General features: G+C 42.1%; 13 protein-coding genes across 25 annotated transcripts in view; 5 read left to right on the top strand and 8 right to left on the bottom strand.

Moving 5' to 3' along the window:
• Positions 1 to 2,390, top strand: part of nfkbiab (nuclear factor of kappa light polypeptide gene enhancer in B-cells inhibitor, alpha b) — a 5,135-nt gene extending 2,745 nt beyond the window's left edge. Inside the window, exons 4-6 of one of the 2 annotated variants that reach the window (XM_070920006.1) lie at positions 241 to 329; positions 600 to 866; positions 982 to 2,390. In XM_070920006.1, coding sequence (XP_070776107.1) covers positions 241 to 329; positions 600 to 866; positions 982 to 1,017 — 392 coding nt within the window. In that variant the 3' untranslated portion in view covers positions 1,018 to 2,390. The remainder of the gene's footprint in view (positions 1 to 240; positions 330 to 599; positions 867 to 981) is intronic. The other variant, XM_070920004.1, reaches the window with a different exon arrangement.
• Positions 2,391 to 3,054: 664 nt separating this feature from the next.
• On the bottom strand, positions 3,055 to 6,926 carry psma6a (proteasome 20S subunit alpha 6a). Its single transcript, XM_070919872.1, has 7 exons — positions 6,791 to 6,926; positions 6,033 to 6,127; positions 5,809 to 5,890; positions 5,512 to 5,667; positions 5,204 to 5,382; positions 4,471 to 4,565; positions 3,055 to 3,990 (listed from the first exon to the last, which is right to left on the bottom strand). Exons 1-7 carry the CDS (start codon positions 6,864 to 6,866, stop codon positions 3,933 to 3,935), a joined length of 741 nt encoding a protein of 246 aa, XP_070775973.1. The 5' UTR covers positions 6,867 to 6,926; the 3' UTR covers positions 3,055 to 3,932.
• Positions 6,927 to 7,156: 230 nt separating this feature from the next.
• prorp (protein only RNase P catalytic subunit) lies at positions 7,157 to 17,776 on the bottom strand. Of its 2 annotated transcripts, none has more exons than XM_070920613.1 (10): positions 17,356 to 17,776; positions 16,936 to 17,074; positions 16,190 to 16,424; positions 15,789 to 16,078; positions 15,583 to 15,630; positions 15,311 to 15,443; positions 9,399 to 9,509; positions 8,078 to 8,226; positions 7,461 to 7,659; positions 7,157 to 7,345 (listed from the first exon to the last, which is right to left on the bottom strand). In XM_070920613.1, exons 1-10 carry the CDS (start codon positions 17,774 to 17,776, stop codon positions 7,217 to 7,219), a joined length of 1,854 nt encoding a protein of 617 aa, XP_070776714.1. In that variant the 3' UTR covers positions 7,157 to 7,216. The 2 variants fall into 2 exon arrangements, with proteins under 2 accessions (XP_070776714.1, XP_070776715.1); XM_070920614.1 differs by having other exon boundaries at positions 16,936 to 17,153; positions 17,356 to 17,436.
• An 842-nt stretch (positions 17,777 to 18,618) lies between these two features.
• ppp2r3c (protein phosphatase 2, regulatory subunit B'', gamma) lies at positions 18,619 to 23,470 on the top strand. Its single transcript, XM_070920422.1, has 13 exons — positions 18,619 to 18,751; positions 18,942 to 19,066; positions 19,463 to 19,567; positions 19,679 to 19,791; positions 20,331 to 20,428; positions 20,537 to 20,607; positions 20,737 to 20,869; positions 21,134 to 21,189; positions 21,570 to 21,645; positions 22,109 to 22,245; positions 22,466 to 22,603; positions 22,807 to 22,866; positions 22,963 to 23,470. The coding sequence occupies exons 1-13, from the start codon at positions 18,685 to 18,687 to the stop codon at positions 23,155 to 23,157; spliced, it is 1,374 nt and encodes a 457-aa protein (XP_070776523.1). The 5' UTR covers positions 18,619 to 18,684; the 3' UTR covers positions 23,158 to 23,470.
• Positions 23,471 to 25,627: 2,157 nt separating this feature from the next.
• On the bottom strand, positions 25,628 to 28,095 carry fam177a1 (family with sequence similarity 177 member A1). Its single transcript, XM_070920760.1, has 5 exons — positions 27,972 to 28,095; positions 27,306 to 27,491; positions 26,675 to 26,741; positions 26,285 to 26,382; positions 25,628 to 26,143 (listed from the first exon to the last, which is right to left on the bottom strand). The coding sequence occupies exons 1-5, from the start codon at positions 28,038 to 28,040 to the stop codon at positions 25,928 to 25,930; spliced, it is 636 nt and encodes a 211-aa protein (XP_070776861.1). The 5' UTR covers positions 28,041 to 28,095; the 3' UTR covers positions 25,628 to 25,927.
• Positions 28,096 to 29,636: 1,541 nt separating this feature from the next.
• ttc7b (tetratricopeptide repeat domain 7B) lies at positions 29,637 to 50,316 on the top strand. 2 transcript variants are annotated; one of them, XM_070919993.1, is made up of 23 exons: positions 29,637 to 29,757; positions 32,451 to 32,605; positions 32,864 to 32,939; positions 33,052 to 33,144; positions 33,666 to 33,829; positions 34,821 to 34,942; positions 35,735 to 35,813; positions 36,595 to 36,770; positions 36,968 to 37,031; positions 37,119 to 37,256; positions 37,483 to 37,671; positions 37,865 to 37,982; positions 38,365 to 38,422; positions 39,076 to 39,148; positions 39,331 to 39,491; positions 39,580 to 39,696; positions 40,691 to 40,788; positions 41,193 to 41,468; positions 43,452 to 43,502; positions 46,455 to 46,595; positions 48,147 to 48,349; positions 49,150 to 49,223; positions 49,707 to 50,316. In XM_070919993.1, exons 1-23 carry the CDS (start codon positions 29,637 to 29,639, stop codon positions 49,852 to 49,854), a joined length of 2,895 nt encoding a protein of 964 aa, XP_070776094.1. In that variant the 3' UTR covers positions 49,855 to 50,316. The 2 variants fall into 2 exon arrangements, with proteins under 2 accessions (XP_070776094.1, XP_070776095.1); XM_070919994.1 differs by lacking the exons at positions 41,193 to 41,468; positions 43,452 to 43,502.
• A 4,127-nt stretch (positions 50,317 to 54,443) lies between these two features.
• On the bottom strand, positions 54,444 to 62,370 carry calm1a (calmodulin 1a). Its single transcript, XM_070919763.1, has 6 exons — positions 62,275 to 62,370; positions 56,866 to 56,896; positions 56,575 to 56,718; positions 56,350 to 56,456; positions 55,918 to 56,053; positions 54,444 to 55,622 (listed from the first exon to the last, which is right to left on the bottom strand). The coding sequence occupies exons 1-6, from the start codon at positions 62,275 to 62,277 to the stop codon at positions 55,594 to 55,596; spliced, it is 450 nt and encodes a 149-aa protein (XP_070775864.1). The 5' UTR covers positions 62,278 to 62,370; the 3' UTR covers positions 54,444 to 55,593.
• Positions 62,371 to 65,292: 2,922 nt separating this feature from the next.
• Positions 65,293 to 74,493, bottom strand: nrde2 (NRDE-2, necessary for RNA interference, domain containing). Its single transcript, XM_070920551.1, has 19 exons — positions 74,418 to 74,493; positions 73,290 to 73,386; positions 72,637 to 72,849; positions 72,391 to 72,531; positions 71,863 to 72,128; positions 71,170 to 71,396; positions 70,839 to 71,063; positions 70,360 to 70,549; positions 70,070 to 70,203; positions 69,674 to 69,794; positions 69,307 to 69,479; positions 69,015 to 69,186; positions 68,676 to 68,896; positions 68,103 to 68,577; positions 67,402 to 67,817; positions 67,113 to 67,252; positions 66,741 to 66,882; positions 65,825 to 65,896; positions 65,293 to 65,690 (listed from the first exon to the last, which is right to left on the bottom strand). The coding sequence occupies exons 1-19, from the start codon at positions 74,491 to 74,493 to the stop codon at positions 65,565 to 65,567; spliced, it is 3,627 nt and encodes a 1,208-aa protein (XP_070776652.1). The 3' UTR covers positions 65,293 to 65,564.
• A 3,443-nt stretch (positions 74,494 to 77,936) lies between these two features.
• Positions 77,937 to 81,676, top strand: LOC139298181 (tubulin beta-4B chain). 10 transcript variants are annotated; one of them, XM_070921089.1, is made up of 7 exons: positions 77,937 to 78,060; positions 78,294 to 78,402; positions 79,055 to 79,165; positions 79,361 to 79,472; positions 79,939 to 80,052; positions 80,155 to 80,499; positions 80,642 to 81,676. In XM_070921089.1, the coding sequence occupies exons 1-7, from the start codon at positions 78,004 to 78,006 to the stop codon at positions 80,787 to 80,789; spliced, it is 996 nt and encodes a 331-aa protein (XP_070777190.1). In that variant the 5' UTR covers positions 77,937 to 78,003; the 3' UTR covers positions 80,790 to 81,676. The 10 variants fall into 10 exon arrangements, with proteins under 10 accessions (XP_070777190.1, XP_070777187.1, XP_070777193.1 ...); XM_070921086.1 differs by having other exon boundaries at positions 79,361 to 79,505; positions 79,729 to 80,052; XM_070921092.1 differs by lacking the exon at positions 79,939 to 80,052 and adding an exon at positions 79,730 to 79,801 and having other exon boundaries at positions 79,361 to 79,605; positions 80,405 to 80,499.
• Positions 81,677 to 86,499: 4,823 nt separating this feature from the next.
• Positions 86,500 to 106,140, bottom strand: LOC139297491 (zinc finger MYM-type protein 4). Its single transcript, XM_070920191.1, has 29 exons — positions 106,031 to 106,140; positions 103,576 to 104,191; positions 102,353 to 102,402; positions 102,125 to 102,274; positions 101,746 to 101,809; positions 100,870 to 101,066; positions 100,444 to 100,568; positions 99,247 to 99,481; positions 98,906 to 99,121; positions 98,527 to 98,677; positions 98,189 to 98,304; positions 97,709 to 98,071; positions 97,435 to 97,585; positions 96,987 to 97,162; positions 96,703 to 96,880; positions 95,517 to 95,630; positions 95,213 to 95,256; positions 94,833 to 94,971; positions 90,227 to 90,354; positions 90,013 to 90,115; positions 89,669 to 89,923; positions 89,367 to 89,443; positions 88,950 to 89,083; positions 88,675 to 88,822; positions 88,446 to 88,560; positions 87,567 to 87,809; positions 87,135 to 87,246; positions 86,936 to 87,004; positions 86,500 to 86,647 (listed from the first exon to the last, which is right to left on the bottom strand). Exons 1-29 carry the CDS (start codon positions 106,067 to 106,069, stop codon positions 86,500 to 86,502), a joined length of 4,656 nt encoding a protein of 1,551 aa, XP_070776292.1. The 5' UTR covers positions 106,070 to 106,140.
• Positions 106,141 to 109,434: 3,294 nt separating this feature from the next.
• adprs (ADP-ribosylserine hydrolase) lies at positions 109,435 to 112,968 on the top strand. The gene is made up of 6 exons (XM_070920520.1): positions 109,435 to 109,660; positions 110,233 to 110,329; positions 110,470 to 110,677; positions 111,087 to 111,274; positions 111,436 to 111,536; positions 112,068 to 112,968. The coding sequence occupies exons 1-6, from the start codon at positions 109,474 to 109,476 to the stop codon at positions 112,457 to 112,459; spliced, it is 1,173 nt and encodes a 390-aa protein (XP_070776621.1). The 5' UTR covers positions 109,435 to 109,473; the 3' UTR covers positions 112,460 to 112,968.
• A 1,179-nt stretch (positions 112,969 to 114,147) lies between these two features.
• On the bottom strand, positions 114,148 to 129,535 carry LOC139297874 (b(0,+)-type amino acid transporter 1). Its single transcript, XM_070920682.1, has 6 exons — positions 128,837 to 129,535; positions 115,732 to 115,865; positions 114,900 to 115,029; positions 114,695 to 114,819; positions 114,489 to 114,576; positions 114,148 to 114,378 (listed from the first exon to the last, which is right to left on the bottom strand). The coding sequence occupies exons 1-6, from the start codon at positions 129,533 to 129,535 to the stop codon at positions 114,148 to 114,150; spliced, it is 1,407 nt and encodes a 468-aa protein (XP_070776783.1).
• A 561-nt stretch (positions 129,536 to 130,096) lies between these two features.
• On the bottom strand, positions 130,097 to 136,954 carry utp25 (UTP25 small subunit processor component). The gene is made up of 12 exons (XM_070920687.1): positions 136,839 to 136,954; positions 135,890 to 135,929; positions 135,440 to 135,638; positions 135,135 to 135,362; positions 134,851 to 134,939; positions 134,334 to 134,744; positions 133,589 to 133,805; positions 133,294 to 133,496; positions 132,774 to 132,956; positions 132,543 to 132,652; positions 131,630 to 131,875; positions 130,097 to 130,913 (listed from the first exon to the last, which is right to left on the bottom strand). The coding sequence occupies exons 1-12, from the start codon at positions 136,937 to 136,939 to the stop codon at positions 130,658 to 130,660; spliced, it is 2,283 nt and encodes a 760-aa protein (XP_070776788.1). The 5' UTR covers positions 136,940 to 136,954; the 3' UTR covers positions 130,097 to 130,657.
• Between the last annotated feature and the right edge of the window lie 1,728 nt (positions 136,955 to 138,682).

Genomic DNA, 138,682 nt, shown 5'->3' with positions numbered 1-138,682 from the left:
ACTAAATGAAAACGGCTGCATATAAAAGTTTGTTTTCCTTTGCATTATCATGGCAGATTAATATAAATCCACATTAAAGCCAATAATTTGTCTATACTGCTCTTCCTGAATATTTATTTTAACTTGAGACCCACCTTTTGGGTGCTGGACTTTTCCTAGAAAGCTGCAAGTATGAAATGATATGCTGGTCTGGTGTCAGTTGCTAAGCTCTTTCTCTGATGGGTTTTTTTTTCTTTGCAGGTCAGAACTGCCTCCACCTGGCCTCAGTTCATGCTTTCCTCTCACTCGTGGAGAACATGGTGGATCTAGGAGCTGACATTAATGCAAAGGTAAACACACACACACACACACACACACACACCAGATCTATATGTAAGAATGCACACTTTATATACTTCCAGAGTATATAATTACTAACAGTGTCTGCACCCATACACAAAATATATGTGCATTTCAAAATTAAGTATTATATTATATTATGGTGACACACAGTCATTTTATGACATTTTGAGGACCAGCAGACACCCAGCCCTCTTGTTCTGTCTTTTACAGTCTCTCCTGGTGCTAATAAAGTCTTGTGTCCTCTCCCTGTCCTTTAGGAACAGCGTAATGGTCGCAGTGCACTGCACCTTGCAGTGGACCAGCAGAATCTCTCCCTGGTCAAACTGCTGCTGAAGAAAGGAGCGGACCCCAACCTCCTGACCTCCGGAGGCCACACTCCCTACCATCTCACCTACGGCCGCGAGGACGACGACATCAGAAAAGAACTGTACTCGCTGACCAAACCTGACCTGAGGGAGCTGCCCGAAAGCGAATCGGACGACAGCGAGGAAGAGGAGGACGAGGAGTCTGATGAGGAGGTGTGTGTGTGTGTGTGTGTGTGTTGAAAATGCAGAGCAGCCACTGAAACATTAAAACACTCTAAAAATGTGCTTCCTGAAAAGTGTGTAACCATTTCTCTGTCCTCCATGTGCTTTGTAGGTGGGTTATGACGACATCCAGTGGAATGGACATTAGCAGGAAACGTGAGCGAGAGAGGAAGTTACAGAGGCAGGAGGCTGCGATGGTGACTGTAAAGGACAAGAGAAATGGCTCGGCATGTCTACCGCTTCCTGCAATAACGTCACATGAAGCCCAGACGGCGTGGGTGACACGGCGCGGGCGTGACCGCTTACAAAACAAGATGGGAGAGGCAGCTGCAAAGGAGAATCAAACTGAGACTGATGGCCGAACACACCGAGGAGTCCGCTCCAGGCTGCAGGGGGAGCAAAGCACACGCTGGGCTGTCACACATTATGATGGGAGTGCTGCATGATGAAGAGGATCGCTTGTATTTTGTGGACACTGCAAATTTGTCACAAAAAACATCCATCCACACAGACGTACCTGCAACAGCTCTGTTGTATGATATTGTAAATGCTGTGTATACAAAGATGTATTTTTTATGGAAGCTGTGAATGTGTACAGTTGAGCAGGTTGTATATGTCAGACAGCAAACAGTCCAGCACACTCCAGTTAAATTAAAAACACTCATATTTAACAGTAAAAAAACCCGTGTGAATGTATTTATGGAGACTGGGATGGCTGACTTGAAGGGGAAATGTGATCGGAAAATTACTGTTGGTCCAGGATGGCAACAACAAATGCTTTCACACTTTACTTTAATTAGACATCATAATCTAATAATAATGATAGTAATCACTGTAAAGATCACACAGAACCCAGCATATAATTGACAGTGCCTGACAATATTACAAGGCTGTAATTATACGGGGAAATTACTTTAACCACGTGCCTTCCTGCTGCCGTCAGTGTGTCTGCTTGCATAAATGCCTCCATCAAAGCATGACAGCTGAGTTTCAGGTCTGACCGACTGCCTTTTATTTTCATATAATGCACATCAGGCAGGAAAGTGCCGATAACTCGACAACTAGTTTCCACTGAATGAGGAACTGGCGGTCAATTTAATTCCCCCTGCTGAGCGTGTGTGTGAGAAAGAGATAAGAGGCATAGGGACATTGTGTGTGTGTGTGTGCGCTCAGTCATCTATATAGGGACGTTTTTTTTGGCGGGTGGGGCCAAGAAGGAAGGGACAGGAAATTCCCAGGAGCAGAACACTAAGCTGCTTGTGACATTCCTGCTTCTCCAAAGAAGGGAATCTCCGCTGAATAACAGGATGCTTCAGTCAAGTTCGGAGGTGACTGGGAGGAAGGGAGTTTTACTCAAACTCAAGTAAAATAAATATCAAACATCAGTGTTAAAATATGTTTGTGCAATTCTATGATTGTATTGCATTCATAAAATCATCATTTCAGTGTCAAGCAGCTTGGAGACGTGACACTATAATAGCTGTAAATAAAATGGATTGTACAACAAAATGCTAACATAGTTTAAATAATTGCCTTTTTAATTTATGCCTCAATTCTTGTGTAGACACCATAAATTATTTTTCCCCAATTAAACAAATATCCACGAGTAAAAGCACATTAAAAGAGCTGTACATATGTGGCACAGCAAGTCAGTTTTACATCTAAATGATACCAGCAGTTCAGCTACTACAGTGATATTTCTCCCCTTGATTCATACTCCAGCGCTGAAGACTTTACACAGCTTGAGTTAATGTAAATAAAAATGTATATTGACTACATACCATATAAAAAACAGTAATCTGAATTTAGTAGACATTTTATGCCAAATTGAAAACTTGTGGAGGGGAGGTACATTTCAATTGAAAACACTGATGGTGACATTAATGTTCACCCCCACAGCACAGGAACTATTGAACTGACAGATATTCTAAGAAGGACCCTTTCAGACAGGCACCTCATTATGCTGGTCTCATGTCTGAATAAGCACCCGGTTCACTTTTACATGAAAGCGATGGCGGCAGATACCAGGTCAGACCTAGTGACATTTCTGTAACCCTTCCAGTGCAGCAGACACATGAACTGAATGACGTGAGGTTAGCGTGAAGGCTAGAGCACCACAAGGTTAAATAAGCAGTAACATCATAATAATAATAATAATAATAATAAGGAAACAGAGAAACTTAAATGTTCAATAAAAACATTACGTTTAATAGAAGTGCACTAATGTGCAGCAATGGCAGCACCAAAACACAAGGGAGAATGAAATAATTAGAGACTTCCCATTGACGTTGGCCTGAGCGGACTAAAACAGGGGTGTGGCGATGATGATGATGACTGTCGCAATGGGAGAATTCCCACAGCTGTTCCCTGGGTTATCATAAAGTACATCAGAGCATAAACATCATCCTGGAACTACAGATAGTGGAGAGGGGATACTTTGAAGCAGATGAATAAAATGAGAGATAACACGATGTGGCAGCCCTGAGTAAAGATTGGAAGCACTGTTGACATACAGTGACTCAAGAAGATACAGGACCAGTCCATGCGAAGTAAGAGGTATTGAGAGGTATTGTGCTGTAGTTGCAGTGTCACCACACACCCCATCTTCCAATCTGCTCATGCCACGCTCCTCAGCTGAAGTCTGATGTGTCACATTGTGGACTGATTTTGAATGTCTAGCATCTTTCTAGGCTCTGTGACATTTGGCAGCTGCCTGCAGTGAGGAAGTCTCAGTGTGGCTAGAAGTAAAATGCAGGAGGGGGTCAATATGGGGAAAATATTGTGTCCAGTTGGGTCCTGGCTATCAGAGAGGATGGAGGAGGGGTTAAGTGCCAGCGCAGATGGGTAACATATTCTACCCACCTGGTAAAAATAGGGCCATATTGTTCATCTTTTTGTTAGTCACGGTGCAGTGAGTACCACTTCTTTAGAGAGAAACAAACTCCTCCTTTATCTTCCTTCCAGACGAGACCTTTGTGTGGAGGAGGTGGGGTTTTCTGGTGTTGCCGTTCATCATCTTTTTCAGAGTAATGATGATGGCAGCAAAATGGCTGCCAACTTTCCTCACTCTCTCTCAGACAAAGCAACCAGGTGAACATCGATCTCAGACTCTGACAGAATCCTGGAACACAAAATGCACAAGTGAGTGGTCATGGTTTTTGTTCTTCCTTGTACACACATGGGACGGGTTGAGAACACATTCAACCATGTAAGCCCTTACTTTGATCTCATCCCAGGTTTTTCCATTACAACACTCTGTTGTTATCAGATTTTAAAAATAACTGATGCGTTACTGCCAACACATGACCATGTTTTAGTGATTGAACTTTCTTCAGTTTCAGCACAAAGAGACCGGAGCAACGGTATCTGTTCAGAGCTGCAAAGATTATTTTTTTCTTTTTTGATTATTTTGTAAAATGTGTCCAGGAAGTTTGGCTAAACCCATCTGCCTTTTTCAGCAATGCCCTGCCTCACTTGTATTCTGCAAAACCCATTTATAGCAGCAGCTGGGAAGTGAACAAAAAGTCCTTTCCCTGTGGTCAGAAGTCCTTAATCATGGCTATCAAGATATCTTCTCTCTTCGTGTCAGGAAAATACTCACTTGAATCTAGATTCCTGTGTCGTGACAACTCCCACCTCCAGCTCCGAGGGCTTGAAGTCGATGGAGAGAACGGCTGACAGACACGAGATAGCCGTCTGTTTTGAGAAGAGAGGCAGAGTTGTTGGGAAGCAAGAAAGGAAAATGAATGAAACATCGCACATGGCTGTAAACATTTGACAGCAAGTACAATGTTTCAAGGGTGTGTTTCAACATCTATTAACATTTTAACAACCGTAGCCACGGCACATACGTTTGTCCAACTGCCCTCCTCATCCACCAACAAACATTAAAATGTGAATAAGGAAGGGCCATTGCAAAATGTAGATTTAACATTAAACTTAGATCTGGGTGACATATTCTACTTTTGTTTGCTTTGACTTCTTATTCTTTTATCAAACGGATTATATTTGTATGTCTAATATCTGGAAAATATTAACTGATATTTTGAAAATGAATATTTAAGAAATAAAAGATCTGTTTTTCTAATATTAACATCAGGATTCTTATTGTCCCCGATTCGTAGAACTAAATCCATAATTTACATATTGATTCCTTAAATGGCTGCAACAGTTTGGTTTCCACTCCAGTTGTCCGGAAAACCACTATGTAATGCACAATGTTACATTCTGGTATAGTGACACATTTCTGAAACTCCCTTGTCAGATTTCCTGACATCTAAAAAAAAAAAAAAAATATATATATATATATATGTGTGTGTGTGTGTGTCCCCTACCTCTATGGTCTGCTCATAGGTCCAATCCAGTTTCTTCTTGACTTTCTTCTCTAGGAAGCTGGTGGCCTCAGTCTGTTTGACTCCAGATGCTGTGGCCTTGAAGCCACAGTAGTAGCCGGCTGGATCACACTTATACAGCTGCGGACCCAACTCTTCATCCAGTCCCACCACTATCATACCTGGAGGAACGTTGCAAGAAACAGGGGAATGAAGACAGGACAGTGGTTGACAACGAGTGATTTCAAACATTTGTAACTTAACTAAGGACTTGTTTCTGGTATCCACTAACACACATGTACTCTACTCACAGCAGCCTAGAGGTCTCATCTCAGCATTCTGTGTGTAGACTTGGGAGATGTCTGCCATGCGTTTGCACAACATGTCAACAGGGATCTCATAGCCGTACTTATACATCCAGTTAGCTGCTTCATACCGAGCCCTCTGCACCTGAGATCTGCTATCACCTGGAGGAAGAAGGAGGCAGAAAAAAAGCATTTCACACAATGTATTTAAGAAGCTGACTGAAACGTTTAACACTCTTAACTATTAAATGGCTCAAAATATTTGGTATTCACCAACCATCAGTTGGACAAGACATTGCTTACCAGTCATGCCGGTCATAACACAGCCAATGTTGTCTGTAATTCTGAACAGATGTGTGACTGTCAAGGCGTCCAGCAGCTTGTCCTGACAAAAACACAAAGACAAAAGAGAAATGTACACCACGTACTCCTCCAGTAATGACAGCTGTGGAATCTGACCACATGCTTTGTGAAGACACAGAAACAAAAACATCTGTGTGTTTATAAAGGTGTCCGTGTATACTGACTGGGACTTTCTTTTGTGTGACGACCACAACACAATCCTTCCCTCTGACCGCTACGGAGGTCAGTCCTCCCTGGTTGATGGCTTTGAAGGCATACTCTGAAGACAGAAGAGAGGAAAATAAACTCATGTGCACTTCAAACTTTTAACCATTGTGGGCAAACTAGTTGTTTTTTTATCATCAGGAACTAAACTAGCTAGTTGTTTGCATGTAATTGTACATACACATGACTCTTTATATATTGCACAATGTATGCAATGTAACCTTAGTAACATATGGATAGTGACAGGTTTTCTTTTGTCCCAGGTCTGAGGCTAACATTTACTACAGCTCAGTTATAACGAGTCGTTCAAGAGAACGACTAATAAAAATAACGACAAAATGGGTAAATAATGTGCTACCTAACTGGTTGTTAGTATATCTGATTAAGAAATGTAATTAAATTCTAATAAAATCTATCTTTATAAATATTTACCTATGGTAGCAGTCCACAGGTCAAATAAGCTAGCTAAGGTAGCTAGCACAGCTGCAACAAAACGAACCTAGGTAGTTCATCATTTCGAAACTATATACAATTAAAGTTGTATATATATTAATTTCCCATTTTGACCTTACCACGATGTACTGAAATAAATGTCTTTCTAAATAACAGTGAACTGTGACTGGGCTAGATAGGAGCTGCTAGCTAATGTTAGCCTGTTAGCTAGTGATGACAGAGCAGGTTGAGTTTTGTTCATTTCTTTCACTAGTTAGCTACTCACCGACTTGGTAGAGTCGTCCCTCCGGGGAGAAGATGGTGATATGGCGGTCAAAGCCTGCACTTGACCCCCTGGACATGACGGCTGTAAATAACTGAGGTAAACTGGTGGGGACTGAAATTGAAACTAAACTGAGAGGCAAAACATGGCAAACATCAACTACTCCGGATGTGGTCTGTCCGACTGAGGGCTTCCATATCCGGGTCAGTTTTGTAGTTCACAGACGTCACAACTGACTACAATTCTGTTGCTTGCATTGCTGCCATTAGAAGTTTATGATTATTAGTATTACTAAAAACCTAATTTAATCTTCCTTTTCCTATTTCCTAAGTGAAATTAAAGAGTGCAGGCCACTTATTTGTGGTAAATGTTTTATTTACAACTCAGACATAAATCATATGAGTTATGAGTGTGTGATTGTGTGTGTGTTCAGTGCTTTCTGGTGAAGCAGAGCCATCGTTGTGGTACTTCATAGGTGCTCCTGTCCTCTGTGTCATCATAGGGAATGTGCCACGAGTCCGCTGACGTCTGGACAATGGTGTCATAGCTGGGAATACTCTAAACACACACAGTTAATAGACAGTTAATTTGGTATGCTTCTTTCTTCGTGCCTAATTATCAACCCTCTGCTCCCATACCCTTCCCTCCTCCTGCTGCTCCTCCTCTTCCTCACCTGAAATCGGACTCTCCTGCCTGCGGCGACGTGTCCATCCACGACTAGCTGGTGGCCTCTCTGCCATTTGAAGAAGAGTCGTCTGGTGGCTCCGTCTGGCAGGCAGGCCTTGTGGTCCCTCATCAGGTCCCTACTCACAAACTGACAGTGGTTCCCAGAATGCAAAGTGGCGTACAGCAAGAAGGGGTCATCCTCCGAACTGACAGACACATAGACCAAAAGGTGTGAGGTGAACTCATTACAAATAAATTCTCTTAAAGACAAAACGGTTGTAAGTAAACAGAGGTATAACTGAATAACAATGTGCTGAATGCTACATGTGAATTAATTTTCCCTGGTTTGTTCGATTAGTCAGCCTCCCACGTGTTGCAGCCGTTTTCTGGGATTACTTCAACAAAAACCTTTTGAATTTAGAGAAGCCTACAATAAATTCATGGTGAATGACTGAATGAGTGAAATGTTATAATATGAGATTCCTTGTTTTTCCTCAAAGAAGAAAGCTGCTCCTTAAACATTCTCAGCAAATAGTCCTGTGTGGCCTCTGCTGGGTAAATGTGTTTTATGTGTTTTCTATGGAACATATTCTATACTATTCTTTTATATCAGCAGCTGCTCACATGTTTTCAGTGAAGAAGCAATGAGCTTTCTGCCGGATCAGGTCCATGTTGTGTCTCTCCCAGGATCTGGAGGGCCGCAGCATGTGTTTCCTCCCCAACACCAGAACAGTCAGGCCCTGATGCTCCAGCTCTGACACCACCGCCAACAACTGAAATACACACACACACCACAAGACTTTTATTTATGTTAACATTAAGAAATAAAACACAAATATTTAGTGACACAAATGTCTGTCTGGATGCCAGCTCCGCTCAGATACATAACCACACCTAAGGGTGCATGCAGCTGCTCCTACATGACTAATACAAGTTTTTACATTGTTTGCATCTACCAATGTGGCTCTAGCGCCACCATAGGGTTGAAATTTATGGTTTTAAGGAAAATGTCTCAACAACTATGGGATGGATTGCCATGAAAGTTGGTACAGACATTCATGTCCCCCCTCAGGATGAATTGTAATAACTTTGGTGTTCCTCTGACTTTTCATCTAGCGCCATAATCAGGTCAACATTTCAATTTGTGCAATACTGACCAAATACCTGCAAAACTAAAGACCTTTCCATCAGCCTCAGCTGTACTTTGTGTTTATTGCTAATTTGCAAATGCTAAAACGCTAAACTAAGATAGCGAATATGGTAAATATTGGTACAATTTACTGTGTATTGATAATTACATCCTAAACATCAGCGTGTTAGCATTGTCACTGTGAGCACGTTAGTATACTGACATTAGCATTTAGCTCAGTACAGCCCCTGATGTAAATCTCTTTGACTTTTGCATTGATTTAAATAATTCATGTAACTTCCCCATGAACTAGATGACTCGATAGGGAAATAGGTTTGTCTGTTTGTACTTTCCTTTGTCTTGCAGCCACATAACAACTGAGAAAGACATTGTGACATATTTCAAAGAGTGACAGGAAGACAGATAGTTGACACTCACATACATCCTGATAGACAGACATGTAGGCAGACAAGTGGGCTAGGTGTTATTAAAGTCAGGTATTGACCAGTTATAAAGGCACCTCCTTCGCACATCTACTCACACACAGAAGCACACACTGCAGGGTTAGTCATAATGCAACCGGCAGAAAAGCCCCCGGGTTGGACAGACATATATGTAGAAAGAAACCACTGAAAACTAGACTGTAAAACTTTGTCTGTGTGTGTGTGTGTGTGTGTGTGTGTGTGTGTGTGTGTGTGTGTGTGTGTGTGTGCGCGCATGTGTAGAGATGAATAAGCACCTTTCAACTGGTAGACCCTGTGAAATATTACCTCTTCTCTTTTTTAAATATCACATTGTCCGTGTGTGTTTTCTCACCGTCTCTGACAGCTTGCCTTTGTCCTTGTTATTATTTGCTACATTCAGTCCGTCTATGACCACATCAAAAGCTGGCCTCCTCTTCACGAATGCCTTGAACCTCTCCAACTCCTGAACAGACACATAAATAGACAGAGAGATAGATATAAAGAAATGGATAAAGACAGGCAAGTTAGGCCTGGATATTATGCCATATATTGTACAAAAACACTTCAGTTCACACTCATGACATCACTGCTTTTTGCTATTTAACCACAGAGGCTCAGAGTATTTTATACTAGAGTGTGTAGATGTTAATAGAGGCTTCTTAGAGATACCTGAAAATGCAGCCAGGCTGAGAACATACCAATACAGTGATGAATAAGAGACTGTGCACGAGTTGCAGTGTACTGGAAGCTTTCTGTACTAACAAGACAGCAAGAATCTACAGCCATGCTAATGGTGCTTTGAGCTAAATGCTAACATGTTGACATTTAGTAGGCGATATTTACCACGTTTACAATTTGCTAATTAGCACTAAATAGTACAAAGGACAGCTGAGGCTGGTAGGAATGTCATTAGTTTTGCATGTATTTGAACATAATCCAATTCATCCTCTAGGGCCCACGAATGTCTGTCCAAATATTCTGGTCCAATCCGTCCAGTAGATGTGGAGATATTTCACTGAATAAGTAATACATCTACTTGGTGGCCCAAGGGGAAAAGTCAGGGGATCACCGAAGCCAGCAGGAGTCATCCTCTGGGGAACATGAATGTGCTTACAAAACATTATGACAATCCATCCAATAGTTGTTGAGATATTTCCGTCTGGACCAAAGCAGTGGACTGACGGACTGACAGACCAACATTACCATCAATAGAGCCATGCTGCTAGCATGGCTAAAAGTGATAATATAAACTACAGGACACGCAAGAAATGTTGCATGTTGATGTGGGCAAAGCAAGTGAAAGAATGGGCTCTACTTGTTGCCTTTATGTTAGATCTCTTTTCTCTGTCTCAGTCTTATAGCATGCTACTAGCCAGGAGAAAAGTCCATTAAGTTCACAAATAAGTGGGACAAGCACTCACAAAATTTCCTCTTCCAATTTTTCTTTTTATTGAATAAATAGCAGCAGTCCCCTCACACACACAGAGACATTTCCATATCTGCCTTCCTCAGCGTGTGTGTTCTGTCATTGTCTATCTGACAGTCAGAGCAGAAATAACTGACGTCAAAATACATTTGGGCATAGTGGCAGACTTGCTCATTTTCAGTAAAAGTGACAATTTGATTGGCTCATGATCTGGATGTCTGACAAAATATGTGCAGTACTGACAATGTACATAAAAGGTCTGCAGAACTCTCTAACGACGACATCAGGGGCGTGTTCCTTATTGTTGTCGCAGAGCGTATCTTAACTCCACCTGTGAGTTGACTGGCCTGAGGGTTGGCTGGTTTTATAGCTGACTGATCACAGGCCTGCCAGTAATAAATGTATCTGGCCTTTCCTTCTCATCACTGAGATGGCATGCCATCTGGCAGCTTGACTGACAATAGAGTACTCTGTGTTATGATAAAGTTTAATAGCTGATGTCATTTACGCACTGAGGATGTGGGTAATAGCGATTTTTCCCCCGTTGGACAAAAACTTTTTTAGATGAGACTGATATGACAAAAGTAAAGTGGGCCAACACCCAAATGTGCTTGCTCTAAAAGGGGCTAATATACAGTATCTAAGTAAAAAGTCTAACGTGGAAAGACATGTAGATATTTGATGTCTGTCTCAAACTTAATTTCAGTATTGCAACAGCACCTAAAAATGCCAGGCACTAGTTGAGTTACAATTGGTTGAATATTTTTGTGCCATCTGTTGAATATGAACACCACAAGTTTTCTTTTGCACTGCAGGGAATGAGGAAGGCTTCATTATGAGTCCCATAACAGAAAGGTAGTGCTGAGGCTCAGAATAGACCTCCAGCACGTGAACAAAGTTTGTACTTTCGCTTTTAGATAGCAGCAGTATGGAAATTGGTTGCTGTGAATTCCCCTGGACTTGAAACTCACAAACGCACAATCACATGTAAAAAAGGCTATAATAATACTCCTCTGATGGAACCGTGCTTAAACGTCTGCCGAGCCCTGCTGATGCTCCATTATCTATTTTGATTGCTTTAATAACATACACGCACACATACAGTATGGGACAATAATAACATGCACTTTCACACTGGAGGCTGGTTTTGGTTGAAAGAGGGGAGATGTGTGTTTTGGGTGGGCGGCAAAAGAAACTAGAAAAATAGACTGGTGGATGATGGACAGACGGAGAGATGAGGAGAGTGATTGGTTATGATGGATCATCAGGTCAACCTTTTTTTTTTCTTTTTTTTTTTTTAAACTTTTTTAAAGTTAAAGATTATTTTGGCAAAGAAAAGAGAGAATGAGAGCAGGAGAGGGAGGAAGAGAGAGACAGACAGAAAGTCCAGTATAATTATCCAGGGACTTTCCAGAGCTGATATGTGAAACCAGCTCATTGTGCTGCTGTGGATAATATGACTGCGCGCACACACACACACACACAAACACACACACGCGCGCGCGCACACACACACACACACACACACACACACACACCTGCATACATAACCTTACAGTGCCACTCATGCACCATTATTACACAAAAGCACGACACCCTGCAGGATTTCCATCAGCCATTAGTTTTACATTTTGACGTGGTTATACATTTCATATTTTTATTTGTGAAAACATCTACTTATATTATGCATAAAATACAAATTTTATATTCACAAGAAACTGAACCCAAAAGTATTTGGGATAAATGATTGCAAATAGCAACATCAGTAATACCACATTATACAAAAGAGACTAACCTTGTATGTAAGCATTTGATTTTATTTATTTCCTGTGATTGTTATTTGTGGAATTGAAGTACAACATTTGCAAAAATACTGAATTGTGGGAGGATCCGTGTTGTAGTTTTTACATGTTAAAATGTTAAAAATAGACCAAACTTCTGTTCTTGTTTTGGTATCTGAGGCTTGTAAGTGTGCTGAAATATGTTCTAATGGCCAAACACATGAAGCTCCTGAGGGCAGCAAAACATATTGTATGCTGGTAGGTTATTTAGCTCAAACAGTATATCTATATTTATTTGACAGCTATAGTTACTAGTTACTTTTCAAGTTAACATTTTAACTGATTTATAAAATACAATGCATTGCCAAAGATTACACCACTGGTTTCCAACCTTTATACTTGTGACCTCTTAGAAAAAAGCAGTGCCTGGTTGGGGCCCTTTATCATCTTTCAGATGTTTATGAGTTGTTAGCAGTTCCACCAAAGAGGGGAGTCACAAAGGATTTTTCTACAGAACAGGTACTTTTATTTTTGATACTTTAAGTACATTTTGTTGTAAATACTTATGTGCTTTCGGATGCAGAACCTTTACTTGTGATGGAGTATTTCTATGCTGTGGTATTGATACCTTTACTTAAGTAACAGATCTGAGTTCCACCACTGAATGCAATGTATCACCACTGTTAACAACCTCAAAAATGTAATATTTTTGTTGAAACTGTGCATTAGAGAGGAGTTCAACATAACAGGCCCCACAAAGGTTGTAAATAATGGCTGTTCTGTTAGTGTGCATTTTTCTGGTCACTTGGTGTTGCGTCAAAATGCATGACTTGATCTCTGTCTGCTTTGTTATGTGTCTCAACATTTATCTATACATCTAAATCTCTCTGTGCTTAAAAATGCATAATGCCTCACAGCTTGCTGTGACAGCCTTGTACATCCAAACAAACTGCTCCTCTTCCCCTTTGCATTGAAGCCCTCCCTCTCTTCCTCCATCTGTCTCTGTCCCTGCCTGCATCTGTTGCTTCACTGTTGTCTGAAGCCCTCTGTTTGCCCTTAAAATGAATCGTCTTAAATTTGGGAACTAATAAAGTCCAGTTAAACAGCATGTCTGTCTGTCTTCCTCAGGCTGTCTCCTCTGCGGGAGGTAGATGTGGTCCAGATTCACATGGTGCTCCACATGCTGGAAATCCCCTCAATTTAACTAACAGTTCCACCAACAAACTCCCCCTGACTACCGAAAAACACAAAGGAAAACATGCAAACATTCTCTCTGTTCATGAATGAAATATGACATATTATTAACTACATGTTACTGACGTTGCCAAGTTTCTTGTTTCTTAACTTTATTGTCATTGGCAATATAAAAAATACAGCCAGTACATTCCAATCCAATGAAAAGCTTGTGCCCTGGCTCTCTCTCCACACAGACAGTGCACATGTGCATGCAAGATAAAATGATGACTGCAATCTCTTGGTTATAAAAAAGGGCATACAGGTTAAAAACACAGTCCTCATTTTGTCTTTAACTTTGCGTGCATGTGTGGGCGTCCCTGTTTGCTAGTATCAAGATCCTAATTTTCTGGGCTGAAGCTGTCTATCAAACAAGGTGGTGTGAGTCCTATCGCTTTGGAAGCACTTAAAATCATGACCTGAATGACTAATACTCCCATTGATACACTGAGCCTTCACGCTCATCCTAAGACAGGAAGAACAACGGTCCCTCAAAACATGCAAAATGTGCAATTACCATTTCATATTATATGTAAAACATTAACAACCTACTGCACCAAAGCAGTAGAATAGTTTACCTTAAAGACATAGTTTGATGCTTCTTTGTTTTCTTGCAGAGAGTTAGATGAGAAAATTGATACCACTCTCATATGTGTCTGTCAGATATGAAGCTATATATTAGCATAAAGATCGGAAACCCCCCATAAAACCACAAGGTGTCATTTTTACAGATTAAACAAACCAGATATAATATGTTAATTAGTGAGCTTTAGATTTTGTGTAGCTTTGGACAAAGCCAGGCTACCCATTTCCCCCTGTTTCCAGACTTTTTGCTAAGCTAAGCTAACCGGCTGCTGGTGCTAGCTTATTCAAAAGGAAAAATATGAGCGTGGTATCTTTTCATTTAACTCTCGGCCATAATACATAAAACATCAAACGATTCCTTTAATCTCTGTTTTATTAGAGTTGTTATTTTTTAGAGTGTACAGCTAGCTAGCTGTGCTCAGCAAGTGTCTGGATGGCTTCATCTATAGCAGATATTAGCCTTATCCCAATCAAACTAAATGAGATTATAAAGGCCAGAAAACAGACGACTGGGCTGTATCATCCTCTGTGTCCTGGACTAATTACCGCATATCAAAGTCATTCCAGCCCCGAGAAATGAACCAGTAAAGTCTTTGCCACCTCACTGTGTCTGAGTTTACTGTTTCAGCTAACCTCAACAGCCTCGTGCTGCATGTGTACCAATGACGCCATCTAGCAGAAGTTAGAGAGAAGGAGCTAGAAAGCTCATGGACCATGCTGCTGACAGATGAGCCTCAAAAATAGATACCTGATTTTGGTTTAGAAGGACAAGTTTTTACACATTTTTAGAACAACGTGGAATTGTTAATTAATTATTACCTATTTTCAATTAGAAAATCAGCTGTCAAAAACATACTATTTCAAACTGAAGTTCACAAACTTTGACACCAACCATAATCAGAATAATGCAATATTAATCATCTAAAGGTTAATATGAATGTAGATCATATTTAATGCACAAACTACAAGGGCAAAACAATTATTAAAACTTAATAACATCAAATAGATTGTAAATATACAAATGTATACAATGAAATTAAAATAAATAAACCCACATACTATGTCTTCAAGTCCTAGGAGAGGTATATTTAAGCTATTTAAATGCTCTTTATGACCTTAGATTTGAATCATGAGATTTATTTAGAGTTCTTAAGGCTCTCTGGAAACCCTGCTTAGTGTGTGTGTGTGTGTGTGTGTGTGTGTGTGTGTGTGTGTGTGTGTGTGTGTGTGTGTGTGTACCTCTGGCGTAGTCTTGTTAAAAACATCTCGTCCCTGAATGATGTCAGTCATCACTCTGTCTTTCAGCTGTTGGTACTCCTCAGCAGACAACTGGATGGACTCTAACTCAGACCCACAACACCCACACACACCCCTAAACACACAAGCACATACAGTATATACATAAATGACACATACATTGTACAGTACACAGTTTGCCTGTGCACAAAGATGGAAGAAAACACACAAACTGCTACGAAGATTCATGTTGAAGTAGGAAGCAGTGTAATTACTTTGGGGTGGCGCTGGTCCAACTTCCTGTCCATTTCTGCCCCACGAGACTGAAGACCGAGAGGAGGGGGGGGGGGGTAAAAATGGAAGGAAATGAGATCACGTGAAGTTCATACAGACAAGGGAAATTCATCAGTCAATCTGTTTTTCAACTTAGGGAATCATATAATGTGCATCCAGCCTCAGTATCTTCATCACCCTCTTGTACCTCTCAAACCAGGTCTTGATGCTGCTGGCGAGGCTGTGCTTGGGGTAGATCTGGTTGTTCCTCATGTAGAGAAGAATCCCCAACAGCCTCTCCTGGTGCTCAGACTGAGACATGGCCTCTGCCTCCTTAGTCTCCCTCACTCCTTTAAACAGAGTTTCCCAGGTCTCCTGGTGTGGGCTCAGTCCCTTTTCAATTAATTCATCATAGAGAGCCCAGGCAGTGGTCGCGTCACCATGTAGCAAAGCTGCTGCGGTGACGTCACCATAGTTTCGTGGTGATGGGGTAAAGACCTGTCAGGATGACAGTAAAGCCAGGTGATGATAGAGTAGGGATGTCCTGTCCTCCAGCTCCAATATGAGTTGAATGTGTTTCTTTTACATAACAATCAAAACACTGTTCACCTTCTTAACCTCATGCAGGATGCTGACAGCCTCCCTCCACCTCGCCGTCCGGCTGAAGGACTTGATAAAGAGGCTGGAGGCTCCTGTTTCTAGAGACGGGAAACTTCCCCTCATGATGTCATAGATGTCAAACACCTCGGCGTCGTGGCCACCGCTCACACACAGCGTCAGGTAGCGTAGTAACAGCTCATAAGACAGTGTCCCTGTTTCCATGGCTACAAAAGTTAGCAGGGACCTGTGGGAGAAAAGTGCAGTACATGTTCGGAACATACACATGCTTAATTCATTGACCTTTATAGTGCATTCACTTATATTTTAGTGCTTTAGATTTAAGCCATAATGCTAAAAGATCATTGTGGTACTTTCTCTCAACATTTTTGACTCATTAAAAACATTCATGGTTTGTAAGCACAGCCGTCTTTTGCAAACATAAACCTGAAAAGAATCAATAAGGAGCTTTTTACTCATATTATTTCTGTACTTTTACAATCCATAAATAGTATCCACTGTTTCAGATCTCACATTCATTTACTTCTAAGATTCAGGGTCATGGATGTGTAAAAAATAAAAAATGAAAATGCTAACATATACAGGTTTTCTTCTCCGCTGTAAACTGTAAACTAAAACAAAACAAGGCATAAAATGAACAGCAATAATGTAAAAGTTCCTATTTACTGTAAGGACAATTGAACCTCAACTAAACATTTTCTAAATCAGACACACAACCACACTCGTCCTCCTCTCACCTGGCGATATCACGCTCTGCCCCAGAAGCAAACAGCGCACACATCATCTGGATGTCAAAGCGCTGCGAATTTCCGAGCGACTCCTTCAGCTTCCTCCACTCAGCAGCAGAGAGTGGCCGGTCAGGAGGCTGCACCTTCCCTGTCAAACATTCATGCTTCAGCGAAGGAAACTGAAACAATGACTCCCAAACACAGATCCATTTTGGCTTTATGAGGTCCTAGAAAAACATCACGTGACATAACTTCATCGAAGTGTCCCTTGAGCGGGTACTGCAGAACTGCCTTGTCCCTGCACATGATTTGTTTTGTGAAATGTTGTAGTTTGCACCAAAAAGATGACAGAAGACTGTAAGAGAAAAACAAAGCGTTCCTGAATGTAAAAAGATGCCTTCTAGAATAGATAGTTCCAGTGTGTCCTACCTGCTCCTCTTGTCCTCCCTTCAGGGTCCTCTTCATCCTCAGAGACCAGAGCTGCTTTCCTCTTCAGCATCTCTGCCGTCCTCTTCGCCGTCCCGGCAGAAAACACAGATTTGGGGAAGATAGGCTTATGCCGAAGAGTGGAGCTCTTACCTCTTCCCTTCACATCGCCATCCCACAATTCCCCTTCCCTACGTCGGATGGTGCCATTTTTTACACTCCCGGGTCCACTGTTCCCTCTGTCTGTCTGTCTGCCGCCGGGGTTGGGGCTAGTGTCTCTGGTGCACTGAAAGCGTGCTGAGAGAGGCAGCTGTGATGGCTTGCACAAAGAAGTATTTAGTGTGAAGAAAGTTCTTCCCTGGTGAAATAAAGGCTTTAAGGGTTTCAGGCATGTGCTGACTTTTAATATCAAGGTGGAGCCCATGTTAGGATGTTTAACCTCTGGGCTTGTGAGAATTGAATGTAGATTAAGTATCACTAAGCTTCACATTCACTTCTGTTATAACTTAGCAATAATCCTTGACTTACATGCCACATACAAACTGTTAAAACCCTTATCACATGCTGTTAGTTACATGACTGAGACTAGTCTGCTAACACTGCCGTTTCCAAATGCCAGCAGTTAATAACCATCACTCTCTCGTTGGCTCTATAGATTATTATAACTCTTTAAAAGCGACTCAAGCTCCCCTTCGATACATAAATCAAATAACTAAAACGGCTTCCTTCTAACAAGGATAAACACAACTGTGGGCATGGACTCGAGTCGCACACCTTGACGTCATCAGCGCTCGACCACTCCGTTGCTGAGCTGCGTCAAGTTTTTAAAGATAACCAGAGAAAGACCGGAATAAGCAATTTGGTTTTAAAATGAAGGCGCAATATAATATTTTGAAAAAAGTCAATTTCATATCAATTTCCTAAAGCTTCGCAAGGAAGCATGTTCTTTGTGGTACTTTACGTACTTGTCTGTTACTTTAGTCTCTGTGCCTCCTCCCTCGGAATGTTTGGTTTAAAATAAACTATGATACTTTAAGGATAGCATTACAATCGCAATGAATCATTTATTTGAGTTGATAGCAATTAAGACATATTCTTAGCTGTTGTAGCTTTTGTGGGGTTTACGTTTTCCCAAGTGTATAGAAAGTACGCTTTTATTTTGAAAAAGCAAAAAATCAAACCGGAAACCACATTTTTGTTCTTGTCAGCAACTTGACGTCCCATTTTTGGGTAGCTTGGCTACTTTTGTACACAAGTGTCCTTTACTTTGTATGTGACTTTTGGGATGAGATAGTGTTAGTGCTGAAATATTAGGTTCCCTTCAGAGCAGGTATGGCTAAAGAACAACAGCCTCACTGGTCGGACATTTTGAAAAGGAGGTTAGCACACTCCAAAAAAGGTGAGACAAAATGTAAACTAACATTACTGGCTAACGTTAGCTAACGTTGCCATGGATTGACAGCTGTCCAGCGAAAGTCGTTGGTTAGCCGTTAGCTAGGTCAACATCAACATTTATGTGAGATTTCTTTCATTTTACTGATATCAAGTTCTTTTTGATCCATGTCCCCTGTCGCTGTGTCGCTGTACAGATGAGAGAAGCGACGAGGAAATGAAAGCAGAAGAAACTGAGCTGTTTACCAAATATTACACAGAGTGGAAGGGAGGAGGCGACAAAGACAAGTCCTACAAGAGCATCCCACGATTTTACTACAGGGTAATGTGACCTGACATATGCAAAGCCAGTGAAAGCTGTTGTCATCCAACATTTGGTTGTGTTATGGTACAAGACAGAGGACTAAACTCTGTGTCATCACCAGATCCCCCCAAGTGCATGTCCTTTTGAAGAAAAAGATAACATTTCAAGGAACAAGGATGTGTAGGAACAAATGACAAAACTACCAGATTCATTTGGATAAGCTAGTGTGTGGCAGGACGCCCTAAATTTCATTAATAGAATATGACACTAGAATAAAACCTAACCGATTGATGGTGATGGTGATGTTGAAGATGATGATGTTGGTCATGTTATCACAGATGTGTAAGTGCTAGCAGAGGCTTGCTGTGCAGAAGTGATAATAACTCAGGTGATGATGATGATGTTGTTCTGCAGTTACCAGCAGAGGATGAAGTATTACTTCAGAAGCTGAGAGAGGAATCCAGAGCTGTCTTCCTCCAGAGGAAGAGCAGAGAGCTGCTGGATAATGAGGAGCTTCAGGTAAAACCCACTTAAAAGTAGGCAGACACAGCACAATGGCGTCCTTCTGCATGAATAACAACACTGTAGGGTTGTTATTTGGTGTCCGTCTACTTTGCTTTCTTTCTGTAGAATCTGTGGTTTCTGCTCGATAAGCACCAGGTGCCTCCAGTGAGTGGCGAGGAGGCCATGATCAGCTATGAAGCCTTCCTGCAGGTGGGGGAGAAGGCCGGGCCCAAGTGCCAGTAAGTAGCAGAAAGTAGGAGGTTTACTGGCAGCAGCACAGTTTGGGTAAAGCTCGCTTGTTTTATAGCGCAGTGTGTCAAAGGTTGATTGTGGGGAAAATCCACCTGGCATCACTGCGTCTTAGCTGATGGGACAACAACAAAAACACATCAAATCAGAATTACATTGAAATTGTGATCACTACCTCTGGAGGTTGTCAGAGATGCATTTGGACTACATACGGAATCTGTGGCCATAAAAATTAGCTTTTGAACCAGGAATTGGAGACACATTAAGCAGCTGGTCAATGTGTTGGTTTTAAAGGGTTTGAATATTAAAAAAGGAAGTAATGTTTTCATTGTGGCAAAGGAAAGAGAAGTCTGGCTGATGTGTACCGCAGAGATAAATTAAAAAACATAAAATCCAGGTAAGATAGTTCTGTATCTAGGGGAAGAAATGTGTTCATAGCAGATGGAAAGGGAGGGAATCTGGCTTTCAAATCAAATAGAGTAATGAAAAGTAAGAATTTCTCTCCCCTTCTCTCCTCTCTTTCCCTCAGAAAATTCTTCACAGCCAGCGTGTACGCCAAGCTGCTCCACAGCGACCCATATGGCAGGATCTCCATCATGCAGTTCTTTAACTACGTCATGAGGAAAGGTCTGGACCTTCGTTTGCCTTTGATATTTGGTGTTTGTATCTCCCAGCCCTGTTTACTGACCCGGATTGATCTGCACTGGTGAATGTCTTGTCTCCCTGTGCTTCTAGTATGGCTGCATCAGACCCGGATAGGTCTGAGTCTGTACGATGTAGCAGGACAGGGCCACCTCAGAGAGTCGGTAGGCACTTCATCAGCTCTTCCTCTTTAAAGTAATGAGCAGCCAGTAGGAGGATAATGGTTTGCAGTAGTAATGAAAAAACAACAACAAAATTGCCAGGAAAGGTTGACACTCATTATTCTCTTGTAGGATCTGGAGAACTACATCCTGGAGCTGATCCCCACTCTGCCTCAGCTGGACGGACTGGAGAAGTCCTTCTACTCTTTCTACGTCTGCACTGCTGTTCGCAAGTTCTTTTTCTTCCTCGACCCCCTCCGAACAGGTGAGACGGAGGCCCACACCTGCTGAAAATGTATCTCTACAGTAAAAGGATGAATATTACATGTCAAAGAGCAGTATTAACTATTCTAAACGGGCAGTACAGACAGAGGTAGGGGGTAAAGAAACATGTCCATATTTGCTTTATTTGAAGTGATATCTGTGGGTGTAATGTGTGTTTATATGGATGCAACACTGACATGCATAACAGGAAGAGACTGTGTTTATTTTCTTTACTGAGGTGTGTTTTTTATTTTATTTTTTTCAGGAAAGATTAAAATCCAGGATATTTTGGCCTGCAGTTTTCTGGACGACTTGTTGGAGGTAGAATTCTTTTTCTTATCGCTCACATTTCTTAACCTTTTTTTGTCCACATCCATTGTTTGTTTTTTTTCCACAACCCCTCCCGTGTTCTACTTTGCAATCGCTTGTGTAGGTGGATGTGTTAAAATGTTACATGTTTATTAGGTTTCTACACTACCAGCAGGCAGTTAAAAGACCAAAACCAATCCCCTCTATGAATAATTTACCAGCACTTTATGCATGCTTTTATCCCTTTACTTATAAGGCCAAATCCACATGAGGAGTTTCTTGCTTTTTTCCTTTCGGGAGGCTGTAGGACCTTGTTCATTTACTCATTACACTTTAGCAGTACTCTCAAAAGTATGAAGACCAGCTGATGTCATTTGTTCTTGTGCTCCCAGCTGAGAGATGAGGAGCTGTCTAAAGAGAGTCAGGAGTCCAACTGGTTCTCTGCCCCCTCGGCTCTCCGAGTCTACGGTGAGAGAACGTGTGTGTGTGTGTGTGTGTGTGTGTGTGTGTGTGTGTGTGTGTGTGTGTGTGTGTGTGTGTGTGTGTGTGTGTGTGTGTGTGAATGTCGGGTTTCCAGTTTCACAACAAATGTTCATAATGTTTAATGATCCTCCGGTAATAATGTAGGTGTTAGGGACCTTGCAGTGCAATTCATTCATTAATAAGATACTTTAGTTCCAATATTATATAATATATATATTATGTGTGCCAGATAAATGAAAATACATTGGTGGAAGCAGTGCTCTGTTACAATATGTAAATAACGGATTTTAATATCTCTATTTCTCTTTCCTCAATATTTAGAGGAAAGTAAAGAATTCTCAGAAAGGTGGAACCCATGTGTCTTTGTAGGAAATCAGCTCAGTAAAGATCACAGCCTGCAGCCTGTGCTCGTGTGTTTGTTATTTCTGTCATCTTTGTCTCGTCACAGGCCAGTACCTCAACCTGGATAAGGACCACAACGGCATGTTGAGCAAAGAGGAGCTTTCACGCTACGGCACGGCCACGCTCACCTCGGTCTTCCTGGACAGAGTGTTTCAGGAGTGCCTCACCTATGATGGAGAAATGGTACAGTCAACAGCAGCACCTCTCTGGGCAGCTGACACGCACACACACACACACACACACACACACACACACACACACACACACACTTGAAGACACTTTTTAATGTTGACTATTATAGGATCTGAAAATCTCTCCTCCATGCATAATTTTAGACCCCTGTGCGCTGCGTCTTAGTTTGATATTTACTGTACATTATTGTGTTCTCCTTCTTCAATCTCAGGACTATAAGACCTACCTAGACTTTGTGTTGGCGTTGGAAAACCGGAAGGAGCCAGCGGCGTTGCAGTATATTTTTAAACTTTTGGACATGGAGAATCAAGGATACCTCAACGTCTTCTCCCTCAACTATTTCTTCAGGGTATCAGCTCCATAACCCTCACACAAACACACTAACGGTTTCGCATGCATGCAAAGATTATATGTGTATCAACATGGTGATCACTTGTTACCGTGATTCTTAAAATCCTTAATCTCCTCCTAGCTCCTGCACTATAAGCCCCTCACACATTCACACTCACTGTGTTGTGTTAGTATCTCATGATGCTGTGCTTTGTTCTTCAGGCCATTCAGGAGCAGATGAAACTCCACAGTCAGGAGCCTGTCTCCTTCCAGGATGTCAAGGTACACACACACACACACACACACACACACACACACAGATTTATATTTATTTTGGGGTAAAAAAAGATGAACATTGGGATCACCGTCTCTCCTCAGGACGAGATCTTTGACATGGTGAAGCCTAAAGACCCCTATAAGATCACTCTCCAGGACTTGGTGAACAGTTGCCAGGGTGATACCGTCACCAGCATCCTCATCGACCTCAACGGCTTCTGGACCTACGAGAACAGAGAGGTGCTGGTCGCCAATGACAACGACGGCAGCAACGCAGCCGACCTGGACGACACCTGAGGATGATTTGGAGACACTCCTGTTACCAAAAGGCCACAGTCCCCCCCCCCCCCCACAGTCTGAGAGCCAGCTGTCCTGTTGAAGTATCAGCACTGAAGTGAACTCTTACTGCTGACTCGGGGCCCTCTGGTTAAAGTTTAGCTAAATGTCTACGTTGTGAAAACCTTGAGGAGAAGAATAGAGGGAGGGGGAGAAGACATGGTGCTGTGTGTGAATATTGTTCTGTGTTCCCGCCTGTTCTGTCTTGTATAGAAGACCAAATACACGTTTTCACCCTTGACCTTTATAAAATAAACGTTTCCTTTTCTTTGTATATTGGAAGCACCTCATCATTTACACCCACTGAAATCAAACCGCTGTGAGAAGATCAAAAAGCCCAAATTCAAACAAGTAATAAACTGACTGTCAAATTAAACTTAAAGCAGCTATAATCTGCACTTTTATATTAAATTGTGGTTTCATAATTTTACAGAGAAGTGTCCCAAAATTAGATTTTCACAATTAGTGATGAAGACATAATGTTAAAACATCATGATTGTGTGTAATAACTGTTTTTTTTTTCTTCCTAAAATTAAATCTGAACTGTAGATATGCAGAATGTGCTCCAACTCTTTCTGCCTTGAATTTGATGTTATACCACGTTATTCTGATGTTGAAGGTAAGTAAAGAATTTCATGTTGAAACAAGGTGCAGAGCTGGGCCAGGAGATGGGCCAACAAATGAGTTTAATAAGGTGGCAGGGGTTGTTTAAAAAAAACCCTGATGATTGTAATTTTCATACACGATAAGAGTGTGAGAATGTTTAAAGGTTTTATTAACACACAGAAAATATAAATATGTATACAGATTCATTAAGTTTGTCAAAGTAACCAAAGCTTTTGCATACGTTTGCCCTTTTTACACATAAAAAAAAGCATGAATAACATCCTTCACTGGCTAATGTAGTGTCATTAACATACCGTACATTTTATGGTCTGATATGTTGGGATTTCACCATCAGTATATCTTTGAAAAGAGGCGTGCGTAATTCCTCTGCATCTGGGCCAGTCCTGGCTGATCTGAGGCCCGTCACCGCACCACACAGCCACACCAGCGGATAAAACTGATCAATAAGAAGCTTATGACAGCTCAGTCTCAGCGCTACTAAACACTCACATGAAACATTTCCACAAGGACACTTTAAGAACGAACCCTCTGACACACACACACACGAAGGTCGTAGCACTTCCCAATGTAGATCAGCAGTTGCCAGAATACTAGCAGATTTTCAAAGATTTTAACTATATTGATATTATTAATGAATTCATCTACATTGGCTAAACAATTGGCACTTTTGGCATTTCCAACAGAAAACAATCAGTTCTACTTCATGCAAATTGTTTCTGTTTGTCAACCGGTTGAACTATCATCACAGAAACACATTTTTACATTGTGACAAGTAGAACGTACAGGAAGCAGATTATTTCTGTGAAATCGGACCTGAAGTCAGTTTGAACGACGAACTGCCCGGCTCAAAATCTCAATTACGCACGTGGACCTGTAGCACCGTGTCTGATAAATTATAGCTGACAGCTGTGAGCTCCTTCACATGCAGCAGAGAAGTCGAGTACTGTACTGAGATCCCAGCAGGGGTAGTTAAATCCAGGCTCTGGTCAGAACTACAGGCCGGTTTCACTTGTGCCATTGACTGAGATATAATGCCCACCAGGAGGGACACAAAAAGAAGCAAACATTTTTAAAGATCTTGTGCTCTGGAGGGAAACAAGATGTCAGAATCATTCTGATAAAATTTATTGATCACGCTACGTGAGTCCTGTTCAAAGAGCAAAGAGGTCCAGGAGCCTTGAGGAAGTATTCATGACTACTAAAAGACTGAGGCAGCAGGGTTTTCACGTGTTTGGATGTAATGTTGAAAATATAAAGGTGCTGTTTGATGAAACCGAAGGACTCTGGACTGTCTTCTGTGAAATCTTGGCATTGGTTAATAAATAAGCAGATGTTTTAGACGCCAAGTTATCGCCAAGTGAGGACATTTAAAAAAAAAATGCTAAGTATATACACTGTAAATTAGTATATGAGTAACTTCAATGCCATCTGATGTCATCACTACTTGCTTATCTTTAGAGCTTGGAAGTCAAAAACCCTCCATCCTCTATTATGCACACACCAGGTGTAGACAATGGTGTCAGAGACAAGAAGCAAAGGCTCGCAGTGCCAGTCTCAGGCCATGCCGGTACAAAACTGGCTAAACTTATGAAATGTCTTTCTTTGCATATATATATATATACAGCAGCAGGATCAACATGTGTACAGTAGATGTAGCATGTGTCTGTTGATGTTGCTGCTTATCACAAGGATGGGGCCGAATGACATTGGGGTTTCTATCCATTATATTCAGGAAATTGATGACAACACTGAGACTGCTGTCTATTTCTCTATAAGATCGAAATCCAGCATTTATCTCACTTTCTCAGCTGATGTTAATTTAAAGTGAGATGAGCCGAGCCCCAGTTTGGTTGACAAATTGTTCAATGATACGTCTCAGTCTTGCATATGATTTCACGCTATACGCGAATGTACATTCACAGGAAAATACTAGTGCAGCCTCCTCCACAGCCCTTTTAATTTGTCCCTGCACTGTGTACTAAGATCTCTTATTATAAAATAAAAACATAGAAAAATAACAATATTATTAATCTATACAACTAAGTAAATCAAGGTTTTGCCAACTGATAGAAAAGTGTGAATGTTAGTCTGCGAGAGTCAGTTTTCAGGAGGGGAGGGGAGACGGGACTCTGCTGGTGCCTGGAGCATTGAGAGGAGGCTCAGGTTCAAGCTCAAAGCTAATGTTTACAAAGGAAGCTCCAGACGCTTCTGGCTGCTCCATGGTGGCAGGGCGAGGATCATCCAGCTCCCCTCTACGCTGCTCTGCAAAGCGACGCTCCGCCTCCTCAGACAGGCGGTTCTCCTCCTCTTCCTCATCCTCCTGCAGGGGAACACCAGTGTGCGTGGCGTTTAATACTGTTTATTCTTGCTCCTGTCTCTGCGTAAACAGCTTTTAAAAGGTGTGACTTTATTCATAATGACATATGACACTCAAGGATGTGCGTGTGCCCACGTGTCTTACCTCTTTCTTCATACGGTAGTACTCGTCGATAGCATACTGGTATTTAGGAGTAGTGATGCCAAACAGAGAGGCCAGTCTCTCTCCCATGTAGTCACACACTACAGGAAACACACACACACAACAGATAAGATAACTTCTAACACTTGACCCAGCCTTTTTTTGTGATTATCACTTGGGGCGTGACACCCAAATACAATTAAAGTGTGAAACAAGCTGCAAAAATAATACATTCCCGTAAAGCATCTCATTTCTGCAGCTAGCTAATATTCCAGCATTTCCTGACATCCTCTGTCTGGGAAACACCTCTCAAAACATTTCAGGATTTCCATGACTAGTAAGATGTGATTGATCCTTGCTACCACAAATGCTAACTGTGACAGTAGACCTTACCCGAGACAGTGGAGGTGGCCATTCTCCACATGTGGAACCAGAAATATGGACCCCAGGTCAGCTTGGACTAAAAAAAAACATACGGAGAGAATCATGACAATTACACCACACATCTGCTGGTCAAACACAAAAGAACAAATGTGATCTAAGATTACTTCTCAAGCGTCATTAAAAGGACTTAAAAGCGTCTTTACACTTTATGCCCTAAGATTTATGCCCTAAGACAGTTAAAGATTTTTTTTTTTCAAATAGATAAATGTGGGCTCAAAGGGCTCAAAATGCTTTATGAGAACTGAGACAGCATGTTGCCTGGGTTAAGTGAGGCTCATAAAACATATATAATTCAATTAACTGCAGTGCTTGGGTTCACTTTCAGTTCAGTTAGCACTGCTATCTACCACTGAGTGTTTTATATCCTACACATCATTTCCTACTTAAGGGCCTTACATATAGTGGATTTTTATCTATTTAGACTTTTAAAGGAGTATTGTCTTTTGAGACTAATTGCCCCGGCTGGAATGGATTTGCACTTGACCGGCCATTTATGTTTTGATACATTTAATAAGTTAAATCTGAGGCAGTTTCAGAATCTGTTGTGTTGGTTTCAGTAATATTTTAGATTTCAGCCTACCGCATCTACAGTTATGACTTCTTTCTTCACAGGTTGCTCCTCTTCCTCCTCTTCATCGGTGCTGTACTCCTCCATAGTCTCTCCACTGGCAAAGTAGATGGTCCTGCGGGGAACCTTCACCCTCCCCTGCCTCCCTGCAGGGTCTCCCATCTCCACCCTCTCAAAGTCTGTCGACCCTCCTGGACTCTGTTCAAAACAGACGATACATATATATGATGCTATCTCCATTATTACTAATAATACACAGCATGTTATCATTAGCTTTAGAATGATTTGTACATGATAAAGTGCCGAGAAGCAAGGCGCAAGAATGCTAACAGATAATCTAATGTAGTTTGGCATATTTGGCAGAATGAAATCATACAATAAACATGAGAAACTTACCTGACAAAGTTATTTACCTAACGTTATATGTATATATGTAGTTAAATTATGTTTCTCATTGTGTACTGTAGCTACACAAGGAGGTAAGTAAAGTAAATCATCCCAAATTGTATGGAAAAACACAGTTACCACTTCAAAGCACTGGTGCGTTAGTTAGCTTACTTTAGCCACTTTGTGTTTGTTGACTGTTAGCTTCTAAGCTAAGGAAGCAATTCGCTATTAATCTAAAAGGCATTTGTTTTATCGTTCATAAACACGAAACATGGCCAAACACGGACTAACCTTATCAGTTTCCATAGTTTGTCCCAGTGAAACGTTGACATTAGTTAAATACAACGACAAATCTGCCATCTCAGTCGCTCCTTCCACCTCACTACGATGTGGTTGTCTGTTCGGCGAACAACGCTTCCTGTCTGATTTCTTCAGAATAAAAGGTTTTTGCGCAAAAACGTGGTTGTTTGACAGCAAAACTTCCGCCACACTGTACATTCTTGTATTCGGTGGTAACTGTTCTGCACAATATAAAATCCCTTCCTTTCCTATAGAGCCATACGGTTTATGTTATTCTTTTTAAAGAGATGTCTTTTATTGATTTTATTGTCGATAAACCTAGAAACAAACATAACTTTTACACATTTAAGTGAGCACATTTAGTGTGCATCTAGAAAAAAATAAAAACACATAAATAGATCATATAATTAATTAGACATTAAGTTGATGCAAGACGAATGTAGAAAAATAAACAATATTGAAAAATATAATTATTATTAAACATGATTCTATTTTTTTTTTTTTAAATTAAACACTGTGTTGGAAAACAGTACAACTAAGTACAATGCTAAGGTACATTGTGTTTTAATTTTCTCTTACTTCTATTTCACTACATTTCAGAGGTAAATATTAATAAATATATCTATTTTATAGCTATACTTTCTAGTTATTTTGCAGATTAAGATTTTAAAAACCTATAATGATACAATGATAATAATAGGTAGAATTAGCACTACCACAACCAGCTGCAATATCAAAATGCTGCTTACATGTTAATACATCGTATTAATGATAATCCAATAATATAATAAAAAATAATATAACACTAACAGAGACCATTTCACTCAATCAATTAATCAGTCAATCAATTCATTTGTCCCGTGCAATCATACAAGGTATAATTACAGTGAAATGCATTTTGCCTGCATTGTGAGTACTTTTGTTGATAATACCTTTGTACTTTACTCATGTACAATTTTGAATGCAGGACTTTTTCTTGTAATTTAGTATTTTTACACTGTGGTATTGATCATTGTACTTAAGCAAAGAATCTGAAAACTTCTAATGCGGATCATACATATTTCATACTGTAGCATACATCACATATAGTCTGATAAAATATAAAATACAATTCATAAATGTTTATAAAAAATGCAATTATATTGAAGGCCTTTTAGATACCTCTACACACCACAAATTAAAGATGAAGTTTGTACTGTAAAATCAAGTCTCTTGAAATAACTAGTAATTTGATGACAGTTACTTTCAAGAAAAGTACAGGCGTTACTAATAACATAATTAGTATCAAGAGACCTACAGTCAATCCAGCTATGGTGCCCTGCTGGCAAGAGGAAAGTAGTTATACACTCTTGACCGCTAGATGTCACTATTTCGCTTCAGTAAAGCAGTTGCTCACTTTTTACTCTGACTTTTTGTTCTTACTGTGATACAACCGCAACCAGTGTAAGCTGCGTCATCTAACACGGCAATTTAAACCATAAATTATGTTTTTTACTCAAAGTGATACTGTCATCAAATTTGTAACCATGGCAATCAAAGCTTTATTTCGAAGTTAGTGACCGGAAGCTGTATCTCTCGTGCGCGTTTGCTTGACACTCCTACCAGCGAGAGGGATCCTCTTGTGGTGTTTTGGTTCAGTCGAGCCCACTCACCAAAATGACAGCAAGGAAGTCTGGCTCACGACTGGAGACCGAGATAGAGCGGTGCCGTTCAGAGTGTCAATGGGACAAGATACCGGAGTTAGTGCGACAGCTGTCAGCCAAACTAATATCAAACGGTAAGAAATGTGCGGGCTTCCCTGTTGTTGGTTCATTCAGTATGTAAGGCCTTCTCCCTGCTCTCAGTCCTCGGTACTTCCTGACAGCAGCAGCCGATGCTAGGAGTTTCCCTGCACTGTGCCCTGGACAGAGCCAGTTAGCTAGCAGAGGTCACGGAAGAGACTTGATGGTTTTTCACAGGGGGTTTCACCGCCTTTGGGCAGCGTGGTGTCTACACACTGAGACACTTTTGTTTTAAGATATGGAGAACTTACTCTCTAACAATTAGTTCCTGCGGTCTGACAGTCCTGCCCCCCACCCCGGTTCTCTTCGCTCCCCCGTCAAGCGGAACTCCATTCAAAAATCTGTGATGACGTTAATGCTGTCATTGCTTGAGTTGTATGATACAATAACCGCATTCTAAAATTGGCAGATTTTTAATTGAGGTTTCGCATCGCAACTAGCTTCACTTAAGTTAGCTGTGTGGCTAAGATGCGTGATTTCTACATGCTAGCTGTCAACCTCCTTGCTGATGCTGAATTGCAAATTGCACTACTGGCAGCCGCACAGCACGTCATAAAGTAAATCAAAGGCATCACGGTTCATTTATTGTCATTTTATAACACAGGGCTGCACAGTGAAAGTATTTGTAGCCCGTTTATGCTACACACACATAGAACATATATACAAATATTAAAATTTGACAGAGATTATAGTTTCTTTCTTGACATAATGATATGAAAAGGAACTGGCCTACATGTAAACATGTAAACGCTATTGTATCCGATCTTGCCCGGCAATTTAAATTCACCTATTGTCATTACTTTTACATTGAAATGATCCAATACATCTTCCAAACTGACAAATACCTAGAGCCTGTCATGCTATACTTGCTCTTCTGCTGCAGATGTGTATGCTGCTCTATCTTGCCACCACTGTGAGTAGCCAAGGCAGACTGCCCATGGTGGTAATGCATTTAATTACCGTAAAGACTTCTAGTGTGATTGATATCTTCTATTCAGTCCCTGGAATCTTCCTGTTAAAGTCGAGATGAAATGAAAAATGACTTTTTAACCCTTTTAGATCACATCCCCAGTCATATTGTGCACCTATCTAACAATATATGCCAAAGAAAATACAAAAAATCTATTTCTTTAATTCTTATATCAAAATCAGCTTGAACCAACCAATAATATCAAGACATCCACCTATCAGTCTATCGTTTAGCAGCTAAGATTCATTTGTTAGCTAGCTAGCAACAACATACGTTGGTTATGACACACCCACTTTTCAATGTCCAAATCAAATTCCTCCCAAAGTTATGTCCCGCTTGCCTATTCTGTTTCACTGGGAAATACGTCACGATACGGAAGCTAGATACTCTCGAAATGACATTTCATCTTGTCTTTAAAGAGTAACTTAACCCCCCCCCCTGAAAATCTTGTCTTTGCTGACCTCCAGTGGTTCAACTTCTCACCTTGCTGCAGTGAAGTACAGGTGGACTCCAGGACACTGTGACATCACTGTTGGATGTGGTCGGCGGTGAAACAGGTTTAAAACGTTCAACCAGAGAGGGCAGCAAAACGCTCAGCTGGTGTTAAGTTACCCTTTAAGGTAGCTATAATGGTGTGTAATTCAGACAGTAATAGTGAGCTTCAGCGGCCAAATTCCAGTGACTGCGAGATTCCTCTACAAAGTAAAGGCCAAACGTTAAGAGCTCTATCTAAGTAAACAAAAACAAAGTGGTAGGTGAGCAACCACAGCCAAGGAGGCGTGCTGCTCTTCTCTTTGTATATCTGTAGGGGGAGGGAAACTGTGGGCTTGTGGCACTATAGTCTTAAAACTGAAATATTGTTAGATCTTTGGTAAACTGCAAGCCAAAAAATGATTCTAATGGCTTCAGTGAGAGTGTTAAAATCCCCTGACCGTAAATGTGACCAAATAACAAATAGCATGTGAGGTCTGTTGACTTTCAGTGAAATAACTGACACTATTTTAGAGCCTTATTTTCCTGTCTTTATTTTGGTGAGACATGTTATTCTCGCATAGAATAAATGTCATTGTATTATAGACTAAATTCATGTATTATGTATGTAACAAAAAAAACTGCTATTTTACAATTGTGGAAGATGTGAATGCTGCAGTTGATTTATGAACGCTTTGAAAAATGCTGCCTTATGGAATGTAATTTGGCACTTTGGAGCTATGAGCTCTGATCACTGACTGGGATCAGTAACAGGATTACTGCTCATTTCACCCATTAAACCGCTAAACACACACACACTCACACACACACACACAGACACACACACACACACACACACACACGATGTAGAAGCTTGTTAAGCTTGGTATACATAATTCTGGCTGGTATGTGTGTAAGCACAGCAGTGTTTCTCCATGAGCAGATTTACTTGCTGCAAGTCGCAGTCAAGTTGACCACCCGGAGGACACATTGTCATTAGAAAGTGTCAATTGTATGCATCAATTCATTTTAAATCGGTTGTAAATTGATCTTCGACTTTAAACTGGCAGATGGATCCTAGGCTGACTCTATTTGTTTACCCCAAGCCTGTTAAAGTGGTGGAGAGATTGAGCGTTATGGACCAGTAGACTTATCGTCAGGAGAAATCCTAACCTCTCGTGTGTGTGTGTGTGTGTGTGTGTGTGTGTGTGTGTGTGTGTGTGTGTGTGTGTGTGTGTGTGTGTGTAGATGACCTAGGGGAGTTGTTGCAAGGGGAATGCAAGCTTCAGATGTACCTGAAGGAGAACCCCATCAAACAGGGAGCCAGTCCCAGGGGCCAACGACCGAAACTGGTGGAGGTCAGGAAACACCTCACTGCTGCTCTGGACAGAGGAAACCTCAAGGTGACTGTGGATGGAGAGATGGTTGACAAATTGACTTGCTTAGTTTGGGCCTTGCCTGTGTTGTCACCTTTTACACGTAGTCCCTTTTGTTTCTTATTTATTTTACAAACTGTTCTGTTTCTGTCACATCATTTAGTGCCAAAAAATGTTGTTCATGCAAGCTTTTCAAAACCAGTACATAAAAATCTGAAGATGGACACAACTCAAGACATTTTCTCTATAAAAATGTTTTTTAAATTCAGATTTTCTGTCCTCCAGGCTGATTACATCCAGGAAGCCAGTGTGTTGATGGCCAAGCTGTGCTATGTGGAGGGAGAATACAGAGACGCTTTAGGTAGGTTTGCTTTATTTACTCATAATTTCATTCATCAAAACAATGCTTGTATGTATAAAATACTAGTGTACCAATTGATTTATTAATTGATACATAACTGATGAATGAACAGGTCACTACAGCAGGGTGAACCTGGAAGACATGCAGCTGGTGGGAGCTCCAGTGTATAGGCTGTCCATGATAGCAGAGGCCTACGCTACTAAAGGTATAAACACACACCTAGTCCACTCATCGTTTCATGTCTCACCTCACCTGCCATCCAATCCAGTGTGCCCTAACCTCTGCACTACTGCTTTGCTCCACACTGTGGCAGTACAGTGTCACTGCTGATCAGTGACTGCGGGATGAACTGTAATGTGAATGGATGCACGCAGACACACATCAGGCATCTCTGGTTGCCCTTGAATAATGTATTTTCAGTTGTCTTTTTCCTTTTTTAATGCCATTCTATTGTTATTTCATTTGTCCGTGTAACAGAATACAATTTGCATGTTGCTAATCTACGAATGTAATGAGTATGGATTATTTATTATGGTTTAAGGCATAAAGCAGATTGGTTTGAAAACCAGTCCCCCAAAACACTATGATGAAATTGTGTATACTAATAGTTTGAAAGGCTAAAATGAATCCCGGACACTGATAGTTGACTCGTGGCCTTTGTATAGTCACTCTCTGTTTATTCTCTGTCACCCTGAGCACTCTCTCCCTCTCCCTCCCTCCCCTCAGGACTGTGTCTAGAGAAGGTCCCAGCTGCCTCTCCATCTCTGTCCAATAAGAACACTGGGTCTCCATCGTCCAATAGGAGCACAACAGAGCGGGAGCAGGACATCATCACCTGCTACGAAAAGTCCGGAGACATTGCCCTGCTTTACCTGCAGGAGGCTGAGAAGGTATGTGTTTTGTGGTATTGTAGTTTTTCTTTTTATGTCATGTCTTCAATCAGACCTGTAGTTTTGACGGCACACTATCCGTTGCAGCATTTTCTCACGCAGTGTCACCAAATATCTTGCTAGCATCCCAAGTGCTTTGCCCTCCCCGTGGGTGTGTGATGAATATTCTGCTGACAGTGTATAAGTTTGACTAATGCATTACCGCTTATGACAGCCAACTGGCAAACAAATCTCTTCCTCTTTATTTAGAGAATGTCAGAGAGCATGCACCGACTGATCTGGCTAACAACAGTAAACTGCAATAAAAGGCAGGAGGATACAAATCAAGCAGTCCCAACATTGATCTACTTACATACTTAAATTCATGTATGATATAGATGTGTAATATAAGGTATGATGGGAAAAATGGATGGATGTGGTATAAGATGTCATGAGTTATAGGAATATTTTAAAATATCCTAGTTATATTATGAATTAGTTAAGGTGTAGGGCTCCACATTTCATCTATAAAATAGTGAGAAATACCCATCACAAATTCCAGAGGCCCAAGATGAAGTCTTGAAATGTCTTGTTTAGAAAATCCTCACAACTGAGAAGCTGGAACCAGAGACATTTTAGCTTTTTTTGCCGGAAAAATTACTTGATGATTAATCAACGATTTGTTTTTGACAAATCGATAAATCCAATTATTGTTTCAGCTCTTGTAAGGTCACTTCTTAAGTCCTCATGAGATTATTAATATAACTAAAAACATTATACATGGATGTAAATTATGATGTAAATAAACAGTGTGAGATCTGACACTTGTTAGTAACACTTCGCCTCAGTGTGATTGCCCCTAACACACAAACGAAACCAGCATATTTTCATGCATAGGTAAGAAATATAGAAGATAGCATTGATTTAGGTTAGGACGGTCTCAGGCAAAACTTCTCTCTCTGCAGTTAACTTTTGTTTTTCTTTCTTTATCCCTGTATGTCTGTTCCTGCAGGCGCTGTCGGCGGGAATTCAGAACCGCAGCCCAAAGCCTGGTCCGACAGCCCAGGACCTGGAACTGGGCTACTTCCTGGAGACGGGCCTGCAGAGGGCCCACGTCATCCATTTCAAGAACGGGTAAGAGAGGGTGGCAGTGGATGGATGGATACTGGAGAGAGAAAATCAAGAGAGAGACTAGAGGGTTGCCTGTCTGTCACTTCAGAACCACAAAACAGAGAGTTTCAAGTAAAAAACTAGAAACCTTTTAAGTGGTATTTACACTCCTCTTAAACTCCTGACTATTTTCTAGTTTAGAAAGAGCAGAAACTAAAAACAGCCCTTTGTGGGCACTTACCACCCACTTTGCAGTTATCGTGTTACAAAGCTGCTGACAGGTTGATAAACCAGAAAAGTGTGAACACAGTTAAGTAACTTACACAGTGCAGCGGGAAGTAGTTCCCACAATGTTGTTGTTGTTGTTGTTGTTGTTTTAAGTACAGCAGAGACTGTTTCAGGGCTGCAGCAGCTGCTAAAGCCTTGTGCTGGAAGATATAATGTTTTTAGTGGACTGGATGAAATCTAATATACAGTTTTCTGTCTTTGTAGCTTTTTTTTTTTGCCCAGTGCCAGCTCATTGTTTTGCTTCCCTCTCCTCACACTTTTTTTCACACAGAAAATTAAGTTTACATACATAATGTACATCATTTTTGACCATAACAACCCTAAAAACTTGCTCTCATGCAAAATTGCTTAGCGCAGCATGGAATATCTAAAAAATATAAACAAACATTGAAGTCCTGAGACATGTGAATGTTACCGGCTTTACATCATGTCCCACACACGTGTCTGTTTTGAGATATCTTGGATTCACACATACTACAGACTCTGACAAGTGTTTTTTCTTCCTGTTTCCTCAACACATTGCCGTAGCAACCTGACACGAGGCGTGGGCCGGTTTCGGGAGATTCTTCGGGCTGTTGAGAACAGAACCACCCAGAGCCTGCGCATGGTGAGGGATGGGTTGGGAGGTTGGCTTTTTTTTGAGAGTAGGAGATGTTCATGTGTCACTTCTCCTTTGGCTTACTTAAAGGAATAGTTTGACGTTTTGGGAAATACACTTGTTTGCTTTCCTACAGAGAGATAGATAGATGGTCAGATTAGGTCTCCACTGGTTGCCTGGCAACCTCAGAAGTCCTCTTCCAGCCAGGAAATGGTCCGCACATAACCCCCAACTTGTCGTTTTTTTTGCTTTGGTTTTTGTACGCATTAAACAAATTAGATAATGTTAATAAGTGAGCTTTACAGATGCTGCTAGGATGATTTTTCTTTATCCTAAGCTATGCTAACCAGCTGCTGGTGCTAGCTTCTTATTTACCAAACAGTGATATCAATCTTCTCATCTAACTCTTGGCAAGAAAGCGAATAAGCGTATTTCCCAAACTGTCAACTATTTACACACTGCTTCAATCTGTAGAATCTGAAAATCTTCTCCAGCCTTTCTGTCTGATCTGTTAGAAACTGTAAGGGCAAACCTAAACTTCAGTGCAGATTTCTATCGATGTAGATACAAAACCCACCACAAGCAAGTCGACGTAATATTTGATTTTGTTTGTACATGATGACAAAAGAATCCATATTACAGTCTGTAATAGGGGGTGAAATATATTCTTATATTATGAGTATATTAGAAGCAAAGTAAGCCCCAAGTAAACAGATTGCTGCTGTGTTGGTGCCAGAGTATCTTTGCCAAATGTGCATGTGTATATGTGTGTCTGTGTGTGTGTGTGCAGACCATAGCCAGGCAGCTTGCAGAGATCTTGCTCAGAGGAATGTGCGAACAGAGTTACTGGTCTCCTCTGGAAGACCCACCCACAGTGTCGCCATTGGACGATCCCACGCGGCAAGGACACACTCACAGCAAGAACTACAACCTAAGCCGACGCCCACGGGTGTACTCGGGAGAGAAGTAAGTGATAACGTGTGTTTGTTGATGCTAAAGTGGGAATACAGTGGAAAGACAGCCAACATGGCTCCAAAATGAAGCTGTCGCCAATGTACTTTTTCACCTGTATCTTTTCCTTATCACTTTTTTTCTCTATTTTTCCCTTTTCTCTCTTCCAACTTCGTCTTTCTGACTCTCTCGTGCGTTTCTCTCTCTCTCAGTCTGTTTTGCCCTCAAGAGAACACAGAAGAAGCTTTGCTGCTGCTGCTCATCAGTGAGTCCATGGTAAGACACAAACACCCATCTCTAAAGCAAGGAATTCACAACTCAGGCTTGGAAATCTACATCTGTGTCTCTGTTTGCATGTTTCAGGCTAACCGCGACGCTGTCCTGAGCAGAATTCCTGAACACAACAACGATCGTATCATCAGCCTACAGTCGGCCTCGGTGGTGTACGACCTGCTGACTATAGCTCTGGGCAGGAGAGGGCAGTACGAGATGCTGTCAGAGGTGAGTAATCCCTCTGTGGGCAACATAACATAGTAACAATCATAGTGATTGTGAAAAGAGTACACCCACATAAAACGACACATTCTTTCTTTTTCACATTAATTTCCCCAAACAAATGAATCTCTTATCACAATCTCATTGGCTCTACAATGGCTGCACGACTTGATGAAGCTTACAGATACCCTGATAACACTGATGGAACGTGTCCTATTTCCGCTGTCTCCAGTGTTTGGAGAGAGCTATGAAGTTTGCCTTTGAGGAGTTCCATTTGTGGTACCAGCTCGCCCTGTCGCTAATGGCTGCTGGGAAATCAGCTCGCGCCGTCAAGGTCCTTAAGGAGTGTATTCGTCTGAAGCCTGACGACCCCACCATCCCACTGCTGGCTGTCAAGCTGTGCATCGGACCTCTGCACTGGGTAAGGACTGTCTTGCAGACATGAACTAGCTAAGAGCTCGTTGCTCTTAAGTTACCGTTCTGTGTATAAATTACTAGATATTTTCATTTTCTTAACTTTAATTTTCTAAAACCACCTTATTCTACCCCCAAACCTGTTCTCTGTTTTTCTCCATTCTTTCTCATTATGTGTCTATCTACTCCCAACAATACAGTTGGATGAGGGGGAGTGCTTTGCAAAGATGGTGATTGACATGGGGGAGAAAGCAGCTGAGTTCAGAGCCAAAGGCTACTTGGCCATCGGGCTGGTTTACAGCCTCAAAGCCACTGATGGTAAGCTCTCTGTACGTGTGTGTGTGTGTGTGTTTGTGTGTTCTTGTACATCCCTGACTAGAAAGGATGATAGTCTTGCTAAATCAGGACACTTTGTTGCGTTTGTAGTGTGGTGTTAAGGTTGGACATTTGGGGGGGTTACCTCTTTGGCCAGTTATTGTGAGTGATGACACATGTCTCATGTGAAATTTAGAAAATACGCCGCATACATTCATTTCTGTTTTTTTTGTTCTCTATGTGATGTTTTCACAGATAGACACACCAACACTTCAAATACTCTACTTTAGTAAATATTGTTGCCCATCTTGTATTATTGTCAGAGGTAACTGACTGCATTCTTTCTCCTTCTGTCCCTGACTCTGTCTCTCTGCGTCTCTTTTAGCATCGTTGCGCAGCACACAGGAGGAGTACCAGAGGAAAGCTTTGGGAGCCTTCCAGAGGTTGGGACTGAGCCATGCTGCTCTGCTCTGTTATCTCTTTTACACCCACATTTCCTTCAGAATTACTTTGTCACAGCACAAACTGCCTTTCACTCTCACAAAACGAAACCTGTTCTGAAATGACTACAATTCATTGTGTTTACCTGTATCATTTGAACCCTCTTTTTGTCATCTGTGTGCACAGTCAATCCATGATTATGTTCTGATAGTGAGGGTTATATTGGAACAATAATTTACACACTTTTTACACACATTTTCTATTAATTATTCTTCCTGGAGATTGTGATAAAACTATGAATGTACGCTGTAGGTTTTATCTATTAATAAAGTATAAGGTCTTAATGGGCATAATATTCATGCTCTGCATTATTTACCACATTGTTATAATGCAGCGATATATCCTCTCTTGTTTTATATTCAGCCATTCTGTTTATTAATACGGTGTTATAGTTTCTAATCGCGTCTAAATGTTTAAACATCCTCTGGTTGGGTTTCTCACACATTCCATTACTTTGCTGCCTTTGCTACTGCAGCGACCCAGTTTCCCTGCAGGGATCTTTTTAAAGTTTGATCTGATCTTATTAACTTTTTATTCAGCATGTCTGAACACACACTCTCTCTCTCTCTCTCTCTCTCTGTCTCTGTCTCTGTAGAGCTCAGAGTCTGTCTCCTACTGACCACCTAGCAGCCTTCTACTTGGCGCTGCAGCTTGCTGTGTCCAGACAGGTAACACAGTCTTTAGTAATCACTGGAGAAAATCACTATGTACACATCAAAACCGTGGAGGGCTGAGGCGTGGAACAGAGACAGAGACCCGTCTGTCACTTTACATGGTGCGTGTTATCCCAACTGTACGTGAAAACCTGTAGTTTGTATTTGTGTGTGTGTGTGTGTGTGTGTGTGTGTAGATCCCCGAGGCACTAGGCTATGTTCGACAGGCGTTGCAGCTTCAAGGGGATGATGTCCACTCCCTTCACCTGCTGGCCCTGCTGCTCTCTGCTCAGAAACACTACCACGACGGTCTCAATATTATAGAGATGGCTCTGTCCGAGTACCCTGAGAACTTCAAGTAAGACTTGCACGCTACAGCAACACCTCCATTTAAAGTGCACTCAAAGCTTGTTATCGTGTGTTTATGTGTGTGTTGTGTGTTGTAGTCTGCTGTATACCAAGGTGAAGCTGGAGTCGATGTGTAGAGGCCCAGAAGAAGCTCTGCTCACTTGTAAACACATGCTGCAGATCTGGAAGAGCTTTTACAACCTTACCAACCCCAGGTACGTACACACACACACACACACACACACACACACACACACACACACACACACTCACTCCAAATTCAAATACCGATCTTGATGTTTTGGTTTCATTCGTTCAAACTAGTTATCAACTAAATCGGGTCGCACCATTAAAACTTAAGGGATGCATTACCCCGGAAAGACTTAATGTGTAATGTGTAAATCGGTTGCTAGGAAACATCTGTAGCGCCATCCAATCAAAAGCAATCAACTCCGTGAACAGGAAGTCTCTTTAGGATCACATGCTGCCAAAAATAACAGTTTTAGAAGGCCAAATGATACTCTCAATCGGTAAATGTAAGTCACTTTATTTTATTTATACATGCATTATTTATACATTTATACATATATGTATTTCAGCCTTAGTATTGTTCATGCAGTTTAGAATTAATGGGACATTTCCAGTTACCCTAATCTAATGATTTAGTAATTTAGTCTAATGTTTTGTAATTCAAAATATATGTGTAAGGTAATGTAATTGTTGTGAAATGTAATTGAAAATCTTTGTAGTTTACATCATTATTAAACAGCATTTTGATCAAGATACGCATCAGATATCTTGACCATGTTTCATCTTTTACTCTGTAGTCTAAACAGGTTATACGTTTGTTGATTCAGTTAGCTACACAACAGTTAAACCTGGCAGTCAGTGGCTGTAAATATGTAGTATCAACTAATCTCCATGTAAGAATTTGTTTATGTGGGGTAACCTGTTTTAATGTAGTGATGTGTAAATCTCCACTTAGTAAACACTTTCATTATAGTTATAGCATTATAGTTAAGTTTGAACTTACAGAGAGCAGGTGCAGCCAGCTCCTGTTGACCACATTGATTCTGGAGACCATGTTTGCTTAGCAACCCAGGGATTACAAAAACACTCAAGCCTTGGTTTGTCTGTCTGTTTGTGTCTGTTTATGTCTGTTTGTGTCTGTGTGTGCGTGCTCGTGTGTAAACTGTGTGTCTGTGGCAGTGATTCCGGGCGAGGCAGCAGCCTGTTGGACAGAGCCATAGCAGACAGACGGCAGCTCAACGCCATGACTCTGCCTGACTTCAGCGACCCAGAGACCGGTAGGCGCACACACACACACACACACACACACACACACACACACACTTCCCCAGTTAAACTAATCCAGTTGAGATAAATCACCTATTGTCAATGATGGGAGATATGGCTTCCTCTTTCTTCTTTTGATATTGATCCATTATCCCTCACATCTACTTCTGTTGCTTTGGCAACATTATTTATTTTTCTATATTCTTTTCGGTTGTTGTGTTTAATATGTTGCTTTATCTAGGAGTTGTTATATTGTGACAAATGATACAATATTTAATTTACAATATGAGAGAAGTTTAGAAATGTTGCTTCCAGTTTGTATGCAGATTAAGAACCAGCGATCTGTGTGTCTTTCCTGTCTTTATTCCTTGCTTGATATCACTCATTTCTGTTTTATTTCCTTTGTTTGTTTTAGTCTCAGGTTCTTCCTCTTCTCACTCTGGTTCTGAACCGGTCTCCCCCATCTCCCCATCCACCATTTCCACCCTCTCCTCCCCGCTGTCCTCCCCCTCTTCTCCTGTCTTCATCCTCCAGCCTCCCCCTGTCCCTCCACCCAAAAACCCATCCTTCCTCCCTCCTCTCCCCCCTCCCCCTCCTCCTCCTCCTCCTCCTCCTCCTCCTCCTGTGCCCACCAAGACCAGGACTCAGTCCTTTTGCAACCACGTCACTCTCCGCCAGCTCTCCTCCACTTGTAATCCGCCTCCACGTCCCTTCGGCCGGTAGCATGGTGTGGAGAGTGACCTAAAAGAATACACCAAGTTTTTGGGAGTTTGGCTCATTGATTGACTTGTGTGTTTAGTAATGAGAGCCTTCCCAGTGTGTTTTTTGCTCCAGTGCTCTGTGTTAAACAGTATGTTGATAAATGTAGCTGATGCTGTTTTATTGTTAAAACTCGTACTACACTAACCAGGAAAGTATCATCAGCTGTGCAGTGATTTTTAGCATTACACTGTACGGTCTTCCCTTGCCTGCCACCTTCACTTCCTATGGAAACGGTGAAAGTGGTCCATGGCTGTTCTGCGTTTGAGTTACCAAACCAAAAAATCCCACCAGCGCTAATTCAAAACAGGACACAGATCTATGTCAAATATATAGTATTCTGCAATTTATATAACATACTTATTTATGTCAAACTACATTTTTGAGAAACTTTTTCCCTCAGTGTTCCCCCTTGGTGAATGTGGGCCCTGTTAGACCTAGCCATATATTTGGATATTATGGTATTAAAGTTGCCTTTTGTTTTCCAGTTCTCATTTTCTTACTTAGACAACACTAGTGGCTTGCTACCATGGGACATTGCTACAGTGTTATCTTGGAGCACTGGAGCGAACAGTTTGTCTGGGTCATGTGGATCATTTTGGGAATTTTCTCATCACTGACTCCTAACTAGTAAGATGACCGATAAGCTGATGGCCCAAAAACTTGATACGCGCCTTTTTATGACCAGTCACAGAGCCTCTGTCCGTTTTGACCTCACCGAGATTGTAGACGAGGTGAATCTTCAATTCGACTGGTCATTTCAAATCTCACAAGCATGGCCACAGAGTTGAAAACTAAACCGACTAACCCTGACGGAGTAGTGGGTGTCATCCATAGCCTCACACAGTTCTCAGACCTGGTGTAAATCCATGCATGTTGACGTGTAAAACAGACGCTTTGGGTGTGGATTAGAGGGCAGTTGAGCCTTGATGGACCTGCTGCAGTTGCTTTGCGTTTTTGCGACTTACTCACACACATTTAAACTCCACACACTCACAGCTGATACAGCTAGGACTTAGAGATTCTTATTATTCTTTACATATTACAGCTTTACTGTCTCTTCACATCTATCCGCTTTTCCCTGTCTCTTGTTTTTGTTTCAATTTTGCATCCTCCTCCTTTCTCTCTCTCTCTCTGTTTCTGTGAGGATTTTTCATTTGAGCCAACAGTAATTTGTCTTGTTTCCCAGTTGCAACCTTATGTTGTCTCTCCTTGTTGCCATCCCTTCTACTAATGATGTTTGCACTGGAAAATAATGATTGTTATTTAGCTAAATTATTTAGCTGCACAAAAGAAAACACAATTATTTCTTTTCTCCAGGACATGATTTTTCTCAGTCAGCCTGAGAACTGTTGCATTATTTAAAACTGTGTCTGTAAGTCCATCGCAATGATTACAGTTACTGACAACTTGACTAGATTCTTTTGTTACTATATTTGTATGCCACTTTGATGAGTGAGCACTTGTTAGTCAATTAAAAGCTTTGTGAGGTATGTGTGGTGCAGATATCTCATATTTAAATTGAACTGTGCTGAAATGCAGATGTAATGCTGTTCTGCACTGTGCCTCATTTTCAGAATCAATTTGAACCAAGAAATTCTAGTCAACACAAAGCTCTCGTGACTTATAAAGCAGAAAAAGCTTTTAGTTTAGCTAGTACTACTAGTGAATATGCAGGTCTGCTGGTAGGTAAGCATAGAATAAAAAAGGCACAAGTGGAAGCAGGTGGTCTCATGTGATGTGGTCTGATAGGCTACTGTGAGGAATGAAAACCTCATTGTGCTCTATGGTCTTCCTTTCGAGAATCAGCCTTCTTTTTCTGTCGTAATGACTTGGATATTTCTTCTCTGTCTATTCCTCTTTTGATCATTAACAGTCGTCTTTCTGTTTTTTCCCATCCCTCCGTTTTTTCAAGGCGGCCTTCAGGACGCTAACACACTTGGTTTTTCCTCCATGTTTTCTGTTTGTAAGTAGCCATCTAACCTCCATCTGACCTTCATTTTTTTTCTCTCCATCCATTGTTCTGTCCATCCTTTGGTCCCCATTGACCTTCGTTTTCCTGACGAGGTCCCGATATATGTGCAGTATCTGTACGAAGAAAACATGTACATATATCCTGTGCTTTAAATTGCTGTCTGCAGCAGCCAGTTTCCTGGAGAATTGTGCTGAATTTTGATCATGTTGGTGGTAAATGATTCAAAGGAATACAACGACTTAAAGGAATATCTCTCCAAAACAGTGTTGCGCATACACATTCTTTGCAATTTAATAAATAAAGCAATGTGAAAGGAGTCAGGAAGCAACTTTGGACTTTGCTGGAAATCTTTTGTAAAGCTTTACGGCACAATATTAGAAGAGGGTGCCGTTTCCCAGCACATTGAGCTGTAAAAGGCAGATGAAGAAGCCGTTTCTGACGGGATTTATCATTTTCAGTAAAGCAAAAGAGAGAGCACATGCTCACAGAGCCACTCCAGAAAGGAGAGGAAAAAGCAGCTTCTGCTTGTAGCGTTAATCATCTGTGACATGTGGCTGTAATATTGAGAAATACTAATACTGACATGGCCGGCATGAGTCAGAAGTTGAACTGATGATCTCAATTGCAGTAATTTTACCAAAGTGTCATAATTTATTTGCCATAGTTGATTAATGTCTAACCAGCTATTGTGTAAAAGTTATATGAGGGTATAAATGATGAGTGGTTGAGAGGAAAAAATAACAATGAGATACCCAATTGTTAATCTATAAAAATATGTATTATTTTCACCTCTGTGCATCTATTATCAAGGTTTAGCTGGTTGAATGTTAACTGTTCATCTTGCTGCTGTTAAAATGTGCATCACACTGGAAGCACAGAGGGGAAACGCACACTGACCAGCCTCTGGTGTGGTGATTGGTGGCTTTCTTTCCTGTAAGTCAGTGTATTCCTTTAATTCAGTGAGCAGCTTTAGTGCATGCGTTGCTGTGTGAATTGTCCACATCGTAAACACAAGCCGCTGCAGGGAGCTTCCTCAGTAATCTGTTAGCACACGCGTGAATGTCACTGAGTGAAAACTTGTTTCTATGTATTTAAAACGGAAATGTTCTCATGCCTCGAGGTTTGTCAGTTTTATTCATGTATTACCTATCCTGCTGATAGATTGACTTGAATATTAGGGCCTAAAAATCTTACAATTGAAAGCAATCCATATGAAAATATACAGCACCACTACTGTCCCTCTTTCTCCAACTGTTGGACCGACTAAATACTGACTGAATAACTTTATTATTTCATTGTCAAGGCCGCGCGCCTCACTTCCTGTATGAAATATGATAATGTGCATGATAAGAACATTGTGGGGAGGAAAGCAAAAGATTTGATTGAAAGGTTTGATTTTCATCAATATTAGGTCAAGTTAGGCAACAATACAGTTTGTTCCAACATACTGTAACGTGTTTGAATGTGCTGCACTAGGCTGGGCTGCTGCATGCTGGCATCTAATATATTACTTCTTACAGTGTGCCCATCAAACCAGGCTACTCCACTTCAAATGCATTTGTGTTGCGTGAAAGAGAGAGACATCCTTTTGTCATTCCCCTAAATCAACTTATCAGTAACACACTCTTGTTCTCTCGCACACACACACACACACACACACACACACACACACACACACACACACACACACACACACACAGCTGTAATATTCAAATCTCTTCTTTTTATCCTTATCTCACTCATATTTTACACATGGGTCATTTCTGTCCCTTAACACACAGACACACACTTCATATCAATAGTTGTGAAAGGAGGAGGAGTATTTGGGAGTTTAAACCCTGATATAATCAGTATCTATATTTTACAGTATTTAATGAGGCCGTACAACAGAAATATCTGTTGTATAATGTTACAACAGTAAGCAGCTCTACAAAGTTGATCAAAATCTAAATTGCACACATAGAACACATCGTAATGGATTAAAATCATTGTTGAGTTAATATTTATCAGCTGAATCCTTTTATCTGGACCTTTTAGTCAAAATCGATGCATGAAAAAAAAAAAAAAAAATATATATATATATATTTTTTTTTTAAGAGATATTCCACCTAAAATGTGGAATATGGAGTATCAATCACTCACTAACTCCTCAAACCTCTGACAGAAGGAGCATATTAATCAATCATATTATCAATTTGGGAAAAAAGATGAGCGTTTGCAACATACTGAATGTATTGATACAGTAGTACAAGTATTGATACAGTAGTACAACTTGAACAAAAAGCATAACACTTAATAGATAAATAGGCAATGGAGGATAAGCGGCAAGTCAAAAATATTCATATATGTTTTATGTAACATTAGAAGGACGTTATGATATGTGGAACATATTGTGGGAGTTGACGACGCAGACATCACATTGTGTTTTGCTTTCACAGATCTGCAGTGTGCATCTGCAGTCCCACGTGGCGGCCATTTTGCGTCCCTGTGATAATCCGATGCTATTTAAATGCAGAGACAAAATCAAAGACACACTTCTTTCAATCACTAATCAGCAGAGTGCCGATTGATGCTGTGTTCATGCATGGTGGTGCTGAAATTAATTCATTTTGACCTGGGTTAATCCAGGGCCATAACACTGTGTGTTGCAGCGTGTGGAATGGTGTGGACTGATTAAAGGCTTTAGTGCAGGAACAGGAAACTGTGTGCCAAATGTGGGCCCGGAGTCTTGAGCTTTTTACCGCAGCCAAACACTCACAGGTTTCACTGAGAGGTTCCTCTCTTCTCTCTGAAGTTGTGGGAATGGGTGAAACCTGCTGTTGTGTTTGGTTGAGTTCAAATCCTGCATTGTGGCACATGGCTGCCTAACGCTGCCGTAGTAGTAAGTCAGCACCTCAGGGAGATGTGTGGCCTGTGTTTAACGGTTTGATTCTGTCCCTCCAGGTTCGGTTCATGCCACATCTATAGCAGCCAGTCGCGTAGAGCAGGCTCTGTCTGAGGTAGCCTCCTCCCTGCAGAGCAGCGCCCCCAAACATGGACCCCTGCACCCCTGGATGACCCTGGCTCAGATATGGCTGCATGCAGGTATGCACACGTACACATACAGCACATACATGAAAGTGGGGCAGATAAAGACGCTGTGCTGGTATTTTTGCTTCAAATTAGATTTTAGTTTTCAGTGAGGAGTTCCCATTGTTACCAAGTGGTTGTGATGCGGTTAGGTCGCTAAGTTGTACATTTACAAAAAACTCAGCCGTTACATCCTTTAGGCTCATGTAGCATTTAGCCCATCTGAACCTGAGAATTGGCCTCTGGTCATGCGTGTGGACACGTCAGTCAACAAACTTGTCAACACACTGTGGGTCCTGTAATGCCTTGTTTACTTGTATTAGTAGGTAAGAAGTAAGTGTAGCTAATATCTCTTGATGTTAGCAAATAATATCATCAGTGTGTACACACTTATATAATAAACAGTATAAATACCCTTCCATTACACAGTGATATAAAATGCTCGGCTGGTAGTGCTGTAGACTCCAAACAAAAGAAAAAACACAGTTAAAATGGCAACCGAAATGCTGTATTTGGCCACCATGTGGGTAAGTATTGATTAACTGAATCAACTGGTCTGCCTTGATTTGCGGTTGATGGCATCACGTTGTCTCCCATTATGACACACAGATCTTCCTCCTTGTATAGACTTCATTTAACAGCGGTTTGATGGCCTTTGCAGTCGCACCAGATCAGATGGCCTATGGAGCACACTGGAGCGCCCGCTCTCATTTCTGCATCACCGGCAGACACAAACATAAGCAGACTGAAGAGTATACATAAACAGATGCAGGCAGCACACAAACACACACACACACACACACACAGACGGAGGTTGTTTGTGCTCCTGTTTATCTCTCCAGCTGCTTCCTGTCAGAGGTGGTCATTTCCAGCTTGGCGACACAGCTAATATAATCATCCAATCCCAGGACAGACGGGCAGACAGTTCAAACTCATTTCCTGCCTCATTCTTTGTTTGCATCTGTCTCCATCACAGTGACACACAGAATGCATTAGGTGACCTTGATACTGAAAATGTTTCTTATTGATGCAATTTGAGGGAGATAAATTGAGTTATGCTTCTTCACTGCGTTTTCCACTCTCATTTTCTGCTTCTTCCTTTTGCCGTCTTAAATGTTTTCTCCATGAATCATTGTAGCGTTCTGTTTGTGGCTTTTAAATCATTTTACTTAAACTCAAGGCCTGCAAATGTCTAGACTACTGATAAAACATCTCATTTGTACTCATCTTATTTGTACCACACAACAACAGCATTTATGGGAAATGGAGTCCTAATTTTATGAGATAGAAGCATCTAATTTGTTTCCAGTAATTACACCAAGCTATCGGTTGATTACGTTACGTTACGTTTGTTAGGTGCGTGCATGCGCAGACTGTGCATGCAGCCCGTTACAGTCGCTCCTGTTTGTTTTCTTGTTTTTTCTTACTTTTCTCAATTCTAAATTCATGCTGCTTTCTAATCTTGAATGGGAGCACCAGTACTGTACAGTTTCCCCCAGGGGATCAATAAAGTATTTCTGATTCTGATTACGTTTGCAATCTCTCCTCCCTGTGTTTCTGTGATAGCTGAGGTGTACACCAGCATGTCGAAGCCCGCCGAGGCCTCGGCCTGCACCCAGGAGGCCGCCAACCTCTTCCCCACTTCCCATAATGTGCTGTACATGAGGGGGCAGATAGCTGAGCTGAGGGGCAACATGGATGAGGCCAAGCGCTGGTATGAAGAGGCCCTGTCTATCAACCCGACGCATGTCAAGACCATGCAGAGACTGGTAATACACACACACACACACCCTCTCAGACTCTGCTGTTCTCCTCCTGCTCTGTCCTTGTGTTTGGTCTCTTGAGAACATAACAGATATTGTCTGCAGAGTCCGTACAGCCGGAGGGTTTGTGTTTATAATTAGCTGTAGTCCTCTGGGACAGCCCCATTAGACCTTCTCTGTACGCTCCTCGACCTCTTTCTTATTGGCTGGGCCCTATTTGGAGCACTGTACTCTGTCTGCCTCTGTGTGCACGTTCACCTGGAGGTTTCACCGTGTCAGGGCCATCCCAAACTAGCTCATGTGGACTATAAAAGTCTCAGAGAGCCAGTTTGCATCAGTGCTGACTTACCATGCTCCACTCTCCTCAAAATGAATTTTTATTATTTCTATTAATGTCTCTTGCATATGATTATGCTCAACCTGCATGGGCTTACAAGAGACAACAAAATATATTGGCCATGTGGCCCTATGATAAAGGATATAGCCTATGAAAATAATGCAGCTCATTGCTTGGTGATGTGTCAGTGATTTACTTTCTGTGATGAAATAGAAATGCACTGAAAACTGGAACAATAACAATACAACTGGTGCTGTTACAAGTAAGGCAATTGCATAGCTGCTGTAAGTAATTCCCATAAAAGTGTCTCTAAATTCCAACAAGAAAACCAGTTTGACTGCCTTTAACTGAATTAAAATGTATAACAGTAACAGACTATAAGCCTAATAATGTTCCTCTTCTCTTTGTCCATCTTCCTCTTCCACCCTCTTCCTCTTTTTTTATCGTTTGTGTCTCTGCGGCTCCACAGGGTCTGATTCTTCACCAGCTGCAGCGCTACAGTCTGTCTGAGAAGGTCCTGAGGGATGCTGTGCAGGTCAACAGGTAGGTGTGTGTGTGTGTGCGCGTGCGTGCGTGCATGCGTGTGTGTGTGTGTGTGTGTGTGTGTGTGTGTGTGTGTGTGTGTGTGTGTGTGTGTGTGTGTGTGTGTGTGTGTGTGTGTGCGCACGCATGTGTGTGTGTGTGCGCGTATGTCTGCCAGTACAATGTACATGATTGTTATAATTTAGGGCACTCACTACAGTATTTTTTTCTCTCCTCACATCCCTTTCCCTCTCCTCTCTCCTCTTTCCTCCTCTTCTCTCTTTCCTTTCCCTCTCCTGCACCCCCCCCCCCCCCCGCTTCCCTTTTTTCTCTCATTACCTCCTGTTACCTCTACTTCCCTGTTTCCTCTCCTCTCCTCCTGTTTTCTCCTTTCCGCTCTTCTCCGGTTTCCCTCTGTCCTCTCCTGTTCTCTCCACTCCTCCTCTCCTCCCCTACTGTTTCCTCATCCTCTCCTCTCCCCCCTGTCCTTTCTCCTCTCCTCAGTACGGCTCATGACGTGTGGAACAGCCTGGGTGAGGTGTTGCAGGCTCAGGGAAACGCTGCCGCTGCCACAGAGTGTTTCCTCACCGCCTTGGAGCTGGAGGCCAGCAGCCCCATCCTGCCCTTCACCATCATACCCAGAGCCCTATGAAACTCACCTCTGCACAGTTAGAGCCTCAGCACTGTAGCACAGTGGCACACATGATGGACCTGCTAGTTGCACACACCCCTTACACACACAGCATGCCTGCATGCCACTTACACCAGGTTTTACTGCCATACCCTCAGATACACACATAAACATACATACACGCTTCCCCCTGCCCACCCACCCTTCCCACAATGCCTTGCTGTGGCTGTGTGTCGATCTGCACTTTTTGTGTGCCTGTTTGTGTCTGTGCATGTGCGCCCCTGTCTGTGTGTGTGTGTGCCAACATGTTGCCCGTGCATATTTGTGTCTGGTGGGTGTGTGGTTTGTAGTATGGTGTGTGTGTGTGTGTGTGTGTGTGTGTGTGTGTGTGTGTGTGTGTGTGTGTGTGTGTGTGTGTGTGTGTGTGTGTGTGTGTGTGTGTGTGTGTGTGTGTGTGTGTGCGTGCGTGCGTGTGTGTGTGTGTGTGTGCGTGTGCGTGCGTGTGTGTGTTGTTCTGCCCTGTTCAAAGTTGTAAATGAGATTCAGTTTGAGTTCCTACTCTGCCATTGCTAGCATTCAGAAGCCTAAGAGTTTACATTTTGTTTACATGTTATTTAGTCCAAACATTCACACACACACCGTTTCATTTTCCTTTCACACACTGAGGGTAAATCTAGAAAATTTGACAAAAAACACACACACACACACACTTGCTGTACGGCTGGCTCAGGACAGCCTGATCTTTGAGAATCTATTGGAGCATCAACAGACATGATCAACAGATCACTGAAGAATCAATCAGTCAGTAAAGTCTAAATGCCAAAACACAGGCTGCATTTACACACGCAGGAGATCAGATTTGAAACTTTTCTACATGTTTTAATTAAAGTGCATTTTATCTCGTGTGTACAGCCTTTACATGCTCCTCTGTTGAACCACAGTTCCTTGACATTCTATGATTTTACAAAATGTACGTGCACTATTATTCAACTTTGAAGCTCAAGGTTAGATAAATAGATAAATAGTTTGATGTTTTGGGAAATGCACATGTCTGTACGGTAAAGGTAGAGCTACTGCCAGAAGCCAATTAGCTTAGCTAGGGGAACAGCTAGCCTGGCTCTGCCTGAAGATAATAAATCTGCATACCAGCATAAATATGTATAAAACAAATTAAATAAAAGTGTAAAAACGACAATGTTGGGATTCAACAGAGGAGATATAACATGCTAAGCAGTGAGCTTTAGAGGTGCGGGTAGGCACACTTTGTTACCTTTAGACAGCCAGGCTAGCCATTTTCCCGTTTGCAGTCTTCATGTTAAGCTAAGCTAACCGACTGCTAGCTTCATACTCACTGTGCAGATGTGAGCATGGTATCGATCATCTCATCTAAGTCTCTGCAAGGAAGCAAATTAGTGCATTTCCCAAAATGTCAAAGTATTGCTGTGAAATAAATCCCACTTCTATACTAATAACTGTAGTTTTTTTTATGCTTTTGATCTATTTGGACAAGCTGATGTTTTTAGCGTGAGCACCTGTAGTCCCAATAGCTGCACACAAAGAGTGCCACCTACAAAAACTCACACAGATGTGTGTGAGCTCCTATGTGACACTTGTATTTTAACAAACTGTAAGTATGAATGGAGAGAATCTGTTCTACGCGTTTTCTCAAAAGTCCGATTTTCTGTCGTGTGTAAATGCAACCAGTGATTGTGTCGTCTTTGTGTCCTGTCACAGTCCTCTTAAATACAACTAGATGAATATAGTTTTTTTTTTCATTATAAATACAAAGGATTATTGTTGTATATTCGATTGTTCCAAGTGTATTATTATTGTTATTATTTTAGAAAGTAAATTATAATTCTATTTTCTGGAGATGTGATGTTACTGATGCTGTGGGAGGAATAAATGGATGAACTGATTCAGTCCGTTGGTGTGAGCTCAGTCAGTGAGTCCTTTGTGCTGTAAATGAATGGCTGAAATTAGGATGATAGTAATGATAAGGTAATAAAAGTGGCTAAAAACTTCTTGTCTACTTTGATATATTGAATATTCTCTATATTAGTCCAATCCTGTGTGTGTGTGTGTGTGTGTGTGTGTGTGTGTGTGTGTGTGTGTGTGTGTGTGTGTGTGTGTGTGTGTGTGTGTGTGTGTGTGTGTGTGTGTGTGTGTGTGTGTGTGTGTGTGTGTGTGTGTGTGTGGTGCTCCCTCTGGCTGTGACCTCAGGGCCAGCGGTGTGTGTTACTCTCTCAGGTGTGTGTCTGTCAGTGGATAGGTGTGTCCTCCTTTGTGTGCTTTTTACCAGAGGATTAAAGCGCCGACAGGCTTTGTCCTAGAGTGTCAGGAAGCCACAGTTCACTCTCACACACACACACACACACACCGCAGCCCCCCCACAACTGCTGACTCTCAGGTATCACTAGTCCCCCTTAAAGGTCATGACCTCAGCCCAGATATATATATATATAAGTATATGGGGCTCTAGGAGGGACCATTCTTTACCATGAGTACATTTACTTTGTACATTTGACTATATTTACTGCTAGCACTTGTTTACTTTGACTTGAGTCAAATGCTGAGTATAGGACATTGATTGTAAGAAGCATTCTTCTGTTGGAATATGATACTTTTACTTTAAGAAAAGGTACTTGAGTATTGTACTTGAGTACAGAAATTCTTTCTCTTGTCACCAAAGGTTGAAACCTTTTATTACAAATCATTAATACTCCATGATTAATTAATGACTGAAAACATTCATAAAGATTGTTGAATTTTAACTAACACATCATATCAAATTTGTTGAGGGTGTTGGCCGATTTCCCTGAGACTTGACATCCCACTGGACGCCCCCGATCACCACTGTTAGTGATTACAGGTAGTGTGTAACATTCTAAAAAGGGATAAGCGAGAATATCTTTGTTTTGTCTCTGCAAAGGGACATGGGGGGACATACCAGTGTTTTTAAATAATAACGTGCTGATGGTTTGTTTTTCAGCAGTTTAAAATGTAATCTTTTTTTGTGCCATCGGATTCCAACATCATACAGTGCTTCCCCCTGAATACAGCCTCTGACATGCAATGAACTGAAGATTTTCTATTGAAAATATTACAGAAGTAACTGGGACTGCATGTGCATGCTGCTTACTTACATGATCCACTAAAGTATTCAAATCTCACATCCATTATCTCTAATGGCAGGAAAATGTAGCAAATTTCTCATGAAGCTTGGTGATTTTCATGAATGTTTATACAATTTTGGAAGGAAAAAGACTAAGAGGAAATAAGGGAGATATAATGACTGCTGCTGACTATCTGCCCCACACAGTAGCACACAAACACGCACACCCTTGCTCACCACTCCATTCGTCTGGCTGTCAGGTGAAAAACTGAAATATTTATGTGGGTGAAAGCTGGAGCCAGGAGTGGGGGATTGTGTGTCTGTATGTCCGTCTGTGTGTGTGTGTGTGTGTGTGTGTGTGTGAAGGACACACTGTGTACATATGTGTGAGATGAATGTGACAAAGACTCTTCTGGATTGGAGACCCTGTTAATAATGTTGGAGTGGCAGCTCACTAATAGCAAGCAGCAAGATATATTAATACCCTTCAGACAGTTACATAACTACAGCTACTAACTGTGTGTGTGTGTGTGTGTGTGTCGATGGATAAATCGAACACTTCCTTCACTTCTCCATCTCTCTCTGTCTTCTCATCGATGCCACATGCAGAATCAACAGCTGTTTGATATATATTCTAGAGAGCAGCATCAGTGCATATACCCGCAGTACAAACATGGAAGTTATCCTGCTTGTTGACACAGCAGCTCCCCAGTAATTAAACAGAGTGAAGCCTTTAGTGTGTTTGAAGAAAGAGGGATGTATTTTAGGAGGAGAGGAGATTTTAGGGTTTGAAGATTCACTGTGAATCTCTGTTCATTTTCTCTTTTCATCCCTCGCTCTCTTCCTCTCCCTCAAGTCCAGGGTTTCTATTATTGTCTTTCAACCCCCCCCCCCCCTTGTCTCTTCTCTTGCTCTCTCCTCAAACTCCCACGGTTTTCTGCTCCCTCTCTCTTTCACTTCCACCCACCCCATGCCTGGCTCTGTTGCCTAGCAACGCCTCCTCATCTGTAGACAGACAATCTGGAGAAGTCCTTGTGACACCCCTCCATACAAACACATATACACACTAATTGTGCCATTACATGAGTGAGGACATGTTGGTGTCCACAACAGTCACTGGTGTTTGGGACAGACATGTTTGTCAACTTGAGAACAAACTTTTAAACAGTCCCACGTTTTAAAAATCCTCCTTCCATACTGTGCAATCAATATCTTAGCTGCTCTGCAAATGCTCCTACTGAGACTGAAAACCAGACCGTCTGATCCTCTGATAACTGCTCATTTAGACCTAGGAATGTGACCAATCCCTCTTCAAAAATATGCTGAAAGTGGGCTTCAGTGTCTGTGCTTACACTTGCACAGTTGGAAAGACACTGCATGCAATGAGTAGCACAGATGAGTCATTTTAAAGCAGCACTTCCCCCACAGAATCACTGAGAGAAAACACAAGTCGGCTCATTTTTAAGAAACAAACACAGAGACCCAATACAAGATGTTAGTTCATGGTATTTTATTGGAAAAACAAAATGTAAAGACTAGCATGTACAACTTGGAATGCAGATCAACTGAACTGAACAGAACAGTTGGACTGGGCCGGGCCTCGCCGCACCCACACACACACGCGCAAACTCACACACAAACACAAGATAGAAATGCCGCAAAGCACCGACCCTGTCCCCACTAACTGAAATAAACACCCCTGTAGAATATTGATACACATGCAACCTTTGAGGCAATATACTGTACCTAAGCATGCTTCAGTGAGAATAACCACACACTTTAGTTCACGACTGACTTGTAAACTTATTTTTCCATTGTTTGTAAATCTGCAAAAATTGATAATGATATTGCCCCAAAAATTGCTCTTATATATCATCATCGTTACAGCCCACCCAACCCCTCTAATTAGTCAGAACACCCAGCCCAAGGGTCTCAAATCTATGTCCCACCCAGGCTTCTCCCTCAAAAAAGGTAAACACACAAAGGATAAAGCGAGTATCCTGACATGCCAGAAACACAGAATCTAAAATGAGTTACTTATTTATTCCGTTTTAATATTTTTCTTAAAAATATCTCTGTCGTCACTGACTTCATTTAGGTAAGCAAACTGCAAAGGTTCCGCTGGTTCACTCACTCCCGTCCATCTGTCAACTAACCCCTCCCTCCTCTCTGTGGGTCCCAGGCCAACCTGAGGCCCAACAATAGCCTTCTGCCATGGGGCTCTCAACAGTAACCCATCTAAAGCTGCATGCATGAAGAACAGAAAAAAAGAAAACAGGAAGTCGAGAAGAAAGGCGAGTGGCCAGCCCATATAATCATCATGACATCAGGCAGATGGAACCAGGAAGCAGAGGAGCAGTGGCCAAACCAGCCAGCTGCAGAGAGGCTGCTTGGCTAACAACTTGAGATCTGATTGGGCAGCTCAGAGCTGGGGGGGCGGGGAATACAAGCCAGTACATGCAGATTCATTTAGGTTTTTCTTTTTGTCTTTTACCTTTTTTGAGCTTGTTTATATGGACAGATTTTCATTTTTCCAACATTCAGTTTAAGTTGTCTATACAGAACAGTATGAATAAATGTAGATTTTTGCAATAAGAGGTAAGTGAAACATTTGACTGATTCTTTGTCTTTAATGTGAGCCCAGTTCATTTGGCGGTCATCATCTGAACAAATTCTGTGGGGGGAGAAAAAAAAAAAACAGTGTTTAACTTTGCACTAAAACATGGTAGAAAATCATGATTGATCAGACTAAAAGAAACCAGCCATTAGACACTCCTTCACACACACTAAATGACCACAGAGCTTCTGTCTATCATCAGTGTTTGTCAGCTTACATAATTCAGCTCTGTTCCATAAACATAATTAATTAAAATACTAATGATGGAGGAAAGGAGGCATGTGTGCATAGCTATGTGTATTAGTGTGGTTAAGTTTTCTCACTTCTACAGAGAGACTTTGAGCTCCTGTACCTTCATAGTTGACCTGTCCATCTCCGTCGATGTCCGCTTCTCTGATCATCTCGTCTACTTCCTCGTCTGTCAGCTTCTCTCCCAGGTTAGTCATCACATGACGCAGCTCTGCTGCGCTAATGTAACCGTTGCCATCCTGGCCAAAAAACACAAAGCATTACAGTCAGTCACACACAGTCTACAATGGAGACGGTCTTTATCAATTATCATTGTCAGGCCAAACAGAGCCAAGTAGTCCCTCTCCTAAGCTTAGAGAACACTCTGATCTCAGATTGATGAGTTTTGTGTAAACGCTAAACTGCTGATGAGAAAAATGCAACAAAACTAAGAATCCATCTTTCATGCTTTGTCTTTACACAAAACAAAAAAGACACACACACACACACACACACACACACACACACACACACACACACACACACACACACACACCTTATCAAAGACCCTGAACGCCTCCCGGATCTCCTCCTCACTGTCAGTGTCCTTCATCTTCCTTGCCATCATTGTCAGGAACTCGGGAAAGTCAATGGTCCCGTTGCCTGTGGGGGAGAGAACAAAGGTCAGAAGTCAGTTATAAATACAACCACTATTGTTAAAAAGGTCTACAACGACCAGTTTAACAAAATCCTGCCCCATGTTGAGGCGGAATCAGCATACCATCTGCGTCCACCTCATTGATCATGTCCTGGAGTTCGGCCTCAGTTGGGTTTTGACCCAGTGACCTCATGACAGTGCCCAGCTCCTTAGTGGTGATGGTCCCATCTCCATCCTTATCAAACAGGGAGAAGGCCTCCTTGAACTCTGGACAGGCAAAGGGAGAGGAGGAAAGGATGAAAGAGAAAGTATTAGCTACAGCAGATATTCCAGGTGATAATGCATGGATCTATGAAGAGAATGTGTGTTTATTGCTAAAGATTGTAAAGGAGTGGTTTTATATTGTCACCTTACCTGCAATCTGCTCTTCTGTTAGCTGGTCAGCCTAAAAAACACAAACAGAGGGAAGACAGGAGAAAAATTATAATGCACTCTTCAAATAGTGTAATCCTTCAGGTAAAAGTTGGGGCGCAAATACTGACACTCACTCATGTCCTGGACCGAGGCAATATCTATCATTTACTTCCATGATGTTAAAAACCCTACTTCCTTGCCAACAGCCAATCAGCAACAGCCATCACACTCAAACTATGGTGCTGTCATCATAACGACCAGACACAAAGAAGCACACACAGTAACTTGTGTGAACTACATTTTAAACTACAAGAGTGATGCAACAATCAGTCACAATTGCCACATTTATTTTTCTACTTTTGGAACCGTCTGCCCTATCACACTTCTACTAACATCTAGTTACAGCAAAATCATCGCCAGTATGAACCACGACCATATGCTTTCTCAAAATATTGATGGTAGCAGTTTTTGGCTATCCACAAGCCGTACATTAACACCATTATACGAACTAGTGCTGCTGAAAGCTCTGGGGAACCTGTTCATTCACTGTGTGTGCATCTGTGTACAACCTTTATGTCATCAAAGTGGATATCTGTGAGGTCTGCCACCAGCTTTACTGCTTTTGGTTGTCTTTTTTTCGTCTCCCCACATCCTCTTCCTCCTCCATCCAGCCTTATCCCACCACCTCCTCTGCGCTGCTTCAGATCCACACCTCTTCCTCCTGCACCCCCCCCAATTACTCCCGTTTTGATGCTGAGGCCATCCAGTGCCCCCCGCACCATCACCAAGCCTTCAGCCAGGCACTCGGCCCGCTTGCTGTTCTGGACGCCCTGTTTTTTAACCTCTGCCAGCTCGGCCTTGGTTCTCTGCAGGCAGTTCCTCAGGTCCTGCATCTCTCTGACCAGGCTGTCCATGCGGCTGGACGACGAGTCCATCAGCATTTGTAGGAAAGCTCTGTAGTTCCTCTCCTGCTGCTGGATGAGCTCACTGTAGCAGTGCTGTTGTTCGTCCAAGAGGTCATAGACGGTGGACAGGCTCACCAGCTCATCCTCTGCTGGGTACAGAGCGACTTTCTTAGGCAGCATGATGAGGGAATGCTGGCAAGAGCAGGAATGGTGTCGTAGGACGGGAGGAATAGGCGGATGAAAAAAATGATGGCCAGACATCTATCAGTCTCTCCGGATTTTTAAGACAGGTCGACAGAAGGAATGAAGGACAGCAGACTTTGCCATCTCTTTGAATAGTTACGTTACTGTATTGAGTTTTGAGTCTTGATTTAAGTAGATGGCAAAACAGATAATGTTTTTTAGTCCTCCTGGGTCGGTTGATTGCTGGATGGACACATGAAGTATGATCAGATGACTGGATAATTGCAGGACTCGTCTTTCAATCCTTCCAGAGTGAGTGGATGCTAGATAGATGACAGAAGTTTTCACAATCCCTCTGGAGTTGCAAAGGTCAGTGGATTGGCACTGACCTGACACACGATGACTCTTTCTTCCACAAGCTGGATGAAGAGCTGGTCTTTCTGTTGACGTTTTCTGGATACTTGTCCATCCGTCTGTCTGTCTCTCAATAAATCTGTCTGCCTACCTGCTTAACTGTCTGATCTTTCTTTCTGCCCTTGTGTCTTACAGCGCTGTGAGTGTACGTGACCAGACATCGTCCTTCTCTGGCTGCATCTGACTCCAACTGGGTGAGGCTTTGGAGAACGCTGCTCACTGTGCCTCCATGTCAGTGAGTGTGTGTGTGTGTGTGTGTGTGTGTGTGTGTGTAAGCCTAGGCATGACAGTGAAGGCTTAGCTGTCTGTCCATCTCCCCAGCAGATGTACAGTGCAGATGAATGCACAGATGAAGTGTCCACCTCCTGCAGGAGTTCAATAGATGAAGAGCCTTCAACACTTTGACAGAGAAAGAGAATATGTTTGTGTGTAGAGGCCAGGAGGCCAAGCCAGAGGAGGTCACCCAAATGTGTCAGGAAAATCGATTTAAGGTGTGTGAGAGTAACAGTGTCCAGACTGGGGGAGGTCACAGGGGCTTTGTGTGTGTCTATATGCATGTGTTAATCTGTGGCCTGTCATCTCACTGCTACAGTTGCAGCTCCTAGGGAGGATCAGTTAGCTGGTCATCTGACCTCCTGTACAGCATCATGGGTCACACCAAATGGCCCCCTCTGGCAGGGGCCCCATATCCACACAATTACAACACATTTGTTTGAGTGAGTGACATGCTGATTTCCCCAGGAATTGAGTCGAGTTAACATTTGTATGAAGTAAATGAGCCAATGAGTTATTTTATGAGAATGCTATTCCTGCTCTGACTCTGCATTAACCTTTTTTTTCTTCTAATAAGCGACAAAGACTACAAGTAGTGATGTTTGAATGCTTTATCAGAAAGTAGTATGTTGAAACATTAAATGGTTAATAAACTGTATGGAAGGTTAAAAGAAATCAAAGGATAAAAAGGTACTAATGGCAATTAATACTTTAAATAGAGAATGACAGGGAGGAGAGGCATGAATAATAGTCAAACCTCAAATGTTTCATCTACAGGGCATTAGTACTGTCAAGCAATAATAATGAGGCTTTCAGAATTTGGCCAATGATAATGACAGCTATGATGTGCATGTGTCCATGCATGTGTGTGTACGCTCTAGTGATGGCTAACAAGCTGCTAACCCCTCTAATACCCTGACCAAATTCCTCTCAAGGCAGTGCAATGCCTGGCAATACAGACTACGTTCCTGTTAGATAGTGTGAGTGCAGCATGTAGGCACAGATTTACTTTTACAGCACCCACAGAATTAAGAAATTTAAGGGGAAATGTAAGAGTTTTATCTAATTTTAGTGATTCCAAAACTGCTACTAAACAAATAAAGAATAATCAAGAACAGTTCTGAATGTGGTCATTTTATGGCTTTGACCAATTCTTTATCTTTTTAATCACTACATTAAAATAAGTGGCAATGCAGCACAAATGCTGATGTGTAAAAATGTATACACATTAACTGAGTCTGTGGACACTGGTCAAAGCTAACTGTGTAAACACATCAATGTCTATTTTGCTTCCAGTATATTCTCACTTCAAGAATGCTTATCATGAACACATTTGATTCATACTCCAACAACGGTAAGCTGACTCCCAAGACAAGTCTTTCTGCCTTAAACAAATCCCACAAATGGAAAGGAACCATGACAACAGAAACAGAGATGTCTCAATCCCACTGACTACTACTTGTATCAAATTCTGTCAACCATATAGCTATAGCAACCACAAACCAACCTTGTACCTATGGTAATTAATCCAACAGGTAGCCAAATAAATCAATACTCCAGACGCCTGTCAGGGGCCAGAAGATCCATATTCTATCTACGTAGGAACATTCAGATCAAGAGTATTTAAACACCTACTACTCATTATGAAAACTTGTCAGACTTCTTGTATATCAACAGCACAGATTTAAAATCTAACAGACTTTGGTTGAGGTAACATAACCCAAAGTTGTAAACTACAATAAATTATATGATCTTAAGTAGTGATGTCTATCATGTTACAAATGCCTCAAATATGTCAAGAAATTAAAGTTGGATTTGCACACTGCTGAGACCAACTACCATGCAACCTCAACAAACAAGTAATGGCCAGTCACTCTGCAGGTGTAAAAAACAGCAACTAAAACAAAACAAAAAAACCCCAGTCTTGTTAGTCCACTGGTTTTTGACCCAGGTCTCCTGGAAAGAGGGACCTGGTGGTTTTTATTAGAGGCAATATAAATCAGCAAATATTTCCCACCTGGGAAGCAGATTATAACACTTTACTGTAGTTAATGAGCTGGTGGGACACAAAACCAGACGCACTCTAGGACACACACCACTGCGTTAGTCAAGGTTGCATGTAAGGAGGATGTGTTAAGGAATACTAACAAATAAATTTCAGATTCAACCAAACATGAATTTAAGTGACATGCTGCTGCTAACAGGTATTTATATATCTGATGAAGTTTACTGAAGTAGAGGGCTGCCTGCGTAATGAAAGAGACAGGAGCCTACAATGTGCTCAGCAGATTGCATCTGTCAAACAAGGTTTATGTCCATTCAAGACTTGCACATAGCCTTAATATTTTTTTCTACATGACAACAAAGCACTGTATGTGTGTGTATGTAAGCAACTCCCTCCACAAGCTACAAACTACAGACCATCACTGGTGTATGATGCTACCACTCCCTGGGGACTGTTCCAGGGACATTGAATAAGAAGCTGACATTTATGGACAAGCAAACAACATTTTACAGTTGTGCAGTGGGAGGGAGGTAAATATCTAGAACCATTTATGCTGTTTAACTGTTTCAGATTGTAGGAAAAAAGTAGTTTCTTCTTGCTAGCAATGTTCAGTTAGATACGACAGACCAGACACTATTTAACATCAGTTCCCAAAAAATGTGATCTGAAACAAGTTGATTGTAATCGACATGTTCAGATAATGTGTTTAACAGTAGTTAACATATGTCTGGTTTATTCTGTGGCAAAATGACCATATAACGTTACAGATGTTGCAACATATTCTGTAACCTAATTAGGACTGTCGGCACGGCAGTTTTCACAATGGGTTACTTGTACTTTGATAGCCCTTATCGTTATGATAACAGCTATAAAAATATGACACCCTCTATAAATACTATTGGACGGGTGACAATGATTGATAGTTGTAGTAACAGAAACTGGTGGCTAGAAGTGTACGTTTGATCTGTCTGTACCTCACCAACATCTCACCCATCAGTCTTTCGTAGCTGAATTTCTAACGTTAGTATTAACTTTAACTGGTCTCAAAATTCGGTGCAACACCGGCATCAAAAATTGTGCTTAGATATTCAACACTAACCATTGCGTTACCAGCATCACTTCAGAAACAAACTAACGTTACTATTAGTGAAGCGAAAATGTAACGTTATAACTTAACGTGAGTTGATGTTACAGCTGTCAGATACCGGAAAATCAGTCATCGGGATGTAACATTAGCTGTGATGCTAACATTGGCAGCCAACCGAACAGCCACAACTACTGCAATTATGTGCTCACTTGTAACAAGTAGCACACTTCAGGGTGGGGTTATATCAAATACCGTTATAATTCCAGTGGTGGGTAATAGCTTAAGCAACGGTGATGTGCTAAGCTTCTCGCTCTCAGCGACGAGCCACTATGACTAGCCGCCACAGTGTTAATGGATAGTAAGTTAAGCTAGCTAACTCAACGGTTTAACCGAGTCCATTCTACTCGCGCAACGGAGGCTTCAGGATATTTCAACATAACGACTATCCGGAGAGACTTAAGAACCCCTGCCTGGCATTCAGTCAACTCAACACAATTTCAAGTCGTATATATATCACAAGCTATACTTGGTTAAATACTCACCATGTCTGTTTGAGTCAGAAACGTTGGTCTACTAACGCTACAGGGAGAGAGGAAATGGACGGTTGCCACTGAGCAAGGCTTGCTGGAGGCGGGCAGGCAAGACGAACCACTGCTGTACGGCTCATTGTATTCCTCCGCACTGTGCGGAAATTCGCTCAGTCAGTGAGGCATCCTCTCTCTCTTCGTCTCTTCGAACGTGCACGCACACACACACATATATATACGAGCCTGCTGCTGTGCACGTACCCGCGTCTGGGCTTACTTTTAATTTATCCGGTTTACTGAGTTTATAACCTAGTCTCCACTTCAAAAGAGAGGCGAAGTAGCCCACAGGCACAGATTAACACTTCTTTTTTCACCCACTTGTATGTACATACTAGTTCTATGTTTATTTATACCTACCTTTGTTCAGCGTTGTTGTCCTTGTTTTTAGCTGTATGTACTTTTTTATATTCCTGTAATTTTTTATTGGCACTGTGTGTACGTACATTGAGAGCCACTCAGTCTTAAATCGCTTGAGTCAAATTCCTTGTATGTGTGCACATACTTCTGATTCTTCTGATTGATGTGAAAGGGTTTGCATGCTATGCAAGGCCGGACTAACCTGTTATGGGATCATTAGGGCAAGAGTTTGCCATCAGCGACAGACAGTCCACCCAATGTCCTCTGTGCAATGTGTATGTATTCTGTTTCCTCCAAGTTCTCATTAAATTCAGAGCAACTGGTAAGCCTATGCTGGTATAATACTTAATTTGTGTTTGTTGCAATTTGATACAGTTCTATCAGGAGTATGCACGAAATATCAAAGCTCTTGAAACAAGATTTTGACACATGGTCCCTCCACAAGACATGGCCATAATGGCTAAAAAGGACCTTCCTTAGCTGATATTGTACTTGTGGTGGTGCACATTCCCTAACAAATTTGCATGCATGACATGCAGTGAACCTGGGGCCCCATAGCAGTTGCCCACTTTGCCTTGTTGGTAATCCAGCCTTGATGCCATGTAACTGTAGACCTAGAGAAGTCGACCGGTGTGTAACATCAGTGTCGCTATACAAAATGAAATGAGGCCTATTTCTGTTATTGAGCATACACAGTCATAAGTAAGACACACAAGAACTAAGTTGCAGTTATTTCAATGAAACTGGGCAAAGTTTAGGATCCGTTTATTATCACTAATGAAAATAACCCCTGCTAATTAACATTGCCTTAGATTAAGGGAATAATAAGTATCATTTAGCTTTAAATGATGGCTTAAGAGTGATGATACCATAGTGGAAAGACTTAAACCTCAACTGAGTTTATATTGATCTTGAGGACAATTAAAAAATCAGTCATCGGTCACATATAAGGTGTCACGTTTCACCTGAACGCATCCCTCAAGCAGTTGGTGCAATATCTGCAATAATTTCGTCTCATTCTCATACCCTATCTAAAACAGAACTGCTACACGAAACATTCACACAAATGTGGGATGCAATTCTAAACTTTGTTTTAAAATTTTGCTTAGGATACAGTTTCCCACCATTATATTATATTATATTAACGAAATTAATACATTTCTGTGGTTGTGGGAAGATTTTGGCTTTAGGAGACTGTCTCATATACCTTCCAGTATCTGCTTACTCTAAGACACTTCTTGCATTATCTTCTGTGTGGCCACATGTGCCATCCACCTGGCACCAATCATAAAGGCTGCTGATGTCTCTTGGCCAATTGGCTGCCATTACATCTGGCAGCAAAATCATAGACAGGCAGTATTATTGTAATCCAGACCTGTTCAACTGCATTGACATTGTGTCGGCCTAAAAGAAAGGTGTGTAGTTTCAGGAAAAAAAACATTCCACATAACCATAAGATGCCATGTACTGTGTTTTTATTGGCATGAAATATAACCAAATGAAATGCAGTAGAGGATTATTATGGGGATAACTGGGGAAAAAAAGATAATCATAACTTTTATTACATTTTGCTGGTGGTCGTGTGCGAGAAAAGTGACTTTTAAGGTGCTCCCGTCGTATCTATTCATACTAGTTTTTTAATTTGTCGAAAGTGAAAGTGACACAGAAAGTGACGGACTATCTTGTGTTACACAGAGTTTTATGCAGGCGGAAGGATACGTTCTAAACATCGTGGCTGGCGGCACTGGGGAAGTTGCGGTTCTGTTTTTGAGAGGCGGATTCTGATTGGACAGAGCAGACCCGCAATATTCCACACACTGTACAGAGGCCGCTGATTGGCCAGGGCGGATCTGCAATGCGTCAAACCACGGCGCGGCAACGACGGCAGGAGGGAGCGACTCCACCGCTACCGTGTACAGTAAATCCTGTGTTATGAGTAATACACGAACAGGGCAGGTAATTCACAGGTGAGTTGCGAGCCACAGAGGGAGTAAATGAATAAGACTTACCGCGAATATATCGCGCTCCCTGTGTTTAACATGTTAATTATTTAAAATAGAAAATTATTTAAATAAATAAACAGCAACACATCGGTTGTTCAACTCTGTGACTTATTTCCACAGTAACACTGTGCACATGGAATTTAAAAAACAGCACCACGTGGAAAGTGACAACTTTCTGAACTGGACACTGCCAGTCTGATCCCTTTCTATTCTTGGTATCTGGGTAAGGTTGTGTTTCACCAAGGTGCAGGGATACAATATCACTTAACCTCATTATCATCATCACCATCATCTGGAGTCCCTTAACCCAGGGGTGTCCAAAGCATTATGAACAAGTTGAAGCATTTGCACATTTGAACATTCACAGTTAAAATTTGATATTCACTATCTATTAAATGCTGAGGCAGTGTTGTCTTTTATTTTTTAATGTTTCTCGTGTATCACAGTACTTCTTTCACTAGACAGCAATGTGAAGTTTCTCTTTGCAATCACATCTAATATAAACATGTCATGGAGTTTTATAATGTGATACACAAGCCTTCAACCTCAGTGTGCATGCACTGCAAGCTGATACGCATAAAGAAACCTACGGGACACAACACATAAATGAGAATTGAGTATTTATTGACAGTGTCAGGTATTAAAACACAGTCCTAGTAGTTTGCTGTGAAAATAAAGCATTAGACATAATGTACAAATGATGGCTCCTTGCCCATCTTTAGACAATATACTGCAACTTCACTATTGTAATACTGCAGCTATGTGTGTGTCAGCATCTGAGTTTGCATGTGTGTCTGCAGTTCTTGCCATCAAGTGCGCCAATATGTGGGTTGGCATGTTGCCAGTAAAGCAAACTTCAGGTTCTTGAATGAGATGTGTGTGTGTTCAGTCCTCCAGCAGTATATCCAGTTCTTCTAAAGGCAGTCTGACTCGGAGTTCTTTCTCTGTCATCAGATCTACAAACTCCTGCAGATGCTCAGGGAACAGCTGCACTGCGTCCATGTACAAACCCTGATCTCACACACACATTTGCATAAATGTAAATTTACACACACACACACACACACAAAGAGAGAGAGAATTAAAAAATGAGGTAGACAGGTCAGCATCTGTCAGGAAATATCCCTTTTATGTCTCTGTCTCACCTTAGCCCAGGGAATATTCTGTAAAGCCTTGTAGAAGATCCCTGTGGCTTTATCCACCTTCCCTTCTGACACCTACAAATACACACACACACACACACACACACACACACACACACACACACACACACACACACACACACACACAGGCATAAGACTTTACACTGACGGTCAATATTTGTGTATCCAAATGTGAAGATTACACAATGTAAGTATGTACAGGCTGGTCTTACTCTGTGAGTTAGTTCTTATAGTTTTAAGTCAATATTTGGAAAATGGAGAAAAAAAAGCAGTACTGTAGGGTCAGAGAACTAAGTGGGATCTTAAAAAGGCACAGCAAGCTTTTCCCATCATCACTGAAATCGTGTTTGAATTTGATTCCTTTTAAAATATAAAATATAAAAATCATGATTTAATAGGATTTAATTTTTTTAAAATGATACTTTCTGGTGCTAAATTTCTTTTGTCTAATTTAAGTGGATAATTGATAGATGATTAGGCCTGCACTCACTTTCTACTAGTGTTACTGGTCAGGTGCTGTGATAGTGCCCAAATCAACAAAACTAACCCACAATATGTTATTTCATCTTAGTTAAAATATTACATTCCTACCTCACTACTATCTTAGTCTGACAGATCCTTCATACATGTAACATTTGCAACAGTCCTAAACATTTTTTTTTAACTTTTTGCCATCGTGTATGCATCTGTCACCTTATTGACAAGTTGATTCAGTGAAGTCTGTAACTGTGCTGTTATGAGTGTGCCTGGAAAACTGGATAAAAGGATTATGAATTTCTCCTAATTTGTATTTTTCCTTCCACTGACTGTTCAAGGACAGGACAAATTAGTTCAAGTCAATAGCATGTCCTCACAAGGGCTGTAAACGTGACTTTGTGCGTGTTATTTGCTGTCTCACCAGGAAGTGCATGTACATCCTCCAAAGTAAAGGACAGTGAGAACCCATCTCTGTTGCTAAGGCACTTTCAAACAGTCCACGGATACGGTTGCTGAGGCCGTTCTCTGGCAGGATGGGCAAGGCAGCGTCATGGCAACAAGACCTATAAAGACCATAAGAAAGATATATATATATATATATATACAATATTATGTTTTTAAATTTGACTAAAATCTGACGTTTTTAGAATTATTAATAGGTAATGCAGGTCATATGAATTTTGATAGAGAATACTTCTTGTTCTTGATTGCATCTTCTGAAGTTGTTACAGTGCTTATTCATACATGAGTGCAGGATATCCCCGCACCTACCCATCACCCTTTCTGCGCTTACCTCTGTGCTGCGTCCACCAGCTGCTTCCTTTGTTGTTCAGCAACAATGGCAAAGAGGCGTGGCACCACACTGCCGTTGTCTCTTGTTACGGAGTGAAAAAAACGTCGCGCCCGGCCAGCACTATGGTAACGGTTCTCCACCTGAAACAGGTCGCATAAGGGTCATCATGCCAAAATAAACAAGTACTGATTGGGTACAGAATAAGTGCAAAATGCCAGGAAAAACACTTATATCAAAGGGCTTATAAAACTCTTATAAACACGTATCTTATGAAGAGACCATGGCTTACCTGTACATATATGCTCCAGAGAGGGGCACTGCCGGGCCAGGTGGAGAGGGCAGAGGTCAGCGTCTGTCTTAGTGTCGCCAGTGGAAACACACTGACGCTGTTGTGGTACCTGAGCAACGCTGCCTGTTGCACAGCTAATGCCTCACACTCAGAGGCTAGTCTGTCAACACAGTGCCTGCTTGTTTGGCTGGGATCAGCTGCAGACTGGCTAGCATCAGTGCTAGCAAGGTTGGCTTCCTCATTACTGTTGAGCTGCTTGTCAAGTGTTAGCTTGCGGTGCAGCTCCTCCATCCTCTCTCTGGCCTGGCTGTAGACGGCAATGGCTGCTTGGATGCCCATTGTGAGGTACTGGAAGAGAGCGTAGCAGCCAACCAGGCCTCTCATCCTCAGTCTTTCTCTTAGCAGGTCCTCTTGACCTGGGGGTGGAATGATGAGGTGGATAAATATTCGAATAAATACCATGTTTACATGTCGCTGCAAGTTGATTTTCATGCTGTACTAAAATGATTAGAAAACACTGGCTGCATGAGAAATATGCAGTCATGAATCTAAACATGTTTTAAAAAATGGTCAGCAGTAAAATTTAGTGAACAGGATTTGTAGTCAATGGGCTAAAATATGCAAAACCACTGATAAGTTCATTTTATAGGACACATGTAGCCCCAGATGAAACACACAGAAGTTGTTGATAAAAAATGTACCTTTTCTGTTGGCCTGAGGGTCTTGGTCCAGGGCTGACAAGTCAGCAGTCAGAGCCTGTTCGTACAACTTCCTGGCTTTCAGGATGGAGACCGGAGAGAGGGACTGGGAGGACGAGGAGGTTCCTTCTGCTAGCCTGGTTAGTATGCACACAGCTGGGGACGTGGTGACATCAGTTAGTCCCCCGCCTCGCACGCTTGCCTTGTCCTCCACCTCCAGCTGGGCCCACAGCAGACACAGCTCACAGAGGGTGGGGCTCCTCAACCCTTTGGTTCCCCCTATCGCTGTGGCCGTGGAAAAGACTTTGCGAGCCTCTTCGAGGTTGCCCAGCATCCACTCCAGGTGGGCGTACTCCTGCCACAGCACCAAAGACGAGCGGTTGTCGGGTTCTTTGAGCAGCTGTTTGGAAACCCGCTTGCTGCTTTTGCCCTGAGAACGAAGACGCTTTTTGTTGCCGCCACACAGGCAGCGCAGGACCTGACATACACACACACACACACACACACAAATACAAATAAGTAAATTAGTCAGACACTTTTTTGACTTGAAATTAGGTTAGATAAACCAACTTCTACCTTGAGTTTCTCGTACTGCATCCAGCTGAGTGACAGGATGGCTCGGTGGTAGGCAGGAAGGACACGTTGGACCATATTGAACACGTTGGTGACAAACAACTCACCCTGCTTTCCAAGCCCCGCCCACTTCCTTGTTCCCTGGAGAGTGGTCATGTGACCTACGGAGTTAACCCCGGCGTCAGGTAGGTTGTGGGAGGTCAGAGGACGCCGGAGGTCATTACCTAGGATGTGACACGGAGCTGTATTAATCACTGCCTTCATCTCAATGATGAGCTTCAAGTTGATTGTTTTAAATTATATATTTTTTAAAAAACAAATAGCTAGTTTTGTCATTTTTACCCTGAGTGAGCAGAGAAAGGTTCTCCAGCAGCAGGCCAGGCTGACAGGGGGCTGCAGAGAGCACAGAGTCTACGGGCAGCCCCAGGAATGACAAGAACCGGAGAAGAAGACGGAGCTGGAGCTCTGGTGAAGACAGACAAATAAGGGACGGGCCGATGTCGTCAAACAGCACCTACAGTTGGAGACAAAGAGAGAGACGAAGAAGTCACATCTATTTAGTGGCTCTATTTCAATGATTTATAAAAGGCTTTCAAACGTACCACACATGAGCAGAGACACTTCAAACCAGTACCTGTCTGTCCGGGTCCTCGCAGTCCTCTTCTGATTGGCCCTTGGCTTTGTCAGGCCTCCAGGGCAGCCAGTGAGCTGCTTCACGAGATGACTCCACATCCAACCAGACTGTCCGTCTGGGCTGGCTCCGATCCTTCACCTCCTCCTCGTCATCTTCCTCCTCCTCGTCTTCCTCTGTGGACACACACAAGAACACAGCTCATTTTCTTGTTTTTATGATTTTAGCCCACAAATCAATTTAGAGATTTTTTTCCAGGATTTACATCAACACTAAATACAGTAAAGCCTGCCTCACTTTACTATAAGGATGTCTGTGTCTGTGTGTGTGTGTGTGTGTGTGTGTGTGTGTGTGTGTGTGTGTGTGTTACCTGCACTGGGCTGCAGCCACCCTCCTCGCTCTTGTTGGAGCATCCAGGCTTTCCAACCTCTGGCCCCCAACTCTCCAACCCTCGCCTCCCCGCTGTCCCAGAACGGCTCAAAGAACTCAACCTGTACTCACACATGGAAACATAAATGTCCTTATTTTAATTACTGGAGCATCGGTGTGTGTGTCCTCTTATATTTCTATAATGCCTATAAAAAAGTATTTACTCCCTAATTAGAATTCAAGTGAAAAGTGAAAACAAATTTTACTGTCGAACTATTCCTTTTAGCTATGATTATAGATTGTGATTTGGTTTAGGATTAGATTTACAATTTAAATATTAAAAGAAGGATTCGGTTTAGTGCCTGCGTAGTTTTAGTGCTTTAGTGTCTGTGTTTACCTGCTGCTTGGTGGACAGTTCTCGTACGCTGTCGGGTTTGTAGAAAGTAAAGTCGATCATGGCCTGAAACAGAGAAATCGCCTTCTCTGATTGGCCAGACTGACGCAGGAAATGACATTGCTGGGTGAAGATATCTGGACAGAAAGGAAACAACTTTCAACAAAACACTGAGGATATGATGACAGAAGCAGGTGATAGGGGCTGAAACTGAATATGTAACTGTAACACATGATCAGTCCTCTCAGAGTAGAAAAACTGGGCAAGTAAAGGCTAAACAAAATCTCTGTTACCCAACATGTCCTCCTCAGTCCCTGGCAGGGCCGGGTGAGAGACCATGCTGCCGTCACGCACGGCACTGAGTGTGCTTAGGCACTTTCCGTAGGCAGAGTTGACCTTTGACACAGTGAAGTTGCTGAAGTAGCTCTGTGTGAACAGCAGATACTCCCTCCACAAGGGGGCACTGTTTGGGTGGAGGAACATCTGAAATAATATAGATAAAAAAACAAGTTCTGTTAGACTAAAAGGTTTGGTATACATGCTCATAGGTCAGCATTGTTCAGTGGCAATAAGCAGGATTATGACTATTTTCTAGGCTCGGAGAAGCATTCAATACATGACTATAGAAAGAATTCACTCTTGTCCACTCCTTTCAGGGCAAAGAAAATAAATTATCGCTGTAATTGTACCTTGACTATACATTGCTGCATGTAGTCAAACTACAAAAGCACTAAGTGAGTTATATAGACACACATAAGGACTGTAGACTAACCAGTTTCTTCCATTCTTTAGCCAGAAGTGAGGGCTCCAAGAGCTCTTGGCAGATCCTGAGCCTCTCCAGCTGCAGAGCTATGCAGCTGGGGTTGGTGGCCACTGCGCGCTCTGCGATGCTCAGCTTTTTCTCCAGGACTGCTCGGTAGGAGGACTTGCAACGTTCAGCCGAATCGCTGCCCTGCTGCGCCTCTTCGCCTCCAAACACCGCTGCGCTCAGCTCATCCTAGAGAGGGGGAGGAGACGAGGAGACGAGTGTTCAGGAGTAACGCTGCTTAATTGTTGAAAAGCAACAAACATAATGATGATGATGATGATAAATGCCTTCATACCTGGTATCGTATGAATTCTATCCATAGCTGTGTGTCTGCTGGCTGCTCTCTGAGCCGCCTGTTAAACTCTTCGGTCCTCCCGGCCAACAGCACTGCACTCTCCCCCGTCTGTGTGTCCTGCTTCTGCTGCTCCGCCTGGTCCCGCGGTCCCTTCCCCTGCAGCCAGAGGGCCGTCGAGGAGTCGTACACGCCGAGGGGATTTACTGCTGATGTCTGCGCTCTGTCACCTGGGTTGATACATTAAAAAGGTTTGGCGTCGGATGTGAGGGATTCAAAATGAAAAGGAAGGAAAAAGAAGCGCACCCAAATCCTGAAATGTTCTTAATACAATATTGTAGTGTTCAAGCCTTGCAAGCTGAGGACACAGTTCACACTTCAGAGGTCAACTAAAGCCATCATTCTAATTCCCAAAATCAGGTCAGCCGTATTTTTACAGATTACCTGTTAAGACTGTGAGTTTAAAACTTTAATTCCTTTCTTCCTGGTACAATTAGGGCCACTGAACGCTGTTGATACATTTGACTAAAGTCTGTATACCTCAAATTGGAGAAATCCAACTCACGCTGTGTGTAAGGAGCTTTAGAATGACATGACAAAACTGTGTATTCCATTTTTTTGGTCCCCCTGATCACAGATTTTTTTTAGGTTATAAAGTCTGCCTCTTCACCCGCCTGTTGTGGCTAAATCTCTTACCCATCTCCCCTCCTTTGTTCCCCTCGTCATCACCCAGCGGGAGGAAGGAGGTGGGGCTGACGGCATCACTGCACTCAGAAATCGTTGGTAATGTAGGAACAGGGGGCTCGGACCTCAGCAGCTGGCGGCTGGCTGTAGAGAAGTATCTGTCCGCTGCTTTCTTCTTGTCCCCTCCTTTCTGTTTCTTATTCGATTCCGACTCCTCCCAGCTGACACCCTGTCGGCGAGGGTCCAGACCCAAGGAAGAGCTGCCTTTCCTCTTATACCTGGAACACACGCAGAGAGTTTCAAAATCATCTTTAAAATGATAACCCACTACATTTTTATCTAAGGATGCATCTGTTTTGCTACTAGTCCTACTTCCAGTATATGGAAGCTCATTTAATGGCTTTGATACGTAATAAACTAGAACCAGGTACTTAGCTTGAGCAGGGACAGTCACTGAGACAGACACTCAATCTTCAAATTAAAAAATCCAAAGGACGAAGACGTCACAGCAGTGTGTGTGTGTGTGTGTGTGTGTGCTACCTGGCTACGTCTCCTCTGTACAGGGACTTGTACGTCCAGTTGGCTGCGTCTGCCTGACGGTCCACACAGAACGGCTGCTCTGTGGGCGACTGGAGGTCATCCAACCAGGAGAAGCGGCTTGCTAACGGAGCAGCCTGGGGCCTGCAGGGATGCACACACAACCCCAAACACACCGACCATAAATACAAAGAACAAGTAAGCCAGTGCTATTGTGTATAAAATTAGTGTAAATGTATGTGTCTATACCCATCTGCCTCTTCTTCCCTTTTGAGGTCACTGGGGTAAACAGTGTCAGAGTCAGACCCACTGCTCTCCGAATACCGCCCACTCTTCTTTTTGTGTTTTTTCTTCTTCTTCTTCTTCTTTTCACTCTTCTTTTTCTTCTTTTTGGGTGGCTGATTACCCTCTTCCTCCTCTGACTTCTTCTCCTCCTCCGCAGAGCTCACCCCTCTGCCTACCCTGAGGATTATAAGGTGACGTTAATGGGAGTCAGAGACGAAAAGAACACATTCAAACGAAACACCTGCCTCAAGCAAAATCAAAGACTTATTTGACCCTTTTTCAAAATTAATAATAAATTAATTAATACTTGTTCTAGTGAGAGAAAGAGTTACAAAGTACTTTTCAGTGAAGAAAAACAGTTGCAAGAAGAATAAGAACACAGTAGAAACATAAGGAATAATGCATGATCAGAAAAAAGGAATGAAACAATGGCACAGAAGCAACAATAACATTGGAGCGTTTGTCAAACACTGACAATGTCTTTCTTGTGAAAACAAATTTAAATAGAAAATCTAAAAGATACAATGAACTTCAAAGTTTTGCGTTGAGCATGTTAAGTAGAATGTCCAGTATTGTGTCCAAGAGCAAAGAACCCAGCTTTCGCTTTTGATTTGTACCTTGATTCCTTCTCGTTCAGCCTCTTCTCAAAAAAGCGACTGTGAAGAGAGAGGGCGTCTCCGGTCTGAAAACTCTTATTTTCCAGCCAGTCTAATTCTAAAAGGAGAGAGTGGACAAATAGAAAGAGCGATTCAGTAATCAGGAGGAGGATTGAGGGGTCATGATGGGGACTATCACTCAGTGAGTGTGTTTACATGTAGTGTGAAGATCAGATGGAGAAGCTGAATCCAGAAGATGGGTAAGTATGCCAGAGTCTAGGAAGCCAGAAACCGAACTGAGTTACCGCTGTCGGTACAGAAATAACAGATTTTCTGCATGTGAATTAGTCAAAGACATGCCTGCACTGCCACAGAGGATCGTGGACCTGGATAATGTTAGAATCGTGGTGCTGAATCACCAGGTTTCACTGTGTTCCACCTAAAGGTCATGTCCCAAAGATTATAAAAACCAACAGGATAATAAAGTGCATGTTAACATGCTCATTAACTAACCTAATGTATAGTGTATAGTGATGACAACAGGAAGATGTTAAAACTTAAAAACTTAAAAACATCACAATATGTATAGGGGAATGTAATCACCACAAACATCCCAAATACTAGACACCAGAGTGGTGTTATTAGCAGAAGCATACAACATGTAGAATATCATCATAGTTTTATTACCACGTTTTGGTAACTTTATCACATAGATATGCAAGAAAATTTTGTTTTCAAACGAAAGCGCATCGTTGCTAACGCACAAGACAACAGGAAATCGCCAGTTTTTCGTTGGTGCCATTCTCTGTCCATTCAAACAATAACGTTAGCTTATTCTTCTTTGCTTGATCTATTACGCGAATGTGACATTAGCACCAGACATGAGGCGAACAAACTGTCTGACAGTATCCTGGCTTTCTGAAGAAACCGTGTACAGGAATGTAAACGCGTTGTTAAGAAAGTAAGTATTGTTAAGTAAGTAAGTAACGCTACGGTCTTTCATTCAGCTTCAACGACAGGCAGACGTTGGACAGCTAATGTCAGCTAGCTCGTGGTTCAACAGGTTTATCTCCTCAAGATAATGACAACAGAGTGCTGAGGCGAACAGCAGTCGATATTAAAACGCGTGCCACTTGAAGGAGTAATCACCTTTGGACGAATCTTCAACTTTGTTAGTCTCGACTTCTGCAAAAGCTGGAAACAGAGCCATGATGGTATGTCGCATGTAAACAGTCGCAGGAACATGACGTCACTCGACGGCCCTGGCTTACCAAAATAAAACGACCAATTTATTACCCCAAGATTGATTTTATTGTTAATGTGATGACTTTAATAGGGGCATTTTTTTAATTTACATTTACAATTCTCGTTTTTCTAAAAGATAATCAATATTTCCATGTTGCCTACATTCACGAACAGAGAATATGCCTCATTAAAATATCATAACTACATTTCTGAAAAAACTTGAATTCAATCTGCCTTTTTAAAATTGTATTCATTTATTTATTGTATTTTATTTAATACTTTTTCTTGTTTATTGTCCTTGTCCTTTATATCTTTTATTTATTTTCTTAAAGACTGATTGTACTTTATATTTACAATGTTTAATTATTTAATTGTGATGAAATTTGAATATGTTTTGTATTAATAAAGTATTTTGGAAGACAAAAAATCTGCTATGTATTTGTTTCTCACAGAAATAATAATAGAAATATTAGAGCTTTGTATAAAAAAACTGTTACTGAATTTGTAACTTTTAAATATCTACAGTCTACATCTCTTCTGCTATTAAAACCCACACATATTCTGCCATGCGTATTAGTCCTATTACTTGTAATAACTTTCGTAATCCAACATCCTATTATAAACTTCTACACATCAGTGTAAAAGTAAGTGATCAGCTATCCACTTTGAAGAGGGCATCCATGATTTTTACTTGTTTCATTCACTTTGCAATTGATGCACAGATGCAATGAGGTGGTGGGTGCAGAGTGTAAATCCTACATCCTGGTTTTGAACTGGTCCAGTCATGGATGCATGGACAGGCTTAAGTAACCATACTTTAGTTATACATTTCAAAGCAGAAATCCTTGATATTTGAAGTATATATATATGTATTATTCTTACACAGAATTTCTGTTGCTGTTGGTATTGTACCAAGTGATATGAGGAAAAATTCAAACCATGGAGCAAATTAATGAATTATTTACAAATTAAGAAGGAATTTAGAATTACATGAAAGAAGATGGAAGAAGTGCTTTCATTATGAAAATGAAACATATGTGTCTGAAGTCATACACACATGCTCATGACAAGTACATATATTTATTATGTACAGGGGGACCATCATCTCTTGCAGTGCAGTCTGGGACATTAAATAGGTGGCTGTCACAGTAATAATGCTTTTTGGCACCAGTCCTCAGCCTTTGAAATTAGGACAGACACACAAAGAACAAACACAAAATCACAGAAGTAGTTGTGTAAAGAATGAAATAAGAGAGCTAGAGAGAAGTTCACACTCTGCTTACTTTGGCACCACCAAACACCTGCCCATCACTGTGTGAAGTGGGTGTGAATGTCCGATTGTTGGACACAGCCGTGTATTTAGCAGCGATGCCAACTAGAATCTACTATTCTCATCTTACCAAGTGTGTCAGCTCTCATATCTCCATCCATAGCCATGTTACCAGCTGCTGTGGTCTGTTGGATAAGCCCAACCTGTTGTCTAGGGCACTCCCAGTTCAGTTAGCAGTGTTTGTGGTGTTGTTGTGGTGTTTGTGGTAAGCTTATGTGCCTGAGTTCTTGTGTTTTTTATTGTCTGGTTGATTATTGACATTAGTCCAATGTTTCAATTTATTCAATAAATTATCTATCAGGGAAGGTGAAAACAGGTTTGCATCATTATGTCATCTTAGCAGGGGGCGGCTGGGCACTGTTAACATGTAGGAGGATAGGTAAAATAGCTCTGCAGAAAACGACATTCTATAACATGTGGTGCACTCATTGGTGTGTATGGGTGTCCATAGGTGAATTGTGATATCAGCAGTAACTCAGAAATCTTACATTCATGTTTTGTTAATTATTTTCTTTGATTTGGATGCATGCTCTCTGTTCAGCTTGCCCTATACTTACCTGGGCAGGTGGTATGTTCCAGTTAGGTGAGGCTGAGATGGTAAAATTCCATTCACTGAATGGGGGGAGGGGGGGGGGGGGCTGTGAGACTTTCAAGTTCTCCTTTATTGGAACTTAATATACTACATAATACACTAATGTGGAACAACAGGTCGGTACATTCTCGCTAATCAGAAATCATTGTTCTTAGGGGCTTGGATTGAAAGAGGAATATGTTCTGGTCTGTGACCCATTTAATGGACAATATTATTATCATTACAATATGGAGAATTTTGTGACAAATGTAATCTTAACTGTTTTGTTAGAGAATATAATAAGGTGATAAAGGCTATTCAATTCCCTTTCGATCAATGGTTCAAAAGGCTTTGGTGCCCTCAAGTATATTGGAGATCTTAGTTTAGGTAGCAAGCAGCTCACTAATACATTTATTGGAATTTTATATCAACAGAGTATTATCCTTATCAACTGAGAAGAAAATATGTTCTACAAGAATACAAAGAGACAATAAGAAAATTATATTTGTCCCATTCAGTTCCACCAGAAGCCAAAGAAGTGAGCTTTAAAATATTAAATGGCATTTACTCATCCAATGAATTCTTGCATAAAAGATTAAATTGGGAAAAATTGTGCTAATGGGTTTTGTGAGAAAAATACAGAGACTAGAACACATTTCACACTTCCAGTATGAATTAGTGAAGCATCTCTGGCTGTCTTTTCAGAGCTGGCTTCAATCTAAAGGTATAATGCTGCACCCACTGAATTTGATGTCTGTTAAAGCTGGAGTAACCTATGAGGGAGGGAAAAAAACTGGAATTCGTGTTGAGTAATTTGATTCTACTTTGTAAACATTTTATTCATAGAATATCTAAAGGTCAGGCCACATAAGAGATTGAAGAATGAAAACTACCAGCAAAATCCCTTGACTGTGTGAGGAAACGCCCTGGTGCATCAGGTGAGTTGAGAGTGGTATAACAATGATTTATTCATTGCTCTTCTTCCTTGGAGACCTAATGTGTAGGATCAGTTTAATAGCCTAGTTGTCATTTAATAAACATGAAATCACACTTAGTGTTTTCTTTGTTGATCACAAGATAGCAAGACGGTGAGGAAAGCAAAGTTAGTGAAATGATAAAGTATCATGTTGTCACAGATTATCATCTATCGCCTCAATGCTGCCTATCTTACCCGTTATTACCTTTCTTATTTTGAGCAGCAGGGAGGTTCGTGTATGAGAGACCATAGCCTAGAAAAATAAAAAAATTGCAAGATTTTGTTGTTGGGTTTTCATTAAAACTTGCATGCACACAAGAGTGAATGTTAGGCGTGTCTCTGCAGAAACTCTGTTGTGTATTGAGTTCTGTTTAGTGTTACCAGGGCAACACAGCCCCCACAACTCTATCCAATCATAATTCGAAACCAAGTTTTCTCGACCAATGAGGTGCCTGGGGTGGTTCGACTGACATTTAGTTGGTCCAATTGCGCTTATCGGCCATCTGTAGTTGGCAACTCTCCTACCTTCTCAGGTTAGTCCGTTGCTGGAGCGCTCGAGAGGTAACAACTTTTGCCTGTGTCTGACGTTAAGAAGTTTTTAATTTCGACCAAAATGAGGGAAATCGTACACCTGCAGGCCGGCCAGTGCGGAAACCAAATTGGAGCTAAGGTAAGAAAAACTTTGGCTTAAATGTGAAGTCTTCACTCACTGAAAAAAGACCATGAATGTAACATCTGGTTTGGGAGGGTTGATAAATTAGCTTACGTTAATTTTAAACAAAGCTACTGATAGCATTGGGTTCCATGCTACCGATGGGTTTGACTTGCAAGGGCAGGTCATGCTAGTTAGCCAGCTAATTTAGCCGTTGTCCTTTCTTCTCTTTTTTTTTTTCCCGGTTCCAGTTCTGGGAGGTGATAAGTGACGAACACGGCATCGACCCGTCCGGGACATACCATGGGGACAGCGACCTGCAGCTGGAACGAATCAACGTGTATTACAACGAGGCAACAGGTTAACTTCACTTTGTTAAAGGTTCCGTGCCGCAGAGTTAGATTATCTCATTTCTAAAGGAGCCAAGGTAATTCAATACCACCCAGAAGGCTTGTTAGTGCCGTAGTCATCCAGCAGGGGGGTCCTTATCCCGTTAGAAGCCACTAGAAACCGGTCTTGAAGTCAAGGGGACCTGTTTGACTCTCGTTCCTAGTTACTGTCGCCCCGTATCCACGATACAACAACCCAACACACCTGCAGCTAACGAAGACACCCCGAACAAACATGAGAGCGTTAGCTTTAACTTGTTGTAATATGTAGGCCCTACATGAGCGACTAACTTTGTCTATTTTCTGTTTAACTTTTAAAAAGTCAGTAAGTCAGTAAATGATAGACAACGGAAGACCAAAATTAAATTAAAAACAGTTCATAGACTTTGTTGCTCTACTGTAACTGTCTGCTGTACGCTGCATTGACATCCCATCCAACTGTTATATAATAATAATAATAATAATGTGGTAAGTGTTCCTAACCTAGCTCAGATTCTTTTGTTGTCATTTCTCTCTGTTTTTTTGGCTTTGTTGGGTCAACATTTCAAAAGGCAAAGTATTTAATGCATACTGACAATAAGGAGAAAAGTGAGCAATTTGTCCACCTGTGTTTTCATCTCCAGGTGGCAAGTATGTCCCTCGTGCAGTGCTGGTGGACTTGGAGCCAGGCACAATGGACTCTGTGAGGTCTGGTCCCTTTGGCCAAGTCTTTAGGCCGGACAACTTTGTCTTTGGTGAGAATTTAGATGTGAACATTCATGTGTGTTGTAACTTTTTATAAGCATCTGGAGTTATTATTATTTTAAAGCTGGATATCTGTAAAGTAGTTGTCCACAGTCCTGCGAGATTAAAGGAGCCAGTCCCTTTCAGTGTATGCACTGCTCAGTGCAAGTAAATCGTGTATTTTTCTGTATTTGCATGTAACACAGGCCAGAGTGGAGCAGGTAACAACTGGGCTAAAGGTCACTACACTGAGGGAGCCGAGCTGGTGGACTCGGTCCTGGATGTGGTGAGAAAGGAGGCAGAGAGCTGCGACTGCCTCCAGGGCTTTCAGCTCACACACTCCCTGGGGGGAGGCACCGGCTCCGGCATGGGCACGCTGCTCATCAGCAAAATCCGAGAGGAGTATCCAGACCGCATCATGAACACGTTCAGCGTGGTGCCTTCACCCAAGGTCCATATAAAACATGAAAATATTTTCAAGTGAAATATTTGTCCCTCCTCATGCCTCTCTGTGCTTTAATGCTGTTCCCTCTTCCTCCCTTTGTCTCCTTTTTCCCTTCACTCTCCCGCTCCAGGTGTCGGACACCGTGGTGGAGCCATACAATGCCACCCTCTCTGTCCACCAGCTGGTCGAGAACACAGATGAGACCTACTGCATTGATAATGAGGCCCTGTATGACATCTGCTTCCGCACGCTGAAGCTCACCACGCCCACCTATGGCGACCTCAACCACCTCGTCTCAGCCACCATGAGCGGGGTGACCACATGCCTGCGCTTCCCCGGCCAGCTCAACGCTGATTTGAGGAAACTGGCCGTCAACATGGTGCCCTTCCCCAGGCTGCACTTCTTCATGCCAGGCTTTGCACCCCTGACCAGCCGCGGCAGCCAGCAGTACAGGTAGAGAGGCAGGAACCTGCTTTTCAGAGACTGTATCAGACCCTCGAGTTGTATTGTAATGCATTTGAAATAAACCCTAATTGAATTGTCTGTCTTTTCCAGGGCATTGACAGTTCCTGAACTCACCCAGCAGATGTTCGATGCCAAGAACATGATGGCAGCTTGCGACCCACGCCACGGGCGCTACCTTACAGTTGCCGCCATCTTCCGAGGCCGAATGTCCATGAAGGAGGTGGACGAGCAGATGCTGAACGTGCAGAACAAGAACAGCAGCTACTTTGTGGAGTGGATCCCCAACAATGTCAAGACAGCCGTCTGCGACATCCCACCCCGCGGCCTCAAGATGGCTGCCACCTTTATTGGCAACAGCACAGCCATTCAGGAGCTGTTCAAGCGCATCTCGGAGCAGTTCACCGCTATGTTCCGCCGCAAGGCCTTCCTCCACTGGTGAGTAAAGGAAGTCAGGACAGTGAGAAGTCCCTGTACTTGTGCTGGCCTGTTCTTACCCAGAATTCATAATACTAAACATTTTATCTAGACTTAAGCTAATTTGTCAAAATGCACGGGAGTAAGTATTTACTTGTTTCAGGTACACGGGCGAGGGCATGGATGAGATGGAGTTCACGGAGGCTGAAAGCAACATGAATGACCTGGTGTCGGAGTACCAACAGTATCAGGACGCCACGGCTGAGGAAGAGGGCGAGTTTGAGGAAGAGGGCGAAGAGGACATGGCCTAGACACCCGCCATGACCTTCTTCTTACTATGCAACAGTTAAGGCTGGGCGATATGGTTCAAATCATGGTCTCATTATTGACAATTGGCTTAAAATCAATCATTTGGACAACAATTAAAACAAATTGCACAATAATTATGTAATAATTCCACTGAAAGTTGTCAAATGATAACATTGAATTCTTGTCCAGCCTTAGCAGGAGCGCAAAGCATTTCTCCAGCCTTTTTTAAATGTTGTCTGTTCTGTTTTCACTGTTTTTTGCTGTCTGTTGTCCTCTCCTGTTTCCTCTCTTGTTTAGAGGGTATCACCTAAACGTCATTCCCCCTGAGTGGCAAACATGCAACGTTCAGCATCTGTCATCATATATCCACATGGAAAAACAAAAACTTGGAACAGACCGTTTTTGTTACATTGCACAAATGTTGAACGGTTAACAGTACTTCCCTGGTATACATATGTGTCAGGAAATACTATTTGTCATCATATTTCATCCTATCATAAGTCCACAGACTACTGACTGTGTGTCACGGATCAATTTGACTCCTAGTATTACAGCTCTGTCCATGTTGTGTTGTGAAGTCATGTCAGTGATCACCCTCTATCCAGTCTTTGTCTTTTTCAAGCTGCAGGTTTCAAATATATTTGTGCTGAAAGGGAATGTAACACTGACCAGTTCAAGGCACTCTTTTCCGAATTTGACACTTAACTCTGTTTGATCTGGAATGTCGTTTTTTGGCAGAATGAAATCATTTCATTTGCTGAAGAAAAAAACAACGAACTTAAAAATGCACTGAAAGCTATAAATAGTGTCAGAAACTGGTCACTGCTATGTTTGTGTGCTTGTTTTGGGATCTTATTCACATCAGATTTTAATAAAACATTTATTTTAATTGGTGCTATTCTGTCTGCATTACTACTACTTTTGTTTACTAATAAATGTGACTAAACTTAACTGTTACTTGGTTCAGTGCGTGGGTGAATATTGAAGTGGCAGTTGTAAGAGTGAACAATATGAAATATTAACATGGAACACAGGTCATTATAATGCTAATGCCAAGCAAGTCCAAATGCACACAAAACAAGGTGTGGCCCATTCATTATATCTGAGGACATGCTGGTAATATCCTTGTATCTGTGCAAAGTGAGTAATGGAAGCTTGTTATGTAAAGTTTCTGTCCATCAGATGGAAGGAAGTTGTCTGGCAGAACAGGCCACAGATCTGATAACATCCAACATCCTCATCCACCTGCTCTCACTTCATCAGGTGAATCACTGATCTTTCCTTAAACCCTCATCTCACACACGCTCACTGACACTGCACACAAATAACAGCTCTAAATATTTAGTTTGACTCAAATAAAAGAAACTCCTTTGAAGGTGGTAATACCAGAATACAGGGAGAGAAAAGAATCGATAGCTTGTTCTGAAAATGCACTTTTTGAAAAATATATATATTTGTGTTTATGGCCTTGTGACGCGTTCATGAGCAGGGGACACATGTCTGAAGAAAGATGTATCCAAATCACTGGAAAAGAGTCGTCCAGCCACTGTTAAAAAGAACTGAAGAATACTTGCAGTTGAGTCCTCAGGAGATCAAATTCAGACTTGCTACCCAAATTACACTGTTAAACTTTCTTTTATAACTCTAACTTGTGTAGCTGTTGTATTTGTCTTTTGAAATTATGTAAAACATTAATTTTATTTAGTTTCATTTAAATGCATAAATCTCAAAGGGGGGGGGGGGGCATACATTAACAACATATTAATATGACAGTCTACTGGCAGACATCACCAGCCATCATGTTGAACATCACCCGTCAACTGCAGCAGGAGGAAAGGAGTCTTGAACATTTGAATGACAGATAACACACGGATCTCATTATGCTATAAAACTTCCTGTTCCTATTTCCTTTGTCCACATGCAGACAGAAATGATCAAGGAAAGATATCATCTCTTGATTTTATACTTATAGCGGATTTGAAGTCTTACATTTGTTTTCTCTTTCCTGGAATCTGGACAATAACACCTGGCCACATTAAAATGGACACTGAACTATTTGCGGACGGTAACTTAAACAAGGGAAAGTCTAAAATGAGGGGAATTTGAAAGAGATAAGTCAGAAAAATCTGATTGACATCACCCTTTGCTTATGCGGGGCGAAAGCGCTTTTGGAAAGGCTCCGTCTCCTCCAGGATCTCGTGTTGAAGTGTGTCCATCAGCTCCAGACTGCTGCGGAGCTCCTGCAGGTTTCTCTGCAGTAGATCCTGCTGGCAGAGCAGAGGCCTGACCTCTGGCCACAGACTGCGTACAGGCACCTTTAAAAGGCTCATATTTACATGTTTACTTCTTGGTTTTCTCTAAGGCAGCGATGGAGAGGATGAATTAAATGTAGCCTTCATCTGACAGATGACATAAAATCAATATTTAAAACACATTCAACTTTGGAAACTTACACAGTCACCATTCTTGTTGGTTTAGGAGGTTCTGTTCGACACAGTTCAACACTCAGTATGTTTTAAGCGCTTTGTTCTGCATGTATTTTTTTTGCTTCAGGGTGAACGTGTTTTTATATTTTCTATGAGCTGAGACCGTTTATATAGTATAAGCAGTTATATACATATATATGTATGTTATGTTTTATCAGTAGTGTTCAGCAGCTTGACTTATGTTTCTCTGAAAGCACTTTTGAAGTCCTGTTAGTACCAAAATAGAACAGAAGACCAGGCATGAATAGGACTTTAACATATTAAAGAGGATAGAATCTATAGATAATGGCTTGATTTTCATTGATTGTAGCCTTAACTGATACATCTCCTTATTAATTATAATTCTGACATCAACTATGTATCAAAATAAAACTAAAGTCTCACAGAGATAAACTGATCTTAAACACAGTCAAACACACAAAGACAACTTTACACATTTTATGAATCGATGTTTCAAAACTGCACAAACTCTCAACATCACATTTCATTTCAATCATGCTTTCGTTATAAATGCTTTGCCTTGCAAACAAGGGAAGAAATGAATGAGATGAATGTTTAATATGTAATGGCAATACAGCTTTTCGTGCATGACAATAAAACATGGGACTGTCTATGGGCCTTTCTTAACAATATTCAGATAGTAATATTTCATTTGCACCAGCAGTAGCAGTGACAGCATGTTTACAGTGTGTTTGTTTGAAGGAATTCACCAACATTTACAGAACTCTTTGCTTGGCTAATGCTAATGGATTAGCATCGGTCCTGTGAATGCTTAATGTTGGCGCGGAGCACTGGAGAGATCCATCAGCTTCAGGTTTGGTCTGATATGCAGTGCTTGTCACTCATTTACACTGCAACATAGATTTTATAGAAAACATGACCATGAGGCAAAAAGGCACTTTGACCTCCATGACAAAATATAATGAGAGCTGAAACAACAAAATAGAGTAATAGAGAGTAAAGTAACAATGACAGGAGCACAAAACAAATGGTAATATTTTCATTAAATCTTAACTCAGCAACACGTGTATTAGATATTTCATTTCCTGGTCAACCAGCAGAATTCTGAACCACTTGTGAAAGGGGTGAAAGTGTTTGTATTTTTAAAAAAAACAAATCTAAATTATGATCAAAATTCTATAAAATGGCAGTCATTGATGTAAAAAGGACATTATAAGATGTATAGGCATTACTGTTCTGGGTAAGTTTAACACCTCTTTGACAAGTGGTGTGCCATGGTTGAGCTTTAGATTTTGAGGGTTTATCACAGCAATCCTATGAACTAACCATGCTTTCCATATTTTGTCTGTTTTGATTTTTGTGTATATGTTCAGAATCCATTCTTAACTGAAGGTCTAGTACAGATAACAGGAATGAATAGAAAGAAAGTTGATTACCACTGCTGACACAGTGGTAAACATCTTAGGCACACCGTCGTAATACTTGTTTTTATTCTTTGTATGGCCAACAAAAACACATTATACCATAAACCACACACACCTTTAGCTATAATACAGGAAACCTCAAGCGTCAGGGTTAGGAAAAGTATTGTGCTAGTACTTTGAGTTGTCTGCTGCTCATGCAGATTCCATTTTTCCTCAAATTAGGGAACAAAGCTGGAGGAGAAAAACAAAAAGAGGGGGTAATGTCCCAAAGGAGAGGACAATGGCACTGTTAGAAAGAGGAAAGGAAGAGGACATATATTCAGGAATACATTCAGGGAAAGCATATGGGGAGCAGAGGTCCTATTGTAGTACACTATATTTGTAAATATTCTAAAATCAATCAAGGTGGTCTGTAAATGAAGCTCAGCTTCATGGTTTAGAGTTTAGTAGATTATATGCACTGCAATAAAGTGGACGTGGGTAATGAGCTACTCTTCTACTCTTCGTCCAGAGGGAATAAGCGAAGGTATATGAGGGAATCCCTGTGGACATACAAGGTTGAAGAAGGATGGGCCAAGGGAAAGTTGTTGGGGAGGAAATAAGGCCACACAGGATGAATAAAAAAGGGGAACAACATAATATCAGATAACTAGATAATAAAACAACTAAAGATGACAGGCACTGTGAGTCTCCACTTCTATGAAGGATTACACTGATGTACAGTATACTGGTTTAACAACATATTAACTCAGATATTGGCTTTTAATGAAATGCCCGATGTCTACCAGTCGATGTCATCCACCTTCAATGTGATGAATATTAGATAATATTTAATGTTTCATTTGAGTCCCCCCCCCACCCGTCCACCTAGAGTCCGGTTCTGCTCGAGGTTTCTGCCTGTTAAGAGGAAGTTTTTCCTTGACGCTGCTCATGGTGGGAACTGTTGGGTCTAATATAATAATAATAATATTATAAAGAGTACAGTCTAGACCTGCTCTATATGAATTGTTGTGATTTGGCGCTATATAAAAACAACTGAACTGAACTGAACTGAGTGACAGTTGTACCAAGTGTTGCACAGCTGTGCGTGAATACGAATTAACCTACTGATCATGTCATTGTTTTAGGTTTTGGTGAAGTTTAAAAGCGCAAGATGTCTTAAGTTTCAATCCTTAAATACCAGTATCAGCCTTTAAGCCTCATGAAGTAAAGTAACAAGTACATACCCTCCATATTGCAGTGTGCTGATGCAAAGAGGGGCAACAACGATAAAACAGCACATTTAAACCCCTTAATGAGCCGATCTGACGGTGCCTGGTGGATGTAAACTCTCGTCATCTACGCCAGCACCGCCTCTTCTCACGCGCAATTTGCTGCTCACACCAGTCTAATATTGCAGACGCCTGTATCTGAAATAAAAAGCACACGTAACAGGCTAGGCATGGACCGTCGCTGGTAGAAAATAAACCTGCCACATGTGATAAATGATGGGTATAAATATCAGTCACATGAGAAAAGAAGACAGTATTAACAATGTACACTTTAACACTCCCTTTGTCATATTTTATCAGATGTTTGTAAACTTATCAGGGGATGGCCACTGAGGTAACTAAACACAATTATCCCACACAAGTTCTTTAGATTTGTCTCTCTTTGTGACAAAGTGTCCTTTCGTCGTGTCTCTCTTTGTTCTGTCTCCCCGTTTCAAAGACCTGTCAGCCTCAGTCTGATGACTGAAGTGTGTACGTACAGCTTCAAGTCACTGTGAACTGCTCAGCATCAGGGAGGGGTTCTGTTGCGGAGGAGATCATAAGCAGGATGTGAATTAGCAGAGCTCCATATCACTGTAAACTGTAATCACCAGCAGCGGCTGAGGACTGATGTGGGGCTGCTTCCTGTTCCTGGTGAACCTCTCTGACGGCCAAGATGCGTGTGAGCATGCTCTGCAGAGTGGTGCCCTCTAATGGTTCAGAAGTGTACCAGTGGGGACTGTTGAGGTCGGAAATGAACAATTAGAAAATATTACTTCTTACAGTGTTTACAGAAAGAGACACCTTTGCATGTTCTTGTCCACAAATAGCCCAGAAGTAATATTTCAATGATTGATTGATTGATTCTTAACCTAAAAACCAACAGCATTTTATTTGGGCAAGTAAAAATTTTTTTTACAACATGTCAGTCAGGGTGGATAGGAAGCCTTGGTAATAAGTGACACATTCAAGAAAGAAATATCTGGACACCACTGTGTTTCTTTGGTGTTAGAGGACTGACTCTGACCTGTGTGTGTGCACATTCTGCTCTGGCTGGAGGTAAAACACGTCAGTTGTCTTCTTCACCGACTCCGGGCTGTTAGAGAGCAAGAGGGCAAACACTTTCATTCAGTTTTATTGGTTGTACAAAGCATTTCCCCTACATGTGACTAAGTGCTGTCGTCTTCATTTGTATGTGAGTGTGTGTGTGTGTGTGTGTGTCTCACCATCTAGAGAGGTAGAACTCGTAGAGTCTGACAGGACAGTGTAGAGGGTTGGTGACATTTTCAAGCATCTGCAGGTCTCCCTCTTCCTCTGCCTGCCTTTTTCTCAATCGCTCTAAGAACAGAAATAAGTACCAAAAACTCAGTTAGTCACTATTTCCAAACCCAATATACTTTTTGAGAAAGGGATTCTGGTTTTGATGTTTAGAAACAGGGCGAAGCTCTGGGGTCTGTAGGTGAATAGGGTGATATAAACTACTAAAAAAATAGTAGTTAATAATAGTTTTGGATTATTGTATAAATTATTGATACCTGATATTTTTTACTAAATAGGGCTAATTTGAAAATTGCTTAAGCTACTGTGTGAATGCACAGCCGCACAGGCAAACAACTTTAATTCAAAAAGATATACATGTATTATTTTACAGCACCCACCTGTGTCCTCTCGGCTGTTTCTCTGGTATCGGAGGTAGTGGACTTTGCCAGCTCGGCTGCAGGGTTTGGAGCGTCGAGTGAAGTTGGTAAAGGAGAGGCTTTGGTGCTGCGCCAACGTGGTGAAGCGGAAGTTCTTGGTGCAGAAGAAGAGCAGAGTGTTGAGCAACACTATGGGAGAGTAGGCGCCCAGCTGCTTACACTCCCACAGGTAGGACTCCATGACACGGGAGGAAATAACACCACCTTGAGGACAGAAGAGCGGAGTTAGTGGGTTCCCCTGGGTGTTAACTGGCAACTTGTCCAGGGTGCTGCCATGCCTTTCGCCCCATCGAATGCTGTGATAGGTTTCAACCTGGCCGTGACTGAATGAATGAATGATGGATGTCTGAAGACAACTAGATTTGATGTTAATGAATACTGGTGCTTAAATATCTAAACTAGAAAAATTGAGTGTTGAGAGTGTTGGATTATTATCAAATTCAAGTTTGAACCAAAACAGTAAAGTTACAGGCCGTACAACCAAAACAATGAGCTGAAAGGCGCTAAAAAATTCTGTAGAGGTGGGAGGAACTGCAGAGTTGGGTGACGATTCTCTGTGTATCACTATGACAACCCCTTATACATTACATGTAGTCTTTTGACACACCGATAATATAAAAATATTGATTAGTGCAGCTTTAAAGTTGCAGGTAATCTGGATCTAGCGTGGGAATGGAGGAACTCCACCACTACCAATAATAACTTCAATATAGAGAGGTACTTAGGTAATGTAAATACATTGAATGGCTACTACAGAAAAAAGCCAGCCATAAATAGTATCCAAAATGGGGCGTAATTTCATTCAAATCTTAAGGACTATGAGTTTGTCAGTGATCATACCACTACGAAGTAGTTTAGGTTTCCAGAGTCGCAGCATCCCAGAGATCTCGGTGGCAAACTGACTGTACAGCTCGTCAGTGAAGATGTTCTCTATGCGGCCCTTCATGAACAGATACTGTCCAAAGAGAGGGAGACAGAAAAGAAGGAATCAATCAAAGAAACACAATAAAAGAATCAAGATGGAAACCAGTGACACAATGTGTGTGTGTGTGTGTGTGTGTGTGTGTACCTGCTGTATCCCCAGACAGAGGTAGAAGATGCTGTCTGGGCTGTAGGTCTCTCCATTGGGCCGTCTCACTTCTCTGATGAAGCGAGACAGAGCAAAGCTCAGCTCAGCAGAGTCACACTGAAGGACATCTTCTTTGACATCCACTGGACTGGCTACAGGGGAGCGAGAGCATAAAATACAACTAGTTTAAAATAAAATAGGTTACAATAAAACCAATCAATGGATCAGAAAAAGATACATCCTAAAGTAAAACTGGAATAGTAAAGAGAATTGGCTTACATTCCCCTGGTTGTTTGTTTCGTTGCTGGACCCAGCTCTTCCAGGCTTTAACCCCATACAGGTGGTTCAGTTTGGAGGCGGCTAGAGTCAACAATGCGCTGCGGTCCAACGAAAGAGTTCGCCTTCGACCCTGGATGGACAAAATGCGATGAATACTGGGTAGTTGGGCGTAAATTGGGCATATTTAAAACCTTTGGTTCTATAAATACATGTAAATATTCAAGAATGTCATGACATCCAAGGACAGGGAGGTGTCTAACAGCAAGTGTCAGTTAGAGAATCGCAGATCAGCCTGCCAAGACACCTTGTCTGCCTACAACCTAAAGTCAGCAGAGTAAAAGGTTATAAACCCGAGGCTGGTGAAATGAATCTGAGTTTATCCAAACACTGCTGATCTATCAGGGGAGTCATACCCGTTTCCGTCCCGAGAAACCTTCTCTGGGTCTCTTTACTCCTCGCCGTGGAGCAGATGGCTTCTGATCCAACGTTTCTGTACAAAGACACATAAAAAGACCTGTGAGTGAGAGTCAGTGTGTGCGTCTTACATTTCCACTTGGAGTTTATCCTTTGACAACCAATAATACTTTTTCAGTGTTGGCATTCCAAAAATGACATGAAATATTTCACGTTGTAGCAACGACAAGTCATCCAGTTTAAAAAAAAAAAAAATCAATTTGGTGTTTAATCATGTAATCTGAATGATTTGTTGTCTCACCAGATGGAAAGTCCGTCTCCAAGTCCATCATTGGAGAGGAGGGGGGTTGATGCTCTGTGCTGGTGGTAGGAGGGTCGCTTGTCGTCGTGCTGCCCTCTGGCTGGGTATTAGGTTGGGGAGCAGTTGACTCTGTGCTCCCCTCTGAACTTGCAGTTAGTGGCACTTCGGCTTGTACTGCTTTTTGAGTCTCCTCATCTTCACAGATTGCAGGTGTGACCACCTCTGACTTGTCTCCACTATAAGAACTGCTCTGGACTGTAGCACAAATAAACATAGATGAAGTGAAAATCGAAATTTGGGTACTTCGATTGATTAATTTAGCAGAAATAAGCCCTTACCTGCACTGGAAACAGGCCCATCTTTCTGTTGTTCTTCCAAAGGCTCTGATTGGACTGCTGCATCGTTCATGTCCTTGTTCTGTGGTGGTACTACCATGGGTACTGGAACCTGTAAACAATAGGAGAAAAGAGTTAACATTTGATTTGCTGCAGCAAATACTCAACACAAAGTGCATTCATTATTCTGAATTCAGAGAATTTAAAATGTAATGGGACATACGGGGAAGAGCATAGGCATTGGAACAGGTGTGTGCTGGGAGTACATGTTCATAGGCACTGGAATGAAGACCGGTACTGGGACTGGGACTATCAACACCTTCACGTTCTCCCCTCCTGCTGAGGAGCTGACTGAGGCCAGACCTGGAGGGAGGACGAGTGAGAGAGAGAGAGAGAGAGAGAGAGAGAGAGAGAGAGAGAGAGAGAGAGAGAGAGAGATGGGCAAAAAGATAAATATTTATTTGCAAATGATTTTGAAAAGGAGAAAAAAAGACAGATCAGACACAAACATCCTACTGTCTCACTGAGCTTGAGTACAGAACAATAAAATATCTGGCTTTTACTGTAGAAATGACAGCGAGTAACCAAAAAGAGAACATGCAGTCTCTGGGTCTTACTTAAATCACTTTTGAGGGATGCAAACATACATTCATAAATACATTCAATTTTAAGGATGGTTCAGTGCACCGTCTTTCCTGCTACTGAAAGGTCTCAACAAAACACGTTTTTAAAAAGATCTACGCATTATATTTATCATCAACACCATGCTGGAAAAGTTGTCAAAGATCACAATAAATAAGACCGTTTTTGAGAATACTGACAACCTCCATCTCATGTGCGTGGTAATGTTAATCTGTAATTCTCAAAATGAATCATCTTTCAAAGTTTACACTGGTGTTATGCTTGACTGGAAACTGTCATGAGGCTCAAACTGCCCTCAGTGTCCCTTCAGAGCTTTACGAAATCTATTCTCCGAGGCCCAACACACTGTCTTACTTTAGACACCCATGGAATCCCCCCCCCCACTAATAAATCTTTGCCTGTAATTGTACCTATAATTATTTAATTGCTATTTATGTATTGAATCTCATTATTCATTTTGGGTACTTCTGTGTATAAGTTAGGCTTGACCTGTGTCCTGGTGTGTCTGTAAGTGACTCTGCGTCAGCTTGGAGCGAGTGGGCTGTATGTTGTTCCTGTGTGTTTTGGATACAGTCTGATTACTGTGGAGGCAATTTTGGCAGCTTACTACAGCAAACATCTTAAATTGGAACAAATTATTTTTGAGAGCTACTAAATAACAGGTACTTGATAGTTTGGTTTAGACTGAACGTTAATTATCCTCAGAAGGAGGGAGGCCCATTTGTGCGGGATACGGCAGGTACAATCTGACAAATAACAAATGCACACAAACAAAATTTCACTCTCAAATTAAATTTATTGACATTTTTTGCATTTCACAAACCATGTTTTTTTTAAATAAACAAAAAGCAGTAATGCAACATGATTTCGCAATGAAGTCCATGTCAGTGTAATCATATAAATAAAAAAAACATGCAGTTACAGTGGACAAGTAACAAAGACAGTAAGTTGTAAAAAAAAGTAAACAGCAGAGACGTAATACAGGCCTGGACTCAACTCAAATGCTCTGACAGCAGATGGATGAGTCGAAGTCAACCTTGGTTCAAGTGACTGCATTAGTAGTGAGGTACAGCAAGGAATTTAACCTTAAAACGTTTATAAATCACACTTTTATACGAAACACTAAAATGTAGCTTAACATAAGTTAAGTGGAAGTCCAAATGAATGCGATTTTCTACACTTAAAAAATTTCAAGTGATTGCAGATTTTTTTGCCACTTGTGTACCTGATAGGTGCAGCTCAACTTACAGGTGGGGCACCAGGCCAAGAGCTGGGAATTTCAATTGAATCAGTTTATTGAGAACATTCTCACTTTTTCCTCATTCTCAACACCTCTATCTGCTAGTTTCACCGAGCGAACCCAAACCAAACGACCTCCACCTAAGATCAGCCATTGTAAAGGAAAATCCTTCATTTCTACAAGAACTGGACCATTCTCGTCACTTATTAATGAGATAATTAAATCGAGTGTGGTGCCCTACCTAGACAGAAGTTACATAGCTTATCTACACTGGAAAGGAAAAGCCTGTAGAAATGAGCCACTGTTTTACAAGCGAGTCCAGTAACGCAAAGAATTATTTAATACTAATTCAGTACTCAAGTATTTCACTCAAACAAGACGCACATTTAGCAGCACAGTTGCCTGGATCCAGATCCATGAACCTGCATGTCCTTGTTGAGAACATCTTCAGTTAGATTTTAGCATGAATGAGTTTGTCCTGTTGCATATGGCACGAGTGGGAGCTCATTTCAAAAACATACGAGACATTGGTTTGGAGTAAGTTTGTCCATGGGCTGCATCTGGGCAAGCAGGAAGGCACAAGTGACCTTAATGAATGTAAGGACCAGGTTACATACTGTACAACACTGCTAGTGAAATAGTTAAGGACTTTTCAGTCTGTAATGTAAAGTGATACCACATCACGGGATGTAGTAAAAACATAACTTGGTGTGTGGCTTTAAGTATAAGAACCCACCAGAAATAATGTGGCAGCCCAGTCCATTTACACAACATGCACACATCAAGTGAACCAAACATTAGATTCATATGTTTTAAGACACTTGACAAATGTACCATGGGATCAGCTTTAATGACATGTTAACTGACTGTGACACAGATTCATGAATGAGGTAACTAACATGTTACAGTACGGTTTGTAGGTCAGTGAAGCACTTAAGGAAGCATCCCAACCTTGTCTAGACCACTTACAATACCCCCCCCCCCCACACACACACACACACACACAAAATATGGGAAGAGGATACAGACAGCCTTCTGCAGAATGGATCAAAAATACTGCTATCTTTAGTTCGTTATTAAAAAAATACCAACATTTCACTGCACTACCAGTTTGCAAATTCTCATCCATGTAACTACTGTAAACTGATGGTTATTCTGCCTTTTGGGTTCAACTTAAAACTGACAAAAAAGGAAGTAAGGGTTGCTAAAGTAGTGTAGGTGTAAACGCCAGAGGTCGTTTCATCTTTGTCCAGGGTCGCGGTAGAAGACGACTCCTCATCTCAGCAGATCAGGAGGCTGTGGAGAGAAAAACTCGGGTGACACACTCGACCCTCTCAGGAGAGAGTACATAAATGTCAGCAGGTCAAGTCTTCAAACACAAAACAGGAATCCCTGGATAGTGGATAAAGCTGAGGTACCAACATTAACTTTTTGTTTTACTATTTAATGGTGCTATTATATATTTAGACTATAACTGAATTACATTGTGTTATTCAAAAGGCTCACCTTGTGTTTCCAGTTCAGGAGCCGTTTTGTAGATCAGTCTGGTGTGGTAGAGTTCAAAACAGGGCACAGGACAGAGGCTGGGCTCTCCTGAACATGTCTTACAGTAATACGACGTCTGCCTCCTCAATGTCCCACTCTTCTGCTCACAATCCTTCTTTTCAGACGACTCCTCCTCTTTTCTCTCTCCGTCATTCTCATCATGCGAGTTCACTCCCTTTGCCTCCTCTGCCTCTTCTTCTGTTTTCTTCTCTGGCTCCTCACCGCCCTCCTTCTTCTGCTTCTTCTTCTTCTCCTCCTGCTGCTCTTCTTTCTCCACCCTCTTCCTCTTGTATTGTGAGCAGACCTTGCAGTCGGAGTCGGTCTCCCTCTTGTTCAGGAAATGGCGGCCGGTTAGGCGTGCCGGCACGCCATTACACGGCTGAATTTCTCCCTGAGGTTTCGGCGACGGCGCTGGGGATGTGGGTGCTTCAGCAGATGGCTGGTCAGGTTGCGAGGAGCTATCTAGCAGAGCTGGTGCAATTATTGAAACAGCTAGTTGTGAACAACGCATAATTGAATGAACTAAAAAAAAAAGAATGAATGAATTGGATGTGTGTAGGGTTGTGACAAACACCCTACAAAAAGGACACACCAGCCATGTATCCCTGAAGGAGAACGGTTGCTTCTATCAGTGCAACTGAAACTAGCTATTCCATGATTATTGTTAATGCCTGCTGCGGGTATTAGCATTGACTGATGTATAACTATAACCAAATATTATTATATTCTTGACTGAAATAGCGAGAAAAAAAAAAAAGTTTGCAACATAATTTTGTACCATTTGTCTTCACCATCTTTGTCTTGGCAGAAAAGTCTGATATTTATACTTAATGGAAGATCAATATTAGCCCCATATAATAACAAAGGTCAATATTATATTCCACAAAGCACTAAGTTAGAAGTTGTTTTTGCTTTGGTGACGATTCAACTTTTTAAAACTAACTGGCTGTTCTGATTTGTGTCATAGGAAAATATTAAAACATAGCAAGTGCCTTGTAATGCTCCACCACCACGAGCTGTTTGGTTTGATCAGCAAACACGAGATGTTTGATATGTTGAGATTTTTTAGTTTTTTTTTTTTTTTTTACACACTTACCGAGGGGGACTGAATGTTCATCACCATCACAGCGTGTAGTGTGCTGAGATATATATATAATAATGTTAATAGTGGAAAAAAGTAGAAAATTGTATGTAATTGTTGAAATACTTAACGCTTGGCATTTCAAATGAACAATGTGCAGTAAGGCCACTTAATGTCCACCTGGTATTTGGACACTCCGTCAGGACGCTGCTGGGCGGCACATAGTTCAGATGAAATCCTGCTGTGCAGCCGTTCGGTGTGAACGAGGCCTGACAAAGCTAAACTACCCAAACTTGTTCCAAGTGTTTTTTTTGTAGTTACCTGCTGATTCAGTGGAAAGTGCGGGCAGCTGGCACATGCTCTCTTGGTCCATCGTGAAGGGCCGACACAGAACCGACTTGTTCTTCATCTGACGTCGACGGGACACAGGCACTCTCATGGCATCAGTCTGAGTACTGGCCTGGACATTAAAAATAAAACGGCAAAAATAAACAAACATGATCCCATCTAGTTCTTCGACATAAATAGCCTGCAGTGGACTGTGTCTTATTTCTGACCAGATCTCAAATCAGATATTTACAAAAATGATTTATGGGTACTGATTTTGGGACTACGGTAACAGTTTAACATTTTCTACAGGTCTACAGTTGTATGTAAGGTCTAACCTGAAACAGACACACACACACACTCAGAGTACATACGTGGTCTAGGTTCTTGCCGTCAACGTTGGAGGTCGGAAGTGCTCCTACAAAAGAGGAATAAATATATAACAGCACTGTATTAAATCCCACTGAGAAATGTATATTAGAAATATAAACAATCAACTAATATAAATATATAATCCTGTATGAATTGATTCATTCAATATACAAACATTCTAATTCCCTACTACGAAACAGTTGTAAGGAACTGAAAGAATAGCTGGAAAAACAACATTCAGGCTGCTCTGTTGGCTGAAAAATGCAGAGGGGTACCACCAACCCACGGCTATGTGTATGAACTAACCAGTCAGAGCAGTGTCTGCCGACACACTGGGCTGAGAGGCAGAGCCGTTGGCCAGTGACACCACATCAGCTATGACAGGATTCATCTTTGAGGAGTGGTGGGGCTGCGTTGGAGCTGCAGGAGGAGAGAAACATACAAAAGTTAATTGGTAATTTCACATTTGTGATTTCTGCTTTTCTTTGTTTTTCACTGCGCTCTTCTCCCTGGATGCACTCCAAAACCCAGCTGAATATGAAACACCAAAGGCTCTAAGGCAGGGGTATTCAACTAAAGTTCGAAGAGGTCCAGTTAGAGAAAATGTCCTCAAGCAAAGGTCCGGAACATCATAATGTCTAACTTGCGTTGTGAGTTAGTGTGATATATATTGAAGTAGCCTCGTAGTTGTATCAACGTCTGCATGTGATCAACAACTGACTGTCAAATCAAATAAAGAAAGTACGATTCAAAAACATTTTGACAATATTTATTGTCACTTAACATTGAACTATACAGATGTATGATACTGTAGATGTGTATAATGTCCTTCTCTCATTAACTAAAAGAAGGGCTGCATTTCAAAATAAAATAGCTTTTGAAAAATTGTGCATGTTAAAATAAAGTGCTTAATTTTAGAAAAACAAAATAAAGTGTAGCAGCAGCTTGAGTTTCCCTTTTTCTTTGTTAACTGTTTCACATCTTGACTTAACAGTTAACCAATTTCACAATAAATAAAGTGTCTTCTCTCCCTCCCGCTCACTCGTCTCTCCGTCTTCTCTCCCTGTGTCGTTCACTCGTCTTATCATCTGTCACTCGCCTCTCACCTCTCTTGTCTGTCTGTATTCAGAGTCGCAATGTTTAGCGCCTGGAATGCACAGATTTGATTGGCTGAGTAGCGTCACGTGGGCTGGCGTAACTCGTATGCAATTGGTCTGTGAGTTTCTTGAGCTGCTAAACCAGCCCCGTAAAGACTAGAAAAGCTGCGCCGGTTAAAATTGAAGCGCCCCGTCAAAATTTAAAATCCCTTAATAATTTATGGATTATAGTCCGTATAGGACGGCGTCTGGGTCCGGACTCGGACCGCGGTCTGCCTGTTAGTGACCCATGCTCTGAGGTGTGACATTTTTAGTAGCGTGAGCCTGTCGGCATGCAGACTGCTCCAAGTACTCAACATCATACTGTGTAACACTGACGTCATAACACAATTTACCATATGGCATTTGTGGGGCCATTCCAGTACCATTACTGCTGCTGTGTTGGCTCGTCTCAAAATGCAGGTAGCAGTACTGCAGCAGGCAGGGCAGGTTGCAGAAATTACGGACCGAGCCCAAACACTGCAGCTTCTCAGTCATGTAGCCCTGTTTCCTGCAAGTGTCACATCGACCCATCTGGATAGGAGAGGAGGAGGAGGAGGAGGAGGGAACATACAGTAAGGCACTGCCCTTGGCTCAGTGGCATACAATGTACCGTGTAGTGAGACATCGATCTCCTTACCCCATAGTAGAGTACAGTGTACTGGGACATGCAGTGGGGTCTACAGAACTCCTCCATCCTGCCTCCGTAGTGGCTGTGCAGCATCTTCTGGCCGATGCCGGAGCAGTAGGTGCAGGGACGCCAGGGATGATCTTTGTTACGAGATGTCAGGTCATGTTTGAAGAGTAGCTTACAGCCTGGAACACAAGGATGGGTGGGGTATTATATTATCTAAATTAGAGTACTACAAACATACATTTTAAAAAAGGTATGGTACATTCAGGCCAGAGCTGCAGTTTGTCCGACTGGACCAAGTTGATCAAATCCACTAGCATTAATCAGACATTCTGCATTTGCAATTTTATACTTTAATAAGCAACTTAATAAGCCACAATTCTTGTCTTTTGAGCTACAGAAATGCCTAAATAAATAAGAATAAAGGAGAAAAGCCATTTCTATGTTAACTCACTTTCACTGCAGAAGGCCAGGTCCTGTTGGTTGTAGCTGATGGTTTCAAAGAGTACTTTCTCCTGTTTACAGCCCTCACACAGCACCAGGATATTCTTCTGGGTTTTATACTGCTCACAGCACGTCCTACTACAGAACACAGAAATACGCCCCTGCAGGCAGAAACGATGATTAGTATTATCATCATCATGGTGGGAGCTCCAGGTAGCTGTGATGAAGTTAGTGTTCAGTATCTGTATTTACTGACACTTATTAGTGTCTGTATGTTGGCTTACTTGGTGACTGAACAGCAGCGGCTTGATGTTGAAGTGTTTGCTGCACTGATGGCAGGTCAGCTTGGAGGTGTCGCTGGGCCCACCCTCTGCTGGTTTCGGGGGCTGACCAGTGGGAGCTCTCGTCTGGGCTTGCCCTGGGACAGAGGGGGAGGACGTAGCTGGGTAGGGAGGCACCAGTGGGGGCACTGAGGTATGACTGGGATGGTGGCCCGGGTAGGGGACCGAAGATGGGTAGTCCTGAGGGATGGGAGGGACTGAGCTGGCTCCGGCAGAGGGCCCCGATTTGGGGGCATCTCTGAGGGAGGGGTCCCTAAGAGAGGAGGTTCCGTTAATCAGGTCTGGCTGAGAGGTGTGCCCGGACTTCTGTGAGACATGTGGGGAAAATAACAGCAATGTCAAATCTACAAGAAGACAACGTTTAGACCAACGCATTCTTCATCAACAACTTCCGTTAGATACAAGAAAAGCTGGTGCCTTTACCCTGTATATAGAAACACAGTCATAGGAGCAGAAGTTACGAATGGTGCCATCCACCATGGCCAGGTGATACTGAGGAACAGCTGATACCTTGCACAGGCAGCAGGGGAATGCAGCACCTAAGGGAAAAGGACAATATTATAAAAACAACTGCTAGTATGCGAGCATGAATTAATAGTGAAACACCCTGGCTTTGGTTGTGATATCGGCTGCAGTGACATAAATTAAGATGCTACCTGCGATATCGAAGTTAGATTAAATAAATCCTTGCCACGTTAATTTGGAGCATTCACATATCTATCATAAACCAGCTAGCGCAACGTCTCTGTGGTGTTTCCTACCAGTGAGAATGTGTCGGGGTGGTCGACTCCGTTCCACACAAGCAGATGAACAGTAAAGCTGAACTTTGCCCTTCTGGTCTCGTTCCATGATGGTGGCGGACACTATCGCCATTTTGTGGCAGAAGGCGCACTCGACCATCTTTCTGCAGGTCTGTAGGAGAACAGGTTTGTGGTTTACATTTGGTACATTTGCTTGATAAACATGAGGTTGCTGTATGTGATTTTGTGATGTTACACGATGACCATTTGGAGCCACTAATATGCAAAATGAGTTAGTATAGTGTTCATCCTACATACTCCAGTCATAAATACAGAACCGGCCTTATTTTAAAAAAAAGGAACCAAACGAGATTAAAAAGAAGGATTTTTTAACACATACCTGTTTGTAGGTGCCAATACAGGTAGGACCACAGAAGTTGAGCTGGGATCTTTCAATTGTGAGCGTCTGGCAGGAGCCTGAGCTGCTATTACAGTAAAGTCCGCAGCCTTCACAGCAGTTCATGGCTAGCTGCCGCATCTTGCGCCACGTTACAAAACAAGCATCACTACAGAGTCTGTGCAGACGACCTTGATGGGTGACCTCATGCTCAATCAGCTGTAGAAATGATCACAGTCAAACACAAGGACAAGGAAGAGGATTAGACCTTAGAGTAAAGACGCAGAGAACCTGACTTGGATTTGACCAAACTTTACTGTAAAAGCTAGCATTTTGTGTCTCACCCTATTAGAGACTCTGCAGACACTGCAGAAGGGTTTGTCAGGCTGCCGCTCCGCTGGTTTCTCGGGTGGTTTCTCGGGCTTCCTCTCGGGTCGTTTGTCGACCCATTTATCAGGAACCTTCTCAGCATGTTTCTTCTTGTGTCGGAAGACAGACAGACAGAACTGGCCACAAAAGTGCATGTAGATGTTGTCGTCTGCTGGAATCGTGATCATGTCCCTGGGCTGAAGAATCTCCCTGCACAGAGAACAGCATAAGGAATAAATACACGGGATGACGGGAGGTTAGGGGTTGGAGCAAACAAAGTGGCGAAGAAGAAGAAGAATAGTTCAATATCTAATTTAACTTTATTATGCATTCGGGCTTAAATGTTTCTATGGAACAGTGGCACCAAGTTTATTACCTGGACAAAACATAAGAAGTCAGCGTGAAACTATTTATTTAGTCATGCAGACGACTGTAATAATTAATTTTCTTATTACATTATTCATAAGCTAATCATTATTGTGGATTATCAATATGAAGTTAATCAAGTTTCACATTAATTAAACTATCAACTTATTTCCATACCCCCACGGGACCAATTGAGACCATTGGTCACTTGAAAAAAAAAATTTGAGGATATGTAGAGTGAAATAGTGAAAAAGAAAAACAAACAACAACCTGCAAACTACTGTGTTGGTAAGGACAGGAAAATAACTTTTTATATGTGTATAGAAGATTCTTTCTTTTCCATATTTTACGCATGCAAAAGCAGGTCTTCGTGTATTCATCTACCTAACTTTATAGCTAGAAATGGAAAAACAGCCTAAAACTAACAAGGTTTTGCTGAGTGGCTATGGGGCTCATTTGACCATGAATATTTTCATGTGATAAACGTGACCTTTTATACACCAAGTGGGAAATGGACCTCACTTAAATGGCGCTTTTCTACCTTAACCTTATCTTTCCAATTCAATGCCTCTCATTCACACACACTGATAGCGGTGGAGCTCGTGAGCATTCTGAGGTTCAGTGTCTTGCTTAAGGATACTTCCATATGTGGAAAAGAGTAGCCAGGGACTGAAACCGCCAACACTGGAATTAGTGGATGACCAACTCCCGAACCACAGCCACACATGACAGCTAAATAAAACAATTACCTAAATGAAACCCTGATATGAAGTTCACACTGATGCCAAGTGGAAACAAAGACGTACCTGTTGCACTGGAAGCAGGATCGGTTCTTGTTGGCCGGGGGCAGATGTCCAGTCAGACAGACTGTGGAGCAGAAGAGCTGCGTCGAACCTTTTCTTTGGAATGCTGTTTGGCCTTTCAGCAGAACCTGCAGCCATTTACAGAACCGTGAAACATAATAATGATAAGAAATAAAAAAAAGATGCATGACTCCCCAAAGTCCTGACACATTAACCATCAAACATTTCTGCTAATTGTGTCATTAATAAAGCTGATCAATGGGTTAATTGGCAAATATCTCTCTATCAATATTCTATGTTAATAACAATGCATAAAAAATGGGTGGTGTTTATTTAAACTTTTTACATTAATAAAAACAGCTTTTCCTTAATAATATGTACATCTATGAAGCGGGGTCTTTTTTTCCCCAAGTGTAAGGAGCACAGTACCTTAGAGCAGCCACTGCAGCGAACACTGCCAGGAACAGGGGGCTGAGGAGGGCGTGGGGGTACTGGTGCCAGAACTGGTAGTGAACTTTGAACAGGAGCTGGTGGTCTGAGAGGAAGGGGAGTCATGGCTTGTAAGACAGCACCTCTACCTGGGATAAAAATGGCCGCCGGAGGGGGTGCTGGGATTGCTGCTGGCACTTGAGTGGATAAGAGGAGAAAAGGTTGATACAGCAAAGAAATTGTACTTTTGATCATTTCATCCATAATAACAAACATGCATGGAAAATTAGCAGTTTTAAACCACTGGCTGCTGATGCTGATGAGACATTTGAACTCATTATATCAGGAAAAGCACGGGTGTATTATTTTTATTATAGTATAATAACGTTAACAAGGGCTCTGTTCCATTTAAGTGCCTGAATAAGCTATTCACTGCACCACTGCCCTGGAATGTTTTAATTTACACCTGTGTTTTTCCAGCTCTGAGGTTGTAAGATGGGTGTGTAGGGGTGTTAAAATGAAATGAAATAGCATTTTTTGTATGCTGCAGCAGATTTGCTCTGTAAATCACTTGTCCTGTGTTCTCCTTGTAAAAAAAATAAATCAGAAACCAAATGGGAGAAATGTATTTATATTTTTTTGGTTTCACGATGGGGACCAGACAGCATATGGATTATTTTTGACGTCAAAAATTGATTAATACATGTTATTTCAGTTGGACTTTAAATAGAAATCCATGCAGTTATGTTAATCAAAAATATTACCAGATTGTCACCAAAATAAAAAGGATGCTTTGTCCAGAGAAGGACACAATATGATCACTACAAAATGTCATGAGAGAAAAACATGTCACAATGAACAAATAAACAAACTCACCGGTAGGTGATGCAAAGGTGTTCCCCCCACCTACAGAGTAGACAGAGCTGATCCTTAGCTCCTCCTGAAATGAGCACACATCAGGATAGCAGATTATGTTTAGTGATTAATTATGCCTTCATCACCCTTCCAGACATTACTGTTGTAAGTCATGTTAAAGGAAATGGTTAATTAATCATTGGTTTAAAGATAGCTGTTCTAGTTTCTGTATAGCTATAAAAAATATATGATTCTATCAACAATCAGCACAGTCTGGGCTTTCAGCTTCTTCAATCAAAATATATCATTATTTTATGGTTGAATCTTTTCCTATTATTCAATATTTAAAAATTCCACAAACAGCAGATGCATACTGCCAACTTCCTCTCCCCACACCCACCTCCTGATGCTCCAGCTCCTCTTTGATCTGTCTGATGGAGCTCTGAGGGAGTAAAGCAGCGTCGTAGCCCTCATCAATGGGCTCATCTTTAATATTGATAGTAGGAGACATCTGGGGATTACTGTCCTCCATTGGAGCCGCCTCTGACCTCTGAAATAATTAGTATTATATCCATAATTAGCCGCTGAAGGTTCAAAAATGGTTTGAAATGCAGTTGCTCAACTCTACCTCTCCCTGCTGACTGTCTTCTGTCTCCTCTGTCTGGTTCAGGCCTCCATCTGATGGAAAGGTAGAAAAGAAAAATGTTCCGTTACAAACAAGAGTTTACTACTACACATGCTCTGCCCGGGCTAATGGACAATGAACACAGTGCTGCAAAAAATTCCAGGGCACACTTACATTTAAAAATAATATATTTTAATGGTGCCACCACAGTGCACACACTACAGGTGATGAGCAGCCAGTCGCTTAAAGGGCCACTGCAGCCATTTAGAACACTTCCATAAGGTTGACAGACAAGAGACACACCTTAAAAAGAATGGTCAAAAGCAGCAGAGGCAGTGATATCTTGACTTTTAGTCTCAAGAGTAGGTCAAATCCCCAAAATACTAGATCCTAGGGCTGGGCAATTAATCAAATTTAATTTTCAATTATTATTTTGGCTTCCAATGATTATGAAAACAACATAATCGAGATAAAATGATTATTGTGCTGCATTCCGTTTCGCTGATGATGCGCTCGTTTTGTCTCGTCTTTGCGTTATAAATCCAGCGCACCCGTTCCTTTACAGCGGCGCATTCACCCTTCCCTAAAAGCCAAAACTCAAGTCTCAGCCAGGCTGTGGCATGTTTAGTCCAGCTCGAGCCAAGATGACGGAAAGAGGGCCTTTGGCCGACAAGAAAGGTAAAACCAATTCAGCTGTTTGGGATCACTTTGGCTTCAAGGAGTCAGACGAGGAACAACAACAAATACTGGGCAAGATTTGTTACACGGTTACACAAGACAATCAGACCAACTTATATATATGCATGATGTTTCCAAAGTCAATGAGTCATCGTGTTAAATAATCGCGATCTCAGTAATGACCAAAATAATCCTGATTATGATTTTTGCCATAATTGAGCAGCCCTACTGGATCCTAAATGTCCCATAATACAACTCAGTAGTGTCCCTCGTTAGACCCTTTTGTTTGTTATGTAGGCTTTCTGGCAAAAACATGTAGTCTCCAAACCCAAGCCCTTATCACCCTGACGACATCACTATTGCGAGGGTTATTTTCTAAGACTTCGGGAGGCTCCCTCCAGAGCCACAGCGTCCCTTTAATGACCCGAAAACCACTTGTCCTTGTGTGTCAGGGCCCTATGAAGATGCCATGATACTCTACAGTGGACAAGCAAGAATTGATCTTGTCCTTTAAAACTGTCTAAATTCTCATGTGTGTGCAGCTTTACCTCGGCTGTTGTCAGGTGTGTGGTCCTGGGAGGAGTGGGAGGTGTTAGCAGACGCACTGCTCCCTTCCCTCTCCTCCTCCTCCTCCTCCTCTTCCTCCTCCTCCTCCAACTCCTCTCTGGGCTGACAAGCAAAGGGCTCGCCTCGAGTTGCATTGTTCCCAACTGCTGGTTGGCTTTTTTTGCCATTTGCCTTGCCCGCATTAAGATTCTCCAGGGTGCCCATTGGCAGGGCAAAGTGCCAGTCTTCATCTTCCTCTTCTGGTCCATACGAAGGCAGGCCATCCAGTGCGTCATCAAATGCTGCCCCACCACTTCCTCCTCCTCCTCCTCCTTTGTTGGTTCCCATGGTAAACGAGGAGTGTTGGTCAGAGGAAGGGGAGGAACTGTGGGGAAAGGGTGGCTCTCCCATCCCCTCATACATCTTTTCTTCTTGTCTGCTGCTGTTGCTATCCTCTTCTTCTACTGGTTGCTGTTCCCCTTGTCCTGAAGTTTCGTCTATGTCCTTCGTCTCGTCCTGACCTCCGCTCTTGGAAGAGGTGGCAGAGCCCCTGGAGGAGTCAGCAAAGTCTCCAAGCCCCATCACTTCGTCAAACACTCTGGACAGGCGCTCCTCATGCTGTGGGGGAGATAAAGGTTAGTTGAAGAGAGATTTCAAGGGGAAAATTCATGTTTAGCACTCAAGGAATGATGCACTTTAATGCTCTACTCCTGACTGTCAACCATAATAACTGTCTAAAACCTCAATAATGTCGAGGGAACAAAATGTTATTTTACCCTACCTATAACTCAAGCTTCAGATGTTCACAAAACTTACACAATTCTTTCCTCAAACTCCTTTGAGTTTCAACTATACAATTATCCCAGTTAGGATCCAGTTTACAGTTCTCTATTGTTTCACCCTAAGTAACATACCCTTAAACCGTGAGAAGCTGGTCCCAGATACCAAATTGTACATGCCAGTCAGACAGTGATATTCATGTTGTATATGATATTTGCACTCCATTTATGTACGCTTAACTTTACAATATCAATGGCTGCAACACCTCCTTCATTATAACAATCGACCTGTCCTGAACTGCACATGGGGAGGGCCATTTGTACATCATAGCTCTATATTACAGATTGGTTATGTGTTCGTATTAAGCATTGGAAGATATGTACTAATGTATCTATGGCTACCTTGCATCATCAACAGTTAAATTCACAGGCCTCATATTTTTTGTATCATAGCAGGAAAAGCACCGGTGGAACTGATAACGTAAACGATGACCATGCCAATGAGACAGCATGCACAATACCAGGTCACTGTAAGTAGGTCACCTAAATGGAATGCAGCCACAGTTCGTGGTATTAAATACACCTGTGCTTTTCTTGCTATCACATGCCAAAATGTCTGCCACAAAAAAATGCCTCGTCTTCATCCACTATCGGCTTGACTGTTGTGAATGCATCTGCCCAGCAGATGCCTCTACTGTACACAGTCTGCCTCTGGCAACAAAGCCATTTTCAATATAATTAGCTGGAAAGCCAACTTTCCCCTTCACCTTTACATTTTAACACAAGTAACTAACAGAATAAGAACACAACAGTGACAGCACCAATGGCAATCACCAAAGTCTTACGTTAAGGTCAGTAGGCAGTGTATTTGGTGAGATGGTCAGATATAATTTTGCCTTGTGTTCTGGCAAATTCTACTGTTATAATGAGCTTTTATGTTACAGTTTGAGGAACAACACCCCTCACAATGATGATCAAATAACGTCCTATCCTCGGTGATCCTCATGTCAACGTTTCAGGGAACTGGCAACACGAGACTTGGTGTTATCAATGTCTTGCTATAGATTATAATGGCTACAGGCCTCATGCTGTCACATCAGCTGTTTGGAGGGGGCGTCCCATCAAACAGCAATATATAACGTTTTGGCATATGTTTAAGAGTACAACGTTACAGACACACGCACACCAACCAATCATTTAAGAGACTGCAGTAACGTGTGTTGCTGGAGTCTGCAAGTAAATACAGCATTTAAGCGACTTGCATGGCAACACATTACTTCAATAAAATCGCCACTTTGTATTGTTCGCAGCAGCCCTCCGCGATGCAAGGGCTTTGTGGAACTAGCAATCAACTGAAACACAATTTTGCAGTGCTGGATTAATAAAGGCTTCTGGGATTCATAAAAACACATGTGTCGTATTGTGTTGAATGTGTTCGTTTGCCGATTATCAAATTGGCAGGCTGTTAAACGGAGCTTGGCGTAGCGGCATGCATCAGTGCTGAATAGCAAGCAAGCTCCAGGGTCGTAAGCTAGCTGGCTAACGTTAGCTTAAATATGCACATCTCGGAAGCTATCCCACAATAACTAAATGACATATTATGTCGCTAGATCAGCTAAGCGACGTAGCTTGCCGTCCCATTGTGGGTATCGTTAGATTATATGTATGCATTTCTTACCTTCAATCGTTTAAGTCTAAATTCCTCCGAGTCCGCCATGTTTTAATTAAGCTGCAGACGCCGCGCTACCAAACACCCACCTACCTCGAGGGTTATAGGTTATGAATGCAAGCAGCTAGTTACTAAATTAAAAAGACGAAGCTGAAGTTAGCTTCCGACTAGAAAGTTAAGGCGAAAGTTAAGGGAAACGTAAAACTACATCGCTGAGCGGCGGATCCTCTGCTTTTTGCACCTTTTGCTGTTGTTAAAGCGTGTTTGTCATTTTGGGTAAAGCCTTGACGCTGTCTCACACCCACTTTCAAGTGTGTGAGTGCTTTACTGTATTGGTGAAAATGCATTTTTACATCTACACCACATTAGTCAAGATCTCTTTCAAAAACCACTATGCTAAATCTGAACTAGATTATCTCAGAGAGGCTAAAGATTCAAAAAATCCAGGGCCAATCATCTTTGATGGTGGCACCCAGCTGGACAGGTGTGTTGTCAGTATGTTTTCTATGGGGAGCAGAAAGGATATAAAACGACAAAACGGTGGAGAGTAAATGGACATGAGGGGCAGAAGAAAAAAGGGAGAGAGGAAGGAAGGCCATAACGAGTGAAGGAAAGGGAGGGAGAAACAACAGCAAAAGACAGGTAAACGGGAAAAGCACATCGAACCGAGAAAATAAGACAGCAGAAGGAAAATGGAGTAGAAAGGGAAAAGTAACGTGACAGGTGAAGAACAATAGGGATAGGGTGCACAGCGGGTATTTAAACAAACAGAATAAAGGTTTCACAAATTTAAAAGTAGGTTTCTAATGTCTAACATGTTTTCACAAGAGTAAGAAGTGCAAAAAAGCGAATGACTGGTCGCTCAGCATTGTAAGCTACGTTTCCCTTAACTTTACCCGGGAGCCTTCAATCTGAAGCTAACTTCAGCGGCTAAAAACACGTCGCTCTAAACTCAATGAAGACAGAAGCTAGCCGGCTGACACATGGCTAACACTGACAAGTTTCGGTGTAATGACTGTGCAATAGGCAACCCCATAATGTTTACGGATATGCTCTTAGAAAATAAACAATTTCACATATAAACTTGCAATGTGATATGAAGACTACGTGGAAACGGGGAAGATAACCTATAGCATTACCGTGCTATACTCGGGTCGGTACGGTAATTCCTGCTTGCAATGACCATGAAACACTGCATTTAAGGTTGAAGACAAATGACAGCCAGAAACACGTGTTTTATGGTCGCACTGTGGTTTATCCTCAATGTTCTTTTCCAAAATTCAAACTGCTTTCAATTAACACCATACATAACTGATAGCACAAAACTAAACAGACTAAGGATATGGTCTTTCAATGAAGAACATGATTCAGGTCTTTCCAGGTCTTATTTGTTTGTGCGGCTATCCCCAAATGAAACATCACCTCTGACTGTGTTATGTCAAGTTTTGTAAAAAAAGAAAGAAAAGAAAATACCACCTGCATCATCAAATGTCAAAGCCCTCGTATTGTAGAGATGGGATATCAATGCATGACTGTACCGTAAAACTGAGGGTGTCTGCGCAAACAACAAGCCTTCAGGACCGCAATTCTCGCACCGCAGTTTTTTCGCGACAGCGCCACCTCGCGAAGTGGATGATCTGAAAACGGCAACGAAGGCAGCTTCAGTAACACAAACTGAAACTTCTGCCTATGACTTTGAAAGTAAAATACTATACTATAAATAGTTTTATAGTGGGATATACTTAAGGTTTATCCCACCCAAATACTCCTTACTGTCCAAGTACCTATAGTGTAGTTACTAGAGCTTGAAAGATTGGAGAAAGGCAAGACACAAGAACTGAATCAGAATCAGAGTCAGAATCAGAAACTGTTTATTGCCAAGTAACATACATTACAAGGAATTTGCCGTGGTTTGAAGGTGCTATTGTTTCGAGTAGTAGAATATAAAAGGTAAAATAAGAATAAAAATAAAAATAAGATAAATAACAAACAGTGCAGTGACCAGAATAAAGTAAAGTGTGTAGATAAAGTGTCCAGTAGGGGGTGGGTGCGTTATGGGGTGATGTACGTTAATATAACGTATAACTTGTGCTTGTGTTGGGGGGGGGGGTGGGGGGGGTCAATGTGGGGGAAGATTCAAGATTGTGTATATTTTTTTTGGATAACAATAATATAGCGACAGAACGGGCAGTGGAAGTCCTTGCAGCATGTGGTGCATCTTTTTAATTCGAGCAAGGATCTCCCCTCTTGGATTGTTTTATGCATCTTGAAAAAGAGAGAGCCTAATTTGTTAAAATTAACATTTTTAGATCATTTCACATACATAAATTAGGCCAAAGCTTGGTACTGGACCAAAAGACATTTTGAATCTTCCTGTCCATGAAATCACTTCATATAGGCTATACAGTACACGACAGAACACATGGTGTCAGCCTGAAGAATAGGCCCACATAATATTGACTGTTCAAAATGCCAAATGTCTCATCCAATATTACAAAACAATGTCAAGATGAAGAGACTGGCTGATAACACATATTGTGGGGTAAAGAGGCAGTCAGCACAGTTTAACTAATAAGAAAATGTAAACTTAATGATTAGGAAGAGCGAGATATTCTCATTTTAGGTGAGAGACAACAAGTTGTCACAGAATACAAATATTTAGGTGTACACATAGATTTGTTTAGTCCAGTTTGGTTGGAAAATAAAATAAATAAATAAAATTAAAAAATTAAATAAAAAATGTTTTTGATTGTTTGTAGTGCCTTTAAGACTTTCATAGTTGGCCACTCACCCTTCGGCTACTTAGCTGCTCACACTACGGCTACCTAACGTAAACTTTGCTGTTAAATTCAAGACACCGGAATTGGTTTTAATGTTAAACAAATAAAACTTGATTCACATTCAGAACTCACAGGCTGTTTGTCCTCCATCTTGAAATGGGTCATCCACTTCGCTAGGTGGCGCTGTAGCAAAACAAAAAAAGGGTCCTAGAATTGCGTTCCTGAAACTGCAGCCTCCTCTACTGAGCTCTGGTTGAAAAAGAAGAGGCGACACATCACATCTACTGAAGTCTAATTTAAAAGTTTAACAATTAGGCACCGACAAATATGTTTTTTTCATCAAGTTGGGTCGCATTTATTGTATCCACTTCTTCTGTATGTAGCGCGTGTCCTTGCATAGAAAGAGATATACCCCAACAGACTGCAGCCTGGCGTTCAATGGAAGCCCACTCTATGTAAATGTATTTCTATGTGTGCCGACACGACTCTTTCATCGGGGTCAAACAGGCATCCAAACGCGTTCAGGAAGCAGCAAAGAGGAAGAGTTGAGTAGACGGTTGTTGTTGTTGTCACTTGCGCCGCATCGACCGCCCCCCCCGTCTGACAGTCTGGTCAACGGGCCAGCGGAGCGTTTTCTCAGCGTAGGTTTGAAGTCTCTCCACCGGCGGATGAATGGCTATGACGGCAGTGAGAGCGGTGGCAGCGGGGGGCCCGGCGTCTTTGTCCCGGTTCAGGGGAGCGCTGGTCGCGGCTGTGCTGGGAGACTGTGTCGGCGGAGAATTTGAAGGAGCGGAGGAGGTTCCCATGGAGAGCGTGCTGCAGCATCTGAACAGCCTGGACGACGAGACCAAAGGGAATGGTTAGTGAGAGGATGAGATTTCACGCCAGAGAAATGAAATACCAGATTACACAGCGTGGTATTAATAGCAGTGGAAGAGATACGTGGCCCCACAGCCTACTGTACTCTGAAAAGTCTGAAATCACGTAGGACTCTGCATGCTATACTAGCTTGCCATTATTCAGGTACTTGATATTAAACTGGGGCAGTAGTCTGGGTCAATGAAGCGTTACATAGGGGGGCATTTACCAACACTTTTCTAAACCATGCATTCATTGTGAATGACTCATCAATTTAATCTACCATAATTCACCACAAAACGTCTAACATAAAAGGGAAATGGCCCTCAGTAATGGGTAACCAGAACCCAAAGTGATGTCCTCAAAGTATTCAGTTTAAAACAGAGAGAACCAAGCTGCACTTCACGAGAGAAAACGTGGCCAACACATTTTACTTGACATACCACAAAAAATAATGCTAAGATTGCAGCTGCAGTTAACAGTGCTGGAATACCACAATGCTGATATGTGAAGCAAGATGTTCTCGTGCATCATGCAGTGTTTGTATTTACTGTGTGTGTGTGTGTGTGTTAGGTATCCTTGAGTACAGTGATGACACTGCGATGGCGCGTTGTGTGGTCCAGTCTCTACTCACCCGTGTTGGCTTTGATGAGCAGGACATGGCTCGCAGGTACACGAATGCACACTGCAGACACTAACGGCTTCTGTGCAGAGTGTGATGTGTATTATGGTGGAAATATTGTTCCAAAGGCTTTTGAAATGAATCACACACACTCCCACAATTAAAGCACTGGTGTCTCACCCCTCTAGGTTTGCGAAGGAGTACAGTGCGTCCCCGGGTCGTGGTTATGGTTCTGCAGTGATCCAGGTGTTGAAGAAGCTGTCCTCCCCTCAGCTCAGTGATGTGTACCAGCCGGCCAGGGACCAGTTTAGCGGTCGAGGCTCCTTTGGGAACGGGGGAGCCATGAGGGCGGCCCCCTTCGCGCTGGCTTTCCCTGATCTGGCTGATGTTAAACGGGTGAGTGGGCATCCTTGTGGGCTAAAACCACATTCTTGCTGACATACATGTTGAAGCTGTGCACACTTTATGAACTGCCATGTCTAAAACTTAAGTTATTCTGTGTTTGTGCTGGTTGCTGCTCTTTCACCTGCATGTCCTCTTGAGGTTTACTGTTTGTAACTACTATGCATTATTATAATTTAAGTGAGTAAGCTTCATTTGTTTTTCACACTGCGTAATTTGAAGTTTGAACAGATTTAAACACATTTTTACACAGTATTGGAAAAACCATGAAAATCATGTTTACTTTCACATTCAGTGTATTCTGTCTTAATTATGGCACACACAGGGTTGCATTGTCAGATGCACTGACTTGTTGCTGCAGAGTTGGTGTGATCCCCCCCCCCCCCTTTTCTTTTCTGTCCAGTTTGCCCGTCTGGGTGCCATGCTGACCCACTCCTGCTCTCTGGGTTATAACGGGGCCGTGCTGCAGGCGTTGGCTGTGCACCTCTCCCTGCACGGGGCGCTAGACCTGCCTCAGCAGTTCATCAGCAGGCTAATCACAGAGATGGAGGAAGTGGAGGCCAACGAGGCGGCACGCAATGATGCCAGAATGTGAGTACTACGTGAATAAAGCCTCCCCTATGGGATGCTGTGGCACGGGCCTGTCTGTCTGAGGTCAGAAATGTGATCTGATGTTTGGGGTTCATGGTCCGGAAATGTACTGGGGGTGTTATTTTTTTGTGTCAATCTTTTAACATGGTGTTTCTGTCCAGCCTAAAAGAGGCAGATAAGCCATTCTGTGAGCGCCTCCACAGAGTTAGAGACCTGATGGACAGGAGCAAGGTCAGCATAGAGGAAGTCATTTCTGAACTGGGTCAGTATCTGTTTATCTTTGACTTTATCTTGACTTTCAAAATCCATCCATCCCTTTCTGTCCCTCCATTGCCAGTTTCCAATGCCAATATTTTTATACGTATTCTATTTTTATTGTTACTATCTAAGGAAGCAACCAATGACAATTTGTGTCATTAATGTGCCAATTATTTTTCTCCATCAATCATTTGGTCTGAAAGTAATGAAAAATGCCTATTACAGTTTCCCAAGGCCCAAGTTATATTTCCTGTTGGTCGATGACTGACCATTTGAGCTAAATCAACAACAGTAACAGTAGGATGGAATTCTATTTTGTCCTTAGGGATCTTGAAAACAGCCATGTTGTATTTGAGAAATTACGCTGTTATTTACCTCTTGCTGCTCTTGTTAAATTAAAGATTTTAGCTTTAAGTTTTATTTTGACAGAGCAAATAAATGTTTCAATGAGGAGTGATGGAACTTCTGCGTTGCCGCCTCACGTTTTTCTGACTTCTTTTCCTTATCACTCAACATTTCCTGTCTTTCCTTGCAGGTAATGGCATCGCAGCGCTCCACTCAGTCCCCACTGCCATCTTCTGCGTCCTCCATTGCCTGCAGCCCCGGGAATGCCTTCCAGAGAAGTATGGCGGCCTGGAGAGGACAATAGCGTACAGCCTGGCCCTGGGAGGGGACACAGACACCATAGCCTGCATGGCAGGGGCCATCGCCGGGGCCCACTATGGCATCGAGGTCATTCCTCAGTCGTGGATAAAGTGCTGCGAGGGGGCGGAGGACGCAGACATGAACGCAGAGCGACTTCACATGCTGTACCACCAGTCAGCACAAGGAGGCGGCAGTGGGACAGGAGAGCAGAGCTGTGAAGACGCCCCTGAAAGCCAGTCAAACGCTTCCAACGGCACAGAGAAGAAAACTGGAGCTGAGTGATTCTTCAACTGGAGTTTGACAAAATGACTCTTGAACACACACACACAAATTACATTTCCACTAAAAAAATACCTTTTTTGTTTTTGGACCGCGTTGGTTAACTGGCAACCTGTGATTGAGTGGGGAAGCTATTTCAACATTGCAACATTATTTTACGCAACATTATGCGCTCCAAAAAAACTTTTAAAATAAGCAAACAAGCAATTTGTTAGATAACAGAATAGTGAAGCTGAACAAACAAAAAACATCACCAGACAGACTAGATTGACTGTGTGATAACTGTCATACAGAAATTTTGATCTGTGTATGCATATGCACTGCATCATACACACACACACACACACACACACACACACACACACACACACACCTCTCCCTTCCCTGCTCTTTCCTGTTTTGTGTTGAACAATCTTTCGTCATGTGAAAGTTGCACTATGAATTGGCCATGTCTCGTCTTATCCTTTTGGCGGATAACAATTATTTAATAAACTTTTTTTTAATTCACACAATCCATATGAGTGTTTATTTTGAATGTAAGACCCAAAAAAGCAAAATGAGTCAGCTCCATCGAGATGTCTTATTACTAATCTGACTCTGGATGAAACTGATCTCCCAACTCTCCCTTTTTAGGGAGAAATTTAATGGCAATCCATCCAATAGTTGTTGAGAGACGAGCCTTGTTTTCTTTAATACACTGCTTTCTGAAGCACAGCCGATGCATCATTTTATTAAAGTCACATAAAGTTTTTAAAAACTGTGACATAGTATTTAAAACAGTGACTGTTTACTGACAAAGGGTGCTGCAGTTTCCTTCTTTGGTTCTTTTTGTTTCACACATCTTGAAGCTTCAGTGTTGTGACAGACCCCCCCACCCCTCCCCACTTTAGATAAGTTACACAAAGCACAGCTAAAAAGTTACTACAGCATTTGCCACAACAGTATCTGTCTGTTTGGAGAACAGCAAGAACTTTTCTTGTGCAGGAAAAGGAGTCCCTGTTAATTTTTGCTCCCAATATCAATATGTCTTATAATTCAAGAAAAGACTTAAACATTAAAATGGAGAATTGTTGTACAACCCTATTGTTTTCTTGTCGCAAAATTTGTTCATTTGTTGTTGATCTGGAAACTTTTTCAAATGAGCATTTATAGTGAACTGAAATGGAAATTGAACACATTCAGGAACAGGAATCTTAAGCTGTTTAAATACATACTCTGTTTAGCCACTTAGGATGAACTGTTGCACAGGTAAAGACTGTTCAAGATTTCAGAATGATATTTCATCTTTTTGTAATGGATTGACATTTTGAATACAGATTTTACTTCTGAATCATATTTCTTTTTCCATGTGCTCTCTAAGTTGACTAAGAATGTCAGCAAATAAAGCAGTACTAAATGCACATGTGCAAAGAAAAAGGGCCAACACATTTCAAAGACAGTCAAATGTACAACCCAATTTATGAATGCTTTTTTGAAGTACTTTTTTTTTTACAGGTAGATTGTGGTTACCTGCATCTCCTACAGATGTGTGTGTGCAAAGTCGTAGAGAGAAATGGGAGGTAATGCTAAGTGGCTATTGAATGTTAACTGCAGTGTTGCTTGAGTGCCATAGCAAAAACAGGTGAAGTTAAAAAGCACAAGCAATGAAACTGGAAGAACGCCTCCTTTCTTCTGGATTTTTCGGCCCAAAATCACAGGTTTTTCTCTGCCGGGGCAACTTCTAAGAACAGCTGCAGGAACACTGTTAATTTCGTCAACAGTCCTGGGCAGAGCTTGTAATGGATGAGTGGTATGTAGACTATAGCTCCACTGAAGATAAATAAAGTCACATAGAGGTATTGAATCTGAGGATTGTCTATGATGGGTGCCAGCACAAGGAATATTGCCACAATGAGGACCAGTATGGGGAGTATAATGGGAACCTGTGGAGAGAGGAAGAGACAGGCACAAGCTGATGTGTTTATATATAATGTTTGAGACAAAGATTTGTTTATGATGATGTGTTTTGAGAGTGGGTGTGTGTGACACTGACCCTGTAAGGCCTGGGGAGCTCCGGCTTCTTAATCTTGAGATAGAGAAGTCCACACAGGGTGATGGCGTAGAAAAACCAGGCGGTGAAACTGACAACAGCAATGAAGAGGAAGATCAGGCAAATACAAACAGTTTGGACGTTCTTTATACAAGCAATAAGAAAGAAATGTCCACATTAAACACATGCAAAGCAGACCCAGCTTTCACCTGAAGAAGTTGACAATACTCTGGAAGTCTCCAGGGATCAGCACCACCAGAGACACAATGGTGGTGAAGATCAGGGCTGGAGATGGAGTCAGCCTGCGGACGTGAGCCATGGCCAGGATATCAGGCTATAAAAACCGAAACAAGTCTCTGAAACTCTGCGGCGGCCACAATCTAACATATATTCATAAGGTAGAGAGATTCTCACCATGTGCCCTTCCCTGGCAGCAACAAAGCACACACGGCCACCGCTGAAGAACGTCCCGTTCAGTGAACCAAAAGCAGACAATGCCGCAGCCACAGACATGATCCAGCCCCAGCTTCCGAACACCTTATTCCTGCCCAAAAAGGTTGAAGTTCTCACAAAAGCTGCAACGGCATCCTTGACAACTTTCAGAAGTCACCTGCTTGCATATAATTCAGGCTGGTAACAGGGGTAATTAAAAGGTCTTTTCAGATTAAAGATACCACTTATTTTACACACCGTCTTATCTGTGTCGGGGACTACTTCTGCATATGTGAAAGAAGTTGTATGACGTTTTTTGTGGCTCCAGGGGAAGCTGTTTGAAGTCTGACAGATTGCCTGCCAGCACTGGTTGGGCCTGAAGGCTACAAGTTTGAAAATGAAAACAATCTGGGGGAGTGGCGTTAGAAAGGCGAGAGGTTACCAGACCTCTGGAGCACACTCCTCATCTCTGCTTGACGCTAGTGGCTACAGGCTACATTAGTCACTACTTGCATAACACACCCGAATCTTCGACCGAACTGTCGCTGGTCGGGTTGCATTGTGGGTAATGGAGGCAGCAAAAGTGAAAGAAAAATTTGTGGAACGATATGTCTGGTTCTGCTGCATCAATTTTTATTCTTGAAAAACAAACAAACTGACCACTGTGAGTATGAAAATGTCATCGGAGTGCAATGCTAAACCGGTGGACTATTCTTTTAATGCCCCTTTAAAAATGAGCAATTTTACCACCAGAAACAGCATCTGGACCGGTCTACCTGAATCTGTGACATCAACATGCAACGTGTTGTCTTACCCCCAGGTTACTGCTACTGCGTTGGAGGACATGAGCTCTTTAGGCGTCATCACTGTCAGGTAGCTCACGTTCACCAGCAGATATAAGCCGGTCACCAGAGAAATGGCTATCACAACCGCCCTTGGAAGATTCACCTGGAAGAAAAAAACAACAACATCATTTTTATGTTCTGGTCAACATGTACAAGCTTGCAGGATGGTTGGTTGAATATTGATAGTGGAGTAATGGATTGAGCCAGGAGTTAAGACTCCAAAGAAGAATTAAATTCAATGAAATGCATCAAGTTCTGTAAACATGCAGCTGAACTACAATTGCAGGTTGAAAACATGTTCCGACACTGACACTGTTTATATGCTTTCCCAACAAAATGTTTCTGGAAGAAGAAATGAACCTTGGTTGCATGAGGATGTGCAAATAAACACATTTATTGGACTGGATAACACAATGCGCACTTGAATATGATAATGATTAATTCAAAGGATCAACCACCTTCCAATCGGTGAGGGTTTGAAGGGCAATGCTTCGGTGAGCAAGATACTGAGCATCAAGCTGTCTTGTGATAGTTGAATGAATATTAATCAAACTAAAGAATAATTATGTCAATAGTAGCAGTAGATTGAGTTTGTAAAGCAACAACAAAAGTGATTTAAAGCCTTTCAGCAATAGCACAAGCACAAATATTGTAGTCCTCCCAACAATGTTTTAAGCACTAAGCTGAAGCTGGTGAATCTGTTGGAACTGCCACGAACAGTAAGTGTTACCTTGCAAAAAGTTTAACCATTGTCAACAACTTGAAAATGATTTACATCAAAATTGTTGTTGTTGTTGTTTTTTTTCAAATTCCCACAATAAGGTTCACATTACGTCTGAACAAAGAAATCAGACAGCGCACCACAACATGTCAGTCCATAAGCTAAATCCATTCAAATGCTGTTAATTGCTATATTCATATTTTATATTCACTGCACACGATAACAACACCGGCAGGCACACACCTTTACCCTGGTTAGGTAAGAATTCAATTCAATTCAATTCAATTTTATTTATATAGCGCCAAATCATGAGTCATCTCATGACACTTTACAAAATAGAGCAGGTCTAGACCGACTCTTTAGAATCAGAATCAGAATCAGAATCAGAAACTGTTTATTGCCAAGTAACATACATTACAAGGAATTTGCTGTGGTCTGAAGGTGCTATTGTTTTGATAACAAATAAGTAGAATATAAAAGCTAAAATAAGAATAAGAATAAAAATAAAAATAAAAAATAAGATAAGATAAATAACAACAGTGCAGTGACCAGAATAAAGTAAAGTGTCCAGATAAAGTGTCCAGTAGGGGGTGGGTGCGTTAATGTAACGCAGGGGGAACAGGGGTGATGTACGTTAATATAACGTATAGCTTGTGTTTGTGTTCTGGGGGGGGGGGGGTCAGTGAGAGTTTGTCAGGTTGACTGCAGAGGGGAAGAAACTGTTTTTGTGGCGGGAGGTTTTGGTCCTGATGGACCGCCTGCCAGAGGGGAGGGGGTCGAACAGATGGTGTCCGGGGTCGGCAGCGATCTTCCCTGCTCTCCTCAGGGTCCTGGAGGAGTACAGGTCCTGAAGAGATGGAAGGTTGCAGCCGATCACCCTCTCTGCAGAGCGGATGATACGCTGCAGTCTGCGTCTGTCCTTGGTGGAGGCAGCAGCGTACCAGACGGTGATGGAGGAGGTGAGGATGGACTCTATGATGGCAGTGTAGAAGTGAACCAGCATTTTTTGTGGCAGGTTAAACTTCCTCAGCTGCCTCAGGAAGTACATCCTCTGTTGGGCTTTCTTGATGACGGAGCTGATGTTCAGCTCCCACCGGAGGTCCTGGCTGATGATGGAGCCCAGGAAACGGAAGGACTCCACAGTGTCCACTGGAGAGTCACACAGGGTGATGGGGGCGGGTGGGGCTGCGCTCTTCCTGAAGTCTACAACCATCTCCACTGTCTTTGAAGCGTTAAGCTCCAGGTTGTTGTTGTTGCACCAGGTCACCAGGTGGTCAATCTCCCACCTGTAGGCAGACTCATCCTCTCCAGAGATGAGTCCGATGAGGGTGGTGTCGTCCGCGAACTTCAGGAGCTTGACAGACTGGTGACTGGAGGTGCAGCTGTTGGTGTACAGGGAGAAGAGTAGAGGAGAAAGAACGCAGCCTTGAGGGGAGCCGGTGCTGATCGTCCGCGAGTCTGAGACGTGTTTCCCCAGCTTCACGTGCTGCTTCCTGTCAGACAGGAAATCTGTGATCCACCTGCAGGTGGGGTCAGGCACGTTGAGCTGGGAGAGCTTGTCCTGAAGAAGAGCCGGGACGATGGTGTTGAAGGCAGAGCTGAAGTCCACAAACAGGATCCTGGCATAGGATCCTGTGGAGTCCAGGTGCTGGAGGATGAAGTGTAGAGCCAGGTTGACGGCGTCGTCTACAGACCTGTTGGCTCTGTAGGCGAACTGCAGGGGGTCCAGCAGAGAGTCTGTGATGGATTTGAGGTGGGACAGGACCAGGCGTTCAAATGATTTCATGACCACAGAGGTCAGGGCGACGGGTCTGTAGTCATTTAATCCTGTGGGCCCTGGTTTTTTGGGGACGGGGATGATGGTGGAGGCCTTGAAGCAGGCTGGCACGTGGCATGTCTCCAGTGAGGTGTTGAAGATGTCCGTGAACACTGGAGACAGCTGATCGGCGCAGCGCTTCAGGCAGGATTGGGAGATGGAGTCTGGTCCAGCAGCTTTACGCGGGTTTTGTCTTTTGAAGAGTCTGTTCACATCTCTTTCAAGGACAGACAGAGGTGTCGATGCTGGAGGAGTGGGGGGCGCTGTGGGGGGCAGCTGTGGTGGTAGGAGGTGTGAGAAAAGTGGTAAGACCACAATTGCAGCAATTAAAATGTCAATCACGCCTTGAGTGTCTTTGATTGACAACTCTGACAGTTTGATCACTGGTCGAAACCTTTTTTTTTTTTTTTTTTTAGAGGTTTCTTTGGGCATTTTTTGCCTTTATTGTATAGTGGCAAGTTGAAGAGTGACAGGAAAGGCGGGAGAGAGAGAGGGAGAGGGGATGACATGCAGCAAAGTGCCGGGCTGGAATCAAACCTGGGCTCTACAGGGGCACCTCGGTCGACAGCATTTTAACTGAATTTCTTAACTGGCATACAGTCAAAAGATGGTTAAATAAGCTTATGAAAAAGATGGAGGTTATAAATTAACACTGTTCAGCTTAGTTTTGACAATTTGGGGCTACTACCTTGTCATCCTTCCAGTTTGGCATCAAGACATTTGTCCTGCATAATCTTTAACAAGGTATGATCTGTCCATTGACTAGAGGGACTGTTGTATTTGAATAAAAATTATAATGCTAATATTTACTCAATCACACACAGCTTCTTACAGTCTCATCTCTGGTCTTTTCAGCTCCTCTGTGACATAGTTCAAGTTGTGCCAACCAGCATAAGACCAGAGTCCTTGATAGAAAGCCATTCCATAGAGTGCTCAAAGAGTACAGCCTGCCTTTAAATGCATTCTCAACTTTCACATTTTCCACAAAGACATTGTAACTTTCCACTATCCCTTCAATTACGATTAGCGTCAACGTCAGCACCTTCACCTCAGAATCATTACATAGCGTATCCACCTCTTGAATCTGAGCTCACTTCTTCTCACTTATCATGCAATCCCTTATCTGGATAAGATGACACTTGTATCAAACATTGGCAGCTCCATTCTGTTATTCATGCACTAACCTGTCGTGTTTATTTGTGTGACTCCTGTAAACTGAGATAAAAGGCTGATATAAGATGTATGACCTTAAAAAAGGAGGGAGGGGATTGGGTGTTCCTGGGCAATGCAAATGTCTTGCTTTGTTCAATATGTGATTGATTTTCCAACATAATCAATAAATAATGAATCACAAAAAAAGATGTATGATCTTGTAGATCGTAAAGTAGATTGCAAAGTTGATTGAATAAGTATATAATCTCTTAATTTAATACTTACTAACAGCATGACTTTATTTGTTTTGAAATGTATGAATGGTAAACAGTGAAACTCTTACTTCTGGATGTTTCAGCTCTTCAGTTAGATAATTCAGAGTGTTCCACCCATCATAGGTCCACAAGCCCTGGTAGAAAGCAATGCCAATGGAGCTGACACCAACATTTGTTCCCTCAAAGGAGTTATCCAAGTTCTCAGTGTGTCCCTGGAAAAGCATCACAACACCTCCCAGTACGATCACCGCCAGTGCCAGCACTTTGACTACCATGGAAACCACCTGGATGGCGGTGGCCAAGCGGACGCTCAGACAGTTAACTATGGCCAGCACCATGATAGCTCCTGCAGCCACACACTTCACAACCAGTTGTGGAGGGGTGCAGCCGTTGTAAAAGGGGGCCACGACGTATTCAGCTAAGCTCAGAGCAATTCCTGTGGCACTGGCAGGCCTCATGACAATGATGAAGCTGAAGACAAACATGAAGGCCACCACTTTCCCTGCTGTACGCAGCATATAGATATACTCCGCTCCAGACTCTGGTATGACTGTGCCCAGTTCAGCATAGCAGAGCCCCCCCAGCATGGCTATCAACCCACAGCAGGCCCATATAACAAGGCTGGCCCCGGGGCTGCCAATAGCGGATAGCACATACTGGGGGGAAATGAAGATCCCAGATCCTATCATGGTGCCAGCAATGAATGACACAGCTCCTATAATCCCCACTTCCCTCTTCAGATTGAGTCTCTGTTTGTCACTCTCCATGGTTTGTGAGCTGCTGCTTCCTCAATGGCATTCGCAGTGGACACTGGATGTACATAGATCTGGCTGTAGATTATCTGCTAACTGTTGGGTAATGTTAGATCCTTGTCAACAATAAGAGGTAAAATCACCCTTCAACCAAGGTGTGGCATAGCTGTTGGTCTTCGACTTTGCTCATTACTTCCAGTTGCATTCTCTTAATAGAAAATCACATTTTCCCTTTTTACAGCAAAAAAAAAAAAGTGGTTTCAGCTCTGCTTCTCTGTTCACCTGAGTGTCCAAGGCATGATAAATCTAAATTTACAAAGTCAATCAATCTTTGGTCTACGGTATTCTGGTAGAAGGTACATTAATAGTATGCCGATAGTATACAGCACATACTGGGGGGAAATGAAGATCCCAGATCCTCTGATGGTGCCACCAATGAATGACACAGCTTCTATAATCCCCATTTCCCTCTTCAGATTGAGACTCTGTTTGTCACTCTCCATGGTTTGATCACTCCTCAAAGGCATTAACAGTGGATATATGTACAATGAAACTGGCTATCGATTAACAGTTTACTGCACCTGGCACCTGAAATAACCCCATCACACTGAAGCAAGGAATGGAATACCTGTTTTTGTGACTTTGCTCATTACTCTCCAGCAGTATTATAAAAGATTATTTGATATTTGTGAGTTTTTGTGATTATCTCCAACACATTATAATGCTCCCACTGAGGAAGCCACTGCCACTCACATTACTTCTTTTGCAGTTTTGCAGCAACGGGAAGAATAAAGTTTCAGCAAATGAATGAGGCATAACTGTCTGTTGGTCAAGAGTAGAAATCATATAGTTTTGATCAGAAAACTGCTGAAGAACAGAATATGGACCTGTATGTCTGGCATGAAAGGGAGAACCCATTACCAGAAGAAGTGTGAGGACATGATCACCAGGACTAAAACTAGGTTTTCATTTTCTTTTGTTTAAATCTTTTGATAGATTTTTCAGGCTTGCTTGTAGAACAAAAATCCTCAATCTTTGTTACCTCTACTCCCTAAACCCACAGAGAGGGATGCACTATGATAACAATTTACACTTGCACCGAATTATCATCATGCAGAGGGGCAGCAAGCATCATCTGAACTAGTGCACAAAACCCAGTGTCAGTATCAGAGGAGAATGGCAACACAGACCCCCAAAGTGAATTTTCACATGGACCTTTTTATCACTGATGTCATAAAATCACTAGTGACATGACTGGTGATCCAGGTCCTACTTGTCCAGCTCAACCACGCATTCTTGTCAAATAGACAAAAAGGCTTTGTGCCAATCCTTAGGCAAGTCAGGCACAACATGCTCTCCAATTGTTGATAACTGCTCCTTAGTGTAGGCCTCTAATGACCGCTTAGCTACAATATACCTACCACACTTGAAGCTGACTCGTCCTTTTTGCAAGTGTTGTTGAGGACAAATTGAATCCCCACGAATTGGTCAGGCAACAACACACCGACATAACTTCACCAGGTATAAATCTCCTCCATGTTCAATAAGAAGCCGGTTATCCAAATAAGGACAGATCTCAGGAGTGTCCCTGAGGAACCAGATGGAACAGTTCTGTGGGTCTGAGACAGCAGTTCCTGCCCTTCAGAGAGCTCCCAGAGGCACTTCTGAGAACCACATGAATTGTGGCAGTGTTGATCTTTTTTAATGCACAAATGTGTGTTTTGTGGAATTAACACAATTTCATCAAGCTTGCAAATTACTTTATACAGTTCTTTTGACAAGATTCTTATGACTTCACAATATTACGATTCTGGTATCTTACTGCAATGGCACCTTCTGTCATCTAGACAGACCCATAGGCGAGGTCTCTCAGACTGCATTGCCAAAGTCACAAGTATAGTATCGCTCTACCTTAGATCTGTGGATCACACAATCTTCCTAATCTATTATAAACTGTAAGTAAATCATATAGTAAATTAAGAAACTCTTGAACATGAAAGTTCATTGTGAAAACAGACTACGGTGAAACTTACTTCTGGATGTTTCAGCTCTTCAGTTAGATAATTCAAAGTGTTCCACCCACCATAGGACCACAAGCCCTGGTAGAAAGCAATGCCAATGGAGCTGACACCAACATTTGTTCCCTCAAAGAAGTTATCCAAGTTCTCAGTGTGTCCCTGGAAAAGCATCACAACACCTCCCAGTACGATCACGGCCAGTGCCAGCACTTTGACTACCATGGAAACCACCTGGATGGCGGTGGCCAAGCGGACACTCAGACAGTTAACTATGGCCAGCACCATGATAGCTCCTGCAGCCACACACTTCACAACCAGTTGTGGAGGGGTGCAGCCGTTGTAAAAGGGGGCCACAACGTATTCAGCTAAGCTCAGAGCAATTCCTGTGTCATTGGCAGGCCTCATGACAATGATGAAGCTGAAGACAAACATGAAGGCCACCACTTTCCCTGCTGTACGCAGCATATAGATAAACTCTCCCCCAGACTCTGGTATGACTGTGCCCAGTTCAGCATAGCAGTGCCCCACCAGCATGGCTATCAACCCACAGCAGGCCCATATAACAAGGCTGGCCCCGGGGCTGCCAATAGCGGATAGCACATGCTGGGGGGAAATGAAGATCCCAGATCCTAGGATGGTGCCAGCAATGAATGACACAGCTCCTATAATCCCCACTTCCCTCTTCAGATTGAGTCTCTGTTTGTCACTCTCCATGGTTTGTGAGCTGCTGCTTCCTCAATGGCATTCGCAGTGGACACTGGACGTGCACAGATCTGGCTGTAGATTATCTGCTAACTCTTGGGTAATGTTAGAGCCTTGTCCACAATAAGAGGTGAATCAATCTTTGGTCTACGGTGTTCTGGTAGAAGGTACATTAACTAACTTATACTTGAACATGGTGTTTGTTGTGACCAAACATGACTAAAATAACAAAGCACCACTCGGGTTAAGATAAAGCAGGTGGTTTGTCCACCATAGGCCATGTCAGCGTCTAATTCCCAAGCAGAGCTATTGAGTATCCAAACGGCGTCCTCTCCAGGACTTCACCCAGACTCAGCAGGCCCATACAACAAAGCTGGCCCCGGGGCTGCCGATAGTATACAGCACATACTGGGGGGAAATGAAGATCCCAGATCCTATGATGGTGCCACCAATGAATGACACAGCTTCTATAATCCCCACTTCCCTCTTCAGATTGAGTCTCTGTTTGTCACTCTCCATGGTTTGATCACTCTTCAAAGGCATTTACAGTGGATATATGTACAATGAAACTGGCTATCGACTAACAGTTTACTGCACCTGGCACCTGAAATAACCCCATCACACTGAAGCAAGGAATGGAATACCTGTTTTTGTGACTTTGCTCATTACTCTCCAGCAGTATTCTAAAAAATTATTTGATATTTGTGAGTTTTTGTGATTATCTCCAACACAGTATAATGTTCCCACTGAGGAAGCCACTGCCACTCACATTACTTCTTTTGCAGTTTTGCAGCAATGGGAAGAATAACGTTTCAGCAAATGAATGAGGCATAACTGTCTGTTGGTCAAGAGTAGAAATCATATAGTTTTGATCAGAAAACTGCTGAAGAACAGAATATGGACCTGTATGTCTGGCATGAAAGGGAGAACCCATTACCAGAAGAAGTGCGAGGACATGATCACCAGGACTAAAACTAGGTTTTCATTTTCTTTTGTTTAAATCTTTTGATAGATTTTTCAGGCTTGCTTGTAGAACAACAATCCTCAATCTTTGTTACCTCTACTCCCTAAACCCACAGAGAGGGATGCACTACGATAACAATTTACACTTGCACCGAATTTTAATCATGCAGAGGGGCAGCAAGCATCATCTGAACTAGTGCACAAAACCCAGTGTCAGTATCAGAGGTGAATGGCAACACAGACCCCCAAAGTGAAACGGTCCAAACCACCCTGGGAATTTTCACATGGACCTTTTTATCACTGATGTCATAAAATCACTAGTGACATGACTGGTGACCCAGGTCCTACTTGTCCAGCTCAACCACGCATTCTTGTCAAATAGACAAAAAAGGCTTTCTGCCAATCCTTAGGCAAGTCAGGCACAACATGCTCTCCAATTGTTGATAACTGCTCCTTAGTGTAGGCCTCTAATGACCGCTTAGCTACAATATACCTACCACACTTGAAGCTGACTCGTCCTTTTTGCAAGTGTTGTTGAGGACAAATTGAATCCCCACAAATTGGTCAGGCAACAACACACTGACATAACTTCACCAGGTATAAATCGCTCCTCCATGTTCAATAAGAAGCAGGTTATCCAAATAAGGACAGATCTCAGGAGTGTCCCTGAGGCACAAACATGGACTCCTTTGTTATTTTAGTGTGTGACTTAGCCAGCATGCTGGTTAAAGCCTGGGACACCACGTTCTGTTGAAATTTCTAGTTTTCAGGTCTGGTATGTAGCCAGGAAAGAAATAATGTTTCACATTGAGGATGATGACAGCATTTAAACAAAGTTATTGTGTTTAATGTTTCAGTGAAGTTAGATTTTTTCTAATACCAATTAGCACCTTTTATACCACAACAAAGCTCATCTAAAACACAATATTGTCAGTTTTCGACTATGGTGATACACTTTATGTGCATGCCTCAGTCTCTGATAACACCATTTATCATATTGCGCTGCGATTTATTACAGGTGATGGGTCCCCGCCTCATCAATGTACCCTGTACCATAGAGTCGGGTGGTTCTCTCTTGATTTACGAAGGATGCAGCTTTATTTATTTACAATGCTTTAACTGCTAAACTGCCTTTGTGTATGCCCAGTCTTCTTTCAAGTAACTTCTCAAATTACACCACTAGATCTCAGGATTGTTTCACCTTAAAACACCCAGATATGGGACGGAATGGGGTGAAACTGCTTTCAGTGTTTCAGCAACCCTTATATGGAATGAATTCCAAGATACAGCTGAGCTATTTTCTCTGGTGTCTCACAAGAATTTTAAAGAGCTATTGTTTGAAATACTGGAGAAGAAAAACATTCGTAACTGTTTTTTAACTGTTTTGAAATGTTTGTATGTGTATGTATGTAAGTATTGTTTAAAAGTCTCCCTATTCTGTCGAGGGGTTGCTCTGCACCCCAGATGCTGATTCAAAGAAAGCTTGGAAGTGGTTTTAAACTTGCCCCTCACCTAGGACAATTTTACCTTGGGAGACACTACCAGAGTCTATTGGCTCTCAGGATCGCAGGGTCCCATAAACCCCTCCACCACGATTAAGGAGGTATTTCCAGAGGAAGTATAAAGTAAAATAATAATTAAACTAATGGAGCTAATAAAAGGTAACACACAATTTGATCAACAGGAAGTCCCTGAGGAACCAGATGGAACAGTTCTGTGGGTCTGAGACAGCAGTTCCTGCCCTTCAGAGAGCTCCCAGAGGCACTTCTGAGAACCACATGAATTGTGGCAGTGTTGATCTTTTTTAATGCACAAATGTGTGTTTTGTGGAATTAACACAATTTCATCAAGCTTGCAAATTACTTTATACAGTTCTTTTGACAAGATTCTTATGACTTCACAATATTACGATTCTAGTATCTTACTGCAATGGCACCTTCTGTCATCTAAACAGACCCATAGGCGAGGTCTCTCAGACTGCATTGCCAAAGTCACAAGTATAGTATCGCTCTACCTTAGATCTGTGGATCACACAATCTTCCCAATCTATTGTAAACTGTAAGTAAACCATGTAGTAAATTAAGAAACTCTTGAACATGAAAGTTCATTGTGAAAACAGACTACGGTGAAACTTACTTCTGGATGTTTCACCTCTTCAGTTACATAATTCAAAGTGTTCCACCCACCATAGGACCACAAGCCCTGGTAGAAAGCAATGCCAATGGAGCTGACACCAACATTTGTTCCCTCAAAGGAGTTATCCAAGTTCTCAGTGTGTCCCTGGAAAAGCATCACAACACCTCCCAGTACGATCACGGCCAGTGCCAGCACTTTGACTACCATGGAAACCACCTGGATGGCGGTGGCCAAGCGGACGCTCAGACAGTTAACTATGGCCAGCACCATGATAGCTCCTGCAGCCACACACTTCACAACCAGTTGTGGAGGGGTGCAGCCGTTGTAAAAGGGGGCCACGATGTATTCAGCTAAGCTCAGAGCAATTCCTGTGGCATTGGCAGGCCTCATGACAATGATGAAGCTGAAGACAAACATGAAGGCCACCACTTTCCCTGCTGTACGCAGCATATAGATAAACTCTCCCCCAGACTCTGGTATGACTGTGCCCAGTTCAGCATAGCAGAGCCCCGCCAGCATGGCTATCAACCCACAGCAGGTCCATATAACAAGGCTGGCCCCGGGGCTGCCAATAGCGGATAGCACATACTGGGGGGTTATGAAGATCCCAGATCCTATGATGGTGCCAGCAATGAATGACACAGCTCCTATAATCCCCACTTCCCTCTTCAGATTGAGTCTCTGTTTGTCACTCTCCATGGTTTGTGAGCTGCTGCTTCCTCAAAGGCATTCGCAGTGGACACTGGACGTGCACAGATCTGGTATCTGCTAACTGTTGGGTAATGTTAGAATTTGTCACTCTCCATGGTTTGATCACTCCTCAAAGGCATTTACAGTGGATATATGTACAATGAAACTGGCTATCGATTAACAGTTTACTGCACCTGGCACCTGAAATAACCCCATCACACTGAAGCAAGGAATGGAATACCTGTTTTTGTGACTTTGCTCATTACTCTCCAGCAGTATTATAAAAGATTATTTGATATTTGTGAGTTTTTGTGATTATCTCCAACACATTATAATGCTCCCACTGAGGAAGCCACTGCCACTCACATTACTTCTTTTGCAGTTTTGCAGCAATGGGAAGAATAACGTTTCAACAAATGAATGAGGCATAACTGTCTGTTGGTCAAGAGTAGAAATCATATAGTTTTGATCAGAAAACTGCTGAAGAACAGAATATGGACCTGTATGTCTGGCATGAAAGGGAGAACCCATTACCAGAAGAAGTGCGAGGACATGATCACCAGGACTAAAACTAGGTTTTCATTTTCTTTTGTTTAAATCTTTTGATAGATTTTTCAGGCTTGCTTGTAGAACAACAATCCTCAATCTTTGTTACCTCTACTCCCTAAACCCACAGAGAGGGATGCACTACGATAACAATTTACACTTGCACCGAATTTTAATCATGCAGAGGGGCAGCAAGCATCATCTGAACTAGTGCACAAAACCCAGTGTCAGTATCAGAGGTGAATGGCAACACAGACCCCCAAAGTGATACGGTCCAAACCACCCTGGGAATTTTCACATGGACGTTTTTATCACTGATGTCATAAAATCACTAGTGACATGACTGGTGACCCAGGTCCTACTTGTCCAGCTCAACCACGCATTCTTGTCAAATAGACAAAAAGGTTTTGTGCCAATCCTTAGGCAAGTCAGGCACAACATGCTCTCCAATTGTTGATAACTGCTCCTTAGTGTAGGCCTCTAATGACCGCTTAGCTACAATATACCTACCACACTTGAAGCTGACTCGTCCTTTTTGCAAGTGTTGTTGAGGACAAATTGAATCCCCACAAATTGGTCAGGCAACAACACACCGACATAACTTCACCAGGTATAAATCGCTCCTCCATGTTCAATAAGAAGGAGGTTATCCAAATAAGGATAGAGTGTCCCTGAGCCAAAAACATGGACTCCTTTGTTATTTTAGTGTGTTACTTAGCCAGCATGCTGGTTAAAGCCTGGGACACCACGTTCTGTTGAAATTTCTAGTTTTCAGGTCTGGTATGTAGCCAGGAAAGAAATAATGTTTCACATTGAGGATGATGACAGCATTTAAACAAAGTTATTGTGTTTAATGTTTCAATAAAGTTAGACTAAGGTAGACTATTTTAATAACATCACTTTTTTCAAATCCCTGGACTGCTTTATTATTTTACAGTTATCATCAGACTGCAACATATATTTGCAGACTCTCCTGTTCTTTGCTCGTTGATGTTTTCACTGACATCCTAAGTAACATATATAATGTATAAAGTCATGTGGGTAGTGGTTTAAACATTAATTGATTCTAATCATCTATATTCTCGCTTGGGTGGTGCTACATTTTTATTGATGGGTTTGGTAGCAATAAACATAAATCATTTTTTATCATGCGTTTGTATTTATTACTTTATTTTTTTAGGGTGATGTTCGGGAGGACAGTCACTGTCTGAGTGTCAGGATCACCTTGACATGGACTGCTTATTGGTCTTATTCAATAACCCCTTTTGTGCAATCACTTTCCACTCCACACCCTTTTACTTACCTCTGGATGTTTCAACTCTTCAGTCACATAATTCAGATTGTTCCAGCCATCATAGGACCACAGTCCCTGGTAGAAAGCAATACCAATTGGATTGATGGCCACATTTGTGTTATCAAAGGAGTCCTCAAAGGTGTCAGTGTGCCCTCTGATAAGCATCACCACGCCTCCTATGATAATGACAGCCAGGATCAGAACCTTGGCCACCATAAAGAACACCTGGACTGACATTGAAATGCGCACATTAAGGCAGTTCACAGTGGCCAGCGCTAGAATAGCAGCTGCAGCCACGCACTTCACCAGCAGCACTGGAGGGGGGCAGTCTGAGTAGAAAGGAACCACGACGTACTGAGCAAAACTCAGCGCGATGCCAGCAATGCCAGCAGGTCTCACAAATAACACGGAGCTGAAGATCAACATGAAGGCGACGACTGGCCCCGAAGTCCTGAGGATGTAGATGTACTCCCCCCCTGATTCTCTTATAACAGTGCCCAGCTCAGCGTAGCAGAGAGAAGCCAGGATCACCACCAAACCACAGCATGCCCACACCACCAAGCTGGCCCCGGGACTGCCGATGGTGGAGAGCACTGTCTGTGGCGTCATGAAGATCCCAGATCCAATCATCGTCCCCCCGATGAGGGACACGGCTCCCATGAGCCCCACTTCCCGCTTCAGGCTGAGCTTCTGCGTCTTGTTGTCCATACTCACGGCAGCTACAAACCGTGCTGACACCTTTCCCAGTGGAGAAAGCACCGTAATTCTGCGACCAAAGTCAACTCAGGCAGTTAATAATTATGTGTGAGGGTCATATAACTGACTGTGTTTATAGGAGCCTGTTTTGCTTTGTACTGTATCTTTTTTAGGGGGAACAGTGTATGATGTGGTGGCCCCAGGGTTGGCCATATCTTTGTTGGCTGTTCTCTTTTTTAATTTTGTTTCAGGAGGTCAGAGGGTGGAGTTGAGACCTTATCACAGGTGCGGTACACAAGAATAAGCTGGACTCAGAAGTCTATAAATCAGACCTGCAGGACCCTGTCACTCTCTTCCCCTGGTCTACCAACTAACAGTGTTCTCTGTTTTGAGTTTGTGTTCCACATTCACTCACACAGACATTACATACATCACAAACCTGCTCACAGACATACCTCATTTGTATTTCTGTATTTCATACATCTAATGAAAACATTTTGAAGAACATGTTTTGTGGGACTGTTTGGCAGAGCATTAGCATTAGAAGTCCTGCTTTAAATGCTTCTGGCTTAAAATTCCTAAAATACAAAAGGCAACACACCCTTGATTCATTTGAAATATTTTATATTGGGTATGCCTACCATAATAACAACCACAAAATGTATTTTTTAGCAATTTCAGGACAGATATGTACAGTACAAAAATGGACTCTTTTCAAATAGTGGGGGAAGCTAATCTAAACAATTCAATATCTGCTGAATCTGGAAACACATCCAACCAGTGAGTGAAGTTTTTACAACAACTTATCACAGTGATCACCTACAAACAATGCTTTATGATCTCTTAACTATGCAGCTTGATGTTTCTGGATGGCTTCCACTAACAACGCATCATGTTTTACCTGGTGCATGTAAGAGTGAGTGTAACACTGTCCAAATATAACAGAAAGCTTTTGTATCTGCATCTTCAAGTGGCTCATTTTTCCGATGGTCAAACCAGGTACTCCTCTATCACAGGCCTGCATTCAACATCTTTCTTGTTGCACTCAATCCAGGGTCGTCCTACTGTAATAATGCACAGTAGATATCCACCATGGTTTCATGCAGTGGTCCCTCTTTTATTTCTCCAGCTCCATCAGGAGGCTTTATCTTCCCCTCCTGTAATAAAGAGGTGTACAGTCTTGTTGGAGTGCAGCATCTGTCCGGCTCGCTGGGCTCCGGTGATGGCGGCTAGCTTGTGGGCATCGTAGCGAGAGTAGAGGGCAGTGCAGGTCCAGCTGGCCTCCTCCCCCCGACCCCCCGCTGCCAGCATGTTGCACACCTCGCTGTAGTAGTGGGGGAAGGAGGGCAATCCATAAAATAGCAGGTTCTGGATCCCTTTGATGGTGTACCTAAATAAAGGAAGTCAGAGAATTCAGGGTTTCTGCCTGGCTCACAAAGTGAAATTAAATACTTTTTAAGACCATTTTAATACCACATAGAATGCAATTTAATACCTGATGCACGGACATACCAGCCCTTTATTGGAGGGATGAACACAAGATATTCGCTCATTTATACACACCATCTTTATTTAACCAGGTAATATAATTGAGATCAAGATATCATAATATATATATATATATATATATATATATACATATACACACACACATAAATACAATCAATCAGTTATCAATGGACCCCAATAAAGAAGCTACAGTGCATGACTACCCTGTCACATAACTGGAGAAAAGGGGCTGAATTCACAAATACACAACTGAAGAGGTTTAACTTTTGAACTCTGTAAAAGGGATAACGTCTGTTTCCTTCACGTGTTATCTGGTGATATGTTAACTCTTAAAAAGTTTACTAGTTTACTAGTTTACTATTGATAGTGTGGGACTGATTCCAGGTATCAACAGCACCAGAAGGCTCATCATATTCAGTGATTGTTATTCATGGATGGCTTTGTGGTTGGTGAGGTCCAGTTTGATCCACTGAACAACCTGCTAAAGGAGATCTTTACTAGTTTACTGACCATGCACCCATAACCGCTGGATGAAAAGACAAAACACAGAACCCAACACACGTGAGGCCACCTGATGGAGCATTAAAAAGAACTGACCTCTTGTAGAAGTGGAAGCGTTCAGTGAAGATCAGGAACTGTTTTTCCCCTTTGTGGAAGAAGTGCCTGGCTCGGGACACCTCTGACTTGCTGGAATACTCGCAGATGCTGGCAAAGTTTATCTCCTCTTTCTTCATGTAGTTGCGCAACCGGATGTAGTCAAAGTAAGACGGGATGTAGATCAGAGTGTGGGACATAACCGAGTCCCTGTATTGAGGCAGCACTTTATCTACAAAGAACTGAAACCTACAGACAGGATGGGTAACAGCGGAAATAAAACAGCTTTAAATTTTGTTGGGCTCCACCAAGCATTTGTCAAGATCTCTTGAGCTGTTGCAGATATTATGATCTGTTTTTTATTCAGGCAGAAATTTAAATAAGGAAACTCACAAAGAGATAATAACATAAAACAAGGGTCTTACAAAAAACACCTCAAAAGAAGGGAAACAACTTAGACGATAGGCGCCTGGTTTGTACAACAGCTAAAAAGGAACCATGTAAACTAAAGACGTAAATGTAAGGAATGAGTATAGGATGACTGTATGTGTTTTCATGGGTAGAAGCAGAATGAATGTGTAATCTCAGAATCTTAAACGACTTGGAGCAACAGACGTGCTCAAATTAAGGAATCAAATATTATTGTTTAAAAGTTAACTGAATGTAAAGAGGTTTTCAAAGAGTTTAAGGAGAGATTCGGAGGGAGACGTCCATAAATCCGCTTAGAAATCACAAAAAAACACTTTTTATAAACATAATAAATATAGGTTAAAAAAACAAGTTGTTGTAGCCTGTTGTAGCCATGTAGCCTCAATTGTGACATGATAGCATCTGAAAGCCCCTGGTGTATCTTATAGAGTTGACAAGTTGTCTGGCTGTGAGGGCATCACATGGTTCCCCTGTGAGAAGACCTTACCGAGCATCGTGGTCCATGAAGCTGCCAGAGGAGAACATCTGAAACACGTGAGGCAGCTGAACCAGCACCTGGCAGATGGAACCTGTTTTTGGCACGTTCTTAGTGGTAATCTGGGACAAAAAAAACACACAGAGAATTCACTTTTAAAAAAACCTACATCACCTAAATTGCGGTCTGCTTTGGATGTTCAGTCCCAGGAGCAGGTGTAATGGTAACCGTAAAGTGCGGTACCTGTCCACGGTAGTTGGCACAGTGCTTGGTGAGGATGTTGTTGATCTGTGGGTCCTGGATGGAGCTGAACACCAGCGTCTGCCGGTAGTGTCTGGCCCAGTTGTTCAGGTTCCACATCCTCACCCTGGAGAAGTCCACTCCATGGGAGTCCAGCGGCTGCAGGTTCAGGTGCTTCAGCACATGCTGTAGAGGGGGGACGACATCAACTTATACAGACACACCTTACCTATACCGACTTTTGACAGGTTTGGTTTGGTTATTCATACAGTTTGTATTACAACTGAGTTAGAAAACGTGACTCTTTTAACCAATCCAGTCCAAAAATAGCATCACCCTTCAGACTTAGTCAAACTTAATCTGAAATGCTAAATTTGAACATGCTGTGATTTATCAACTATTCTACAATGGTGGTTAAACAGCAGATGGCGCCACATCCATCCCAGCAGTAAAAACACAACACTGCTGAACAGACGCCATCACGCAGAAAGGTGTTCTCTCGAACAGGTGTCTGTGTTCTTACCAGGACGTGTTCCCAGTTCTGCATGAGGAAGACATCTGCCTGATCCACCACCAGCAGCTCGATGGAGGAGAGGAAGTCAAAGTCTCTCTTACTTTCTCCTTCTGCTCCCAGCACTGTGCGCAGGCCAAGTGGAGACGCGATGATGATGTCCGAGGAATAAAAGGGGGCGTACAGACGCATGCAGCTCTTCACAATGGAGATGCCTGGTGAGGGGAGAGGACAGCAACAAGGCCTCAGACAGAGTAACTTAGGAGGTTATCCAAAAGTGGGCTAACCTGCGTTTGTTAAACCGTACCTATCTTGAAGTGATCGTCCACGTTGCCCGAGAAGATGGCGCTGTAATCGTCTGGCCTCTGCAGATTGGGCGGCTTGTCGTCTGCCTCCTCTCCAAATTCTTCCTTGAACCTCTTCTTGTTGCTGACCACTATCTTCTTACCTTTGGTCTCCAGCAGGCTGACGAGCGTCTGGACGACTTGCAGAGCTCCGCCTCGGAACGGAACGAGAATCAGGACCTGACACGTTCATAACAGTCATTACAACAAAGCAGCTGGGCAGAAGGAAATTATATTGTGTTTTTGAGTGGAAGCATTTCATATAAGACATAACTGCTGGACCTAGTTTCTTTGAATTATTTTGTGACTTTAACGCTAAAACAAAGTTTCACTTAAATCTTAAGATGTAACATGTGTAAATACATAATCAGCAATGCATCTGAGGCGCGGAACACATGTACAAAAACGTGCACAAATGTATGGTAAATTACATGTATTTATCAGAGTGATCCAGCCTGAGAACTGTGGGTAAGACTGCTGTACATAAACATATATAATTTGCACTCACAGTCTGTGTGAATTTTAGCATTTCATTTAATACTACAGCACTCTCAGTATTTGAGACTAAAACAGGCACAATTTGCAACTGAAGGAGAACTCAAGAATGTGCACTTTAGTGGAGATAAATTAATAATTACATAAATATTGGTGATGTTTAGAAATGTTAAATGGAGCTTTGTTAAGGAGCCATTGTATCCAGTACTTTACCTTGGGCCGGGTCAGACCTTGGTCTCTGGGTTCGTCCTGCGGCTCAGCTCCAGCTTTAGTCTGAGTTTTGTGCTCTCTTAGCTGCGCGTTGTGAGCCAGGACCAAGGAGTTGGCCTTCAGTATGTGGTTGAGCACATGGAGGCAGTACGCACTGCGGACCTGGGAGCCCTGGTTCACAGGACAGGTCTCTGGGTAGTAGAGGTCCTTGTAGGAGCCCATAAGAGCTAGCAGCTCCAGCTGCAGTGGGCTGATCTCCTCAGCCACCCCTTTAGGGTTGGAGGTCTGGGTCAGACCCTTCCAGCAGGTCTCCAAAAGTTTGTGGAAAAGTGGGAGGTTTGTGTCCTTCTGTGGGCCGATGGATCCAAACTTCTCCAGAGGATTGGTGCAGAGTAAAGTGCCCAATTTTGGCCACTAAATGTGGAGAAAGACAAAGGTAGTAAAGCACATGAAGTGTAGCTACAATGAACAGTTCTAATGAAAAAAGCTGGTCAATTTTGTCAAATTGCGCAGTTAATACCGTGATCTGAGCCTTGGCCTTGCTGCCAGATGTTATCTTCTGCACATCCTCTTCACCAAGTTCTGTGTCCAAATGCTGAACAAACATGTCTGCAGACACAGAAAACGTAAAATATACCTCAATCAAATCATATTACTCTAATTTTCTAATTGAGCAAGCAGTTCACTTGTATAAAGTGGCATAAAGTGCAACAGGGAACAGGACAGGGAACTTAGGGTGATATGTTGACAAAACTATTAGAAACATTGTAATTTGAACTGAATTTTTTCCCTCTCTTTTCTTACCTTTGCTGTCTTCAAGCTCTGCAGTGCTTCCAGAGTCCTCTTGTCCTCCCTCGTCCATGAAGTTGGTCTCCAAACAGAACTGGGACTCATTCTCCTTGTCTATGAACTCTTCAACTCCTGCCTCTTTCTCCACCATCTCCTCCCCTTCCACTGCTTCAGTCAGAGCCTCATCTGCATACTCAGGTTCTTCCTCTCCCCCTTCATCTTCATCACCATCCTCACTGTCCCCTTCAATAAAAAGCACAACAATATTCAGTCGACTGCAATATTGTTGTCCTCAATGTGCTGGGCGAAAAAAAACTCACCTTCACCAAGAAGCTCCTCTTCTTCCTCTTCATCATCATCATCAGTGCTCTCCTCGTCACTCTGGTCGTTACTGGCTGGTTGGCTGAGAGTTGAAAGAAGTTTCTGATAGGCTGTTTTCTGCTCTGGTTCATCCTCCTCCTCCTCCTCCTCCTCCTCCAACTCATCAGGCTCAAGGTCAGAGTGTTGTGGGCTTGCTGGCTGTAACAGAGGTGAGGACAGAGCAGCTTTTAATTTGTAGTACTATAATATTGGTAGGGTTATATTACAAAACTGTCTGGAGTATATCAACGACTGGATGGTCCACAATGGATCTTATGTAGATCTGATCAGATGGGAGGTCCTTGTTAGTATCACTGAAAACACTTCATTTTTGTTACTACAATCAGTCTCATATGGCATAAATCAGGCTTCATGACTCCCATCATCAGGAACTGAACAGTGCTACTCACCAGTTCCACTATTTCAGTTCTGTCAGGTCCTTCCTTGACTCTGTGAGAAAACACAATAGGGAAAGGTAGCTACTTAGACAGCAAGCACCTTTTGAGAGACCACAAACTTTACTGTGTTTTTGAGGAACATTTCACGTTTAACACAGCATACAGATCAGGGAGGCCATGTGTGTCTCGACCACCACTGACCAAAAATAAGTATCTTTGCATCAACTTTGGCTCTGTATTGTGCGTACAGATAACCCAAACACTGTCACCCAAGAGGTTCTATTCCCATTATCCAATGTGTATGCAGAGAGGTTCATTCATCTTTTAAAGAGTTTGTTTCATTTCACTGGGGGTGCAGGATTTGAATCTACAACATCTACTTCTTCAACAGTCTCAAGCCATCTTACAGTCAGTATCAAGGACAGGGAATAGAAATTGGAATGGATATTACGGAGTGATGATAATGCACGCATGTGTGGAAGTCAACTTTTACCTCACGCTACTGATATTCTCGTACTCTTTCTGCCACTAGCCATTTTGCTAATGAATACTCTATTCAACAATAAAAAGGACCACATTAGGTATGTGACTATTCAAATTCTTTACGTGTCATCTTCAAAATCTCAGTTGTGTGGTAACGTTATTGTTTGCATTTTGACAAGTCGAAATGAAATTAGCTATCTTGGGAAGAACCACAAACTACATTCAAAAATATTGCAATTTAGGGGAGGATATATCCGGTTTGTCTATACGTTATATGTTTTAGTGAACGGGCTCCTTCAAACAATATTTATGTGTTTACTAATGACACATAACTGCATCTAACATAGGCTACCCACTGTATCTGGCTACACTGTGACCACTGCTCTCTGAATGTAACTTAGTCAGTTAGCTAGTTGGCTAACCCAAAAGTAGCTCATTTATTCCTTTAAGACAGGCCGGAGTTTGCTGCTCTGCTTACACGTCATGAAATGGATGCTCCTCTCCAAATTCCTTCAAGTGTTTCTTCTGTTTTTTGGATAAATTTGTGAAAAACTGCTTATTCTGCCTCCTTTTCCCCATGTTGACACTGTGTTGCACGTGTGGTCCTCCAGCTTCTTCGGTGGTGGTTATGAGTCAGCGGCAGTACTGCTACCATCTACAGGTCCGGAGTGGAACTACAGGTCTGCAGTTTTCTCCTGGTCGGTGACATGAAGGAATTGATGCTCATATTTTGCACTCTAGAGGGAAAATACTTTAGATCTATTCAGAGATAATATTACTAACAGGATCATTAAAACCAGAGGTGTCAATTTATGTAATTTAGATTATCAAATGTACAACCAAAAACCCTACTCTGCTTATGGAGACCAATTTACTGCCTGATGATTGAGGAGCTATTCATTTTCCACATTATTAGTTTTAGCTCATCAGATTTAGAGGGAAATAGATGTCAAATATTTTTTTTGCCATTTTATGCTTGATTTTTGTATTTCATTATAATAAACAAATAAAATACATTTGAAATAACATAATGAAAAACTAAAGAATACTATAGTAAAAGATGGCACACCTTGTGTAAATACAGACACCTATTTCTGGTTATACCATTGTTTGTGTGCTAAATAATCATGTGTTTGAATAAACCCACTTTTTCACAAATCCCTCTGTAACTTTGCTGTGAAAATATAGGATAGGCTTTAATGCATGGGGTATAATACTTGGGGTATAACAACTGCTCTATGTTTGCTGTGGTGCAGAAGCAGTTCAAGAGTTTGTTTAGGGCCACAGGCAAAAAACATCCCATGGGTAAATATGTAATGTTTAATATATAATGTAATCTGTAAATATTTGATAAATCATTCTTCTGCTTGTTTTACTTCAGGGACGGACAGGGGTAATGGAGGGTGCAGAAAAGAGCACAAAAGGTTATCTGTCGTGCTTTAAGGGTAATTGTTTAGTCATTGCTTGCATAGAAGAGCATATCCTGACTGTGTGTCTTTTAAAGACACAGGTGTGTAGTCTGTCTGCTCTCTGAAAACCTTGATCAATTATTGAACATGGTAATATCCATTTCCTTGCCTGTTTTAACTGTTACCATGGCAGAAGCTCATCTATTATTAACCATTTGGGTGTCTAGTTTTTGTCCTCGGGGGAATTTTCAGCTCATTTTGACAAGTCAATGGGGATATTATTGTTAGATAATTGTTCACCACTATGGCTTAGGCTGAAAGAGCGCGTCGGACTTTTCTGAATGGGATGTGAAACATGTTAGACATTCTTGTATTTCAATGGAGGGGCCAAAAGTGAAACAGGAGAAAGAAAAGTCTGGGAAAACAGTTCGGTTTAGGGTAGCATCTGCCAACAGCGGCCGGGTCCTGGCGGAGGTGTTCAAGGATGAAGCGGCCTGGTGCGGCTCAGTGTCGGACTCAGTGGACTCAGACTGCACCAGCAGCCCAGAGGCAGAGCAGGGGAGCTCGCCTCCCACCAGCGAGGCCAACAGCCACCTGAGCGGTCTGGTGGGGGGGACCGCTCAGGACGACAACGGCTGTGAACCCGATGACCTGCTTTTGTACGCCAGTGCCAAGAGGGACCTGCTCTTCAGCGACAAACGGATCAACATCTGCAGCAAGAATGGGACCATACGAGGAGTGAGGAACAAAGTGAGCGCAGGACAAGTGCTTTTCAACAACCTCTCCAACATGTACTCTGTGAGTAGCTCTGCCATAGGTGGACCTATGTCAACATGTTATTGCAGGTTATCGCAGGTTGCTGAGATCACATTGTTTGAGCCACAAAAGGCAATTCAAGGCTGTTTGTTCATGC

This window comes from Enoplosus armatus, chromosome 15, assembly GCF_043641665.1.
Source record: "Enoplosus armatus isolate fEnoArm2 chromosome 15, fEnoArm2.hap1, whole genome shotgun sequence".
NCBI classification, from domain to species: Eukaryota; Metazoa; Chordata; class Actinopteri; order Centrarchiformes; family Enoplosidae; genus Enoplosus; species Enoplosus armatus.
The sequence above is the reverse complement of the archived record's forward strand: the minus strand, read 5'-3'. Positions and strand labels throughout refer to the sequence as shown.

What these genes read in the sequence shown, in the direction of transcription:
- LOC139298181 (XM_070921085.1), top strand. Translation starts at nt 78,004, where the DNA reads ATGAGGGAAATCGTACACCTGCAGGCCGGCCAGTGCGGAAACCAAATT. An exon ending in GCCGGACAACTTTGTCTTTG is followed by an intron (nt 79,166 to 79,360) that starts GTGAGAATTTAG and finishes CATGTAACACAG; the next exon opens with GCCAGAGTGGAGCAGGTAAC. An exon ending in CGCAAGGCCTTCCTCCACTG is followed by an intron (nt 80,500 to 80,641) that starts GTGAGTAAAGGA and finishes TACTTGTTTCAG; the next exon opens with GTACACGGGCGAGGGCATGG.
- fam177a1 (XM_070920760.1), bottom strand. Translation starts at nt 28,040, where the DNA reads ATGGCAGATTTGTCGTTGTATTTAACTAATGTCAACGTTTCACTGGGA. An exon ending in AAACTATGGAAACTGATAAG is followed by an intron (nt 27,492 to 27,971) that starts GTTAGTCCGTGT and finishes TGTTTTGAACAG; the next exon opens with AGTCCAGGAGGGTCGACAGA. An exon ending in GGCCACCTCCACTGTCTCGG is followed by an intron (nt 26,383 to 26,674) that starts GTAAGGTCTACT and finishes TGTTTCCTGTAG; the next exon opens with TGTGTGACTACATGGGAGAG.
- prorp (XM_070920613.1), bottom strand. Translation starts at nt 17,776, where the DNA reads ATGGGCTCCACCTTGATATTAAAAGTCAGCACATGCCTGAAACCCTTA. An exon ending in ATCAAGACCTGGTTTGAGAG is followed by an intron (nt 15,631 to 15,788) that starts GTACAAGAGGGT and finishes CTCGGTCTTCAG; the next exon opens with TCTCGTGGGGCAGAAATGGA. An exon ending in TTAACAAGACTACGCCAGAG is followed by an intron (nt 9,510 to 15,310) that starts GTACACACACAC and finishes GTGTCTGTTCAG; the next exon opens with GAGTTGGAGAGGTTCAAGGC.
- calm1a (XM_070919763.1), bottom strand. An exon ending in CAATGAGGTGGACGCAGATG is followed by an intron (nt 56,457 to 56,574) that starts GTATGCTGATTC and finishes TCTCCCCCACAG; the next exon opens with GCAACGGGACCATTGACTTT. An exon ending in TGGACAGGTCAACTATGAAG is followed by an intron (nt 55,623 to 55,917) that starts GTACAGGAGCTC and finishes CTCCCCCCACAG; the next exon opens with AATTTGTTCAGATGATGACC.
- LOC139297874 (XM_070920682.1), bottom strand. Translation starts at nt 129,535, where the DNA reads ATGGACAACAAGACGCAGAAGCTCAGCCTGAAGCGGGAAGTGGGGCTC. An exon ending in GCAGTAGCAGTAACCTGGGG is followed by an intron (nt 115,030 to 115,731) that starts GTAAGACAACAC and finishes CTTTTTGGGCAG; the next exon opens with GAATAAGGTGTTCGGAAGCT. An exon ending in CTGCCAGGGAAGGGCACATG is followed by an intron (nt 114,820 to 114,899) that starts GTGAGAATCTCT and finishes CGGTTTTTATAG; the next exon opens with CCTGATATCCTGGCCATGGC.
- adprs (XM_070920520.1), top strand. Translation starts at nt 109,474, where the DNA reads ATGGCTATGACGGCAGTGAGAGCGGTGGCAGCGGGGGGCCCGGCGTCT. An exon ending in CGACGAGACCAAAGGGAATG is followed by an intron (nt 109,661 to 110,232) that starts GTTAGTGAGAGG and finishes TGTGTGTGTTAG; the next exon opens with GTATCCTTGAGTACAGTGAT. An exon ending in ATCTGGCTGATGTTAAACGG is followed by an intron (nt 110,678 to 111,086) that starts GTGAGTGGGCAT and finishes TTTTCTGTCCAG; the next exon opens with TTTGCCCGTCTGGGTGCCAT.
- psma6a (XM_070919872.1), bottom strand. Translation starts at nt 6,866, where the DNA reads ATGTCCAGGGGGTCAAGTGCAGGCTTTGACCGCCATATCACCATCTTC. An exon ending in TCACACAAAAGAAAGTCCCA is followed by an intron (nt 5,891 to 6,032) that starts GTCAGTATACAC and finishes TGTTTTTGTCAG; the next exon opens with GACAAGCTGCTGGACGCCTT. An exon ending in TGTTATGACCGGCATGACTG is followed by an intron (nt 5,668 to 5,808) that starts GTAAGCAATGTC and finishes TTCTTCCTCCAG; the next exon opens with GTGATAGCAGATCTCAGGTG.
- nrde2 (XM_070920551.1), bottom strand. Translation starts at nt 74,493, where the DNA reads ATGCGACATACCATCATGGCTCTGTTTCCAGCTTTTGCAGAAGTCGAG. An exon ending in AGTTGAAGATTCGTCCAAAG is followed by an intron (nt 73,387 to 74,417) that starts GTGATTACTCCT and finishes CTCTCCTTTTAG; the next exon opens with AATTAGACTGGCTGGAAAAT. An exon ending in CTGGTGGACGCAGCACAGAG is followed by an intron (nt 66,883 to 67,112) that starts GTAAGCGCAGAA and finishes TGGTCTTTATAG; the next exon opens with GTCTTGTTGCCATGACGCTG.
- LOC139297491 (XM_070920191.1), bottom strand. Translation starts at nt 106,069, where the DNA reads ATGGCGGACTCGGAGGAATTTAGACTTAAACGATTGAAG. An exon ending in TCTGCAGAGTCTCTAATAGG is followed by an intron (nt 99,122 to 99,246) that starts GTGAGACACAAA and finishes TCATTTCTACAG; the next exon opens with CTGATTGAGCATGAGGTCAC. An exon ending in TCTGTCTGGGGATACAGCAG is followed by an intron (nt 88,561 to 88,674) that starts GTACACACACAC and finishes CTCTTTGGACAG; the next exon opens with TATCTGTTCATGAAGGGCCG.
- utp25 (XM_070920687.1), bottom strand. Translation starts at nt 136,939, where the DNA reads ATGGGGAAAAGGAGGCAGAATAAGCAGTTTTTCACAAATTTATCCAAA. An exon ending in GAGCATCCATTTCATGACGT is followed by an intron (nt 135,930 to 136,838) that starts GTAAGCAGAGCA and finishes GTTTTCTCACAG; the next exon opens with AGTCAAGGAAGGACCTGACA. An exon ending in AGGCCAAGGCTCAGATCACG is followed by an intron (nt 134,745 to 134,850) that starts GTATTAACTGCG and finishes CTCCACATTTAG; the next exon opens with TGGCCAAAATTGGGCACTTT.
- ttc7b (XM_070919993.1), top strand. Translation starts at nt 29,637, where the DNA reads ATGACAGCAAGGAAGTCTGGCTCACGACTGGAGACCGAGATAGAGCGG. An exon ending in AGAATACAGAGACGCTTTAG is followed by an intron (nt 32,940 to 33,051) that starts GTAGGTTTGCTT and finishes ATGAATGAACAG; the next exon opens with GTCACTACAGCAGGGTGAAC. An exon ending in AGCTTGCTGTGTCCAGACAG is followed by an intron (nt 39,149 to 39,330) that starts GTAACACAGTCT and finishes GTGTGTGTGTAG; the next exon opens with ATCCCCGAGGCACTAGGCTA.
- ppp2r3c (XM_070920422.1), top strand. Translation starts at nt 18,685, where the DNA reads ATGGCTAAAGAACAACAGCCTCACTGGTCGGACATTTTGAAAAGGAGG. An exon ending in TTCTGGACGACTTGTTGGAG is followed by an intron (nt 21,190 to 21,569) that starts GTAGAATTCTTT and finishes TTGTGCTCCCAG; the next exon opens with CTGAGAGATGAGGAGCTGTC. An exon ending in TCACCTATGATGGAGAAATG is followed by an intron (nt 22,246 to 22,465) that starts GTACAGTCAACA and finishes CTTCAATCTCAG; the next exon opens with GACTATAAGACCTACCTAGA.